The sequence below is a fragment of the Pongo abelii genome, chromosome 19 (genome assembly GCF_028885655.2).
Source record: "Pongo abelii isolate AG06213 chromosome 19, NHGRI_mPonAbe1-v2.0_pri, whole genome shotgun sequence".
NCBI classification, from domain to species: Eukaryota; Metazoa; Chordata; class Mammalia; order Primates; family Hominidae; genus Pongo; species Pongo abelii.
In genome coordinates, this window is record NC_072004.2 from 69048310 (window position 1) to 69188576 (window position 140267).

The 140267-nt window shown below is 49.4% G+C and overlaps 5 protein-coding genes, 4 non-coding genes and 1 pseudogene across 11 annotated transcripts in view; 3 read left to right on the forward strand and 7 right to left on the reverse strand.

Moving 5' to 3' along the window:
• Nucleotides 1–1223: 1223 nt before the first annotated feature.
• PIP4K2B (phosphatidylinositol-5-phosphate 4-kinase type 2 beta) lies at nt 1224–37761 on the reverse strand. 3 transcript variants are annotated; one of them, XM_054546624.2, is made up of 11 exons: nt 37434–37558; nt 26303–26433; nt 22905–23002; nt 20311–20407; nt 16016–16168; nt 14948–15094; nt 13907–13945; nt 13251–13364; nt 6549–6807; nt 5971–6074; nt 1224–5306 (listed from the first exon to the last, which is right to left on the reverse strand). In XM_054546624.2, exons 3-11 carry the CDS (start codon nt 22967–22969, stop codon nt 5226–5228), a joined length of 1059 nt encoding a protein of 352 aa, XP_054402599.1. In that variant the 5' UTR covers nt 22970–23002; nt 26303–26433; nt 37434–37558; the 3' UTR covers nt 1224–5225. The 3 variants fall into 3 exon arrangements, with proteins under 3 accessions (XP_054402599.1, XP_002827711.1, XP_009250155.1); XM_002827665.6 differs by lacking the exon at nt 26303–26433 and having other exon boundaries at nt 37434–37761; XM_009251880.4 differs by lacking the exons at nt 26303–26433; nt 37434–37558 and adding an exon at nt 30894–31059.
• Nucleotides 37762–39672: 1911 nt separating this feature from the next.
• On the reverse strand, nt 39673–70512 carry CWC25 (CWC25 spliceosome associated protein homolog). Its single transcript, XM_002827663.5, has 10 exons — nt 69679–70512; nt 65348–65520; nt 54151–54387; nt 51000–51069; nt 48693–48820; nt 47929–47992; nt 45005–45216; nt 44525–44623; nt 40905–41066; nt 39673–40411 (listed from the first exon to the last, which is right to left on the reverse strand). Exons 1-10 carry the CDS (start codon nt 69694–69696, stop codon nt 40297–40299), a joined length of 1278 nt encoding a protein of 425 aa, XP_002827709.1. The 5' UTR covers nt 69697–70512; the 3' UTR covers nt 39673–40296.
• A 7696-nt stretch (nt 70513–78208) lies between these two features.
• On the reverse strand, nt 78209–78280 carry TRNAC-GCA (transfer RNA cysteine (anticodon GCA)). The gene has a single exon. It is a non-coding gene; the product is annotated as a tRNA-Cys (tRNA).
• A 1286-nt stretch (nt 78281–79566) lies between these two features.
• Nucleotides 79567–85942, reverse strand: SPMAP1 (sperm microtubule associated protein 1). The gene is made up of 3 exons (XM_002827664.5): nt 85590–85942; nt 81608–81707; nt 79567–79827 (listed from the first exon to the last, which is right to left on the reverse strand). The coding sequence occupies exons 1-3, from the start codon at nt 85794–85796 to the stop codon at nt 79670–79672; spliced, it is 465 nt and encodes a 154-aa protein (XP_002827710.1). The 5' UTR covers nt 85797–85942; the 3' UTR covers nt 79567–79669.
• Nucleotides 85943–91975: 6033 nt separating this feature from the next.
• RPL23 (ribosomal protein L23) lies at nt 91976–98000 on the reverse strand. Its single transcript, NM_001131307.1, is given in 5 exon segments — nt 91976–94350; nt 94497–94610; nt 96867–96995; nt 97285–97368; nt 97961–98000. Coding segments are annotated over 5 exon segments (423 nt in total). The 5' UTR covers nt 97974–98000; the 3' UTR covers nt 91976–94267.
• On the reverse strand, nt 97127–97257 carry LOC112129795 (small nucleolar RNA SNORA21). The gene has a single exon (XR_002912148.1). It is a non-coding gene; the product is annotated as a small nucleolar RNA SNORA21 (small nucleolar RNA).
• A 1488-nt stretch (nt 98001–99488) lies between the features above and the next one.
• On the forward strand, nt 99489–99985 carry LOC112129645 (small ribosomal subunit protein uS10-like; annotated as a pseudogene).
• Nucleotides 99986–112165: 12180 nt separating this feature from the next.
• TRNAC-GCA (transfer RNA cysteine (anticodon GCA)) lies at nt 112166–112237 on the forward strand. The gene has a single exon. It is a non-coding gene; the product is annotated as a tRNA-Cys (tRNA).
• A 1571-nt stretch (nt 112238–113808) lies between these two features.
• On the reverse strand, nt 113809–113880 carry TRNAC-GCA (transfer RNA cysteine (anticodon GCA)). The gene has a single exon. It is a non-coding gene; the product is annotated as a tRNA-Cys (tRNA).
• Nucleotides 113881–114653: 773 nt separating this feature from the next.
• The window catches only part of LASP1 (LIM and SH3 protein 1), a gene marked incomplete at its 5' end in the record, with an annotated part of 51401 nt that continues 25787 nt past the window's right edge, over nt 114654–140267 (forward strand). Inside the window, 3 exon segments of the mRNA NM_001133198.1 lie at nt 114654–114777; nt 122489–122583; nt 134760–134844. Coding sequence (NP_001126670.1) covers nt 114709–114777; nt 122489–122583; nt 134760–134844 — 249 coding nt within the window.

Sequence of the window (140267 nt, forward strand, 5' to 3'; positions counted from 1 at the left end):
AGGTAGTTGAGATTATCCTTGTTTGGAGAAGAAGGACAGTTAAATAACTTACCCAAGTCTACTTTAATAAGTGATAAAGCAAAGACATAAACTCATGTTCCATTGACTCCAGAGCTTAGAATCCTTTTCACTCAAACTCTATGGGAAAACCCTTACATCTTTTATTGCTTCAAGTAGAAATTTGGCCAAGTACCCATAAGTAGTCTATATTAGTGTTTCTTAACCTGGCCAGCACATTAGTCACCTGTGGAATTCCTAAAACACATACCTTGATCCCACCCCTTGAGATTCCAATTGGCCTTTTAGGGGCCTGGGTACCTGTCTGTTCCAGAATTCCCCAAGTGATTCCAGCTTGCAATCTGCAGTACATAGATGGCCTAATAAGCAAGTAGAAAGTTTGCATAGCAGAGTGGTTCCCAAACATTAGCCCCCATCGGAATCACCTGGAGGGCTCATTAAAAGTTTGATTCAGTAGATCTGGGTTGGAACCTGAGAATTTGCATTTCTGACTCCCAGGTGCTAATGACACTGCTGGTCCAAGACCACACTTTGAGAACTACTGGGTTTTAAGCTAAGTGCCCAGATGGAGTAGATGAGGTGCACAGAGGTGACATGTTCAAAGTTATGTCAGGTGAGTGGCTCCTAGCCAGAGTTTGTTCTGCACAGTTGGCGGAGGGGCAGGGGTTGTCCATTCTTCCATGTGCATGGTAGTAACAGCTAACAGGCAGATCGGCCCTGGTGCTGTGGTGTTTTGTTTATTTTTTCCTTAAGAGTCTCATTGTTGCCCGGGCTGGAGTGCTGTGGTGCAATCATGGCTAACTGCAGCCTCAACCTCCCAAGCTCAAGTGATCCTCCTGCCTCAGCCTCCTGAGTAGCTGGGACTACAGACATGTGCCATCACATCCAGCTAATTCTTGTTTTGTAGAGATGGGGTCTCACTATGTTACCCAGACTGGTACCGAACTCCTGGGCTCAAGTGATCCTCCTGCCTTGGCCTCCCCAAGTACTGGGCATGAGCCACCAAACCCAGCCAGTGGTGCTGTGCTTTTAACCACTGTTTATTAATTGCATCTGAAAGTGGGATGTCATTGACCATATTCTTTCTCCAAACTCAAGCCATACATTGATTTAGCCGAAGCTGCCTCTAAAGCTAGGACCAAAACTTTTTAATTCTGGAAAGAAAAAAAAAGGTTCGTTTCCCAAGGACTCACACATAAAAGATGTACAGAAAGCTTTTTGAGTTTTATTTTTTCCTCAGGTTGGAGATTCATCGTAACATGCATGCATTTTCAAACAGTAACAGGGTCTCAAACTGTTTAAAGCAGACGTTAGACAAGCACAGGGGATTGAAAATTCCTATTTAAAAAATGGAAACTGCAGTGGGATATGGAGAAGTCACACACTTGGTGGGGTGGTGGTTTGTCGGGCTTCCCCAAAAGGTGGATATGAACTTCATTCACATTTTTTAATTTCAATGATCTGACCTGATGCTGGGGTGTGCCGAGCAGTACTGCCCCCTCCCCCAAGGGTGTTGGCTTCCACCGCCTCACACAGCGGCTCTGCGCAAGGGCAAGAGGCTCCTGTGGAAACTTCTGCCCTGGGATACTGGCACAAGCTGCCAAGGGACAGCTGAGTCTCCTTTTCCCCATGGGGCACTCTTCATAAGTGGCACATTCTAGAGGAGGGAGAGGGCCACGTCACTGCCCCCTGCAGATGGCTGGTAGATTGGGGAACAGTTGTCTGAAATGGGTTTTCCCTTTCAGGACCTCCTGCCCGCACGACTGCCAGAAAGAGATGAGGCTCCTAGACTTGGGGGGCCACAGGTTTAAGGCCAGAGCTCTGAGTGTTGTTTAAATGCACTGTCCCTTCCAGCCCCCAACACCTGAGTAACTCACATGCTGGGGTGCTGCAGTTTTCTCTCCCACCCTGAATTGGTAAAAAGACAACTGGGGGGTTGGACTGGCTACTGAGCAAAGTCCTGGGTCTTTGGTCCACCTCCCCAAGGTATGCCCTGGCAGACCACGAAGACAGGAAAGGCAGGGCAGGAGCGTAGCCTCATGCCCTGAGCGCTACCAGCAGGCCTGTTTGAGGCCAAAAGCACAGGCAAGAGAAAGAGTGAAGTAGGGAGAGGGGATAAAGAGCTGCCTGTGGTGGGAACTTAAGAGACTGCCACTGAGAACAGCCACAGGGGCCACTCGTGGCGCTTGCCACAGACCAGCAACCCCTGAGCTAGAGAAAGGAGAGGTGGAGCACTGCTTCAGTCTGCGCCCCTCAGCTGTGGCTTCCCAGCATGCCCTGTGACCCCCAAGCCACAGGGTACAGGAAAGGAGTTTGTGCTGGGGGACAAAAAGACCCAGTGGTTAATTAACAGGAACCAGGGCCAGGGGCCTTCATCTAGAGGTCAGTGGAGTCTCCAGGGCACTCATCACTGTGGCTGGGAGACTACAGTGTCTCGGCTGCGGATTTGTGGAAAAAGGGGGGGAAGGATGGGAGAAGGGGTGACTGGATGCCAGCCAGGAATCCTGGCCTTAGCCCTATCCTGGCCTCGCCTAATCAGCCATGTCCTTATTCTTAACACCTTTCTTCTTGGGAGACCCAACATTATTCTGAGATGCCACGAGACTGTTTAGCTTTTCTTCATGGCCCCAGGGAGTGAGGCTGAGGGTAGTCACTTCCGCTCCGATGCCTTCGACTGCCCAGTAAAAGAATGGTGGGACCCAAGGAGGAAAGAGTGGGGGCAGACAATGCTTGGGGGATCAGTCCACTTTCTCTACATTCAAACTGCAGACCGAACAGAATACCATGACAAAAAGAAGAGAAAGGAAACTTGCATAAACCAAGATAAATAGCTTTTAAACATTTGAATGCCAAAAATTGGGGGCCAAACTCAAGGTTTTGAAGATAGCACAGCGAATGACCTTTAAAAAAAAAATTGAAAATCCACCAAACCACAGCTCAAAATGTTGTGACCCAGTCAACAATACTGTCAGAAAAACAAAAAGCATTTGAAACAGAATGCTACCTCTCAAAATGTAAACAATATACAAAACACACACACATACACACACACACACAAACTCAATGTTAAACAAGTTAGATACCTGGTAGTCGTCTCTAACCGGTAAGAATGTGTTACACTTTCCATACACATTATGGCAACATGATCAGCAGACCAAACGCAGAGAAGCCGGTAGGAGCCCGAGGCCACGGAGGCTGCTGGAAGACAGCTTTCCAAGCTTCAGAGATGCTGCGCCTGATGAGGAGCAGATCCAAACTTCCATTCTTCGTTATGACGTGGGGAAATCAAGTCCAAACATTATTCCTACATAATCCCTTTCCCAAGTCAAATTTGTTTTCTCCGTGAGCCAGTTGGTTTCAAATTCCCTAAGTCATGTAGTGGTCTTGCGGCAGTTGTTCAGACCTACCTATGGCCCCTTCCTGGGGCCAAGGCAGTGGTTTGACCCCCATCTGCCTCTTCCAGAAGGTTTCCCATCCAATCCAGCAGCCCCAGTGAAGTCCAAGAATGCCGTCTCCATGCCTTCCTGACCTGTGTGCTGTGAGTCAGGCACAGAGACAGTGCTGGTTCCTGCTTCGGAAGCTGGGCTTGGCCAGGTCTGGAGGGAGCCACAGGAAACCAGTCTACTCATTCAAAATGGTTTCACAAGCGATCTTCACGTCTTTGGGGTTATCTGCAAGTTTGACCATATCTCACTCCAAATCCCCAGTTCCTGGTTGAGGGGGTGAGAGGATGCAGGAATGTACCTCCCCCAATGCAGAACAACAGGGCTGTTTCTCTCCTGGCCAGAGCAGCCTGTGGCTCAGTTCTGAGGGCCTGGGGGGCAGGCTCCGAAGGCAGGTAGAACACCTGCAGGAAGCCACTCCTTCCAAAAAAGCCCGTGGGCTGCAGATCTGCTAAAAGTCTAGAGCGGGGCAACAAGGAAAAACAGCCCCAAGGCTGGGGCCAGGTCAAAACCCACATCAAGCCTCCAAACTGGATTTCCTGGATCACATCCTCATGTAACTAGGAAGCCACCTCATGTTTGGACACCACACTCTAAGATGGGGGCACCTTGCTGGCTATAACTCTCCAGGCACAGGGAGACAGATCTCCTACAAGGTCATCCTGGAGCTTAAGGAGGTGTCTCTGCTAAAAAGCACTCCAGGCGCTTGGAGATCTGCCCAGAGCTAGGAGCTCGGCTAGAAGTGAGAGTGCCTAGGAGGAGGTCAGAAGGAAGAAGGAAATAGATCGAGGGCACAGGGCCTCATTTGATACATCAGTTTCTGAGGTTTTCCCAAAGGGAAATAACCATTTAAACATGAGGGTCCTGATAAATCCAAAGGTACTCTAGTTCCTCTTGACTTAGTGGGAGGCAGGCTTTACAGAGAGGACTTCTGAACTCCAGGGGCTAAGAGAGCCTGGGGCTTGGGTGATCATCACAGGGTTCTCTGAGAACCAGGTGTCCGAGAGCCCAGCCGCTTTCCTGCCCCTCACCATCCCATGAGGATGAACTTATTCCCCTCTGAGATCTCTGATTCTGATCTGAGATCTCTGATGTTGACCTGGTGTGTTCCAGACAGGATGGAGGAATAATGCAACATTTTTCACTTGAATCCAAGGGAAAGGTGGAGGAAGTCGTGCACAATACTGCATAAAATTACAAAGTTAATCCAGACAAGAGCAAATGCAGCAGGGCGAGGTGTCTGACCTCTCCAATATGGCATCATAGCACTTGGCTCTGGAAGGACCCTTGTGCTGGGTCTACTGGGTATCTCTTTAATTGAAGGGAACTGAGAGCTCAGCAAAGATGGGGAGGGTGGGTAGGCTGATGAAATATGATTATAAATAGCAAACCTGGAGCAATGAAATTTCAGAAACAAAACCCAAATAAACCCACGAAGTCATCTCTAGCCCCAAGGTTATCTTAAAAGGTTACAAAGTACCAAAAAGGGAACCCCTTTTTAACCTGGGTGTCAAATGGGGAGAAAAAATCAAGGGTAAGCAGAAGGTGGGGTTACATCCTGTGAGCAGGTGCACACACAGCACATCCCCCTCCTCTTCAGCTAAAGTCTCTTTCGGTGTCACAGGCTGCAGTCTCATTGCTAAAGCCCTCCCAAACCCGACTTTGCTCCCACCCTCCCATCTGGCCCAAATACACACTTCTCCCTAACTCCCGATCCCCGACCCCATATCCAGCTCTCTGGCTCTGGCTGAAGGTAGAAGAGAACTACGTCAGGATGTTGGACATAAACTCGTTGAAGCGTTTGGAGTACTGCTCAGGGTTCACAGTCGAGATCTCGGCCCCTGCCTGTAATACACAAGAGGCTGATTCAGGTTGAGTTCCTGTGACCCAATCAGGAGGCTGTACCTGGGAGGAGCCAGGGTATTCAGAAGCTTCTTACTCAGTATCAGAGCTGAATACCACCCCCGACCCCACCAAGACTGAGCAGACCACCTCAGGAAGTGGCATACAAGTCCTGAACTGTCCTGGCCCCACTCCTGTGATTTATAACCCCAGGCCTGCACCGAAGTAGAAGAAAGGCAGTGGGGAGGTGGCAAAGCGGCTCTGGATCTCTGTGGGGGCCACTACACGGAGAACAGGGCTTCAGGACCACAGGGAAACAGGCCTGTGGGGAGCAGTATGGGCATGGAAACAAAGCTGTTACTCGCCCTTCAACAAGATGCACAACAGGCCCAGCAGGCCCTGGGGAAAGACGCTGGCGGGCTTGGCCCCGAGGGCTGGAGAACTGGGGGATAAACAAACTGGGCCCAGCCTGGCAGGGAGCGGGTGGGTGAAGGCAGGGAACATGGCAAGGCAGGCAGGCTGCTCTTCCAGTCTGCTCTCCTGGGAAAAAGGGGACAGGAGTGTGTTCCTTGGAGCAGGAGGCTTGAGACTGCCCTCCCTGGGGTCTGAGGGCAAGCACAGACACACCGACCCAGCTGGGCCCTGGATGAAGATGGAGAGGACTCACCCCATGCTTCACCGTTTTGGCAGCATGTGCAGCTTTCTTCTTCGTATCGTATGGCGTGAGGATATCGATGATGGCCATGAAATACACCTCCTTCTTGGGGGAACCTGGAAGGACAAGGAGAACAGGGAAGAAGGAAGAGGGGGCAGGAGAAGGGCAGACAGCAGCTGGGCACTGCTACAACCCCCAGACACAAGGCTCAGCTCCATCCTTATCATGTTGGGGCTGAGAAAAGGACCAGCGGAGTCCTTTCCAGCTTTCATAGCTCTTATCTTATTGGATCTTCACAGTCACTCTGTGGGGCTGACAGGACAGTATGAATAAAGTTTGGTTCATCCCACGAACCAGAGCAGAACCACTCTTCAGTCAGCCAGGACAAACAGGGAAGTACAGGAAAGCCTGGCAGAGAAGGAGCCCCAGGTTCAGGTGATGACCCTGGATGGGAGTCTGGAGGCAGAAAGAGGTCAAAGGCAGCAATGAATGAGGTGGAGGTCCAGATGCCCCTAGAAGGATCTAAACAATGAGCTGAGGGGGTAGGGTGAGGGCAGGGCTGTGCAGAGCAGGCACAGGCTCTGACTTACTTTCATGGCTTTTCATGGCATAGACATCAACAGAGGGGTCGAATTCCCCAGGACCAAAGAACCGAGGAAAGCTGAGGAGGTTGCCAGGGCTGTCCGGAGGTGTGCCATAGGAGCAGAGTAGGTTGCCGCCCACCCCATCATTCTCACACTCCTCGTCCTCTGCCCGCTCCTCCACCTCCATCTCCTCCTGCTCTGCCCGGTCCACGTCGTGGATGCCCACCAGCAGGCTGTAGTCCATGATCTTCAGCTGTGCCAAGAACTAGGAAGGCCAAGGATGGAAAGATGGAAGGAAGAAGAGGTTACACAGGACATCCCAGTGACATCCAGCAAGGGGGGAAAGGCATTCCTTTCAACTCAATTCTACAGACAGTTTTGAAATTCAACAGAGAGTAAGGCATCAGAGAACCCGCCCTCGCGAGCTCTCTAAGTCTAATGGGGAAGACAGTCATTCAGCAGGGGAAAGGCAGGAGGTCAAGGCTGCAGTGAGCTGCGATCACACCACTGCACTCTAGCTGGGTAACAGAGGGAGATGGTCTCAAAAAAAAAAAAAAAAAAAAAGCAAGGAGCTGTAGGAGTTTACAGTGAGGGGTGAGCAAGACCCTCCCTGAAGAAAGGAGTTGAGGCCAAGGCTGAAGGATGAAGAGGAGTCAGTGAGGCAAGTACTGCAGGTTAAAGATAGAATGAGCGCTGCAGGAAGAGGGAACAGCCCATGACGGTTTGGGATCAAGAGAGGCCATGGTGGCTGGGCACGGTGGCTCATGCCTGTAATCCCAGAACTTTGGGAGGCCAATTAAGGAGGATCACTTGAGGCCAGGAGTTTGAGACTAGCCTCAGCAATGTGGTGAGACCCCATCTCTACAAAAAAATTTAAAAATTAGCTGGACGTGGCAGTGCACACCTGTAGTCCTACCTACTTGGGAGGCTCAAGTGGGAGGATCGCTTGAGCCCAGGAATTTAAGGCTGCAGTAAGCTATGACGGCACTACTGCACTCAAGCCTGGGGAACAGAGTGAGACCCTGTCTCTTATTTAAAAAAGAGGCCATGGCCAAGTTTGAGGAAAGAAATAATGAAATGATATACTATGGAAGAGGATGGAGAGATGAATGCAACACAACAATATATTTCAGATCAAAATTTCAACCCATTATGAGTCCTAAACCCAATGTAGTGGGCTGGAACTAGGATTTCTTTAAATTAAATGCAGTAGTCCACCCTTATCCACAATGGTTTCAGTTACCTGTGGTCAACTACAGTCCAAAAATATTAAATGGAAAATTCCAGAAATAATTCATAAGTTTTTAAATAGTGCACCATTCTGAGTAGCGTGATAAAATCTTGCTATGTCCCATTCAGTGCTGCCCAGGATGCAGATTATCCCTTTGTCCAGTATATCCACACTGTACGCACTAACATCCCATTAGTCTTTCAGTAGCTGTCAGTAGCTGTCTTGGTTATCAGTTCACTATAGTTGTATCACAGTGCTTGTATTCAAGTAACCCATATTTGACTTCATTATGACTCCAAAGAGCAAGAGTAGTGATGTTGGAAATTCAGATATGCCAAAGAGAAGCCATAAAGTGCTTTCTTTTTTTGAGACAGAGTCTTGTTCTGTCACTCAGGCTAGAGTGCACTGGTGCAATCTTGGCTCACTGCAACCTCTGCCTCCCAGGTTCAAGTGATTCTCCTGCCTCAGCCTCCCAAGTAACTGGGACTTCAGGCGTGCATCACCACACTCAGCTAATTTTTGTATTTTTAGTAGAGACACAGTTTCATCCTGTTGGCCAGGCTGGTCTCCAGCTCCTGACCTCAAGTGATCCACCTGCCTCAGCCTCCCAAAGTGCTGGGATTACAGGTGTGAGCCACTGCACCTGGCCAGCTTTAAGTGAAAAGGTGAAAGCTCTTGACTTAAAAAGAAAATAAATTGCATGCTGAGGTTGCTAAGATCTCCTGTAAGAACAAATCTTCTATCCGTGAAATTGTGAAGAAGGAAAAAAATTCATGCATAATATATATAGGGTTCAGTACTATCTGTGGCTTCAGGCATCCACTGGAGATCTTGGAACATGTCCCCTGCTGATAAGGGGGGACTACTGTATAATAAAATAGAATAGAAAATATCAGAATACATGACAGAAAATAAGGGTAGACAGTGTTTCAGTTGTGTGTATCCATTGGGTTGCAAGGTAAAATATACTTCTAGCTGGCCTCAGAGACAAAGTCTGAAAAAACTACGTCATCGACTTATCAGCCCAGGTAAAAATAGAAAAAAAAGGAAAAGGGAACACAAAACCACACAAGAATGGCAGCCAGAACCAACCAATATTCTCAACCCATTCCCCGAAGGTCAAAAGAGGCTGTGTGGTGCTGGGGGAAAGTTCTGGGGTCCTCCCCTAGCATCATGTGACTCCCCTTGCCAAGCCTTAGTTTTCTCATCTATATAATGGGTGCTGTGGGCAGGGTGGTGGTTCAAGTATTTTATCTAGGATTTCAAGACAAAGTATAGAATGATACAGGATGGAAATGGCCAGCTAGCATTCCAGTTTAGCTAATAATGAGGCAAGAGTGCAGTCACCATCATACAGTGGTCACTAGGAGACTGTTAGACTGACCACCATGTTAGGCCCTAACAGAGAAAGAACTAGGAGGAGAATCATCATGGAAGCAGAGCGGCTCTATGCACAGGCCCAGAACACAACTAAGGACAAGGAGCCCTAAAGATGGGAGCCCAGCAGGATCTCCTTGGAAGAGGAACGGTGGGAGGGACGCCACTCTGAGCACTTCTAGACAAAGCCTTCTCAAGGCCCAGGAAGAAGGGGCTGGGGTCCCAGGAAAAAGAGGGTCCATGCACTATGCCCTCCACCCACCTGAGAACATTTATAAAGCAACATGCATTGAAAACAAATGCACTAAGTAAACTGCATTAAATTCTTCTTAGAACCACAGTACGGGGAGAGGGTAGAAAAGGGAGAAGGACAAAGACTCAGGACAAATAAGGTCAGATGATGAAAGGCAGAATAAGGAAAGAACATAGTTGGGGGTGATTAAGGAAACACTTCCTAGCAAAACGAAGTTTATGACACCCATGTACACAGTAGCATTATTCCCAACAGCTACAAGATGGAAGCAACCTAATTGTGATGGCTAACTGTATATGCCAGCTGGACTGGGCCTGAGTGCCCAGACACTTGGTAAAGCATTATTCTGGGTGTGTCTGTGAGGGTTTCTGGGTGAAATGAGCATTGAACTGGTGGACTGAGTAAAGCAGATGGCCCTCCCCAGTGTGGATGGGCATCATCCAATCAGCAGAAGGCCTGAAGAGAAGAAAAAGGGTCGTGACCCTCCGGTGAGGAAGAGGGAACTCCTTCTGCCTAGCGGCCTGATGGCCTGTAGAATAAAACCACACCACCAGCTCTCCTGGGCCTCCAGCTTGCTGACTACAGATCTCGTTGGTTTCCATAATCCCATGAACCAATTCCTTAAAATAAATCTCTTGGGGCCGGGTGCAGTGGCTCACACCTGTAATCCCAGCACTTTGGGAGGCCAAGGCAGGCAGATCATGAGGTCAGGAGACCGAGACCATGCTGGCTAACATGGTGAAACCCCGTGTCTACTAAAAATACAAAAAAAAACTAGCTGGGCATGGTGGCGGGCGCCTGTAGTCCCAGCTACTCGGGAGGCTGAGGCAGGAGAATGGCGTGAACCCGGGAGGCGGAGCTTGCAGTGAGCTGAGATCACACCACTGTACTCCAGCCTGGGCGACAGAGCGAGACTCCATCTCAAAAAAATAAATAAATAAAAAATAAATATCTTGGTATAAAGAGATTTACAAAACATCCTATAGGTTTTGTTTCTCTGGAGAACCCCAACTGATATAACACGTGTCCATTAACTGATGAATAAACAAAATGTAATACATCCATACAATGGAATATTAATCAGTTTTTGTGTGTGTGTGGTTTTTTTTTTTTTTTTTTTTGAGATGAGGTCTCATTCTGTCGCCCAGGCTGGAGTGCAGTGGCGCGATCTTGGCTCACTGCAAGCTCCACCTCCCGCGTTCATGCCATTCTCCTGCCTCAGCCTCCCGAGTAGCTGGGACTACAGGCGCCCACCACCACACCTGCCTAATTTTGTTTTTGTATTTTTAGTAGAGATGGGGTTTCACCATGTTAGCCAGGATAGTCTCGATCTCCTGACCTCGTGATCCGCCCGCCTTGGCCTCCCAAAGTGCTGGGATTACAGGTGTGAGCCACCGCGCCTGGCTTTTGTTTGTTTGTTTGTTTTAAAGAGACGGGGTCTTACTCTCTAGTTCAGGCTGATGCACAGTGGCATGATCATAGCTCACCACAACCGTGAACTCCTAGGCACAAGGGATCCTCCCACCCAGCCTCCTGAATAGCTAGGACTACAGGCACATGTCACCACACCCAGCTAGTTTTTAATTTTTTGTAGAGACAGCATCTCAGTAAATTGCCCAGGTCTCCAACTTCTGGCCTCAAGCAGTCCTTCTGCCTCAGCCTCCTGAGTTGCTGGGATTACAGGTGTGAACCATCATGCTCAGCCTTATTCAGCTTTAAAAAGAAAGAAATTCTGGCCAGGTGTGGTGGCTCACGCCTGTAATCCCAGCACTTTGGGAGGCAGAGGCGGGCAGATCACGAGGTCAGGAAATCGAGACCATCCTGGTCAACATGGTGAAACCCCGTCTCCACTAAAAAAATACAAAAATTAGCTGGGCATGGCAGCACGTGCCTGTAGTCCCAGCTACTCGGGAGGCTGAAGCCGGAGAATCACTTGAACCCGGGAGGAGGAGGTTGCAGTGAGCTGAGATCACACCACTGCACTCCAGCCTGGTGACAGAGCGAGACTCTGTCTCAAAACAAATAAGTAAATAATAAATAAATAATAAAAAGAAAAAAATCCTGAGATATGATACAATATGGATGAACCCTGAAGACATTATGCTAAGCGAAATAAGAGAGTCACAAAAGGACAACTGCTGTTTGCTTCCTTTTTTTTTTTTTTTTTTGAGACGGAGCTTCCTTCATAACATGTTGCCCAAGCTGGAGGGTCACTGCAACCTCTGCCTCCTGGGTTCAAGCGATTCTCCTGCCTCAGCCTCCCAAGTAGCTGGGATTACAGGCGTGCACCACCATGCCCGGCTAATTTTGTATTTTTAGTAGAGACCGGGTTTCTCCACGTTGGTCAGGCTGGTGACCTCAAACTCCTGACCTCAGGAGATCCACCCACCTCAGCCTCCCAAAGTGCTGGGATTACAGGCGTGAGCCACCTCGCTCGGCTGTTTGCTTCCTCTTATGTGAAGTTCTTAGAGTTGTCAACTTCATAGGGGCAGAAAATAGAATACTGATTGCCAGGGGTTAGGGAGGGGGAATTGGGAATTGGTGTTTAATGGGTGTAGAGTTTCAGCTGGGAAAGATAAAAGTTCAGAGATGAATGGTAGTGCTGGTTGCATAACAATGTGAATATACTTAATGCCACTCAACTATATATCAAAATGCTTAAGGTGCGTGCCTGTAGTCCCAGCTACTTGGGAGGCTGAGGTAGGAGAATCACTTGAACCCAGGAGGTGGAGGTTGCAGTGAGCCGAGATCGTGCCACTGCACTGCACTGCAGCCTGGGGACAGAGCGAGAATCTCCCCCCCCCAAAAAAATAATATAAAATAAAAAACCTATTATATGTATTTTACCACAATTAAAGAAAATTTTTTTTTCCCACGTTTGTTTGTAGGGTTTGGTTTTAACGAGCGGCCTCTCAATTTATTAAAAGAGAAGGAGACACTGAGTTATCAAGTGGTCCAGATAACATTTTCACTATTTAGCACCTGTCCTGCCTGGATTACAAACAGAAGTTTGCTGGGTAAGTGGAGAATCAGAGCCAGAGCCAGAGAAGAACCTGATTGGTGGATTTTTGTTTTTTGAGACAGGGTCTTGCTCTGTCACCCAGGCTGGAGCGCAGTGGCACGATCACAGCTCATGTTGCCTTGATCTGCTAGGCTCCAGTGATCCTCCCGCCTCACCCTTCCAAGGTGCTGGGATTACAAGAGTGAGCCGCCATGCTTAGCCAACTTTTTTGGTTTTTGTTTTGAGACAATGTCTCGCTCTGTTGCCCAGGCTGGAGTGTAGTGGTGAGACCACAGCTCACTGCAGCCTCATCTCCCGGGCTCAAACAATCCTTTCACCTCAGCCTCCCAAGTAGCTGGGACTACAGGTGTGTGCCCCTACGCCTGGCTAAATTTTTTAATTTTTAGTAGAGATGAGGTCTTGCTATGTTGCCTAGGCTGGTATTGAACTGCAGAGCTCAAGCGATCCTCCCACCTCAGACTCCCAAAATGTTGGGGTTACAGGACCTTAATAGCTGGGTTCCTACAGCTCTGATGGCCAGATGCCCTCTCCACTGTAGGGACAACAGCAGAAGGGAGTTTGAAAAAGGTGTTGGAATGAATTAGTGAAAAGGAAAAGCATCCTAAACTAAATTACAAAGGTCCTACTGGCGCCAACTATGCTCCATCAGGTGGAACGATCATTTGCACTTCCTTTAGGTGCCCATAAGTGCCCACGCTGCTCAAATCACCACCCTTTTGTCCATACTCCTGAAAAGTACTGAATTCCATTCTTCTTAAGGTTTAAGAGGCTCCTACTCTAGGTACAGAAGGAGTCCGGCAGGTGAAAATGAAGGTTAGTAAGTACCTCAACATCCCGCTTCAGTTTCTCCAAGAAGTTCTTTTTACTCTCCTCTCCCACGTGCAGCTTCTGCCCTTCATTGAGGAAGTCATTGTCTTTGAATGTTGGCAAGTCCTTGGCCTAGGAGAGCAACAGCAGTTAGGCTGGGGAAGCCTGGTTCATTCACCCCAGGGACACCCAACTGTTCTGCTGGGAGCAACTATACAGAAAGGGGAAGGAGGGGTTTTCAGTGTACCGACACTCAACCTGCTAAATCAACAGTGCAGGAGCCTCTAGTCCCAGGCTTTGGGCGGGCAGGGAAGGCAAATACATGGCAAATACATGAAAGATAAGGAATGACTAAAGGATTCTTTCCTGTTGAGCCTGGACCAGCTCAGGGCTCAGGCAGCCACTGACTTGACTCAGGGTGGACTATGAGATAGAAATGTCTGCCATCCCAGCAGGACTATGAAGAACGTAGTGAGGGCAGCGGTAAAAGACCAGAGACCAAGGTCTAGGCCTAGCACAAGGACAGGCAGGTGATTCATGACACAGGGCATTTCATGTTGACAGACGGCATGTCTGGGAGCTGGGCTAGGGGCTGGGGTGGGCGAGGGACAGGATGGCCGACAGTTGTTTCTGACTCCAAGCAACCCTTCCATTCCTGCTCAGCACCAGCATACCTTCTCTTTGTCGCTCGCTTCTCTGGCAACCGTAGAACCCTGAAAGGATAAGAGCCATCAGGGGAAGTCCAGCTGAGGCAAAGTCGACTGCATGAGCAAACGTGGGAGAGCCAGCAGGTGAACTCAAGTAGGCTGGTTAGAGTCCTAGAGGAGCCAGGAGGCAGCACCTTGTTCATTTACTGTGTCAAGCCCACTTATAGAGCTCTATGTGCAAGACACTTATTAGGTGCTCAACAAACAGGACTGCACTGGAGAAGCTCAGTCCCTGCCCTTGAGCTACTTTCCTTCTAACAGGGGAGACAGATATTCAGCAGTGGTTCCACAAGTCATTAGTTCATTCACTATGATGGTGCTCAGTGGTACAGGGAGGAGACAGGACACTCTGAAACCACATACCACACAGGTCCGGCCTGAGGAGGGACAATGGCCAGGGCCTATGTACTTCCTGGAAGTAGTATTTGGGCTGAGCTCAGAAAGGTAAGGAGGAAGCAATTAGGTTGGGGAAGGAGGGGGTGGAGAGAGAGAAGGAGACTATTCCAGACAGCAGATGTGAAATCCTGGGAGGAGCACAGGCACTGCAGGAACGCAGAGGAAACCAGCGCAGTTGCAGCACAGAGGGAAGGAATGGCGGCATAAGGTGACAGAAGTCAGAAGCCAGGTTCAAGAACACGGAGCACCCTAGTTCACAGCCACAAGTGTGTCCTCAGTGTCTAGAGATGCACTTGTGCTGGCAGTCCATGGGGGCTTGATGGATGCTAAAGTGCGTGCATCAGCACGGCCTCCCTCGCTGTGCACATTCCACAGACAAGAACATCAACTGCTGCATAAGTATGGCACATTTAGGGCTTAAATAATCTGTTACTGTCACCTGGACTTCAAACAGCCTTTGGTCCACAAGAATCAGGCATATCCACTCCAGAGTTCCCTGTCCATGACAACACATAGGCTCCAGCTTCCCAATTATATGGAAGTTGGAGTAGTAGCCCCTTCGGGGCTCAGATAGAGGGGAGGCACAGCTCTGGCAAACACAGAGCCCTTTACCTTGAGGTCATACTTGCGATGCACAGTGAGCCGATGGCTGAACACGTTCCTGGTAACCACCATGTAGGTTTCCACACCATCCACGGTCAGGCGGTACATGCCCAGGAACTGTGGCAAAAGGGTGTTGCCATGACACTCCACTATAAACTAGAATGGAAAGGAATAAGAGAGAGGACTAAGGAACAGGCAGTGCCAGGGATGGATGGGGCTCACCCCAGACTAAAATGCTCCCTGGCTCCCTGGGATTCTAACCTCTAGACCAGTAGTTCTCCAGCTGGGTTCTATGAAGTAACAGGGGTTTCTCAGGCTTAAAACGGGCAACAGCCACCTCCAGCCTCCTGTTGGCATGGCAGAGGGAGAGGCAAGCTGAGCAGGTGGCTCAGAGCCCCTGTGGGTTCATATTATTAGTATCTCACCTAAGATTTTGTTTAAAATAGGATTCTACCACAGGAAAATCCCTGATCCACACCTTGTGTCTCTTCTGCCAGCCTGATATGGGAAAGCCACAGGGAAGAGACAGGATGCAGAGGCAGGCCAGGGATCCAGCCATCTGGGAGAAGAGAACAGCTCCATATCCAAAGCTCTTATCCTTGCCATGCCCCAGGGTTTCTGCCATAACTCCCGAAAGACCAGAAGCTCCCTTTAGCCCTTCTCAGGTACCCCAGAAATGAAGACCCAAGTAGGCTGAGGACGGACACACAGATGGTGCCACGGGGCTCCCTGCCTTCCTCGTGGACAAGTTCCAGATGAGTGGAGAGATGGGACGGGAAAAGAAACAAGCCTGCTGAGCCGAGGGGGCCTCTTTCAGAAGAAACGGGGTGGATGCCAGAGCGTGAACACTTTCCAACTGGGACTCAGTCAGCGATGAGCTTTCATGGCTCCTTTTTCTTTTTTAAAGTAGGCATTTCAGCTCACAGAAATACGGTTGCAGGAGAGTCCCACTGCTTGGTGATCAGAAGCAGCTGCCATTACCAGAGAGGACCAACTCCTCCCTAAGAAGCTCCCCTAGGGCTCTCTTCTCCCTCTTCCAACCCATCCTCTGCAGCCCAGGCTTGGGACTCACCATACCTGGTGGTATTTCTTTAAGATGTTGTGCATCTCTGCCACGTCCTCGCTGGACACAGTCTTGATGACAAAGCGCCGGTCGTAGGTGGTGAGGAAACGCGTGCCACACCGGCCCTGGCTGTCACTGTTGATGGGGGCGCTGCGCGTCACTGAATTCTGATAATTGAGACAAAAGCAGGCTGGGCTTGGCAGGGGAACAGAATTCTGACTTTCGCTGAGTCTTCCCTCAGGGGCTGGACTGCTTGAAAGCCAACACTGAGACAGAGGGACGCCCAAATGGGAGTTTACCCGCCCCTTTTCTCACAGGGTGTTCACATTCCTCCCTAAGTCTTCCTCCAAAGTGACAAGAATTGTTCCTTACCACCTGCCCTTCATCCCAGTCTAGGATGGGAAGAGGACTGACTGTGAAAGTTTCCATCCTGATCCCAGATAGCTATCCTACCAACTAAAATTCTGCCTCTGATGGAGGGGGCTGAGTCTAATCTGGACTCTCACATGCACTATGACCTTGGGTGAGCCATTTAACTTCTCTACCCCTGCATTTCCTCATCAGGAACACAAAAATGCAGACTGAGCTGATTCTCCCAGTCTCTTGGGGGTGGCAAAGATGAAGCTTAGGAAATACTGTCTTCAAGGGGTCTAGCACAAAGAAGCAATGCCCATTCGTCTCTTGTCCCTGGATCTACCCTCATGATGAAAAACCTTCCCCAAAGCAGGAAGCTGATCCTCATCTCTGAGCCTGACACCTTTCCCCTTGCCTCAACCTCCTGCTTGTCTATGCAGGGCTGGGAGGCAGTTTTGGGGAGCTTTCCTAGCTGTATCCCTGCTCCTCCTCAAGGCCCTACTCCCAGTAGGATCAGAGAGCAGTAGAAGCCTTAAGAGGGAGGGTGTGGAAAGGCGTGAGTCAACCAAAGGGATATGTTCACCAAGCAGATGCCAAGGGACCTTTGGGAAGCAAGGCTGAGGGGAGATCCCGTGTCCCTGTTCCCAAGAAAACATACATGGGGATCATGTCACAGAAATGTCTCCTCTCCAAGCCCTTTCCCCATCTCTTAATGAGGATCCTGTTATTATTATTATTTTTGTAGAGATAGGGTCTCACTCTGTCACCCAAGCTGGAGTACAGTGGTGAGATCTCAGCTCACTGCAGCCTCTACCTCCTGGGCTCAAGTGATCCTCCCGCCTCAGCCTACCAAGTAGCTGGGACTACAGGTGTGCACCACCATGCCTGGCTTATTTTTGTAGTTTTTGTAGAGATGGGGTTTTGCCATGTTTCCCAGGCTGGTCTAGAACTCCTGAGCTCAAGCAATCCTCCTGCCTCAGCCTCGCAAAGTACTAGGATTACAGGTGTGAGCCACCATGCCCAGCCTTTTTTTTTTTTTTAAATGGTGTTTTGCTGTCACCCAAACTGGAATGTAGTGGCGCGATCATAGCTCACTGCAGCCTTGAACTCCTGGACTCAAGGGATCCTCCCGCCTCGGCCTCCTGAGCAGCTAGGACTATAGGCATGCACCACCATGCCTGGCTGATCAGGATCCTACTCTTTACTTTCCCCTAATACCTCCTCAGAAAACCCTGGTGGAGAAGTGAGGACCACCTTCATGGGGAAAACTAGTCAGAGGTGGTAAGCAGCTCTGGGAGTTCCTCAGCAAAGGTGCTAAAGTAGCACCCCAAAAAACAGGGTGTTCCCTTTACAGAAAGGTTGAGTAGACTCTGTGACTGAGTGCCTCTTCCTCCCAGCCTGGCCTTTCTACCATAAGACTTACAGGCTGTGGCCGGGCGCGGTGGCTCACGCCTGTAATCCCAGCACTTTGGGAGGCTGAGGCGGGCGGATCACGAGGTCAGGAGATGGAGACCATCCTCGCTAACACAGTGAAAGCCCATCTCTACTAAAAAAAATACAAAAAATTAGCTGGGCATGGTGGCGGGTACCTGTAGTCCCAGCTACTTGGGAGGCTGAGGTAGGAGAATGGCGTGAACCCAGGAAGTGGGGCTTGTAGTGAGCCAAGATCATGCCACTGCACTCCAGCCTGGGTGACGGAGTGAAACTCTGTCTCAAAAAAAAAAAAAAAAAAAAAGACTTACAGGCTGCAAGCCTAGTTGGGAGGTAGAGGCAGCATCTCCTGACTCTAAGTGGCTGGTAGTCCAAGAATATAGGGTCCCCTCCCTGAGCACCATCCTCCCTGCCCTCATTTCAGTCTTGAGCATGGGCATGCGCCCACAAGGCTACTACGGGCAAAATGCAGACACTGAGAGGATGTGGTGTAGACAGCCCAGGGGAGGGAAAGGAACCCCTCACCAAAGAACAATGGAGGGAATCCATCTGAGCAACTTGGGGTTGCAACAATGGCAAGAAGTTTCCAGAAAACCTCCAGCCCCAGTCAAGTCATGATTGAGTTCAGGGTTCAATCATAACAGTGGGCTGGAGGAACCTCCCAGTACCTCTTAGATGTGGGCATTCCTGGGCATTCAAGCCCGAGGCATCTCCTCTTCCTCTCACAAACCCCTCACCCTCTTCTTCAAGATACTTTTCTTTTTTTTTTTTTTTTTTTTTAATTATTATTATACTTTAAGTTTTAGGGTACATGTGCACAATGTGCAGGTTAGTTACATATGTATACATGTGCCATGCTGGTGTGCTGCACCCATTAACTCGCCATTTAGCATTAGGTATATCTCCTAATGCTATCCCTCCCCCCTCCCCCCTCAAGATACTTTTCTTTGCATGCAAGCCCTCCAGAGAGGAGGAGAGAGGGGAGGAGACTCTAACCCAAGGCCCATTCTGCTGCTGTGAACTACTCTGTCAAAGGGGTGGGGTGGGAGGAACTAGAGTATTAGAAAAGATTTGGGCATCCATTCTAGGTTTCACTGTGCTATACACTAGGTTTCACTGTGGTATACATTAGGTTTCACTGTGCTATGGGGAAAAGTTTTCTCCATAGATGAATGAAAGTCAGCTATATTTCAGGTCAGGTGCGGTGGCTCACACCTGTAATCCCAGCACTTTGGGAGGCTGAGGCAGGCAGATCACAAGGTCAGGAGTTTGAGACCAGCGTGGCCAACATAGTGAAACCCTGTCTCTACTAAAAAAAAAAAAATATGCAAAAAATTAGCCGGGTGTGGTGGTGGGCACCTGTAATCCCAGCTACTCGGGAGGCTGAGGCAGGAGAATCGCTTGAACCTGGGAGGCAGAGGTTGCAGTGAGCCGAGATCACACCATTGCATTCCAGCCTGGACGACAGGAGTGAAACTCCATCTCAAAAAAAAAAAAAAAGTCAGCTTTATTTCTTATAGCTATAAAGGTGAAGTGGAAAATTCGCCCACCTTCACAAGGCTGTCTGCCAAGGAAGATCCAAGGAGACATGCTAAGAGAAGAAGAGACAGAAACCATGGACTACGAGTCAGATTCTAATGTCCCTGACACTGGGATTGATTCCTCCCAAAAGGCCAATGGCCTCTACAACACTGTCACCCCCTGAAGGGGGCACGTGCCCTGGCAGACCAACTCCCCCCTCCCACCACCAGGATAGGGCACAAGTTTAGGAGGTGACACTCATACCTGGCAAGAGGTTACACTACCCTTGAAGTCTTCCTTTTCTAATCTGGTTCATCTGCTTTAAGAGGCCTCATCTCTCGCTGACAACAATTCTCTCTCTCTTTTTTTTTTTTGAGACTGAGTTTCACTTTTGTCGCCTAGGCTGGAGTGCAATGGCATCATCTCAGCTCGCTGCAACCTCCGCCTCCCAGGTTCAAGCGATTCTCCTGGCTCAGCCTCCCGAGTAGCTGGGACTATAGGCGCACATCACCATGCCCGTCTAATTTTGTATTTTTTAGTAAAGACACGGTTTCACCATGTTGGCCAGGCTGGTCTCGAACTCCTGACCTCAGGTGACCTACCTGCCTTGGCCTCCCAAAGTGCTGGGATTACAGGCATGAGCCACCATGCCCCACCCAATTCTCTCTCTTTGAAGTCAAACTACGAATGAGAAGGGTTCTTCAGCCTAGACTGGGAATGTCAGACTAAAATAAAGGTGCTTCCACAGACCCCTCTCCCTCCTGCTGCTCTCCCTCTGAGGGAGAGGAACCTGAGTGTGTGCAGCATCCTCAGAAGCATTTCTAAGGCCCTCGCCCTCCAAGGGGCCCCCAGTGCTGGGGGAGAGACCGCCTGGGCTGGTGCAAGGCATGACAGGGAGACACAGCACAAAAACAGCCAACACATTTTGATTCTCTACCTGTCCTGTGGCTTCCTGACCCCATTCCATTCCCTAATCCTCTGATGTTGCCAGGAGCCTCCGTACCTGGTAATCCTGATCATCAATCCCAAACCTCTCCCGAAGGTTTCGGAACACCATGGGGCAATACTCCTTAAACTTAAAGCGGCTGGGCAGGTTCTCCCTAGGGAAAAGCAGAGACATGTCTTTGTGAACTGCCCCTTGCTCATCTTAATTCTGTTATTATTATTATTATTTTTTGTAATAAAGACAGAGTCTTGCTATGTTGCCCAGACTGGTCTTGAACTCCTGGCTTCAAGCGATCCTCCCACCTCAGCCTCCCAAAGTGCTGGGATTACAGGCATGAGCCACCACGCCCAGCCTCATCTATATTCTGACTTCAGAACTCTTCAAAGTGTGGTCCACAGATTGCCTGGATCTGAACATCTGCCACACTTAACATGTAGGTTTCTAGGCTCTTAGGAATTCTGGAGTTGAGTCGAAAAACAAACACTCCAGGTGATTCTGAGCATGTAAAAGTTTAAACACTTTACATCTTGTGTTCACTTTGTAAAACTAATCCAGCAGTATATCTGGGATTTGTGCACTTTTCTATGTGTGTGCTGCCCTTCAATAAAACATACATTAAAGAAAAAAACTCTCACCCGCTGGGCCATGAGCCTCAGTGCAGGCTCCACCTCACAAGCACTACAAGCACTGTGCTTAATACAGTGGGAAGCTGCATGTGAACATCTGCTGTGAGGTGAAATCAGCCTGAATGCTACAGGGAAAAACCTCTCTCATCAGAGGGCCCCTCTCCTCTGGCCATATTCCTGTGGAAGCATCCTGAAGATGGTCACTTACAGGATGCCCTGCCCTGGGCTTCCACTGGGACGTAGGAAAAGAGTGCCTGAGTTAAAGAGGTTCTCAGTCAACTGAGTGGGACCACAGAGCCCTGTCTGCTGGCTGCTGGCACCAATCTCCACCCTCCCACTCCCTCATCAATACAGACTCCCAGGAGGAAAGAGAATCACCTTGAAATGATGACTCCTACCAATCCTCTATCTTTACAACAGCTATCCTGTTTAGGGACCCCCTTTCAGAAATATGTCCCAATGACTACTCCAGGATGACAGGCATTAAGGAAATCAAAAGGAATGTCTTCTTGGAAAGGAAGTGGACTATCTGCCTTATCTAGCCCGTCTTCTAGTAAACAGTACTAGAATCTAATAAATAGCACATACAGGGCTGGGCACGGTGGCTCACGCCTGTAATCCCAGTACTTTGGGAGGCCGAGGCAGGTGGATCACCCTGACTGAGGTCAGGAGTTCGAGACCAGCCTGGCCAACATGGTGAAACCCCATCTCTACTAAAAATATAAAAAAATTAGCCAGGCATGGTGGTGGGTGCCTGTAATTCCAGCTACTCGAGAGCCTGAGGCAGGAGAATCACTTGAACCCGGGAGGCAGAGGTTGCAGTGAGCCAAGATCGCGCCACTGCACTACAGCCTGGGCAACAAGAGTGAAACTCTGTCTCAAAACAAAAACAACAACAACAACAAAAACACATACACAGTTGTTGGAAGGACAAAAGGAATAAAGATAGAAGAAAATAAGAGATTGGGTTCTCTGATTTAGGCCAAGATATCAAGGAGGTAGCACCTCATCAGAGGCCATGGACCCTGAAGTGGGTAGTGGTGCAATGCCCACTTCGAGAACCCTGACCTCTGAGTCAGAACAACCTTCTTTCTTTTGGGTCAGAACAACCTTCTTTCTGGCCTCTGAGTTGAGGGCTGCCTCTCCCTCCTTAGGTGGCCACTTAACAGGTGGCATCTATGGAGACAGACGGCTTCTAGAACAAGATGGTATTACTTACTATGGCAGAGGGAGGTCACTAAGGGATGTTCTCAAGTCAATCTTCTCCTCTGGACTAACAGTCTGGGAATGGTGGGGTGACAGAACCCAGCTAGTGAGGTGGTGGGGACTGTGAGACAACGAAGAATAGAACCAGGATTCACATGCAGAAAGGAGAAAGTGTGAGCAGCAAATAGTCCTGGGGTGCTCCACAGAGGGACAGAAAATCCAGGCCCCAAAGGGCTTAAAGCAGGCCCAAAACTGTGCCAGGTGAGGTGGCCGCTAGTGTTTCCAACAATATCTGAGACAACCTTCAGACACTGGTGCTAATCCAAGAAGTGACAGCAGACAAAAATGGGAAGTGCTACTCTGGGTAGTGCCCTCAAGCCCCATGCTCCGCCTGTTACTCATACACCAGCCAGACAGAAAAGAGCCTGGCAGCATCCCAGACCAAGAACATGCCTGGAAACCTCCTGCCTCAGACTAAGATCAAGATGGGGCCACTGCTACAGCCTCACACTGGATACCTTAGCTCCAGAGCAGCTCACTGCCACCTGAGCTGGCTCTAGATGAATCACCATGGGCCCAGCCACATGCCCCAAGGGCCACCGGAGGTAGGCTGATAAAGGAGTGAGACGACAATACTAGGATGAGAGGCACATAACGAATGCATTTTCCTGGCCAGTTTGTCAGCTCTGAGATCCAGGTGCTGCTGTCACACCCTGCCAGGTGCTGCCTTGGCTCCCGCCATGCATGAGGCTTCAGAAGCCTCTGACTTGAGGGAAAGGACTGCCCACAAAACCTGAGTCCACTCAGTAGACAACTTACTTATTGAAGAGATGATTGTCCACCTTGATCTTGCTGTAGGCTTTGAAGTCATCTGGCATTAGCATGACAGGAACAGGGACATTGCTCAGCTCATTGATCTGAAAACAAGAAGAACGTAAGGCTCTCAGCCAGGAGGCCACCTGCCTCAGAGACACTAAGCTACAATGTGGATGCCACAATCTTGCTAAAAGCATGTCCAAGTTTCCCTCTGTCTTTTTTTGGTTTTTTGAGACAGGGTCTCACTCTGTCACCCAGGCTGAAGTGCAGTGGCATGACAATGGCTCACTGCAGCCTTGACCTCCTGGACTCAAGCAATCTGTCCACCCCAGCCCCGCAAGTAGCTGGAGCTACAGGTGCACATCACCATGCCCAGCTAACTTTTTTGTATTGTGTAGAGACAAGGTCTCACTGTCCTGAGCTCAAGCAATCCTCCGGCCTTGGCCTCCCAAAGTATTGGGATTACAGGTGTCAGCCACCACACCCGGCCCCTCCCTGTCTTTATTTCTGTTCTTCTCTTCAAGTAAGTTCCCAACCTTGTCCTATTTTACCTATTGAAACTCTCCACCTGATAAGGGCCAGCTCAAAAGGCACCTCCTCCATGAAGTCTTCCAAGATTCTCCAGACCATAAATACCCTTTCCCATCTTGGAATTCCTGAAGTTTTCTTTGTATCTGTCTTCTGGCCATCTCACAGTGTCTCATATTGTAGTTAATGCCTATAAACCTCACCTGCTAGCGTTAAGCTAGGCAATACTATATTATTTATATTTCTTTTTCTTTTTCTTTGAGACGGAGTTTTGCTGTTGTTGCCCAGGCTGGAGTGCAATGGCACGATCTTGGCTCACTGCAATCTCTACCTCCTGGGCTCAAGCAATTCTCCTCCCTCAGCCTCCCAAGTAGCTGGGATTACAGGCATGCGCCACCATGTCCAGCTAATTTTTTTTTGTATTTTTAGTAGAGACAGGGTTTCATCATGTTGGTCAGGCTGGTCTTGAACTCTTGACCTCAGGTGATCCGCCTGCCCTGGCCTCCCAAAGTGTTGGGATTACAGGCGTGAGCCACCACACTCGGCTTTAATTATATTTCTAACCAAAGAGAATCCTACTAATCTTTGGGGGCACCACAGTGCTTGGCACCATTACTAGCATATATGGCAGATACTCAATAAATATTTGTCATATGCAATAATAAATGATCAATAGATAAATGTCTCCCAACCTACATGGGTATTAATTAAGGCCTTTGAATATCTTCATACAAATTGTGGGTCACTCAAGAAATTAGCTCAAGGAAAAAAAAAAGCTGGATGGGTTTGTGTGGACACGTAACTCGTATCCCCAAGGTAATAGATTAAATTTATTTATTTATTTATTTATAGACAGAGTCTCACTGTGCCGCCCAGGCTGGAGTGCAGTGGTGCGATCTCAGCTTACTGCAAGCTCCGCCTCCCGGGTTCACACCATTCTCCTGCCTCAGCCCCCAGAGTAGCTGGGACTACAGGCGCCCGCCACCACACCTGGCTAATTTTTTGTATTTTTAGTAGAGACAGGGTTTCACCATGTTAGCCAGGATAGTCTCGATCTCCTGACCTCGTGATCCACCCACCTCGGCCTCCCAAAGTGCTGGGATTACAGGCGTGAGCCACCGCGCCCGGCTGTAATAGATTAAAGTGAGCAGAAGTAGTAAATGTCTGGCCACTGCCCCACTCGGACCCTCCTGATAAAAGCAGGGCCAGGCCTGGCACAGTGGCTCATGCCTGTAATCCCAGTACTTTGGAAGGCCAAGGCAGGAGGATCACTTGAGGCCAGGAGTTCTATACCAGCCTGGGCAACACAGCAAGACCCTATCTCTAAAAAAATAATTAAACGTGAAGCTGAGGCAGGCAGATCACCTGAGGTAAGGAGTTCAAGACCAGCCTGGCCAACATGGTGAAACCCCGTCTCTACTAAAAATACAAAAAAATTAGCTGGGCGTGGTGGAAGGCACATGTAATCCCAGCTACTCGGGAGGCTGAGGCAGGAGAATCGTTTGAACCCAGGAGGCATAAGGTACAGTGGGCCGAGATCACACCACTGCCTGGGCAACAAGAGTGAGACTCTGTCTCAAAAAAAAAAAATTAAACACATTAGCCAGGCATAGTCGTGTACACCTATCATCCTAGCTACTCAGGAGGCTGAGGTGGGAGGACTGCTTCAGGCCAGGAGTTTGAGGTTACAGTGAGCTATGATTGCACCACTGCACTGCGCTCTAGCCTGTGCAAGAGTGAGATCTTGTCTCAAAAAAGAAAATAAAATAAAGCAGGGCCAGTTCCTGATGTCAAATCCTGCCATACACTAAACTAGGGTAGATGGGGCAGGATGCCTTGCCTCTACTGCAAACAAACCTTCTGTCTTTCATCCCTTCAGGGAGCTGGATCCTGGACAGAGAGCTAGCTTTCCATTGGTGCAGAGATGGGGGCAGATCCTGCCCTTCCCCACCTTGAGTTTAGCCAATTAGTGGTCTAATTAACCACAGATGTCCTCTCCCATCACAGCAGAGTATTTGACATTTGACCCTCAACCCAGCTGCCACTAATGCATTCAGGATTTACAGAGGAAACCTTAGTCCTGACTTAATGGACTGGGGGGAGGGGGCACAGCCTTGTGTCTCCCAGACACTTTCCTTGCAAATCCTATTATCTCAATGAGGCCCCAGGTGGCAGTGAGGGGCTAACCTAGCGTCATTAGAACTCCTCCAGGAGCATAAATGGGGGAAATGGCATTTAATTTGCTGCTCCTTTTATGTTCCAAACCTTTTTTATTTAGAAATGTCAGAGAATGGAGGAAGTTGAAGTTAATGCAGTAACTGGGCTGGGGAACCACATCTTCCTAGAGTTGGGAAAAAACCCAGTTTACTCATGGAGAAGTGAAGGAAGCCATAGGAATGCATGTGCTTCGAGAGGGGTGCTGGGGGTGGGGTAGTTTATAAGTTGGCAGTGGAGCAGACACTCAGTAAACTGCTGGCAAAAACTGGCATAGACACAAGAGTGTATCCTGTATAATTCCATTTATATGAAATTCTACAACAGGCATCTATAATGAGAGAAATGAGATGAGTTGCCTGGCCAGGGGGCGGGGGGTGCTGAGTATAAAGGGACATGAGAAGTGTGATTCTACGGTGACAGAAATGTTTTATATGTTGTTTGGGGTGATGGTTACAAGAGTATATACATTTGCTGAAATTCATCAAATTGTATACTTAAAATACGCATACTTATTACACATAAATTATTCCTCAATAAAGTTGATTTTTAAATTCCCAGCATCCAGCTCTGTGATACCCTTCATTGGCTAAATCCTCCCAATAGCCAAAAAAAACCCCAAAAGAGTCATGCCAGTTCCCATTCCAGGGGGTGCTCACAAGAGAATGTGATTGTCAAATCTGTGCCTACAGAGGAAACCATTCCACTTCCTTGTTATTCTGCCAACAGAAACAATTCGTGGTGGCTGTCCCATTTCCTTTTTCCTGGCATATCAAGACTGGCTCTGAGACTTAAAGGGAAAACAGAGACAAAGAGTTCAGGGCTCGGCTGGGCGCAGTGGCTCATGCCTATAATCCCAACACTTTGGGAGGCTGAGGGGGATGGATCACGAGGTCAGGAGATGGAGTCTCGCTCTGTTGCCCAGGCTGGAGTGCAGTGGCAGAATCTCCACTCACTGCAACCTCTGCCTCCTGGGTTCAAGCGATTCTCCTGCCTCAGTCTCCTGAGTAGCTGGGATTAGAGGCGCATGTCACCATGCCCTGCTAATTTTTGTATTTTTAGTAGAGATGGGGTTTCACCATGTTGGTCAGGCTGGTCTCGAACTCCTGACCTCGTGATCTGCCTGCCTCAGCCTCCCAAAGTGCTGGGATTACGGACGTGAGCTACCGCACCTGGCCCAGCCTAGGAAATTTTTAACTCAGCTAACATTGGTGAACAATCCATATCTCAACTAGGGGAGACTTACCCCTCATTTCTACTAGGCCACATGTAGATGATTCACTGTAAGGATTAGCCATATTATTATTATTTCTTTTAGTTGTGTGAAATTTTATATCCCAGAGAGTTCTATTCCATTCAATTGAACTGTTCCTATTGAAATATCTACTACGCGCTTCATTCTGTTAGGTAAGTGTGTGGGAGAAGGAGAACACAAGGGGAGAAAGTGTTGTACACGCAAAAGAAACAGGAGGCTTATAATCTCATTAGGGAGATGCAAAAACCCCTGACACAACTCAAAGTCAAAGCAGTATACAATTAAGTGAGAATCCAGGGATACAGACATCAAGAACAGCAGAGGCTCAGAGAATGATGAGGCTAGCATGGCCAGAGGGTCAGGTTCCCAGTCCTCAAACATCAGGCCAAAAACAAGGCACCTAATGCCTCTCCTGGTATTGCACCAAGAGCACTTGACATTAGAAGAATCTACAAGATTATGTTACACTCCCGGTTAGAAATCTTCCATGGCTCCTCATCAACCTCAGGGTAAAGTTTTAACTGCTTAGCCTGGCATTCAAGGCCTTTCCTAATCTGGCTCAGACTGCCATTTTTTTTTTTTTTTTTTTTTGAGATAGAGCTTTGCTCTTGTTTCCCAGGCTGGAGTGCAATGGCATGCTCACCGCGACCTCCGCCTTCTGGGTTCAAGCAATTCTCCTGCCTCAACCTCCTAAGTAGCCAGGATTATAGGCATGCGCCGCCATGCCCGGCTAATTTTGTATTTTTAGTAGAGATGGGGTTTCTCCATGTTGGCCAGGCTGGTCTCGAACTCCCGACCTTAGGTGATCCACCCCCCCCCCCCACAGCCTCCCAAAGTGCTGGGATTACAGGCGTGAGCCACCGCGCCCAGCCAGACTGCCAAATTTCTATTCAATTTACTTCTACTCAGTGCATCAAGGGCCTTACCATACACTAGGAGCTGGGGATACAAAAACAAAAAGACATCTCCAGAGCTGGGCGTGGTGGCTCATGCCTATAATTCCAGCACTTTGGGAGGCCACAGCAGGCGGATCACTTGAGGCCAGGAGTTCAAGCCCAGACTGGCCAATATGGCAAAACCCTATCTCTACTAAAAATACAAAAATTAGCCAGTCGTGGTGGCGTGTGCCTGTAGTCCCAGCTACTCGGGAAGCTGAGGCAGGATTGCTTGAACCCAGGAGGCGGAGGCTGAGGTGAGCTGAGATTGTGCCCCTGCACTCCAGCCTAGGTGACAGAACAAGACTCTGTCTCAAAAAAAAAAAAAAGTTAAGTATTGATTCTGCATGGGAGTGAGAGGGAGATGGTTGCTAGAGGAAGCTACAGAGAAACACACTTGAGTAAGGCCTAGGATGGAAGTTCTCCCAAAAATGAAAGGAAGGAAATCTCAGGCCATAGGAAGTCAGAATCAAGCCTGAGTTGTGAAAGTACACTGCCCATTTTAGAAATGGTGAGTGCGTCTGTAGGGATGGGTCCGGGGACAGAAGGCAGCATCATAGGACGGAAATAATGAGTGGAGGGAGGTAATACAGAAAGATAGGTCATCAGTCTAGCACATTAATAAATATTGTATAAATATAGTATTAATAAATATTTATTATTGTATAATAAATAGAATAGGTGCTTCTATTTATTGAATGCCTGTTAAGTGGCCAGTGCTTTATACCATTATATATCACACATACATAATATATATTCTATTTTAAGGTATTACTTGTAATACTTAACAGTCACATAAAGTATTACTAATTTGACTTTGGAAAAGAGGTTCAGAGAAAAGGGTACCTTTCTGAAAGTCACACAGACAGTATGTGCAGTCAGGATTTGATCCCAGGCCTGTCTGGTGCCAAAACCTGGGCTCTTTATCCTGTGCTGTGTAATCCTCCCTATGGCTGGCTACCTTACCTAAGGTAGAATTTTCCCTTCCTTGTCTCTATCCTAATACCACCTCAAGGAAAGTGTGATGCTCACTTTACAGGATATGAAAATGAAGCTTAGTGAAACAAAATTACTGCTACAAAGCATACTAATAAGGGGCAGAGTCTGGGTTTGAACTTAAGTTTGTCCACAATATGATAAATTTGGACTTGACTATAAAGACAATGCGACACTCTCTGGTTTAAGTCTGGGAAGCCACACAATCAGACGAGTGGTACAGAAAGGTAATTCTGGGATAAAGTAAGGAGTGGAAAAGGGAAAGAAAAAAAGCAGCAAGACCATTATGGGGCCAATACAATAGTTCAGGTGACAGACAATAAAACAAGCAGTAGGAACAGAAGAAGGGACAAAGCTAAGAGGTTCATCCAAGAGCTGGCTAAATGACACATCCTCTGGGAGAGGTTTTTTGTCTCACCCAGGTTGAATGAACTACTTCCGTCTCTGTGTATCTTTATGTCCTAAATATTACATGTACTTAAGTAATTACTTGTCTACATGTCTGGTTTCTCAACTAGTCTGTGAGTCCCTTGAAGGAAGAGACTCTATCTTACCCATTTGTGTGTCCCCGGCACAATGACTGGCACATAGTAGTTGTTTGGAGGAATGTGTGGATAGAAAAAAGGAGGGAGTTGAGAACTGAAGGATGGCTAACAACGGGATAAATGAAGAAAAGAAAATGGCAAGACTGGTGTGCCTGTGCCATAAGGCTCATGGTCTGGAGGATGGGCTAGGTTAATTAAGGTGAGCTACTGAAGCTATGACCAGACTGTAGAGTCTTAAATGCCAGGGAGAGAAGAATAAACTTTATCTGGTAGATAAAAGGGAGTATAGTACTAAAGGTTTTGAAGCACAGACGCTCCTAAAGCAATGTTTTAGGAAGATGTGCCTTTCCTTTTCTATCTCTAGCACACTGGGCCAGACTCTTTCCCCTCCAGGAGGAGTGCACTTGTGGAATGCTAACTCATTCAAATACCACGCTAAATACAACTTAATAGGAAGGTAAGTCTGTTGTATCTCAGGTCACTTAAATGGTTTTTGGAATATCCACATGATTAATTCCATGAGCCATCAGCATAAATAATGAGGGGTCTAACCAAGCTCAGTGAGAAACAATTTAAGAGCAATGAGTTGGCCAGCGCGGTGGCTCACGCCTGTAATCCCAGCACTTTGGGAGGCTGAGGCGGGCAGATCATGAGGTCAGGAGATCGAGACCATCCTGGCTAACACAGTGAAACCCCGTCTCTACTAAAAAAAAATACAAAAAAAAATTAGCAGAGCATGATGGCGGGCACCTGTAGTCCCAGCTACTCGGGAGGCTGAGGCAGGAGAATGGCATGAACCCAGGAGGCGGAGCTTGCACTGAACCGAGTTCATGCCACGGTGCTCCAGCCTGGGTGACAGAACGAGACTCCGTCTCAAAAAAAAGAAAAGAGCAATGAGTTCACTCTATGCTGATCTACTGGAGATGAAAATTCCTTGATTGATTGATTGATTGATTGAGACAGGGTCTCACTTCCATAGGCCAGGCTAGAGTGCAGTGGTATGATCTCAGCTCACTGCAGCCTCAACTTCCTGAGCTCAGGTGATTCTCCCATCTCAGCCTCCCTAGTAGATGGGACTACAGGTGTGTCATCATGCCCAGCTAATTTTTTGTATTTCTAGTAGACACGAAGTTTCGCCATGTTGCCCAGGCTGGTTTCAAAGCCCTGGGCTCAAGCAATCCACCCACCTCAGTCTCTCAAAGTGCTAGGTATGATTCTGTTGTACATATACAACAGAATACTATTCAGCCTTTGAAAAAAGAAGAAAATTCTGCAATATGCAACATGGAGATGAAAATTCAGCAGCTAGTTCTAGTCTGGTGAACTTCTGTGTCCAGAAGCCTCCACTTCCCTGTGCGACCTTCATAGGAATTGTTACCCAGGAGGCCTGGACTAGGCATGCAGGTTTCCTGACGTGTTCCAGTCCTCTGTTGTCGGTTCAGCAGTGGGCTGGCCACCACCAGCAATCACTTGTTACCTGCCACCATCAGAAAACATGACATGCTAGAAATACACTCACAGGACCGAGGAGGTCCAAAGCAAGAACTGCGACTCCAGAGAGGAAGAGAGGGCCACAGGAGCCAATAAATCTACCGGTGTTTACTCCTCCTTTCCATATCTTGCTTTCTCCTTCTCCTGCTCCTGCTGTTTGAGTCCCACTGTTCCCTGTGAGGTGGGAAGGCCTGCTAAAAGAAACTTCATTCAAAGGCCTGAGTAGGAATGTTCTCTAAAGATTTTTTTTTTTTTGAAATGGAGTCTCACTCTGTCGCCCAGGCTGGAGTGCAATGGCGCGATCTCTGCTCACTGCAATCTCCATCTCCGGGATTCAAGCCATTCTCCTGTCTCAGCCTCTTCGGTAGCTGGGATTACAGGCACATGCCACCACGCCCGGCAAATTTTTGTATTTTTAGTAGAGACAGGGTTTCGCCACGTTGGCCAGGCTGGTGTCAAACTCCTGACCTCAAGTGATCCGCCTGCCTCGGCCTCCCAAAGTGCTGGGATCACAGGCGCAAGCCACTGCTCCCAGCCTTCTCTGTAGATTTTTTCTTTTTTTTTTTTTTGAGACGGAGTTTTACTCTTGTCACCCAGGCTGAAGTGCAATGGCGCGATCTTGGCTCACTGCAACCTCCATCTCCCGGGTTCAAGTGATTCTCCTGCCTCAGCCTCCCGAGTAGCTGGGATTACAGGCATGCGCCACCATACCCGACTAATTTTTGTATTTTTAGTAGAGATGGGGTTTCACCATGTTGGCCAGGCTGGTCTTGAACTCCTGACCTCAGGTGATCCGCCCGCCTTGGCCTCCCTAAGTGCTGGGATTACAGGCAGGAGCCACCATGCCAGGCCCCTCTGAAGATTTTTAAAGCAGTAGGGCAAGAGAAAAAGACAGGTAAAGGAGGTCAGTGGCTCACGCCTGTAATCCTAGCACTTTGGAAGACCGAGGTGGGCAAATCGTTTGAGCCCAGGAGTTTGAGACCAGCTTGGGCAACATGGCAAAACCCCGACTCTTCAAAAAATACAAATATTAGGTGTGGTGGCATGTGCCTGTAGTCCCAGCTACTCAGGTGGCTAAGGCAGGAGAATCACCTGAGCCTGGGGAGATAGAGGCTTCAGTGAGCAGTGATTGTGCCACTGCACTTCAGCCTGGGCAAAAGCGTGAGACCCTGCCTCAAAAAAACAAAAAAAACCAAAAAAAACAAGAAAGAAAGAAAATGTATGGACAGAACAGAACTGGGGTGGAATGTAGGAGAGAAATTGAGCAGTCTAAAGAATAAATCTGTCCCTCACACCATACCCAAAAGTGAACTCAAAATGGATTAGACTTAAATGTAAGAGCTAAAACTACACATACTCCAGCACTATTCACAAGAGCTAAGGTGTGAAAACAAATCCATCAACAGACGATAAAGAAAATGTGGTACACATATACAACAGAATACTATTCAGCCTTAATAAAAGAAGGAAATTCTACTATGTGCCACATGGATGAACCTTGAGCACCTTACGCTAAGTGAGATCAGCTAGTCACAGAAAAACATATTGCATGATTCTCCTTATATGAGGTTTCAAAACAGTCGAATTCATAGAAACAAAGAGTGGAATGGTGGTTGCCAGGGGCTGGGGGTGGGGGAAACGGGGAGTTAATTGGTAGGCATAAAGTTTCATTCAAGCGAGACGAATACACTCTAGAGAGCTGCACTATGACACTGTTCCCATGGTCATGAATAACATAATCGTACACTTAAAATTTTGTCATGAGAGTACATCTTATGTTAAATGTTCTGACCACAATAAAATTAAAAAAAAAAAAAAAGAAGAAAGAAAGAGCTAAAATTCTAGTTGGGAGGATTGCTTGAGGCCAGAAGTTTGAGAACATCCTGGGCAATACAGAGAGACCCCAATTCATTAAAAAAAAAAAAAAAAAAAGAGCTAAAACTATAAAACTTTAACAAGAAAACAAAGGAGTAAATCTTCATGACCTTGGGTTAGGCAATGTCTTCTTAGATATAACACCAAAAGCACACACAACAACAACAAAAAAGATAAACTGGACTTTATTAAAGTTAAAAACTTGAACTTCAAAAGATACCATAAGAAAAATGAAGAAGGCAGGCCAGGTGCAGTGGCTCACGCCTGTAATCCCACCACTTTGGGAGGCCGAGGCGGGGGGATTGCTTGAGGCCAGGAGTTCGAGACCAGTCTGGCCATCATGGCAAAACCCTGTCTCTACTAAAAATACAAAAATTAGCCTTGTGTGGTGGCGGCGCCTGTAATCCCAGTTACTCAGGAGGCTGAGGCAGGAGAATCGCTTGAACCCAGGAGGCAGAGGTTGCAGTGAGCCAAGATCGCGCCGTTGCACTCCAGCCAGGGCGACAGAACAAAACTCCATCTCAAAAAAAAAAAAAAAAAAAAGAAAAGAAAAATGAAAAAGACAACTGAATGAATAGGATAAAATATTTGCAAATCATGTATCTGATAAGGGACCTGTATCTAGAATATAAAAAGGATTCTTGTAACTCAATAATAAGAAGACAACCCAATTTAATAATGGGCAAAAAGATTTTTGTAAATGGGCAAAAAATTTAATAGACATTCTCCAAAGAAAAGATACCAATGAAGGCTGGGGATGTGGCTCATGCCTGCAATCCCAGTCCTTTGGGAGGCCAAGGCGGGAGAACCACTTGAGGCCAGGAGTTCAGGACCAGCCTGGGCAACAAAGCGAGACTCTGTCTCCACAACAACAACAAAAAGAAAATGTACAGGCCAGGCACAGTGGCTCACGCCTGTAATCCCAGCACTCTGGGAAGCCAAGGCACGTGGATCACCTGAGGTTAGGAGTTTGAGACCAGCCTGGACAACATGGTGAAACTCCATATCTACTAAGAATACAAAAGCTAGCTGGGTGTGGTGGCAGGCACCTGTAATCCGAGGTAGTTGGGAGGCTGAGGCAGGAGAATCGCTTGAACCCAGGAGGCGGAGGTTACAGTGACCCGAGATCGTGGCACTAAACTCCAGCCTGGGCGACAGAGCAAGACTCTGTCTCAAGAAAAAAAAAAAGAAAAGAATATGTACAAATGGCCAATAAGTACATGCAAAAATGCTCAACATCATTAGTTATCACAGAAATGCCAATCAAAGTCACAAGGAGGCTGGGTGTGATGGCTCATGCCTGTAATCCCAGCACTTTGGGAGGCCGAGGCAGGTGGATCACCTGAGGTCAGGAGTTTGAGACCAGCCTGGCCGACATGGTGAAACCTCATCTCTACTAAAATAAAAAAATTAGCCATGTGTGGTGGCAGGCGCCTGTAATCCCAGCTACTGAGGAGGCTGAAGCAGAATTGCTTGAACCCGGGAGGTGGAGGTTGCGGTGAGCCGAGATTGCACCACTGCACTCCAGCCTGTGTGACGGAGTGAGACTCCATCTCAAAAACAAAACAAAACAAAACAAAAAAAATCACAATGAGATACGAATTCACACCCAATAGAATGGCTTTAATAACTTTAAAAAGACAATAACAAGTGTTGACAAGGATGCAGAGATACTGGAACTCTTACACACTGCTGGTAGACATGTAAAATGGTACAGCCACTTTAGAGAACAGTTTGGCAGTTTCTCAAATGGTTAAATACAGAGTTACCATCAACTGCTCCTGCTCCTCTGATCCCTGTGGTAAGGCTTCACATATACCTTGTTCTTAAAATGGCCAACAAGTATCAAGCCAGGTCTACCTCCCACGGTCTCCGTGCTCCTCTCTGAGGCCATCTCTTCCCTAATTCCAAACCCTTGGAATTGTATTTCATCCACTAAAACACTGGTTTTTGCTCTTCACTAGTTCTTCCCTGACAGGTGCAAAGTCTTCTGATTTTTCTCCTTGTTTCCTACACATTCTTCCTCCACAAAATCCATGGGCTCTTGTCCATGAGAGCAGCTCCTGTGACAACACCAAGTTCAAAGTCCTCTATTTTTCCACCTAGACGTAAACCAATCACCTCATGAAAGGGTAACTAACTTCTGCTGTAGATAAAGACATATCCATCCTTCCTATCTGAAACACCATTAGCCACAGACCAGCATGCCTAAATGCCTAAACAGGTGAGAAACTAAAGAAAAGGTGGTATCTGAAATCTCAGATGACAAAATGTTACAAAGTAGGCTTTTTTTGAAGGGAGGAAATCTCCAAAAAAGTGCAGCAGTCCACCAAGGGCAATGTGGTCCTGATCCCTTAGATGAGTGCAAGATTACACTCTTCTTCTAGGCAGATGTCTCAGTTCCCAAATGGTGACACTGAAGTACCAGACCTTACTGCAGACCAGGATGAAGCAATAAAACTTAGGACTAACTGGCCTCTGAAGCTTAGCCTGTCCAGGGCAGTGGTGGGAAGTTCCCATGAGGTGCCTGTTCATTATGTCCAGAGGAACAGATCTTGCTTAAAGTCAATGCCTTTCCAACTAGTTCCTCAAACAAACTTTCAACTTAAAGTTAGCAAAGAAAAAAGATGACCACTTTGTCCAAGAGAGTAGGACTCACAGGACTCCTGACTCATGATATCTAACCATCAGCTATTGAGAAACTTCATACCCACATCTGGACAGACTCATGCCTGCCTATCTGAACACCATGCATCACACACACTCCCAGGACCTGACATGCATAGGCGTATAACCCAGAGCTTACACATTCACCTTCTCTAACCGGACTGTACTTCCCATCTATCCTGAGACTTGGCTGAGGGAGAGGAAAAGCAACAGGAGGCAAAGAAAACAAGACCAGCCACTCAGGCACCACCCTTGGCCGATACAGTCCCATGGTGCTAGACAATGAGCGACATCACTTGCTGTGACCACAAGCAAGCTAATCCTCCACCTGAGGCCTCCTTTTCTTCATGTGTAAAATAAGGGACCCAAGGTTCCTTGCAACTAGCTGTAATACTCCTGACTCTCAGGCCTCTACCAGTTCTCTACAGACAGGTTGCTTTCTGTGAGAAACAGAACAGGCAGAGAGAGGCCTGGTAGAGTGAGAAGCAGGATGCAGAACAAAATCAAGGACTGACTTCCAGAAAGGGACATGGGGTTCATATTCTGATCACCCAGTTTCCCTAGAAATGTTGTCAGATGACCCCTGGGGCAGCAGGAAGACCAAGTAACAAACTGGGCTGGACTGTTGGCCCAAAGCAGCTCCTAGAGGTCTGGGCATTATGCCACTGGTACTCGCTATCCTGGCAGGACCCTCACTAACACCAGTGATGACAGTGAAAACAGTAACCTGCCCAAGACCAAGAAACCACAGAGACCTCAATTTACACACGCACTTTTCTAAATGACAGGTCAAGATCTAAAACCCTAGCTCAGATTACGGTTCATCGATCTCCACCCAAAGGCACCTTCAGCTCCTCTGCCAAAGCAATGCAAAGTCTTGCTGGCCCTCTTTGTCATCGCTTGGTCTTGTGAGCAATTTCAAGCACTCACAAGTGAACCTAAAGAACTGAAATCCACAGGAAACCCAAGCTTGATCCTCCTTATTCCAAAATTCTAGTTAGTGAAGTTGGTATTTCGGGTCCTTTTACTTCCTCTGCTCATTCCTAGTGTGGGGATTCATAAAGAAATGGTCAGAAGGCAAAGAGCAAGTGGTTGGAAGAGGGAGAAGAAAGACCCTGAACAAACACCACATAAACAGTCTTCCAGCTTAAACACTGTCAGGATCCGACTTCCTGGCAGGGGCTGTTGAACAATCTCAAAGCACCCTAAGGACTAGGGGACCTATCTCTCCTATCTAGGACCATAATCACTATGCATCATCACAACCTTGCAGCCACACAACAGATAAGTCAACATCTTTGAAATGATCACCTTCAAAAACTATGGGAAGACATATTATTTCTACTATGAATAGTCCCTCCTTATAACCAGGCATCCTCTTCTCTCAAATGGTTAATAGCCATTCTTTCTTCTCCCTAACCCAGAGAGACCCAGGTAAAGTGTCTGGTTCAAGGAAGCCTGTGCTTCTCCAGTTGATACATCTTGTTCAAGAGGAAAAAAAGGAAACCCAGGGTGGAGTTCTATATTCAAGGGTAAGGAGGCCTGGAGGATGGGTGAATTTGAGCAGCCACAACAACCAAACGATCAGAAAGAAAGGACTGTTTGGGCAGACCACTGCTACTTGACAGAGCTGGCAGCCGGCTATAAGGAACAAGGGGAAATATACATGCAACAAACAGGGTGAGGGGGGAGGAGGAGGAGCAGGGATGAAAGCGACTCCACTGCACTCAGGCCTTGCCTTTGCGCTCCAGGGGCCGCCCCAAGCGAGCACGCCACACGCAGGAAGCCAGAGGGGCTGGAGGGAAGGGGAGGTGGCGACGGCAGACCACAGAGACACCAGGCCTCGCGTGGCGTGCGGGGAGTGCACACGGGGCCGAACGGCGTGCAAGGGTGGGGTGGGCGTGCAAGTGGCTTGGCGAGGGGTGGCAGGCGTCACCGGCAGGGCCTGCGGGGCAAGGGCCCAGGGCTGCAGGGGGCGTGGGAGAGCGCGGGGCCGCGCTCAGAGGGGCGCGGAGGAGCTGGTTACCGTGTGGTTCACCCCCCACATCAGGACGCTGAGGATCGGCTCGCTGGCCCGGAATAGCTTCACTTTCTGGCACACGAAATGCTTCTTCTTGGTCTTGGTCTTGCTGGCGCTGAGCGGCGCCACCGCCACCGCCGTGGTGCTGGTGCAGTTGGACGACATGCCCGGGGCGGCGGCGGCGGCGGCGAAAGGGGGGGGCGGCGGAGACAGCGCACAAGCCAGCGGCCTCAGGCCTCCCCCGGACCGATCCCCACCCCCGCTCCCTTACAGCGCCATGGTCGCGCCCGTCCCGTTACCTCCCACCCCGCCCCGATGGTTCCGTCCGCCCCACGCCCCGCCCTCCCGCCCCGCCCCGGGGAGCCGGCCGACCCGCTCCGCACCCTGCCCCGCACCCCGCCCCCGGGCGGTGCAGCCGCCCTGCAGTCACCTGGCCCCGTCCTCCCCGCCCGCGTGGTACGGCCCGTCCCGGGGAGGCAGCGGCCGCCCCGCCCGCCCCTCCTCCCCGGGCCTGACAGAAACCCGCCTGGCCTCCGAACGCCTCGGGGCCCAGCGCCGGAGCCGGAAGGGGAGGAGGGCTGGGCAGGCGTCGCTGTGGACCGCGGGAGGGGCTCCCCGCCCGGGCCCCCCAACGCCAGGGTTTGGCTCTTTTCCTCAACCCGAATGCCAAGATGGCGGCGACGGCACCGCTCCGGAAGGGAAGGAGGGGCGGGAATGCGAGGAGGGTGGGACGTACCATGCCCACCCCGGGGGAGAGGAGGGAAGCAGCAAGGGGAAGAGGAAGTCCAGCCTGGAGAGCCAAGGAACGCCCCCTCGCTCCACCCAAGCGTGGATCTGCCCACTCCGCTGGGCCTCGGGCGCCCTCCACTCGCGGGGCACGCCCCTTTCCCCCAGGGCCAATGAGAGAAGCAGGCCAGGAACACTGGTTTTTATGAATGGGCCCCGCGCCCACCCACCTGCTGCCTGGTCTCCCCGCAAAGGGTCAGAGCTCAGAGGCCGCCAGCACCTTCAGACACCTGTCCCACTAATCGTCTTACTCTGGCTCATTTCGTAAAATCTTTGAGTAAACTGCCCCACGCTTTGTTACATAATTCTCAGATGAGATATCTCCATATATTCGACACAAATCACAGGTCAACGTTGTTCTTTCTGTATGGAAATTCGTAAACACGGTACTCCACAGGTGGTCGCTCTTTAAACAGTTACAAAAATAAATGTGGCCTTTATTACCAATTAATAAAATAAACATAATTAACCCCTGCATAATGAAACATGATGAAGTGATTAAATGAATAAAAACGTATGTTACATTCTCTAGGGAAAGATCGGGTTTCAAACATTACAGTGCCTGGCATCGTAAGTGTTCAAAAACAGAAATCCAAATACATTTTAAGCAGAATTAGGAATTAGCAGAACAAGGAAATCGCCCAGCTAATGTGCGGGTCAAGAGGGCCTAGGAGTTCACTGGTCAAATGAGGGCTTCTGGTGAAAGAATAGAGAAGGGAAAAGGAGTAAAGACAGAAGAGTGGCCCCTCGAGGGTTTTTTTGTTTTTGTTTTTTGTTGTTGCTGTTGTTTTTTTAAGACGGAGTCTCGCTCTGTCACCCAGGCTGGAGTGCAGTGGCACAATCTCGGCTCACTGCAAGCTCCGCCTTCTGGGTTCACGCCATTCTCCTGCCTCAGCCTCCCCAGTAGCTGGGACTACAGGCGCCCGCCACCACGCCCGGCTAACTTTTTGTATTTTTTAGTAGAGAGGGGGTTTCACCATGTTAGCCAGGATGGTCTCCATCTCCTGACCTCGTGATCCGCCCACCTCGGCCTCCCAAAGTGCTGGGATTACAGGTGTGAGCCACCGCGCCCAGCCTATTTTTGTTTTTTTTTAGTACCTGACTGAAAGAGACTAGCAAACAACTCCTGAAAATCTGTAATTGTAGTAAGGTTACTACACGGTAAGAAATGAAGCCGCGAAATAAAAAGCTTCCATTTTATTTTCCTTTAGGAGCCATAGAGCATATTGGCAATTTGGTTCTGACTCCTAAAATCATTTTACTATACCTTTACACTGCCTACATTGGAGACTGCAAGCAGTGGAAAAGAATAGATACTCCAGATCTTGTCGATAAACCCAGGCTCCTCCTAAACCAGCCAGATTCAGAGCGAAAAACGAGCTGGGCTGCCTTATTGTATTACTTGCCATCAAGGTTCAATGTGGTTCTATTACCCAGTAAAGTCATTGACAAAACAAGGTATTTTCACAAAGCTAACCTTTTTTAAAAGCATGTAAAAATTGTACATTTGTACATATACACATTACACTTTTACATCCAAAGATCAAACAGTTAACAGTTCCTTTAGGGCTTTTTGTATTGTTTGATTTTCCAGATTCTGTCACTCCCTTGGCTTTGACCTAACCTCACATCATTCTGTCACATTATCTTCTAAATCAAGTAAACATTCATTTGTCTCAGTAAGCACAATCTATCTGGGTGACACCAGAGAGGTTTCTGAAGGGTCTGGTGTACACTGAGGCAGTGAAATAGGTCTGTTGGCACAGGTAAGAAGGAAGCGGCATGATAAACATCACAACCCCAGGGAATAGCCTTCCCAGAGTGGCACAAGCACTCCCACCAAGATGGTCCAGTGCTCACCCGTTAAAGAGTCAAAACCCAAAGTTACTGAGTGTCCCACAAAGCAAGTCACACTAGCTCTCAAAGGAAGTGAGCTGTTTCAGGACTCGATGGAGCAGGGTCACTTTGAACAATGGTGGTTTGACATCTGTGAAAGAAGTCATTTGAACTCTTATAAAGAGAATTAAGGGGTCAGCAGCTTCCCTGGAAAATGCAGGAAAACCAATAAGAGAGGGGACAGTTTTCATCTTTTCATAAAGTTCTTCTCCAGAGCTACCGAAGTTCTCTGTAAAGAGTAGATATTCCGCTTCACCCGATCCTCCAGGGAGGAAGTAGATGCACTCTCCAGCTTCATGCGGCTAGGAAGAGAAGACAGGCAAATGCAAGTCAAAAACATTTTCAATCAGTCAACTATTCTGGCAGCTTCAGACGAAATGGGTTGTTAGCCATACAGCAGCTGTAAAAACACAACCTCTTTTAAGCCCCCACAGATAACTTTCAAGTGACTCCACCTGGAACCAAATGTTTTTAAACCAGTGTCCATAAGGGAAAATGTATCTGTTTTGGAAAATAAGTCAAAGCCTCATTGGAAAAAGGCTTCCTGGGCCATGAATTCTTATTTAAAAGGAAGGTCAAGGAATTTCAATGATTTAGAAAATATCAAATTCACTTCTCCTCCCCTCAAATGAAAAACATCCCACTGTGTGGTCAGACAGGAGGAGGAGTAGCCAAGGTGGTCTGAAGGCTGGGCTCCATGTGCAAACACAGAAACACTGGAACGGGAACCAGCTGCCAGCCTGCCTCTTAAGACCTTCCCCATGAAAGCCCCTGGCAGGAAGAAGATGCACTCACTGGATGAACCTCCCATCCCGGGAGTCCAGCTTCTCTAGCCTCTGCTCCCGTTCCTCATCCTTAGCGTGCCTCTTGAGGATGTTCAGTCTCTCCTCCTCCCTCCATTTGGCGTTTTCCATCATCTCTTGCCGTTTTCGCTCTAATTCCTCTGCGGAGAGTTTTCTGTTGAGCACAGAAACCATCCGATCAGGTCTCTGCCAGCAAAAAAACCAGAAGCAGCACAAGAAGCACAGAAGCCAGGTGGGACCCCAGGCTCTCCAGTTCACTGCTCTCTCCAAGTGCAAGGCCAGCCTGAGTTCCCTTCTAACGTCCTGGTCAGGAAGTTTCATCCAAATTTCAAAGGCTTTTAGTAAAGTATTCCATAATCTCACTCAGTAATCTCTAGAGTGATTATTCTGAAATATGAAATATGAAATAAATTGGGAACTCATCAGGAACCTAAACCTGTAGCAATTATATCTCAATGGTTTGCTCAACAATTGACAGAAGAACAGAAGACTAGGTTATCCATGTAACTGTTAACATCTACCATCTAACTACTCATTGGAGACTAGAAATTCATGACACAGCCCATGAGTACACTACTTTAGGACTAAGCTAGAAGCCAGAAGCTGAAGGAGTAACTTAGCCTCAGAAAATAATAAATAGGGCCAGGCATGGTGGCTCACGCCTGTAATCCCAGCACTTTGGGAGGCTGAGGCAGGCAGATCACCTGACATCAGGAGTTTGAGACCAGCCTGGCCAACATGGGGAAACCCTGTCTCTACTAAAATTACAAAAATAAGCTGGGTGTGGTGGTGTGTGCCTGTAATCCCAGCTACTCGGGAGGCTGAGCCAGGAGAATCGCTCAAACCTTGGAGGCGTAGGTTGCAGTGAGCCAAGATCGCACCACTGCACTCCAGCCTGGGTGACAGAGCGAGTCTCTGTCTCAAAAAAAAAAAAAAAACCTCCAAACAAAAAACAATTTACTATTAAAAATCTGCTTCAGATAATAAATGAAAGATATTAGAGCATTCAAATAAGAGTAGGAGGCTTAAAAAAAAAAAACAAACGATTGCCAGGCACAGTGGCTCTAGCCCGTAATCCCAGCACTTTGGGAGGCTTAGGCAGGAGGGTTGCTTGAGTCCAAGAGTTCAAGACCAGCCTAGGCAACAAAGTGAGACCTCCCATCTCTGCAAAAAAAAAAAAAAAAAAAAAATTTTTAATTAGTTGGGCATGGTGGCACCCGTGTAGCCCCAACTATTTGGAAGGCTGAGGTAGGAGGATCAGTTGAAACTGGGAGTGTGAGGCTGCAGTAAGCCATGATCGCCCCACTGCACTCCAACCTAGGCAACAGAGTGAGACCGTGTAGGGAGAATAAACAAGTTATCAAAGAAATAATACAAGAAAATTTCCTGGAACCCAAAAGACATGGTTTAGATTGCAGGAAGCAAATACTGACACTAGGAAAAAATATACAAATCATATAAGAAAGGAAATGTAACCTCCATATTCTACTTGGCTTAGGAATGAAAAGTATCAGTAAACAATATTTATATATCATACAAGTATGAATCCACATACTGATTGAACCAAAAATTCTGATGTAACCATATTGGAAAGATAGGGATAGAAGAAACATGGGACTAGGAGTGTATGAGAGCTCATTTACACTAAGAGATTATTTACTATAACAGTAAGAAAATATCTAAGATCTGGCCAGGCGCGGTGGCTCACACCTGTAATCCTAACACTTTGGGAGGCCAAGGCAGGTGGATTGCCTGAGCTCAGGAGTTCCAGACCAGCCTGGACAACACATTGAAACCCCATCTATACTAAAAATACAAAAATTGTATTTTTGTGCTGTGGCTCACGCCTGTAATCTGAACACTTTGGGAGGCTGAGGCGGGCAGATCACCTGACCTCAGGAGTTCAAGACCAGCCTGACTAATATGGTGAAACCCCATCTCTACTAAAATATACAAAAATTAGCTGGGCATGGTGGCATGCGCCTGTAGTCCCAGCTACTCGGGAGGCTGGAGGCAGGAGAATCGCTGGAACCCGGGAGGCAGAGGTTGCAGTGAGCCGAGACTGAGCCACTGCGCTGCAGCCTGGGCAACAGAGCGAGAGCGAGACTCCATCTCAAAAAAAAAAAAAAAAAAGAAGGCCGGGGGTGGTGGCTCATGTCTAATCCCAGCACTCTGGGAGGCCGAGGCAGGCAGATCACCTAAGGTGGGAGTTCGAGACCAGCCTGACCAACATGGAGAAAGCCTGTCTCTACTAAAAATACAAAAATTAGCCGGGCGTGGTGGCGCATGCCTGTAATCCCAGCCACCTAGGAGGCTGAGGCAGGAGAATCACTTGGGCCCAGGAGGCGGAGGTTGTGGTTAGCTGAGATTGGGCCACTGCACTCCAGCCTGGGCAACGAGAATGAAACTCCATCTCAAAAAAAAAAAAAAAAATTAGCTGGGCGTGACAACATGTGCCTGTAGTCCCAGCTACTCGGGAGGCTGGGACAGGAGAATCACTTGAACCCAGGAGGCAGAGGTTGTAGTGAGCCAAGATTGTGGTACTGCACTCCAGCCTGGGAGATAGAGCAAGATGCTGTCTCCAAAAAAAAGAAAGAAAGAAAAAATAAAATATCTAACATCTAAAATTAATGGATGAAGAGGCAACAACATACTTGTATTTTTAGGAATATGTAGCTATGAAAACAAACTACTGAAAAAGCTGAAAATATTTGCCTTTGGGTAGCATGACTAAAAGTGGGGTCAGGCAGGGCAAAGAACTACTAGCTTTTGTTTTTTTTAATGTTTTTAAAGTAATTTTTTGTAGAGATAGTGTCTTATTATGTTGTTCAGACTGGTCTGGAACTCCTGGCCTCAAGCGATCCTCCTGCCTTGGCCTCTCAAACTGCTAGGATTACAGGTATGAGCCACCACACCCAGCAAGAATAATTGAGGGGTTTTTTAAGAGGGTTTAATTTAAGAGACAGGGTCTCGCTCTGTCGCCCAAGCAAGAATGCAGTGGCTTGATCGTAGCTCACTGCAACCTTAATCCCTTGACCTTAAGTGATCCTCCAGGCCTTAGCCTCCCAAAGAGCTGAGATTACAAGCATGGACCACTGTATCTGGCTTGGTTTTTGTTAAGAGATTTTTTTTTTTTTTTTTTGAGACAAAGTCTTGCACTGTCGCCTGGGCTGCTGTGCAGTGGCGAGATCTCAGCTCACTGTAACCTCTGACCCCTGGGTTCAAGCAGTTCTCCTGTCTCAGCCTCCCAAATAACTGGGATTACAGGCATGTGCCACCATGACTAACTAATTTTATATTTTTAGTAGAGATGGGGTTTCACCATGTTGGTCAGGATGGTCTTGAACTCCTGACCTCAGGTGATCCACCCACCTCAGCCTCCCAAACTGCTGGGATTACAGGCGTGAGCCACCACGCCCAGCCTTACCTTGTCCTTTCAATGTGCCTCACATGGCCGGAGGTAGGGGACGCAGACCCTTAACAGGTTGGCAAGATAAATACAAGTTGGTTTGTCAAAAAGGTAATGGTGGATTATCCATTTGCCCTGGTTTGAGCCCCTTCTAGATTCAGGCCTGCAGAATGTGAAGTTAATCAACTGGGCTCCTGACTCACCTGGTGTATCCAGGAGCATGTCGCCTTTGGTACACCTCTTTTTTAGGTGATGGGCTCCTAGTTTGGCCTGTCTCTCTCCTGTTCACCTTAGAGTTGTACCTGTAACAGACACAGAAGGCAGAGAGGAAAAAGCCTTTTTAATCCAGGGGCTTACATTGAATCCCTCAAACAATGCAAGATGAGCTAATGGTCTTAGAGGTATAATCTAAGCAGAGGGCACAAGTGTGAGAAAAACAAAGGTATAGAGTTTGATGTCAGACTCACCCCAGAGCTCCCAAAGCACAGAATACACCTACAGATATGTGGCTTTGGATGCCTGAGCTTTACAGTGAGGTGGAAAAAAAAATGATGTAAAGGAAATACCAAAGCAAAGACATTTGGGAAAGTTGATGGACGGACATCACCAAAAGCAAAAACAAATGCCTGCTGGGACCAGGCCCCCACAGTCACAGGTTATTTCCCAGTGAATCCCACACTCACAGTTTGCTGGGTCTTGGGGACCGTGACCTTCTGCCCAGGGATCGAGACCTCCTGTCCCGGGACCCTGCTTCCCTGGTGCTCTTCTTGCTGGCATGTCTGGGGGGTGAGTGGGAGGAGCTTGTGGATCTGGAATGGTTCTTCATCCCATACCCTCTCTTTTGCTTAGCTGTCAGAGGACCCTGAAGACCCTGGTTACGGTCAGAGTTCCTGACCTGCATCATTAAGGAAAAGAGAAATTATTCACATGGAAAATCCAGCTATTCAGGAGAAAACGCGGCCAGGCTCAGTGGCTCACACCTGTAATCCCAGCACTTTGGGAGGCTGAGGCGGGGGGATCACCTGAGGTCAGGAGTTTGAGACCAGCCTGGCTAACATGGTGAAACCCTGTCTCTACTAAAAATAAAAAAATTAGCCGGGCATGGTGGTGGGCACCAGTAATCCCAGCTACTCGGGAGGCTGAGGCAGGAGAATTGTTTGAACTTAGGAGGCGGAGGTTGCAGTGAGCTGAGATCGCGCCACTGCACTCCAGCCTGGGTGACAGAGTGAGACTCTGTCTCAAAAAAAAAAAAAAGAAAAGGCAGTGAAACAGGAAATGTTACATAAGGAGCTCACTGGGCACACCAATATCATCACATAGAATTATCACAGAGAACTGTATAAACTTAGTTATCTGCAGAATCCCCTCAAAGAATCTCCTTTGGTCAGCCAGGTGCGGTCGCTCACACCTTGAATCCCAACACTTTGGGAGACAGAGGCAGGAGGACTGCCTGAGGTCAAGAGTTTGACACCACCCAGAGCAACTAGTGAGACCTTGTCTCCACAAAATATTTAAAAATTAGCTGGGTGTGGCAGCACACTCCTGTAGTCCCAGCTACACAGGAGGCTGAGGCAGAAGGATCCCTTGAGCCTAAGAGGTCGAGACAGCAGTGAGCCAGGATCACACCACTGCACTCCAGCTTGGATGACAGAGAAAGACGCTGTCTCAAAAAAAAAAAAAAGATGGCTGGGCGCTGTGGTTCACGCCTGTAATCCCAGCACTCTGGAAGGCAAAGGCAGGCAGATCACAAGGCCAGGAGATCGAGACCATCCTGGCTAACATAGTGAAACACCGTCTCTACTAAAAATATAAAAAAATTAGCTGGGCATGGTGGGCGCCTGTAGTCCCAGCTACTTGGGAAGCTGAGGCAGGAGAATGGCATGAACCCAGGAGGTGGAGCTTGTAGTGAGCCGAGATGGCGCCACTGCATTCCAGCCTGGGCGACAGAGTGAGACTCCGTCTCAAAAAAAAAAAAAAAAGAAAGAAAAGAATATACCTGGCTTGGCTGGGTGCGATGGCTCACACCTGTAATCCCAGCACTTTGGGAGGCCGAGACGGGCAGATCACAACAAGGTCAGGAGTTTGAGACCAGCCTGGCCAATATGGTGAAACCCCTCTCTAATAAAAATACAAAAATTAGCCAGGTGTGGTGGTGGGTGCCTGTAGTCCCAGCCACCCAAGAGGCTGAGGCAGGAGAATCACTTGAACGCAGGAGGCAGAGGTTGCAGGGAGCTGAGATCGCACCATTGCACTCCAGCCTGGGCGACAGAGCGAGACTCCCTCTCAAAAAAAAAGAAAGAAAAGAATATACCTGGCTTGGCTCTTCACTATAGGTTAAGGAAGAGCAAGACACAGAAGCATGGAGGACAGGATCTAAGGTTAAAAATACAGAAATACGAGGCCAGGCGTGGTGGCTCATGCCTGTAATCCCAGCACTTTGGGAGGCCAAGGCGGGCGGATAGCTTGAGGCCAAGAGTTCGAGACCAGCCTGACGAACATGGAGAAACCCTGTCTCTACTAAAAATACAAAAATTAGCCAGGCGTGGTGGCAGGTGCCTGTAATCCCAGCTACTCAGGAGGCTGAGGCAGGAGAATCGCTTGAACCCAGGAGGCGGAGGTTGCAATGAGCTGAGATTGCGCCATTGCACTCCAGCCTGGGTGACATGGAGAAACCCCATCTCTACTAAAAATACAAAATTAGCCGGGCATGGTGGTGCATGCCTGTAATCCCAGCTACTTGGGAGGCTGAGGCAGGAGAATCGCTTGAACCCAGGAGGTCAAGGTTGTGGTGAGCTGAGATCGCGCCATTGCACTCTAGCCTGGGCAACAAGAGCAAAACTCCGTCTCAAAAAAAAAAAAAAAATACAGAAATACAGAAGTCAAGCCAGGTGCCTTGAACTTGTACTTCCAGCTACTAAGAAGATTGCTTAAGCTCAGGAGTTCGAGACCAGCCTAGGCAAAATAATGATGCGCTGCTACTCAAAAAAAAAAAAACAAAACCCAGCAGATTTCTATTTGTCAAAAATCATCAACCTATACACTTAGGCCAGGCATGGTGGCTCACACCTGTAATCCCAGCACTTTGGAAGGCCGAGGCGGAGGGATCACCTGAGGTCAGGAGTTCAAGACCATCCTGGCCAACATGACGAAACCCTGTCTCTACTAAAAATACAAAAATTAGCCGGGCATGGTGGTGGGCGCCTGTAATCCCAGCTACTCAGGAGGCTAAGGCAGGAGAATAGCTTGAACCTGGAAGGCAGAGGTTGCAGTGAGCCGAGATTGCGCCACTGCACTCTAGCCTGAGTAACAAGCGAGACTCCGTCTCAAAAAAAAAAAAAAAAAAAAAAACCTATACACTTAAAATGTGTGCTTTTCATGTAAATTATTTGTAGAAGAATTGGTACAATGTCTAATGTCTCAATGCCCCATTGGTGGTTTAGTCTCTCTGCTCAGAGGGTCGTCAGCCACAAGAAGGTGCTCAGGGATAAGAATAGGCCTATTTCCCAGCAGCCCAGGCTTCACTGCCCACCTTCCTGCTATCCACATTGTCCAACTGGCACACCCCACAGTCCCACAGTCACTCCTTTCAAGGAGCCCACATCCCTACCTGTAAGCCATATCCAGGGACTTTAGACAAAACAGGGGAGGAATTTGCCATCTTCTTCTGAGATCTAAGAGATTAAAACACACACTCATTGAAAAAGAAAATACATATAGGTCCAATTTAAATACCTTATGCTGAACTATGCTTCTTGCTTCCAATGTGACCTTTCCGCCTCCCAGCAGTTACCTGGCAGTACGTTTCTCTATTTGGACTGTCTATGCCGAAAAATGCATCAGCACAGTCAAATTTTCCTGTGAAAAACTGTGGGCCTCGCTTCTAAGCCCCAACGCCTGAACACCTTCTCCTCTCACTTCATGCTGCTATTCCAGGGACAAATAGTGACTCAGCAGCGGTGGAGCTGACTGCTCCCACGGGAAGACATGCAGAATGGGCCCACATCGGCCATCAGTCCATTAAAAAAAGCCTATATAAAGCCCACTTCAGTCTTGAAGGAATCCTAAGCTGAGATGAAACAGAGTCACCCCCAGGATGTCTGACCTACCTAAAACCTACTAGGCTAAAGTCAGCATTATTAAGGGTCTCTCTCCAGCAGCATGACCAAGACACCCACTCACATTTAGCATCTCCAAGGAACTCTAGCATTAGATGGCAAGCTCTGTGGGCACAGGGCCCATGTTCAAGTGTTCATCATTGAATGCCCAGTACCTGGCAGCTTCCAGCACAGGGCAGGTGTTCATGTCTGTGGAATGAATGAGTGAATGAGCAAGTGAATCAACGAGAAGGGAGGCCAGTCGCCACATGCTCACCTCCCCGCACTGTGCTCATCCTCGCTGCTGGAACGATCACTACTCGAGCTTCTGTGCTTATGTTTCTTGTGCTTCTTTTTCTTCTCCTTCTTTTTCTTCTTCTCCTTTTTTTCCAGACTCATTTGCAACTGGAAAATGCCAAGAACACAAGCACACAAGATTACTGAGACCAGCCAGTGCAGTGGCTCATGCCTGTAATCCCAGCACTTTGGGAGGCTGAGTGGAGCAGATCATCACTTGAGGTCCGGAGTTCGAGACTAGCCTGGCCGACATGGCAAACCCCATCTCTACTAAAAATACAAAAATTAGCTGGGTGTGGTGGTGGGCACCTGTAATACCAGCTACTTGAGAGGCTGAGATACAAGAATCACCTGAACCAGGAGGCAGAGGTTGCAGTGGGCCGAGATTGTGCCACTGCACTCTAGCCTGGGTGACACAGTGAAACTGTGTCTCAAAAAAAAAAAAAAATTACTGGCTGGGCATGGTGGCTCACGCCTGTAATCCCAGCACTTTGAGAGGCTGAGGTGGGAGGATCACAAGGTCAGGAGTTCGAGACCAGCTTGGCCAATATGGTGAAAGCCCATCTCTACTAAAAATACAAAAATTAGCTGGGTGTGGTGGTGTGTGCCTGTAGTTGCAGCTACTCAGGAGGCTGAGGCAGAAGAATCGCTAGAACCCAGGAGGCAGAGGTTGCAGTGAGCCGAGATCACGCCACTGCACTCCAGCAGCCTTGGCGACAGAGTGAGACTCCATCTCATTAAAAAAAAAACAAAAAGCCCAGGCGGGGTGGCTCATACCTGTAATCCCAGCACTTTGGGAGGCCAAGGCAGGCAGATCACAACGTCAGGAGAAGGAGACCATCCTGGCTAACACGGTGAAACACCATCACTACTAAAAATACAAAAAATTAGCTGGGCACGGTAGCAGGCGCCTGTAGTCCCAGCCACTCAGGAGGCTGAGGCAGGAGAATGGCATGAACCTGGGAGGCGGAGTTTGCAGTGAGCTAAGATTGTGCCGCTGCACCACTGCACTCCAGCTTGGGCGACAGAGCGAGACTCCGTCTCAAAAAAAAAAAAGATTACTGAGCCACCTGTCAGTCTCCTTTGAGGGGCGTGGCTCATGCACAAACTGCCTGACTCCATGCCTGTGGGTCTACAGAAGTCCAGGACATTACAGGGGTTCCCTGTCAACACACCAGGGGAAGGGTCTTAACCCTGGCCATGCACTAACAACCCCAACTACTGAACTGGTATCTGGTAGGTGAGACTAAGAATTTGTGTTTTTAAACAGTCACCAAAACCACTGCCTAGGAGTTTCCATTCTGTGTCAAAGGAACTCCCATCCACTGAAAGCAGTCAGGAACTACAAGGTCAATCTTTAATTTTCCTTACCAACTGATCTGAGACACAATTACATAATATGTCGTGTGAATGGTAAGTGGGCCCTAGAAGCTTTTTTTTTTTTTTTTTGAGACGGAGTTTTGCTCTTATTGCCCAGGCTGGAGTGCAATGGCACAATCTTGGCTCACCGCAAACTCCGTCTCCCGGGTTCAAGCAATTCTCCTGCCTCATCCTCCCGAGTAGCTGGGATTACAGGCATGCACCACCACCCCAGCTAATTTTGAACTTTTAGTAGAGACAGGGTTTCTCCATGTTGGTCAGGCTGGTCTTGAACTCCCGACCTCAGGTGATCCACCTGCCTCGGCCTCCCAAAATGCTGGGATTATAGGCGTAAGCCACTGCACCCGGCCCCTAGAAGCTTTATACCACGACCAAGGGCATACTCCGACCTCCTGAACACACTGCATGGTAATGCTTTCCACAGGCTTAGCCCACACTCTTTTTCTGGAAAAACGACATCACATGGTGCATTCTCCCACCCAAAAGACTTTCAACTAAAATCAAGCTTAATTAAGCTTAATAAATTAAGATTACATAAAATAACCAACCTGACCAATATGAATAAACCCCGTCTCTACTAAAAATACAAAATTAGCCGGGCGTGGTGGCACATGCCTGTAATCCCAGCTACTAGGGAGGCTGAGGCAGGAGAATCGCTTGAACCTGGGAGGCGGAGGTTGCGGTGAGCTGAGATCACGCCATTGCACTCCAGCCTGGGCAACAAGATTGAAACTCCGTCTCAAAAACAAAAAAATGATTACATAAAATAGCCACAACATGGTCTCTAAAAGACAAAATTTTAGAGCCCATTCTGTTTTTCCCCTGGTAAGCTGAGAGTAAATGGAGAGAGGTTCTCACGTTATATGGCTAAAAGATGCTCTTGGTGCTTATCTGATATACTACTTACCAATTCTTTGATTTTCTTCATTTTCACTGGATTATTTAACACCTCTCGTTTTTTCTCCTCCTCCTTCTTCCTAAAGAGAGATAATTATAAAATTCACGACTATTTCTTTTCTCCAAAGTCTATGGAGTAACCTTTTCTCCAAACATATACATACAAACTGGCCCATGTTAAAATCTACATGATTAGCTGGGTGTGGTGGTGTGCACCTGTAATCCCAGCTACTTGGGAGGCTGAGGGAGGAGAATCGCTTGAACCTGGGAGGCGGAGATTGCAGTGAGCCAAGATCGTGCCACTGCACTCCAGCCTGGGCAACAGAGCAAGACTCTGTCTCAAAAAAAAAAATCTACACGATGATGGGGCTGGGTGCAGTGGCTCATCTCACGCCTGTAATCCTAACACTTTGGGAGGCTGGGGCAGGCGGATCACTTGAGGTCAGAAGTTCAAGACCAGCCTCGCCAACATGGTGAAACCTCATCTCTACCAAAAATAAAAATAAAAACAAAAATTAGCCGGGCGTGGTAGCAGCATGCAGCTGCAGTCCTAGCTACTTGGGAGGCTGAGGTGGGAGAATAACTTAAACCCAGGAGGCGGAGGTTGCAGTGAGCTGAGATTGTGCCACTGCACTCCAGTCTGGGTGACAGAGTAAGACCCTGTCTCAAAAAAAATAAATAAATAAAAAACTACATGATGGTGTCAAAGCCAAAAATCTCCCCCAAATATAAGAGACTGTCTCAAAAAAAAAAAAAAGAGTCATGCTCAGTCATCCAGGCTGCAGTGCAGTGGCATGATCATGGCTCACTGCAGCCTTGACCCCCTGGGCTCAAGTGATACTCCCACGTCAGCTTCCCAAGTAGCTGGGACTATAGGCACCCGCCACCATGCCCAGCTCATTTTTATACTTCTTATAGAGATGGGGTTTCACCATGTTGCTCAGGCTGGTCTCAATTTCCTGGGCTCAAGCAATCCACCCGTCTCAGCCTCCCAAAGTGCTGGGATTACAGTGTGATCCACCATACCCAGCTGTCAGTTGTTTTTTTTTTTTTCAGACGGAGTCTCGCTCTTTTGCCCAGGCTGGAGTGCAGTGGCACAATCTCAGCTCACTGCAAACTCCTCCTCCCGGGTTCATGCCATTCTCCTGCCTCAGCCTCCCAAGTAGCTGGGACTATAGGCGCCGGCCACCACACCTGGCTAATTTTTTGTATTTTTAGTAGAGACGGGGTTTCACCGTGTTAGCCAGGATGGTCTCAATCTCCTGACCTCATGATCCGCCCACCTCAGGATCCTGAAGTGCTGGGATTACAGGCGTGAGCCACCGCTTCTGGCCGTGAGTTGTTTTTTGATGGGTATAGAGTTTCAATTCAGAATGGCGAAAGAGTTCTGGAGACAGGCTGTGGTGATGGTTGCACAACACTGTGACTGTATTTATTTATTTATTTTTATTTTTTATTTTTATTTTGTTTTTGAGACAGAGTCTCGCTCTGTCGCCCAGGCTGGAGTGCAGTGGCGCAATCTCGGCTCACTGCAAGCTCCGCCTCAGTTCACGCCATTCTCCTGCCTCAGCCTCCCGAGTAGCTGGGACTACAGGAGCCCGCCACCACGCCCGGCTAATTTTTTGTATTTTTAGTAGAGACGGGTTTTCATCATGTTAGCCAGGATGGTCTTGATCTCCTGAGCTCGTGATCCACCCACCTTGGCCTCCCAGAGTGCTGGGATTCAGGAGCGAGCCACTGCGCCTGGCAACACTGTGAATGTATTTAATACACTGAACTGTGCGTACGAAAATGCTTAAAATGGGACATTCTATGTTACGTATATTTTACCACAATAAACTAAGACACTAATAAAATGGGACAAAATATTTGCAACCTATATAATATCTTTGATAAATAACATTTTTTATTTTCTTTTTTCCAGGATATGGTTAAGATAAATAACTTTAAAGAGAATTTGCAAAAGAAAAACTGTAAATAGGCTGGGCGCAGTGGCTTATGCCTGTAATCCCAGCACTTAGGGAGGCCGAGGTGGGCAGATGACCTGAGGTCAGGAGTTCGAGACCAGCCTGGCCAACATAGCGAAACCCCATCTCTAATAAAAATACAAAAATTAGCTGGGCGTGGTGGTGGGCACCTGTAATCCCAACTATTTGGGAGGCTGAGGCAGGGGAATCGTTTGAACCTGGGAGGGGGAGGTTGCAGTGAGCCAAGATCACACCACTATACTCCAGGCTGGGTGACAGAGCGAGACTCCATCTCAAAAAAAAAAAGAAAAGAAAAAAACTGTAAATAAAAAATAAACATATTTCGATGTTGAATCTTATATACTAGAATTAAAATGCAAATTAAACTAAAATAAATAATAATATGCACAGTCTATCTTCATTTAGCACCCAAACTGCAACTCTAATATTACATACTAGGGTTAAAAGTAAGATCCGCAAGTTTTGTTTTGAAGAGTTCTGCTTCCCTTCCCCTCCCCACCTGAAAAAAGAGGTGGGGGTAAGAAGGCCTGTTCACCCACTTGGCCAGCACTACGCACATTCCCAAGCTTCTAAGAAGGTGACAATCTTTTTCACCTTGTTTCTGACTCCTATTTTTGTTTAAGGGCCAAAGGTAAATGAATAAAGCTGGGCTGGTGCATTGGCCAGTATCTTTGCATATGGCCTAGGTCAGGCAGGCACCCTTAATAGAGCCTCCTTCCCAGCATCAGGAAGTCCAAATGGAAACAAATTCTTTATATGGCAGATAAAAGCAAAGGGAAGGCCAGGCGCGGTGGTTCACGCCTGTAATCCCAGCACTTTGGGAGGCCGAGGCGGGCGGATCACGAGGTCAGGAGATCGGGACCATCCTGGCTAACATGGTGAAACCCTGTCTCTGCTAAAAAATACAACAAAAATTAGCCGGGCGTGGTGGTGGGTGCCTGTAATCCCAGCTACTTGGAAGGCTGAGGCAGGAGGATGGCGTGAACCTGGGAGACGGAGCTTCTAGTGAGCCAAGGTCGCGCCACTGCACTTCAGCCTGGGCGACAGAGCGAGACTCCGTCTCAAAAAAAAAAAAAAAAAGCAAAGAGAAAACTGTAAAGCAAGAGAATCAATGGCCTTAGCAGGATCTCAAAGCATCTGTAACAAACCCCCTTCCCAGCCCCCCATTAGTACCTGATGATGAAGAGTGGGTCCTCCCGGATCTTGCTAGCCATGTCAAGAAGGGAATTGGCACCTGATGGGGCAAAGATAGAGCCTGGGAGAAGTCCTGTTTCAGAAGAGCAGCCTGCCTCCTTCTCCTCCATCTTCTCAAAAACATATTTGTCAATGGGGCGCCCCAGCAGGTACTCATCACGGTTCACCATCCCACCAGGACCCTGGTACATCCAGTCCAACTTTTCTTCTTTTTTCCTGGTTCAAGGGAAGAAAAAGAAATACAATTTCTTTAAAAAGCAGACTTCTGCCGGGCGCAGTGGCTCACGTTTGTAATCCCAGCACTTTGGGAGGCCGAGACGGGCGGATCACCTGAGGTCAGGAGTTCGAGACCAGCCTCAACATGGAGAAACCCTGTCTGTACTAAAAATACAAAATTAGCCGGGTGTGGTGGTGCATGCCTATAATCCCAGCTACTCAGGAGGCTGAGGCAGGAGAATCGCTTGAACCTGGGAGGTGGAGGTTGCAGTGAGCCGAGATCGCGCCATTGCACTCCAGCCTGGGCAACAAGAGCGAAACTCCATCTCAAAAAAAAAAAAAAAAAAAAAAAGCAGACTTCTGCAAACCTACACATAAAACCTGAACACAAGGGAGAGAGAACCACAGCTGATCCAAGAATTCATTCTAGTGGCACCTACCATGAGATAAACACAGCACCCCATGTGGCCAGCATGAAGAAACAGTGTGGGTTGCATGCAGTGGCTCATGCCTGTAATCCCACCACTTTGGAAGGCCGAAGCGGGCGGATCACTTGAGGTCAGGAGTTCGAGACCAGCCTGGCCAACATGATGAAACCCCATCTCTACTAAAAATACAAAACATTAGCAGGCACGGTGGTGGACGCCTGTAATCCCACCTACTTGGAAGGGTGAGGCAGGAAAATCACTTGCACCTGGGAGGCAGAGGTTGCAGTAAGATCACGCCACTGCACTCCAGCCTGGGTGATGGAGCCAGACCTTGTCTCAAATAAATAAATAAATAAATAAATAAATGGTGCTTGTCCTCATGAGGCTTACGAGTGAATGGAGAGATAATATTCACACACATAAAGCAATTTATAAGGAAAACCAGTGTTCCTCAACACGGGGCGTGGATCTTGGCTCAGAGTTTCTCGAGTCTCCTTTACAGAGTCTTTATATTATGCTTTCATTTCCAAGATGACCTAAAACAATGAATAAGCACATTCTACACCACCATCTTACCATCAAGAATTATTTCAGTGACCACATACGCAGTTGCATTGATTGTGCATCTTGGTGCTCGTGGGCACACAGACACCAGCGGTAACACTACACATTCGAGGGGATGATGGGAAAAAATCAGAGGTAACTGAATAAGTGACACTTTCAAGCCAAAAGAGCCAAACATTGAATACGTGAATCATTAAGTAACTACCTAGGATTCACAAGTGAATAAACCCTGGTCTCAGCCATCTAGGGGCCAAATTAAGTCACAGCATCATGCCACACAAACATTTCCCTGCGGTTCTGGGAGAAAAAAGTGGTGAGAAAGTGGAACCCTCATACCACAGACAGTAAAGGCAGGCTAAATTCATAAGAGCATGCGTGGAAGCAGCCAATATTACATTCACACTGCAAGCAGGAAAGTACTTTCATCGACAGTATTATCTATAACCTGAAATTTAATGCTTTTTGAATATGACTTTTTTGTTCTTTTTTTTTTTTTTAGACACAGGGTCTCACTCTGTCACCCAGGCTGGAATGCAGTGGTGCGATCATGGCTCACTGCAGCCTTGAATTCCTGGGCTCAACAAATCCTCCTGCCTCAGCCTCCCAAGTAGCTGAGACTACAGGGATGCACCACCATGCCTTGCTGATTTTTTATTTTTTCAATTTTTAAACAGATAGGACTTGCTATGTTGCCCAGGCTGGTCTCAAACTACTGGCCTCAAGTGATCCTCCTGCCTCAGCCTCCCAAAGTGCTGGGATTACAAGGGTGAGCCACCATGCTCAACCTGAATATGACTTTTTAAATGTGTATACTTGTTTTTGAGGTTATATAACAACTGTGAGCATAAAGAATGTTTTCCTAGTTGCATGCTTGGACATTTTTAGTAAGAATAATTTAAACCAACACTGGAGGGCCATGACCCTTTTTTTTTTTTTTTTTTTTTTTTTTTTCCCCAGACGGAGTCTCACTCTGTTGCCCAGGCTGGAGTGCAGTGGAGCGATCTCGGCTCACGGCAACCTCTGCCTCCCAGGTTCAAGTTATTCTCCTGCCTCAGCCTCCCAAATAGCTGGGACTATAGGCATGTGTCACCAAGACTGGCTAATTTTTTGTACTTTTAGTAGAGACGAGGTTTCACCATGTTGGCCAGGCTGGTCGATCTCCTGACCCCGTGATCTGCCAGCCTTGGCCTCCCAAAGTGCTGGGATTACAGGCGTGAGCAACTGCGCCTGGCCCCAAGACCCTTTAGAATTTTTTTTTTCATATTAAAAAAATGAGTCTGAGAAACACTGTAGTCTATAATTAAGAATTGATCAGCTGGGTGCGGTGGCTCACACCTGTAATTCTAGAACTTTGGGAGGCCAAGACAGGCTGATCACGAGGTCAGGAGATCAAGACCAGCCTTGCTAACATAGTGAAACCCCATCTCTACTAAAAATACAAAAAACTAGCCAGGCGTGGTGGTACACGCCTGTAGTCCCAGCTACTCGGGAGGCTGAGGGAGGAGAATCGCTTGAACCCGAGAAGTGGAGGTTGCAATGTGCTGAGATCACGCCATTGTACCCCAACGCGGGTGACAGCGCGAGACTCAGTCTCAAAAAAAAAAAAAAAGAAAGAATTGAACATGGGGCCAGCGCTGTGGCTCACACCTGTAATCCCAGCACTTTGGGAGGCCTAGGCGGGCAGATCACTTGAGGTCAGGAGTTCGAGACCAGCCTGGCCAACATGGTGAAATGCCGTCTCTACTAAAAATACAAAAAAATTAGGCCAGGCACGGTGACTCACGCCTGTAATCCCAGCACTTTGGGAGGCCAAGATGGGCAGATCATGAGGTCAAGAGACCGAGGCCATCCAGGCCAACATGGTGAAACCCCGTCTCTACTAAAAATACAAAAATTAGCTGGGCCTGGTGGCATGCGCCTGTAGTCCCAGCTACTCGGGAGGCTGAGGCAGGAGAATCGCTTGAATCCAAAGAGGCAGAGGTTACAGTGAGCTGAGATCACACCACTTCACTCAAGCCTGGCAACAGAGCGAGACTCTGTCACAAAACAAAAATAATAATAATAATAATTAGCCAGGCATGGTGGCACACGCCTGTAATCCCAGCTACTCATCAGACTGAAGCAGGAGAATTGCTTGAACCTGGGAGGCGGAGGCTGCAGTGAGCTGAGATCGTACCACTGCACTCCAGCCTGGGAGACAGAGCAAGACTCTGCCTCAAAAAATAATAATAATAAATAATAGGCCAGGCGCAGTGGCTCACGCCTGTAATCCCAGCACTTTGGGAGGCTGAAGCGGGCAGATCACGAGGTCAGGAGTTCAAGACCAGCCTGACCAACATGGTGAAACCCCGTCTCTACACTTTTTTTTTTTTTTTGAGACGGAGTCTCGCTCTTTCGCCCAGGCCGGACTGCAGTGGTGCTATCTTGGCTCACTTCAAGCTCCGCCTCCTGGGTTCACGCCATTCTCCTGCCTCAGCCTCCCGAGTAGCTGGAACTATAGGTGCCTGCCACCGCGCCCGGCTAATTTTTTGTATTTTTAGTAGAGACGGGGTTTCACCGTGTTAGCCAGGATGGTCTCGATCTCCTGACCTCGTGATCTGCCCGCCTCGGCCTCCCAAAGTGCTAGGATTACAGGCGTGAGCCACCGCGCCCGGCCTCCGTCTCTACTTAAAATACTAAAATTAGCCAGGCGTGGTGATGTGCATCTTTAATCCTAGCTACTCAGGAGGTTAAGGCAAGAGAACCGCTTGAACCCAGGAGGCAGAGGTTGCAGTGAGCCAAGATCGCACCACTGCACTCCAGCCTGGGCGACAGAGACTCCATCTCAAAAAATAAAAAAAAAAAATAACAAAAATAAAACCAGCCGGGCGCTGTGGCTGACACCTGTAATCCCAGCACTTTGGGAGGCCAAGGTAGGCGGATTACCCGAGGTCAGGAATTAGAGAACAGCCTGGCCAGCATGGTAAAACCTTGTCTCTACTAAAAATACAAAAATTAGCCGGGCGTGGTGGCGCGTGCCTATAGTCCCAGCTACTCAGGAGGCTGAGGCAGGAGAATCCCTTGAGCCCAGGAGGCAGAGATTGCAGTGAGCCGAGATCATGCCATTGCACTCTAGCCTGGACAACAGATTAAGACTCCGTCTCAAAAAAATTAAGAGAAGGAATCATGTATAAAGTCAGGAGGACCAGGAACCTGCAGTCAAAGGAACAACAGATTTCCAGGGGAAACACAACAGGGTCAAATACAAACGGATGGGAAAAATGAAGATGGGGTCAGGTGGGGTGGCTCATGCCTGTAACCCCAACACTTTGGGAGGCCCAGGCAGGCTTGAGGTCAGGAATTTGAGACCAGCCTGGCCAACATGGCAAAACTGTCTCTACAAAAATATGAAAGTTAGCCCAACATGGTGGTGCACGCCTGTAATCCCAGCTACTCAGTAGGCTGAGGCAGAAGAATCGCTTAAACCCGGGAGGCAGAGGTTGCAGTGAGCCAAGATCACACCGCTGCACTCCAGCCTGGGTGATAGAGCCAGACTCCATCTCAAAAAAAAAAAAAGGAAGATGGAAACCTCTATAAAGTAGTAACTGCATGGCTCTAGCTAGTCTTTTTTTTTTTTTTTTTTTTTGAGATGGAGTCTTACTCTGTCGCCCAGGCTGGAGTACAATGGCACAATCTCAGCTCACTGCAACCTCCGCCTCACAGGTTCAAGCGATTCTCCTGCCTCAGCCTCCAGAGTAGCTGGGATTATAGCTGTGCGCCACCACGCCCGGCTAATTTTTGTATTTTTAGTAAGAGACAGGGTTTCTTACTAAAACCTTGGTCAGGCTGGTCTCGAACTCCTGACCTCATGATCCGCCAGCCTCGGCCTCCCAAAGTGCTGGGATTACAGGCGTGAGCCACTGCGCCCGTCGATAATTTTCATTATTTTCAGTAGAGATGGGGTTTCACCATGTTGGCCAGGCTAGTCTCGAACTCCTGACCTCAAGTGATCCACCCACCTCAGCCTCCCAAAATGCTGGGATTAAAGGCATGAGCCACTGCCCCTAGCCTCTATCTAGTTTTAAAAGGATTCAACTAATATCAGGCCCACTCATGCCCACTCATGAGAGAACATATCACATAGCTGAGATCCAGAGCCACAGGATTTGGCCTCTGGATAACTCTGGGCTAGTTCCTTCTGTGCACCTCTGTATCCTCATCTCTAAAATGGAGCTATAGCCTGGGCAACATAGCAAGACCCCACCTCTACAAAAAATGCCTGTAGTCCCAGCTACTCTGGAGGCTGAGGCAGGAGGATCACTTAAGTCCAAGGGTTAAGCCTGTATTGAACTATTGAACTATGATTGTACACACTAGCCTGGGCAACAAAGCAAGACCCCATCTCAAAAAAAATAAAAAATAGGGTGGGTACAGTGGCTCATGTCTACACCTATAATCTCAGAGTTTGAGAGGCCAAAGCAGGAGGATCACTTGAGCCCAGGAGATTGAGACAAGCCTGGGAAAAATAAAAAGACCTCATCTCTACAAAAAAATAAAAAATTAGCCAGGTGTGGTGGTACACACCTGTAGTCCCAGCTACTCAGGAGGCTAAGGCAGGAGGATCCCTTGAGCTCGGGTCAAGGGTGCAGTGAGCCATGATCACATCACTGCACTCCAGCCTGGGTGACAGAGTGCAACTCTGTCTCAAAAAATAAATATATAAATAAATAAAGTGGAGCTAGTAACTGCTATCTCTCATTATTACTGTTTTTAAATGAGGACATAGTTGGGGGCAAAGCTTCTAAAAGCAAAATGATCTATGGATCTTTGTTGTTGCTACCATTAACGATATAGAACAAGTTCTCAATTGAAGCTGAGCATAAGAATCACCCAGGGAGCTTTTAAAACATGTGTATATTGGCCGGGCATGGTAGCTCATGCCTGTAATCCCAACACTTTGGGAGGCCGAGGCAGGCAGATCACAAGGTCAGGAGTTCGAGACCAGCCTGGCCAATATGGTCAAACCCTGTCTCTACTAAAAATACAAAAATTAGCCAGGCGTGGCCGGGCGCGGTGGCTCACGCCTGTAATTCCAGCACTTTGGGAGGCCGAGGCAGGCCGATCACGACGTCAGAAGATCAAGACCATCCTGGCTAACACGGTGAAACCCCATCTCTACTAAAACTATAAAAAAATTAGCCGGGCGTGGTGGCGGGCGCCTGTAGTCCCAGCTACTCGGGAGGCTAAGGCAGGAGAATGGCGTGAACCCGGGAGGTGGAGCTTGCAGTGAGCCAAGACCACACCACTGCACTCCAGCTTGGATGACAGTGAGACTCCGTCTCAAAAAAAAAAGAAAAGAAAAAAATTAGCCAGGCATGGTGGCGTGCAGATGTAATCCCAGCTACTCAGGAGGCTAAGGGAGAAGAATCGCTTGAACCTGGGAGATGGAGGTTGCAGTAAGTCGAGATCGTGCCACTGGACTCCAGCCTGGGTGACAGAGCGAGACTCCATCTCAAAAAACAAACAAACAAACAAACAAAACACGTGTATATTAGCTGGGCATGGTGGCTGACGTCTGTAATCTCAGCACTTTGGAAGGCCCAGGCAGGAGGATCACTTGAGCTCAGGAGGTCAAGACCAGTCTGGGCAACATAGTGAGACCCCGTCTCTACATGGTGGCTCATGCCTATAATCCCAGCACTTTGGGAGGTCAAGATGGGAGATGCATTGAGCTCAGGAGTTCAAGAACAGCCTCGGCAACATGGTAAAAGCCTGTCTCTACAAAAAATACAAAAATTAGCCAGATGTGGTGGTGTGTGCCTGTGGTCCCAGCTACTTGAGGCTGAAGTGGGAGGATGACTTCAGCCCAGGAGGTGGAGGTTGCAGTGAGCCAAGATCACACAACTGCATTCCAGCCTGGGTGACAGAGCCAGACCCTGTCTTTTTTTTTTTTTTTTTCTGAGACGCAGTCTTGCTCTGTCACCCAGGCTGGAGTCCAATGACACGATCTCGGCTCACTGCAACCTCCACCTCCCAGGTTCAAGCGATTCTCCCGCCTCAGCCTCCCGAGTAGCTGGGACTATAGACACACACCACCACACTTGGCTACGTTTTTGTATTTTTAGTAGAGACGGGGTTTCACCATGTCGGCCAGGCTGGTCTTGAACTCCTGACCTCAAGTAATCCATCGGCCTTGCCTCCCAAGTGCTGAGATTACAGGCATAAGTCACCATGCCCAGCTGGACCCTGTCTTAAAAAATAAAAAAAAGGCTGGGTGAGGCTGAGGTGGGAGGATCGCTTGAGCCCAGGAGGTCAAGACTGTAGTGAGCAGTGATTGTGCCACTGCACTCCAGCCAGGGTAACAGACCAAGATCCTGTCTCAATAAATAAATTGATGAATTAATTAATAATAAATAAGGCCAGGCGCGGTGGCTCACGCCTGTCATCCAAGCACTTTGGGAGGCCGAGGCAGGAGGATCACGGGGTCAGGAGTTCAAGACCAGCCTGGCCAGCATGGTGAAACTCCGTCTCTAATAAAAATACAAAAATTAGTTGGGCATGGTGCAGTGCACCTGTAGTCCCAGCTACTCGGGAGGCTGAGGCAGGAGAATCGCTTGAACTCAGGAGGCAGACATTGCAGTGAGCCGAGATCACGCGCCACTGCACTTCAGCTTGGGCGATAGAGCAAGACATCATCTCAAAATAAATAAAATAAAATAATAACAATAATAAATAAATAAAACACATATATGCCTTTGCCTCCCACACTCCCTTCTCTTCAGAGGAAATCTGCTCAGGTGGGACTTGCTCCCATCTACCTTGTGTGTGTGTGTGTGTGTGTGTGTTGGAGTTTCGCTCGTTGCCCGGGCTGGAGTGCTGTGGTGCAATCTCGGCTCACCGCAACCTCCGCCTCCTGGGTTCAAGCGATTCTCCTGCCTCAGCCTCCTGAGTAGCTGGGACTACAGGCGCCCACCACCACGCCCAGCTAATTCTGTATTTTTTTTAGTAGAGACGGGGTTTTACCATGTTGGTCAGGCTGGTCTCAAACTGCCGAGTTCAGGTGATCGGCCCACCTCGGCCTTCCAAAGTCCTGGGATTACAGGCGTGAGACACCATTCCCAGCCCTTCCAAGCTCCTTCTAAAGTGCAAGGGTTGAAAAACACCAGCATAGACTGGTGTCTGGGAAATGCAATTTTCTATCATCATCAGTACATACTAAAGAAACACTGTTGCAAAGAGTGACTTGGTAAGCCCTAATAATATGTGTATTAAAGGTCTTCTTTGTTCTAAGAGAGATGCATTACAAACACAGAAAACATTATCTGAACCACAGAAATGAACCGTTAAATAGTAAACAGTTTTTTAGTGGCATTTTATAAGATAAATTAAAAAAATGACACCATGTAAAGAACTATACAAAACAGGCCGGGTGCGGTGGCTCACGCCTGTAATCCCAGCACTTTGGGAGGCCGAGGCGGGCGGATCATGAGGTCAGAAGATCGAGACCATCCTGGCTAACACAGTGAAACCCCGTCTCTACTAAAAATACAAAAAATTAGCCAGGCGTGGTAGCGGGCGCCTGTAGTCCCAGCTACTCAGGAGGCTGAGGCAGGAGAATGGTGTGAACCTGGGAGGCAGAGCTTGCAGTGAGCCGAGATCGCGCCTCTGCACTCCAGCCTGGGCAAAAGAGCAAGACTCCGTCTCAAAAAAAAAAAGAACTATACAAAACAAACAGATGAATACTTAAGTCATCTAAATACATCAGCAGTAAAGACCAAAAAGAGAAGGGGCGGAGGGAACCAAATGCTGATCTTAGTGTTTTACAATATTGTAGAACATGTGATAGGGCAAAACAAAACAAAACAAAACAAAACATATAAAATCACCTTCCCCCATTCATGACAGACAAGCAGGCATAAGTCTGCAACAATGCTGGCTCCTTTCTCTACAGTTGTGCATGTGTACTCTGACCTTATTAATCAGACTCCACAAAAGCTCAAATTTCTGATAAATTGAGCACATGATGTGTAATGCTTTGGTGAATAAAAATGTCAAAACAATTTTTACCTTTGGATAGTACCTCGGCTTATGACTAATGGGTATTCAGTCTAAAATCAATTTTTACTTAATTATTTATTTATTTATTTACTTAGAGGCAAAGTCTCACTCTGTCACCCAGGCCGAAGTCAGTGGCAAAATCATAGCTCACTGTAGCCTTGAACTCCTGGGCTCAAGCAATCTCCTACCTCAGCCTCCCAAGTAGCTGGGACTACAGGCACATGCCACCATGCCCAGCTAACTTTTCCTTTCTTTTTTTTGAGACGAACTCGTACTCTGTCACCCAGGCTGGAGTGCAATGGCGTGATCTCAGCTCACTGCAACTTCCAACTCCCGAGTTCAAGTGATTCTCCTGCCTCAGCCTCCCGAGTAGCTGGGATTACAGGCATGTGCCACCACATCTGGCTAATTTTTTTTTTTTTTTTTTTGAGATGGAGTCTTGCTCTGTTGCCAGGCTGGAGTGCACTGGCGCAATCTCAGCTCACTGCAACCTCCACCTTCTGGGTTCAAGCGATTCTCTTGCCTTAGCTTCCCGAGTAGCTAGGACTACAAATGCACACTACCATGCCCAGTTAATTTTTTTTTTAGTAGAGATGGGGTTTCACCGTGTTGGCCAGGCTGGTCTCGAAATCCTGACCTCAGGTGATCCGCCCACCTCGGCCTCCCAAAGTGCTAGGATTACAGGCATGAGCCACTGCACCCGGCCTCTATTTTTTTGTTTGTTTGTTTTTTTGAGATGGAGTCTCACTCTGTCGCCCAGGCTGGAGTGCAGTGGCATGATATCAGCTCACTGAAACTTCTGCCTCCCGGGTTCAAGCAATTCTCCGGCCTCAGCCTCCTGAGTAGCTGGGATCACCACCACACCCAGCTAATTTTTGTATTTTAATAGAGACAGGGTTTTACCATGTTGGTGGTCAGGCTGGTCTCGAACTCCTGACCTCAAGTGATCTGCCCGCCTCGGCCTTCCAAAGTGCTGGGATTACAGGCGTGAGCCACCGCACCTGGCTAATTTTTTTCTATTTTTTTGTAGAGATGGGTTCCTACTACAGACTGGTCTAGAACTCCTGGCCTCAAGTGATCTGCCTGCCCCAGTCTCACAAAGTGCTGGGATTATAGGCATAAGCCGCCACACTCAGCCTATATATTTTTAAACAGAGATGGAGCCTCACTACATTACCCAGACTGGTCTCAAACTCCTGGGCTCAAGTGATTTCTCAGCCTCCCAAAATGCAGCGATTACAGGCATGAACCACCGCACCTGGTCCCCAATTTTAGTCTATCTGTTATTTTATTTTATTCTGACTTAAGAATACACTGCATATTGTATGCTTTTTATTTTCTCAAACATATTTACTCCCATCACCTTTTATGAGATGGATGGGGTAGTTATTATCTACTACTCGTATATTATACAACAGGAAATTGAAGCAGGGTAAAATCTAGTGGGATTGGCCATAATCACTCGGCTTTTATTGACAAGCATACCATCCACCTTCTCTCATGGGACCTCACTCCCTGCCCCCTGTCCCCCCAACCCAAGCAAGCCTGAAATACATTAACAAAGGAAGGACTGTGTCCTCAACATGTACTGAGAAGCAGGGTAGAGCAACCATCCTCCATCACGGTTATCAGCCATCTACCGTGAGCTTGGCTTACAGCAAGTCCTTACGTGTTATCTCCTTTGATTCTCAACAAACCTTAAGAAGGCGTTGGGTATTATTACTCCCTGGTCCTACTGAAGTAACCAAGTCTCTCAAATTTGATCACAGTTCCACAGCTAGTACATGCAAAGCCAACCTTAGAATCCAGGTTAGTCTGGCCTTAAAACCCATGCCCTTAAGCACTCAGCTATTATACAACAACTGGATGATGCATCTCAGGACAGCTCTGCAATTCCCTACACACCAGCACACCCCCAACTCCTCACTTACTTGACGGCCCCAACATCCTCCGCATAGCGCTGCATCTCTTCCCGGGCTCTCTCTTCTCGCAGCTCCCGCTGAAGCTCCTCAATCTTCTTCCGCTCAGCCTCATGCTTCTGCTCGGCCTTCCACACTTTCTCCACATTCCTGAGGGTCTGCGGGTGCCAGCTCTTCTTCAGATTCTGTGGTAAATAAAAAGAAGGTGATGATAATTCGGGGGGTGACTGAGTGGTGGGTATAACTAGCCCTGCCTCACCCACCCTTCCATACCCAAGGCAGGCGTGTGAGGGCAAGATGTCTTCAACAATGGCAAGGTTTTCTTCCAATAATCTCTCACACATCTAGAGGGGAAGGGGAGGTTGTTCAAGTGTATAAAGCTTCAGGACAGGTCGGGCGCAGTGGCTCACACCTGTAATCCTAGCACTTTGGGAGGCGGAGGCGGGCAGATCACTTGAGGTCAGGAGTTTTAGACCAGCCTGGCCAACATGATGAAACGTCTCTACTGAAAATACAAAAATTAGCTGGGCGTGGTGGCAGGTGCACCTGTAGTCCCGGCTATTCAGAAGGCTGAGGCAGGAGAATCGCTTGAACCAGGAGGCGGAGGTTGCAGTGAGCCGAGACTGCGCTGCTGCACTACAGCCTGGGCGACAGAGCAAGACTCCGTCTCAAAACAACAATAACAAGAACAAGAAAGCTTCGGGATAGAACGGGTCCTTCCTGAATTCCCTTCAATTCAGGAAGTTTAAGTTTTAACCTTAAACTTCAATTCAATTTTAAGTTTTAACCTTAAAAGCATACAAGTCATCCTTCCACTAGCCATACCTAAATCGGAGTTGGTGATGACAAGGCAAGAGGAATGCAGTAATGAGCAGGAAGGCACATATTTTGAAAGAGAACAGAACTCATGCACTTCTGACACTGGACATTCATTCTTTTTTTTTTTTTTTTTTTAAAAACAGAGTCTTACGCTGTCACCCAGGCTGGAGTGCAGCGATCTTGGCTGACTGCACCCTCCGCCTCCCAGGTTCCAGCAATTCTCCTGCCTCAGCCTCCCGAGTAGCTGGGACTATAGGCACGCGCCACCATGCCTGGCTAATTTTTGTATTTTTTAGTAGAGATGGGGTTTCACCACATTGGCCAGGCTGGTCTCAAACGCCTGACCTCATGATCTGCCCGTGGTGGCCTCCCAAACTGCTGGGATTACAGGGGTGAGCCGCCGTGCCCGGCCTTTTTTGTTTCTTGAGACGGAGTTTCACTCTTCTTGCCTAGGCTGGAGTACAATGGCAGGATCTCGGGTCACGGCAACCTCTGCCTCCTGGGTTCAAGTGATTCTCCTGCCTCAGCCTCCTGAGTAGCTGGGATTACAGGCATGCGCCACCACGCTCGGCTAATTTTGTATTTTTAGTAGAGATGGGGTTTCTCCATGTTGGTCAGGCTGGTCTCGAACTCTTGACCTCAGGTGATCTGCCTGCCTTGGCTTCTCAAAGTGCTGGGATTACAGGCATGAGTTACCGTGCCTGGCATGGACATTCATTCTTTGGAACTCAACCTACCTTAGCTTGGTCTACTTCACCTGTCCTAAACTTGCATGGTTTACAACCCACCCAGAATCTCTTTCAACTTTCCTTCCCAGGAATCTCTCCTTGGTTCTGATCTCCCCATTCACCCCCAAAGAACACTTCTCTCTCTCCTCCCCATCAGATACTGCTTTGGTTCACTTTCCCAATAATGAAATGTTCCCCAGAGTAAGTAATATCTAAAGACAATTGTAAACTAGCCTGGTGATGTGTGAAGAGGAGATGAGGGGGGTAGATTTCCAAACAGAGGGGAACAGTACAGACAAGTGCAGTCCCGGTGGTGAGAAAGAACATAGCAGGAATAATTCAGTGTGGCTGGAGATGTGGCAAGCTGATGGGGCAGGGACACAAGAAGAAGCCAAGTGAGAAAGGAGCAGAATAAGGGCCTTATAAGCCATGTAAAGGGATTACAGGCATGCGCCGCCATGCCTGGCCAAATTTTTTTTTTTTTTTTTTTGAGATGATGCCCAGGCTGGAGTGCAGTGGCGCAATCTCCGCTCACTGCAAGCTCCACCTTCCGGGTTCACGCCATTCTCCTGCCTCAGCCTCCTGAGTAGCTGGGACTACAGACATCCGCCACCAAGCCCAGCTAATTTTTTTTTGTATTTTTAATAGAGACGGGTTTCACCATGTTAGCCATGATGGTCTCAATCTCCTGACCTCGTGATCTGCCCGCCTCAGCCTCTCAAAGTGCTGGGATTACAGGCGTTAGCCACCACGCCCAGCCTGACTCCACCTTTTTTTTAACTTTTTTTTTTTTTTTTTGAGACAAGGTCTTGCTCTGTCACCCAGGCTAGAGTGCAGTGGTGCAATCTCAGCTCACTGCAACCTCCACCTCCTGGGTTCAAGCAATTCTCCTGCCTCAGCCTCCCAAGTAGCTGGAATTACAGGCACCCGCCACCGCTCCCAGCTAATTTTTGTATTTTTAGTAGAGACGGGGTTTCACCATCTTGGCCAGGCTGGTCTTAAACTCCTGACCTCGTGACCCACCCGCCTTGGCCTCCCAAAGTGCTGGGATTACAGGCATGAGCCACCGCACCTGGCCGAGACTCCATCTTAAAAAAAAAAAGAGAGAATGGACTGGAGAGGGCCAGGATTGAGACCAGGAGACCAGTTAAGAAAATAAGATCATGTCCACAAGGTACTTGGCATGTGGAAAATGTTCGGTCAATGAGAGCTCCCTTTTCTTCCTTTTCTATTCCCCTCCTTGTCCTGCCTCTCCCCTTCGTCAGGTCATTCAGTTGGGTGGTTGTGGGTCAGTCCGTCAGTTGGTCCGACCATCCGTCCATCCTTCCGTCCTTCCTCCCTCACTCCCTCCCTCTTTCTCCCTCTAACCCTTCCCATCTTGTCCTCCCTGCCTCAAGCATAGATTATTTTGCTCCCCAGGGACAAAATCTTCTGGAGTCATTTTTGGCTGTCACAACTGGTGGAGACAGGTGTTAGTGGATAGCTCCAGTCTAGTGGCTAGAGGCCAGGGGTGCTGCTAAACATTCTACAATGCACAGGACAGCCCAACTACCACCACTACCACACACCCCCAAAGAATTATCTAGGCCAAACTGTCAAGAGTGCTAACGGTGAGAAACCCTGGATTAGAGCTTTCCTGTCCTTAAATGCAGTTATCTGAAGAATACACTAAATTGGGTGAAACTGGATGGAGTCCCGGCACTCACTGTAATTGAGAACACATGACAGACTAATAGGTTTACTGGGCAGGCGGCTAAGCTGATCTACTTGCTGGTTCAATTAGCTCCACTTTCGGGAGGGTAGCATTTTCCCAACCTTGCCCCATGCTCTTGGTACATTTACCCTATTTGGGGCCTTAGCGCTTTACAAATGAACGTTTCCGTTTAAGAGACATTGCCACATAACTTATATTAAGTAGTATGAATTCAAAAGCAAGCTCTGCCACTACACATCAGAATCCAGCACTGAAGGAGGTGCGGAAGTCAGAAAGATGGACAGGAAGATCCCTTCAGGCTTAAAAAAGACCCCAGGGCCAGGCGCTGTGTCTAACGCTTGTAATCCCAGCAGTCTGGGAGGCCGAGGCGGGCGGATCACTTGAGGTCGGCAAATCGAGACCAGCCTGACCAATATGGAGAAACGCTGTCTCTACTAAAAATACAAAATTAGCCGGGTGTGGTGACGCATGCCTGTAATCCCAGCTACTCGGGAGGCTGAGGCAGGAGAATCGCTTGAACCCAGGAGGGAAAGGTTGCGGTGAGCCGAGATCCCGCCATGGCACTCCAGCCTGGGCAACAAGAAAGAAACTCCGTCTCAAAAAAATAAAAAAATAAAAAACGACCCCAGGGCACGGCTAAGGGTAGGGAGAATGGGGCACAAACCACCCCTACTTCAGTTCAGGACATGACTCTGAACTCTCACCCAAGGAAGAGAGGTGTGTGGCAAGACAAGATATACAAAACAAAGCGTGGTGACACGTCCTCAATATCTACCTCCTTTCCTAGCCATGGCTCCATCCGCCCCCTCCCCGGTCTTCCCAGAATTTACAGCCGGTAGAGCCGCAGTCAACAAACACGCAAACACCACCTGTCACTGTTCGCGACACACCTCGGACTTTCCTAAATCTCAGTCCCATCCCTCCATTGCCCTAAGGATCCATCCCCTCTTCAGGGCAACGGCCTCCTCCCCGCGAAAGCAAAGCTGCGTTGCCATGGTTATCCACTCCTTCCTCTACCCCCACCCCCTGCCAATTTCCGTCCCGGCCTCAGTCCTCCCCCGCGCAGGCCTCCCTCCACTCACCAGGTCTCCGCCCCCCATGACGGTGGAGACGATTCCTCACTACGCGAATCTGGAAGATTTCGGGAGGATCAAGAGAAAACGCAGAGAAATAGTTCAGGGGCCACCTGGCGGGATCTAGTCCCAGGAGCCGTCAACTGCCAGTTTCACCACCGCTCTAGAGGCCACTTCCGGGAGGGCGTCATCTCACCGCGTCGGCGTCGCGGAACGATGACGTACAGGGCTCGGTTGCGCTTTGTGACATTGGCGTCACTTGAGATTTTGAAAGTTCCAGGCTCCGCTGTCGAGGCCTCTGCTGTCGAGGTCTCATTTTGGCTGCTTCGGGTCGTCACCTTGCCTGATGTCCCAAACTCTGTTGAAACGCCACAGCTCTGTTCAGTGATGAGTTGCGTGGGCCTGTGCCCACGGCTGCGTTGCCATGGTAGCTCACCAGGGCATCTGGCTCAAAGCTCCACGCACTCGCTGTTAGACCTAAGGTGGACCAGACTAGGCCTCCTCCCCTCACCCTGCACACACCCCCACACTCCAGTTTTCCAAAACGTCTTTGCAAACTGGCACTTTCCTCAGACCTTGACTCACAGCAAATCCCCTTATGCCAGGCCTATTTTACGAAGCTAAATAGAAACCATCAAATCGAAATTCCATCGGCTTCCGTGCGCCAAACCTTTAAAATCTGCCAGCTTCCACAGTGGCAGATTTTCCCGTAGTGGGAAGCTGGCAGATTCCTTTCCCTTCAGTCACTATGTGTTTTTGGCATGTTTTTCTTTTCTTTTTTTTTCTTCTTCTCTCTTTTTTTTTGTTTTTTGAGGAGTTTTGCTCTCCCAGGCTGCGGTCGAAGCTGACTGCAACCTCCGCCTCCCGGACAGCGATTCTCCTGCCTCAGCCTCTCAAGTCGCTGGGATTACAGGCGCCCGCCACCCACCCGGCTAATTTTTGTATTTTTTGTAGAGACGGGGTTTCACCATGTTGCTCAGGCTGGTCTCAAATTCCGACTTCAAGTGATCTCCCCGCCTTGGCCTCCCAAAGTGTTGGGATTACAGACATGAGCCACCGCGCCTGGCTATTTTTATTTTTGCAGCAACAGGGTTTTGCCATCTTGCAAGGCTTGTCTCAAACTCCTGGACTCAAGCAATCCTCCTGCCTCGGCCTCCTAAAGTGCCGGGATTACAGGTGTGAGCCACTGCGCCCGACCTGTTTTGTAATTTTCAGAATAGAAGTTTTGCACATCTTTTGTTAAATTTATTCTAAATGTTGTATTTTTTGTGATGCTATTTATTTATTTATTTATTTATTTATTTCGAGACCGAATCTCACTCTGTTGCCCAGGCTAGAGTGCTGTGGCATGAACTCGGCTCACTGCAACCTCCGCCTCCTGGATTCAAGCGATTCTCCTACCTCAGCCTCCCGAGTAGCTGGAATTACAGTCATACGCCACCATGACCTACTAATTTTTGTATTTGTAGTAGAGATGGGATTTCACCGTGTTGGCCAGGCTGGTCTGGAACCCCTGATCTCAGGTGATCCGCCTACCTTGGCCTCCCAAAATGCAAGGATTACAGGCACCCAGCCTGTGATGCTATTTTAAATAAAATTTAAAAATTTTAATTTTCCAATTGTTTGCTACTAATAGATAAGAACATGCTTTTGTATAGTAACCTATTTTACAGGCTTGCTAAATTCACTTATTAGTTCTTATGGCTTTTTAAAAATACTTATTGCTGGGCGTGGTGGCTCACTACTGTAATCCCAGCACTTTGGGAGGCCGAAGCAGGCGGGTAGATCACCTGATGTTGGGAGTTTGAGACCAGCCTGGCCAACATCGCAAAACCCCATCCTACTAAAAATACAAAAATTAGCCGGGCATGGTGGCAGGTGCCTGTAATCCCAGCTACTTGGGAGGCTGAGGCAGGAGAATCGCCTGACCCTAGGAGGTGGAGGTTGCAGTGAGCCAAGATGGCACCACTGCACTATAGCCTGGGTAACAAGAGTGAAACTCTGTCTCAAAAAAAAAAAAAGAAAGAAAGAAACAGGCTGGGCTCGGTGGCTCATGCCTGTAATCCCAGCACTTTGGGAGGCTGAGGCGGGCGGATCACCTGAGGTCGGGAGTTTGAGACCAGCCTGACCAACATGGAGAAACCCCGTCTCTACTAAAAATACAAAATTAGCCGGGCGTGGTGGCACATGCCTATAATCCCAGCTACTCTGGAGGCTGAGGCAGGAGAATCACTTGAACCCAGGAGGCAGAGGTTGTGGTGAGCCAAGATAAGCGCCATTGCACTCCAGCCTGGGCAACAAGAGCAAAACTCTGTCTCAGAAAAAAAAAAAAAGAGAAAGAAAGAAAGAAACAAAATACTTATTAAATATTTACTTAAATGTATTTGAATAAAGTTTACTTAAAAGAAAAGCAGGCTCACTCCTGTAGTCCCAGCACTTTGGGAGGCCGAGGCAGGTGAATCACTTGAGCCCAGGAGTTGGAGACCAGCCTGGGTAACATGGTGGAACCCCGTTTCTCAAAAAATACAAAAATTAGCAGGACATAGTGGCATGTGCCTGTAGTCCCAGCTACTCAGGAGGCTGAGGTGAGAGATTGCCTGAGCCCAGGAGGCAGAGGTTGCAGTGATCCAAGATCATATCACTGCACTCCAGCCTGGGCAACAGAGCGAGAACCCGTTTCAAAAAATAAAAGAGGGCCGGGCGCGGTGGCTCACGCCTGTAATCCCAGCACTTTGGGAGGCCGAGACGGGTGGATCACTTGAGGTCAGGAGTCCAAGACCAGCCTGGCCAACATGGCGAAACCCCATCTCTACTAAAAATACAAAAAAAAATTAGCTGGGCGTAGCGGTGAGCGCCTGTAATCCCGGGTACTTGGGAGGCTAGGCAGGAGAATCGTTTGAACCCAGGAGGCAGAGGTTGCAGTGAGCTGAGATTGTACCACTATACTCCAGCCTGGGTGACAGAGCCAGACTCCACCTCAAAATAAATAAATAAATAAATAAATAAATAAATAAAATAAAATTAAGCAGAGCACAGTGGCTCATGCCTGTAATCCCAGCACTTTGGGAGGCTGAGGTAGGAGGATTGCTTGAGCCCAGGAGTTTGAGACCAGCCTGGGAAACACAATAAGACACTGTCTCACAAAAAAAAAAAGGAAGAAAAAGGAAAGAAAAGCAATGCTTTGGAAAATAGTCTGGCAGTTCCTCAAAAGGTTAAACTTAGTTACCATATGACCCAGCAATTCTACTCCTGGGTATACACTCCCAAGAGAAATGAAAGCATACATCAATACAAAATATTGCCCATGAATGGCTTTTTATTTTGTTTTGTTTTGAGACAGAGTCTTGCTCTGTCTTCCAGGCTGGAGTACAGTGCTGTGCTCTTGGCTCACTGCAACCTTCATCCACCTGGTTCAAGCGATTCTTGTGCCTCAGCCTCCCAAGTAGCTGGGATTACAGGCACACACCACCACACCCGGTTAATTTTTTGTATTTTTAGTAGAGAGGAGGTTTCACCATGTTGGCCAGGCTGGTCTCTAACTCCTGACCTCAAGTGATCTGCCCACCTCGGCTTCCCAAAGTGCTGGGATTACAGGTGTGAGCCACCACACCTGGACAAAATCTTGTAGGTGAATGTTCATAGTAGCCGTTATTCATACCAGTCAAAACATGGGGGAGGCTGGGCATGGTGCCTCATGCCTGTAATCCCAGGACTTTGAGAGGCCAAGGTGGCCAGATCATTTGAGGCCAAGAGTTGGAGACCAGCCTGGCCAACATCACAAAACCCTAAAAATACAAAAATTACTAAAAGTAAAAAATTAGCTGGGTGTGGTGTTGCACATCTGTAATCCCAACTATTCAGGAGGCTGAGAACCCAGGATTTGGAGGCTGCAGTAAGCCAAGATTGCACTACTGCACTCCAACTTGGGCAACAGAGTGAGACTCTGTCTCAAAAAAAAAGCAGGGCAGAGAATCAAAACATATCCATTACGTGATGATGACGAATAGATAAAGTATGGTATATCCACACAGTGGAACATTGTTTGGCCATAAAAAGGAAGTACTGGCTACACATGGTGGCTCATGCCTGTAATCCAAGCACTTTGGGAGGCTGAGGTGGGCAGATCACGAGGTCAGGAGATTGAGACCATCCTGGCTAACACAGTGAAACGCAATTTTAACTAAAAATACAAAAAATTAGCTGGGCGTGGTGGCACGTGCCTGTAGTCCCAGCTACTTGGGAGGCTGAGGCAGGAGAATCGCTTGAACGGGGGGGCGGAGGTTGCAGTGAGCCAAGATTGCACCACTGCACTCCAGCCTGGGTGACAGAGTGAGACTCCATCTCCAAAAAAAAATTAAAAAGAAGTACTGTTAAGATCTAAAACATGGATAGACTTTGAAAACAGTATGCTAAGTGAAAAAAGCCAGTCACAAAAGACCACATATATCATTCCATTTATAGGAAATTTCTATAATAGGCAAATCAATAGAGACAGAAAGTAGATTGGTGGTTGCCTAGAGATGGGTAGGTTGGGAGGAAATAGGAAGTTGACTGCCAATGGGTATGGAGTTTCAGTTTGGTGTGATGAAATTGTGCTAAAATTGATTGTATCGATGGGTGAACAACTTTGTGAATATACTAAAAATGATTGAATTGTAGGCCTTTTGATGGCTGAATTGCACGGCAAGTAAATTGTATCAGTAAAGCTATTAAAGAGAATCAGTATTACTTGCCATAAATAGAATGGAAACTAAAAATGACTTTTTTTTTTTTTTTTTGAGATGGGGTCTTGCTCTGTCCCCAGGCTGGAGTGCTGTGGTGCGATCTCAGCTCATTGCAACCTCTACCTCCCAGGTTCAAGCGATTCCCCTGCCTCAGCCTCCCAAGTAGCTGGGATTACAGGCATGTGCCACCATGCCCGGCTAATTTTTTATATTTTTTAGTAGAGATGGGGTTTTACCATGTTGGCCAAGATGGTCTCAATCTCCTGACCTCATGATCTGCCTGCCTCGGCCTCCAAAAGTGCTGGGATTACAGGCGTGAGCCACCGCGCCCTGCCTAAATATGACATTATTAAACACTAACTAGATACATTTTATTTTTCTTGAAATGGGTCTCAATATGTTGGTCAGGGTCTAAATATATTGGTTAAGCTGATCTCGATTCCTAGACTCAAGTGATGCTCCCACTTCAGCCTCCAGAGGAGCTGGGATTACAGGCTGGAGCCACCACTGTGCCTGACAGGAGGAATTCTTATTTGGTGCCAGCTCTCTAACACTTCTAAATCTTCTAAATCCAAAGTGCTAGGATTACAGGCGTGAGCCACCGTGCCTAGCCAATCTCCCTCTTTTTTATTCAAAGAGTGTATAGTGCTGGGCATGGTGGCACATACCTATAATCCCAGCTACTTGGAAGGTTGAGGCAGGAGGATCACTTGAGCCCAGGAGTTGGAAGCTACAGTGAGCCGTGATTGTGCCACTGTAGTTCAGCCTGTGTGACAGAGTGAGACTCCATCTCTTTGAAAAAATTTTTTAAACGACTTTTTTCTTAAGTTACTGAGGATAGGAAAGGGAATAATTTTTTCATTCTGTGATTCAGTGTTTTTGTCTATCTCCAGTCAAATTGCAAATGACTGCAGTACCCATCCCACACTTGGGACAAACAGACGCAAGATGTGAAGCTGGGCATGGTGCTTACACTTGTAGTCCCAGCACTTTCAGAGGCTGAGGTGGGAGAATCACTTGAGCCCAAGAGTTGGAGACCAGCCTGAACAACAAAGCAAGACCTCCTCTCTACTTATGTTAAAAAAAAAAAAAAATTAGCCAGGTGTAGTGGCACATGCCTGTAGTCCCAGTTGCTGGGGAGGCTGAGGCAGGAGGATTACTTGAGCCCATGAGTTTCAGGCTGCAGTGAGCCGTGATCATGCTACTACACTGCAGCCTGGGTGACAGAGCGAGACCCTCTCTCAAAAAAAAAAAAAAAAAGATGTAAAGCTGAAGTACACCACCCAGAATGTGACATATGCCCCTTCCATTTAAGCAATAAGCAATTCTTTTTCATCTTATTTTATTTTATTTCATTTTTTTGAGACGGAGTCTTGCTCTGTCGCCCAGACTGGAGTGCAGTGGCCTGGGTTCATGCCATTCTCCTGCCTCAGCCTCCTGAGTAGCTGGGACTACAGGCATCCACCACCACGCCCAGCTAATTTTTTGTATTTTTAGTAGAGATGGGGTTTCACCGTGTTAGTCAGGATGGTCTCAATCTCCTGACGTCATGATCTGCCCGCCTCGGCCTCCCAAAGTGCTGGGATTACAGACGTGAGCCACCGCGCCTGGCCTCCTTTTCTCTCTTTTTTTTCTTCCTTCCTTCTTTCCTTCCTTTTCTTTCTTTCTTTCCTCCTTCTTTCCCTCTTTCTCTCTCTTTCTTTTCTTTCCTTCCTTCTTTCCTTCTTTTTCTTTCTTTCCTTCCTTCCTTCTTTCCTTCTTTTCTTTCTCTTTCTTCCTTCTTTCCTTCTTTTCTTTCTTTCCTTCCGTCTTTCTCTCCTTTTCTTTATCTTTCCTTCCTTCTTTCCTTCTTTTCTTGCTCTTTCTTTCTTGCTTTCCTTCTTCCTTCCTTTTTTCCTTCTTTTCTTTTCTTTCTTTTTTTTTTTTTTTGAGATGGAGTCTCTCTCTGTCGCCCAGGCTGGAGTGCAGTGGTGGGATCTCTGCTAACTGCAAGCTCCGCCCCCCGGGTTCATGCCATTCTCCTGCCTCAGCATCCCAAGTAGCTGGGACTACAGGCACCCGCCACCATGCCTGGCTAATTTTTTTGTATTTTTAGTAGAGACGGGGTTTCACCGTGTTAGCCAGGATGGTCTTGATCTCCTGACCTTGTGATCAGCCCGCCTTGGCTTCCCAAAGTGTTGGGATTACAGGCGTAAGCCATCGCCCTGGCCTCTTTTTTTTTTTTTTTTTTTTGGAGAGAGAGTCTCACTCTTTTTGCCCAGGCTGGAGTTCGGTGGTGCAATCTCGGCTCACAAAATCTCCGCCTCCCAGATTCAAATGATTCTGGTGCCTCAGCCTCCCAAGTAGCTGGAATTTCAGGTGCACGCCACCATGCCTGGCTAATTTTTGTATTTTTAGTAGAGACGGAGTTTCACCATGTTGGTCAGGCTGGTCTCAAACTCCTGACCTCGTGATCCACCCACCTCGGACTCTCGAAGTGCTGGGATTGCAGGCTTGAGCCACCGCACCCGGCATTTCTCTTTCTTTCCTTCTTTTCTTTCTCTCTCCTTTCTTCTTTCTTTCCTTCCTTCTTTTCTTTATTTCTTTCTATTCTTCCTTCCTTCTTTCTTTCCTTCCTTCCTTCTTTCTTTCTTTTCTTTCTTTCTCTTTCTTTCCTTTTCTCTCTTTCTTTTTTTTTTCCCCCAGACAGAGTCTCACTCTGTCGCCCAGGCTGGAGTGCAGTAGTGCAATCTCGGCTCACTGCAAGCTCCGCCTCCCGGGTTCACGCCATTCTCCTGCCTCAGCCTCCCCAGTAGCTGGGACTACAGGCACCCACCACCATGCCCGGCTAATTTTTTGTATTTTACGTAGAGACGGGGTTTCACCGTGTTAGCCAGGATGGTCTTGATCTCCTGACCTCGTGATCCACCCGCCTCGGCCTCCCAAAGTGCTGGGATTACAGGCGTGAGCCACCGCACGCAGCCTCTTTTTTTTCTTTTGAGAAAGTCTCACTCTGTCGCCCAGGCTGGAGTGCAATGGCGCGATCTCAGCTCACTGCAACCTCTGTCTTCCAGGTTCGAGCGATTCTCCCGCCTCAGCCTCTCAAGTAGCTGGGATTACAGGCGTGCGCCACCACGCCCAGCTAATTTTTTGTATTTTTAGTAGAGACAGGGTTTCACCATATTGGTCATGCTGGTCTCGAACTTTTTTTTATTTTGGATGGAGTCTCACTCTGTTGCCCAGGCTGGAGTGCTATGGTGCGGTCTCGGCTCACTGCAACCACTGCCTCGCGGGTTCAAGTGATTCTCCTGCCTCAGCTTCCCGAGTAGCTGGGATTACAGGTGCCTGCCACCACACCCGGCTAATTTTTTGTATTTTTAGTAGACACAGGGATTTCACCATGTTGGCCAGGCCGGTCTCGAACTCCTGACCTCGTGATTCACCCGCCTCGGCTTCCCAAAGCACTGGGATTATAGGCATTAGCCACCGCCCCTGGCCCTGGCCCTTCTTTCATGTTTTAATTCGAGGCAGCTTTTCATGTACTAAGTTTTCAAAAATACATGCGTTTTTATCTATACTCCGACACACACCCAATTACCAAATTGTGTTCACAGCTCTGTCAGACTCACTCACAGATTTAGAATCTCCTCAGGGACTTGGTCTTAATTGAAGACAAATGAGGTCCCAGATGGGCTTTTTGTCCTAAAGGTCAGCTGGAATGTGGGAGTAACAACTTCAGCACAAGGGCAAGTTGAAAGTTGCTTCATCTTTTATGGTGATACCGTGGCTAACAGTATTTAGTGTTAAATGGAATGTAAGTGAGAAAACACCACAGAAGGGGGCACCCGGATTCGAACCGGGGACCTCTTGATCTGCAGTCAAATGCTCTACCCCTGAGCCATACCCCCTTTGGCCATAACAAGCTCCTTCCGTGTCTACTTATGGTGACTCAATACAATCAAGTTCCACCCACGCGAGTTCTCGCAAGCTTTGTGTTCTAAAGCCCCACCTTCTTAATTATCCATCATCTGCTTTGGCTTTTCCCTTGGCCACCAATAAACTGAAAGGGAACACTTGAAAAATGACATCCTGGGCCGGGCGGGTGGCTCACGCCTGTAATCCCAGCACTTTGGGAGGCCGAGGTGAGGTCAGGAGTTCCAGACTAGCCTGACCAACACGGTGAAACCCCGCCTCCACTAAAAATACAAAAAAATTAGCTGGGCGTGGTGGCAGGCACCTGTAATCCCAGCTACTGGGGATGCTGAGGCAGGAGAATTGCTTGAACCCCGGGAGGCAGAGGTTGCAGTGAGCTGAGATCACACTACTGCACTCCAGCCTGGGCTAACAGAGTGAGTCTCTCTCTCTCTCTCTCTCTCTCCCTCTCTCTCTATATATGCATATATATATACATAAACATATGTGTGTATACACACACACACATACACACACACACACACACTTATATATGTTTAGTAAAGACAGGGTTTCGTCGTGTTGCCCAGACTGGTCTCAAGTGATCCACCCGCCTGAGCTCAAGCAATCCTCCCATCTCGGCCTCCCAAAGTGCTGGGGATTACAGGCGTAAGCCACGGAGCTTGGCCTTTGCTCTGTTCTTTTTTTTTGTTTTTGTTTTCGAGACGGAGTCTTGCTCTGTTGCCCAGGTTGGAGTGCAGTGGCGTGATCCCGGCTCACTGCAAGCTCCGCCTCCCGGGTTCACGCCATTCTCTCGCCTCAGCCTCCCGAGTAGCTGGGACTACAGGCGCCCGCCACCACGCCCGGCTAATTTTTTTGTATTTTTAGTAGAGACGGGGTTTCACCGTGTTAGCCAGGATGGTCTTGATCTCCTGACCTTGTGATCCACCCGCCTCGGCCTCCCAAAGTGCTGAGATTACAGGCGTGAGCCACAGCGCCCGGCCCTTTGCTCTGTTCTTGGTGGAAACAATAGCCAGCTCTGACCTGGGGCCCTGCTGATAGCTGGGGAAGTGCTTTATTGAGGTTAAGTAGTGTGGCTCCTTCTTATCCCACTGGTAGGGGAGAACTGAAGCCGCTCCTTTCAAACCTGGCACTCGTTGGTATGGAGTGCAAGGGTGTAGGCCTGAGAAGCCCTTTCTCCTCTCACCTCCTCTCCAGGCGAAAGAGAAGCTGAGGGTAGAACTGGCTCCTTCCTCTAATCTCAGGGAAGAAACAGCACACGTGGAGACACAAATTAATTTTTTTAACGTAAAATAACACTAAGAGTTCATCTAAACATATGTCTTAGAAATTCAGGTCGATGGCTATGAAGGGAAAAGATGCTGTTAGAACAGAGGGAAGTGGGTGACCTCTCCGAAGACGGACGTGCTCCGACGGAGGGCTGGAGTGTTCCGGCGGTAGCCAAACCTTCCATTGAACCCATCGATCGGTTTCAGATCAGCATTGTAGTGGTCATGCCCAGTCACCTGCTGGAGAGAATGCCCTTGGGGGCAAGGAGAGAGAGGCCTGAGCCTGCATTCAGCCCACCTCTTGGCTTCCCCATTCCCCTGGGTGTGGTATGGGATGCCAACCAGGCCTAGTCACTTGCATTCCCCATGCTGAACACGCAATCCTCAAGTGTCCCGAGCCTCTGGGCTGAAAAGCCAAGGGCTAGTGAGGTTGAGGGACAGAAGGCTTCCTAGAAATAAAACCCCGCACCAGGAATAATTGCAGGAAAACTGTGAATGGTTTGTGCTGGGACAGGAAGGGCCAGAAATTCTGGGCTTGGCAAAGCTTGCCCCTCTCCCGCAAGAAATGAGAAAAATCTCACCCTTGCCTCTGACCCATGTGGAAAAAATGGATGAGATCAAGATCAATTGGGCCAAATGGCACAAAGTATCATGTGACTAGAGGAGTGGCCCCGGATGGTGGAGCTAGGCTGGGAGGAGGGTTTACCCTGTTGGAAAAGTATCTCTCAACTCTTTCCCATTGTTGTTAACCTGGGCCTGGAAAATGAGCAGGATGCAGCAGTGAGGAGAACAGGGGCTTCAGAGTTGGGAAGAGCAGAATCTTTTTGTTTGTGTGTTTTTGAGACGGAGTCTCGCACTGTCGCCCAGGCTAGAGTGCAATGGCACAATCTCGGATCACTGCAACCTCCGCCTCCTGGGTTCAAGAGATTCTCCTGCCTCAGCCTCCTAAGTAGCTGGGATTATAGGTGCCTGCCACCACGCCCGGCTAATTTTTTGTATTTTTAGTAGAGACAGGGTTTCACTATGTTGGCCAGGCTGGTCTCAAACTCCTGACCTCGTGATCTGCCTGCCTCGGCCTCCCAAAGTGCTGCGATTACAGGCATGAGCCACTGCAGCAGGCCAGGAAGAGCAGAATATTAATCCCAGCTCAGCCCTCTTGCCAAATTACTTTAACTCAAGAAACTTGTTTTCCTACCTGTGCCATGGGGTTAGTGTGAGGGTGAAAAGCGCCTAACAAATGGCTCATGTCTGTAATGCCAGCACTTTGGGAGGCTGAGGCCAGAGGATCACTTGAGCCTAAGAGTTCAAGACCAGCCTGGGCCACATAGGGAGACTCCATCTCCACAAAAAATAAAAAATTAACTGAGTGTGGTGGTGCACACCTGTGGGCCCAACTGCTCAGGAGGCTGAGGTGGGAGGATTGCGCAAGCCCAGGAGGTCAAGACTGCAGTGAGTAGTAATTGTGCTACTGCATTTCTTTTTTTTTTTTTTTTTTTGAGATGGAGTCTCGCTGCATCGCCCAGGCTGGAGTGCAGTGGCACGATCTTGGCACACTGCAACCTCCGCCTCCCAGGTTCAAGCAGTTCTCCTGCCTCAGCCTCCCAAGTAGCTGGGATTCCAGGTGCGAGCCACCACGCCTGGCTAATTGTTTTTTTGTATTTTTAGTAGAGACAGGGTTTAACCAGGTTGGCCAGGCTGGTTTGGAACTCCTGACCTCAAGTGATCCACCCGCCTCAGCTCCCAAAGTGCTGGGATTACAGGCGTGAGCCACCACTGCACCTGTCCGTGCTACTGCATTTCATGCATTCCAGTTTGGGTGATAGAGTGAGACCATGTCTCAAAAAAAAAAAAAAAAATGAGGCCTGACATACAGTACTGGTGCTTATTAACTAATATTAGGGAGCACTGTGGCACCATCTGCTCATGTATGTGAAGAAAAGCTGGAAGGATGCAGTCCCTTAGCCTCTTCCCCTCAACCAGGCCTCGCTATGGCCCAGGAACCATGATGAGGCTAGAAATGGAGGCAGCACTTGCCTGTCCCTGCCCAGTTTCTCCTGTTGAGGTATCTTTGTCCTTGCCCAAAGATGTGGATGTAGTCTACTATCCAGCCATCCCTTCCTGTACCGCCATGATCCTGAAAGTGGGAAAGAGAATACAGAAGACTGTCAGCCACAATGCTGAGGGGGACACAGTGCAAACTGCCCTGGGATTTGCTGTGGGGAGAGGGAAGAGGTCAGAGCCTTAGGTAACTGGGGCAGACAGATTAAATATATTTAAGAACTGGACCGGGCGCAGTGGCTCAAGCCTCTAATCCCAGCACTTTGGAAGGCCAGGGTGGGTGAATCACCTGAGGCCAGGAGTTCGAGACCAGCCTTGCCAACATGGCCAAACCCCATCTCTACTAAAAATACAAAAAATTAGCTGGGCATGGTGGCAGGCACCTGTAATCCCAGCTGCTCAGGAGGCTGAGGCAGTACAATTGCTTGAACCCCAGAGGCAGAAGTTGCAGTGAGCCAAGATCCTGCGATTGCACTCCAGCCTGGGCAACAAGAGCCAAACTCCATCTCAAAAAAAAAAAAAAAGAAAAAGAAAAAGAAGAACCTGGTTGCCTCTCAGGGAGGGGCAGTTGAGCTTGGCAGCTGAAGGCTCAGTTTCTGCTGCCAGACAGGCTGGGTTCTAACTCCAGCTCAACCATTAACAGGCTTTGTGACCTTGGGCCTTACACAGCTTCTCTGGGCCTCAGTTTTCCCATCAGTAAAAGGAGTATTGCTGTGAGGTTTGTTTTTTGAGACACAGTCTTACTCTGTCACCCAGACTGGAGTGCAGTGTTGCCATCTCGGCTCACTGCAACCTCCGCTTCCTGGGTTCAAACAATTATCCTGCCTCATCCTCCTGAGTAGCTGGGATTACAGGCATGCGCCACCATGCCCAGCTAATTTTTGTAATTTTAGTAGAGACAGGGTTCACATATTGGCCAGGCTGGTCTCAAACTCTTGAACTCAAGTGATCCACCTGCCTCGGCCTCCCAAAGTGCTGGGATTACAGGATTGAGCCACCGCGCCTGGCTTGCTGTGAGACTTAAGTGATTTTGTTCAGATAAAGGGCCTAGCATAGTGAAGTTTAATAAATGTTATCTTTATTTAAATGAAAATAATACCTACCACAAATGGTGGTTTTGACAATTAAAGAATACTTTTAAAAATTAAACAGATTGGCTGGGAGCGGTGTAATCCCAGCACTTTGGGAGGCTGAGGCTGGAGGATCTCCTGAGGTCAAGAGTTGGAGGCCAGCCTGGCCAACATGGCGAAACCCTGTGTCTACTAAAAATACAAAAATTAGCCAGGTGTAGTGGCTCATGCCTGTAATCCCAGCTACTCAGGAGGCTGAGGCAGGAGAATTACTTGAACCCGGGAGACAGAGGTTGAAGTGAGCTGAGATCGTGCCACTGCACTCCAGCCTGGGCAACAGGGTGAGACTCCACCTCAAAAAAAAAAAAAAAAAAATTAAAAGATTAGCTGCTGGGCATGGTGGCACATGCCTATAGTTCCAGCTCCTCAGGAGGCTGAGACTAGAGGATTGTTTGAGCCCAGCAGTTCGAGGCTGCAATGAGCTGTGCCACTGCACTTCCAGCCTGTGTGACAGAGTTGCACTCTGTCTCAAAAAAGAAAATTAGAAAGCCTTTTTCAAGGCCGGGTGCGGTGGCTCACGCCTGTAATCCCAGCACTTTGGGAGGCTGAGGCAGGTGGATCACTTGAGGTCCGGAGTTCAAGACCAGCCTGGCCAACATAGTGAAACCCCGTCTCTACTAAAAATACAAAAAATTAGCTGGGTGTGGTGGAGGGCGCTTGTAATCTCAGCTATTCAGGAGGCTGAGGCAGGAGAATCGCTTGAATTTGTGAGGCAGAGGTTGCAGTGAGCCGAGATGACGCCACTGCACCCCAGCCTGGATGACAGAGCGAGACTCTGTCTCAAAAAAGAAAGAAAGAAAGAAAGAAAGCATTTTCAAAATATGTATACCCTATCATTTTCAAGCTTTTAAATACTCAGGTTCTTCCTTTTCCCCTCCCCAGACTCTGGTTCCTTCTGTCGTAAAATTATGAGTCAATGCCAGTGTGGTGGCTCATGCCTGTAGTCCCAGCACTTTGGGAGGCCGAGATGGGGAGAACACTTGAGCTCAGGAGTTCAAGACCAGCCTGGGCAACATGGTGAAACCCTATCTCTGTAGTCCCAGCTACTAGAGAGGCTGAAGTGGGAGGATCGCTTGAACACAGAAAGTGGAGGTTGCAGTAAGTCAAAATTATGCCACTGCACTCCAGCCAGGGTGACAGAACAAGACCCTGTCTCAAAAAAAAAAAAAAAAGAAAAGAAAAATTGGGCCGGGCGTGGTGGCTCACGCCTGTATCCCAGCACTTTTGGAGGCCGAGGCAGGCAGATCACAAGGTCAGGAGTTCGAGAACACCCTGGCTAACACGGTGAAACCTGGTCTCTACTAAAAATACAAAAAATTAGCCGGGTGGGCATGGTGGCGGGCGCCTGTAGTCCCAGCTACTTGGGAGGCTGAAGCAGGAGAATGGCGTGAACCCAGGAGGCAGAGCTTGCAGTGAGCCGAGATCCCGCCACTGCGCTCCAGCCTGGGCGACAGAGCGAGACTCCGTCTCAAAAAAAAAATTTAAAAAAAATTACATGAGTCAACACAAGTGTGACTCATGTGTGTCCATATACATGCACTGCACAGACCTATGCAAACAAACATTTGGGACTATACACACACACACACAAATCCCGAAGATTTGCTCACAGAATAACCCCATGAGTCTTCCTGTCTCTTCCCCACACCGCTTATATGTAGAAACACAAATACTGGAAGCAAAATGTTGGGGGAAAAATTGAACCATCAGCAAACAGTCTCGGAATCTTTGATCTGGGAGGTTGGTGGAGGAGAACTCTGCTGGGAAGGGGCCTTCACCTAGGAGGGAAAAGGCCAGGGGGAGGAACTGACGTCCGCAGAGGTTTGAGAGGTGTCCCTCCCATCAGACCAAAGAACCCGGAGAGCAAGCCCCACGCCCTGCCACTATGATGTCACAGGAGGAAGGCGTCTCGCCCTGCAGGTCAAGCCAATTCCCTTTGTCTTGCTCACTGAGGTCACACGGATTTTCGAGTATTTAGAGAATTTGCGGTGTGAGGTCACCCCAGAGGGCGGGTCTGTGACGTCACAAAAGACAAAGAGACCGACTGGTTTGGGAGAAGCTGGCTTTGAGCCCTATCCCCTTGCCTTGCAGAAACCTGGAATGAGTCTATTCTCAAATTCAGGGCTGGAAGGCCATTCTGTGAGCTCAGGGAGCTTGCGCTCAACACCTGTCCTCCCTCTCCTCCAGTCCTCGGGCTGCGTTAAGAAAACTGGGAGGCGGTGGCGGGAGGATAGCGTGAGCCCAGGAGTTCAAGACCAGTCTGGGTAACATGGCGAGACCCCCTCTCTACAAAAAAAAAAAAAAAAAAAAAAAAAAAAATTAGCCCGGCATGGTGGCGCAAGCCTGTAGTCCAGGCTAATGGCGAGGCTGAGGTGGGAAGGTTGCTTGACCCTGGGAGGTGGAAGCTGCAGTGAGCCGTGATGGCACCACCGCACTCCAGCCTGGGCGAGAATTAGACCCTGTAATTACAGGCTCACACCTGTAATTCCAGTCTGGGTAACATGGCGAAAACCCGTCTCTACCAAAAATACAAAAATTAGTCTGGCGTGGTGGCGCGCCTGTAATCCCAGCTACTCGGGAGGCTGAGGCAGGAGAATCGCTTGAACCCGGGAGGCGGAGGTTGCAGTGAGCCAAGATGGTGCCACTCACTACACTCCAGCCTGGGCGACAGAGCGAGACTCTGTCTCAAAATAATAATAATAAATAAAAATTTAAAAAAGAAAAGAAAGTAAACCGAGGAGGTGAAAGTGGCGGAGCCTTCTTTGCGGTGAGGACGCTGGAGTGAAGATTTAGGGAGGTGTGGGGGGTCTTCCGGGAAGCTCCTATACCTGATCAGTTTTCCGCAAAAGGGGCGGAACCACGTGGCTCTGGAAGTAGCTGCGGGCGTGGTAGTCCTGCTGCGCGTTGTAGGGCGGAATCGCCGACCACAACTTGGGCCTAGAGCGCCCATAAGCGTGGGCAGTGGTGCTCACAGCCACCCCGTCCAAGATAAAGCCTTTCTCCAGTCGCAGGCGACACTCGCTCAGGTACGCCATCCCAACCACTGTAGCCTCGGAGGGCCTTTCTGGTGGGGGATGAGGACCCTAGATGGGGACACCCCTGCGCATTGTTACGTGGTGTCAACGACCCCTGCGACACAAACCCTATTGTCTCCACTCACCCAGGGTTGACCGGTGGGCCCTTAAGGCAGTGGGGAAATTGCTTGCTTGGCCCCAGAGGAGGTTGACCAGAGACTGACTATGCAAGAGGAGTTGGAAAGTGAAGGGGAGGAGACTGGATAACCGATTGTGGGCAGTTTGTGTGCAGTTAGGCCCCGCTCCCCCAGTTTTCCTTTAAGGTGAGTATTCTCTTTTCCCACGGTATTACATGCTATTTCCTCAGCTCAGTTTTGTTGAAAAGCTTGTACCCGGAATTGATCAGAAAGTTCAGATCGCACCTACTTCCAATTCTCATTTTACAGAGCTAGAAGTTGAAGCTTAGAAAGTTTCCCTAGGCCGGGAGCGTTGGCTTACGCCAGTAATCCCAGCATTTTGGGAGAACGAGGCGGGGGGGATCGCTTGAGCCCAGGAATTCAAGACCAGCCTGGGCAATACAGCGAAAGTCCATCTCTACTAAATAAATGAATACTTAGCCGAGTGTGGTGGCGTGCACCTGTGGACTCAGCTGCACTGCAGGCTGGGCCATGGAGGTGGAGGCTGCAGTGAGCCATGATTGTGCCACACTCCTGGATGAGAGAAGGAGGCCCTGTCTCAAAAGACAAAAAAAAAAAAAAAAAAAGGTCGGGCGCGGTGGCTCACGCCTGTAATCCCAGCACTTTGGGAGGCCAAGGCGGGCGGATCACGAGGTCAGGAGATCGAGACCATCCTGGCTAACACAGTGAAACCCCGTCTCTACGAAAAATACAAAAAATTAGCTGGGCATGGTGGCGGACGCCTGTAGTCCCAGCTACTCGGGAGGCTGAGGCAGGAGAATGGCGTGAACCCGGGAGGCGGAGCTTGCAGTGAGCCGAGATCTCACCACTACACTCCAGCCTGGGCGACAGAGCCAGACTACGTCTCAAAAAAAAAAAAAAAAGAGGTTCCCCAAATCCAGTTAGCTGACTTCCGGTCAGTCCACTTAACAATTCTCCTACCCCACCCGAATTAACATTATTTATTTACTTATTCTTTTTATTTATTTATTTATTTTAGAGACAAAGTCTCGCTCTGTCGCCCAGGTTGTAGTGCAGTGGCTCAATCCCGGCTCACTGCAACCTGTGCCTCCCGGCTTCAAGCAATTCTCTGCCTCAGCCTCCCGAGTAGTTGGGATTACAAGCACCTGCCACCACGCCTGACTAATTTTTTGTATTTTTAGTAGAGCCGGAGTTTCACCATCTTGGCCAGGCTGGTGTTGAACTCCTGATCTCGTGATCCACCCCTCTAGGCTTCCCAAAGTGCTGGGATTACAGGCGTGAGCCACGGCGCCCGGCCTTTCACTTATTCATTCTATCTATCTATCTATCTATCTATCTATCTATCTATCTATCTATCTATCTATCTAGAGAGGGAGTCACGCTCTGTTGCCCAGGCCGAGTGCAGTGCCGTGACCTTGGCTCACTGCAACCTCCGCCTCCCAGGTTCAAGTGATTCTTCCGCCTCAGCCTCCCGAGTAGCTGAGATTACAGGCGCCTGCCACTAAGCCCAGCTAATTTTGGTATTTTTATTAGAAATGGGGTTTTGCCATGTTGGCCAAGCTGGTCTCGAACTCCTGACCTCAAATTATCAGCCCACCTCGGCCTCCCAAAGTGCTGGGATTACAGGCATAAGCCACTGTGCCTGGCCTATTATATATATATTTTAGATATCACCCAGGCTGGAGTGCAGTGGTGCGATCTTGGCTCACTGCAACCTCTGCCTCCGGGTTCAATCAATTCTCCTGTGTCAGCATACTGAATAGCTGAGATTACATGCCTGTGTCACCACCCCAGACTAATTTTTTTTTTTTTTTTGAGATGGAGTCTCACTCTGTCACCCAGGCTGGAGTGCAGTGGCAGGATCTCAGCTCACTGCAGCCTCCTGGGTTCAAGTGATTCTCCTGCCTCAGCTTCCTAAGTAGCTGGAATTACAGGCGCACGCCACCACACCTGGCTAATTTTTTTATTTTCAGTAGAGCCGGGGTTTCACCTTGTTGGCCAGGCTGGTCTCAAACTCCTGACCTCAGGTGATCCACCTGCCTCAGCCTACCAAAGTGCTGGGATTACTGGCGTGAGCCATCCTGCCCCGCCGCCCAGCTAATTTTTTTTTTCTTTCTTTTGAGACGGGGATTCACTCTTGTTGCCCAGGCTGGAGTGCAATGGCGCGATCTCGGCTCACCGCAACCTCCGCCTCCCAGGTTCAAGCGATTCTCCTGCCTCAGCCTCCCTAGTAGCTGGGATTACAGGCATGTGCCACCACACCCGGCTAATTTTGTATTTTTAGTAGAGATGGGGTTTCTCCATGTTGGTCAGGCTGGTCTCGAACTCCTGACCTCAGGTGGTCTGCCTGCCTTGGCGTCCCAAAGTGCTGGGATTACAGGCATGAGCGACCGCGCCCCGCCATTAATTTTTGTATTTTTATTATTATTTTTTTATTTTTTTGAGATGGAGTCTTGCTCTATTGCCTAGGCCGGAGTGCAGTGGTGTGATTTTGGCTCACTGCAACCTCTGCCTCCTGGGTTTACAGGTGCATGCCACCATGCCCAGCTAATTTTTATATTTTTCTAGAGACAGGGTTTCACCAGGCTGGTCTTGAACTCCTGACCTCAGATGATTCGCCTGCCTCGGTCTCCAAAAGTGCTTGGGATTACAGGCGTTGAGTAATTTTTGTATTTTTAGTAGAGACGGGGTTTCACCATGTTGGCCAGGCTGGTCTCAAAATTCTGACCTCTAGTGATCCTCCCGCCTTGGCCTCCCAAAGTGCCGGGATTACAGGTGTGAGCCACCATGCCCGGCCCCACCCCAATTATTTTCATCCGCTATTATTTATGCTTCTTTTTTTCCCCTTGAGACATGGTTTCACTCCAATTTCCCAGGCTGGCATGCAGTGTTGCGATCCGGAATCACTGCAACCTCTGCCTCCCGGACTCAAGCGAGTCTTCTGCCTCAGCCTCCAATTAGCTGGGATTACAGGCACACGCCACCAGGCCCGGCTAATTTGTGTATTTTTTGTAGAGACAGGGTTTCGCTGTGTTGGCCAGACTGGTTTTGAACTCCTGAGCTCAAGTGATCAGCCCACCTTGGCCTCCTAAACTGGGAGGATTACAGCCATGAGCCACCAGGACTGGCCTTATCTTTCCTTTAAAATAACAAAACAGTGGGGGGACACATTACCATATTTTTCCTCCACCTAATTTTCTTTTTCTTTTTCCTTTAGTTTCCACATACAGCATTGGATCTAGGTAATTATATAAATTACATATTTTATTATGTTATTTATTTCTGAGACAGAGTGTCGCTCTGTCACCCAGGCTGCAGTGCAGTGGAGCAATCTAGGCTCACTGCAGCCACCGCCTCCTGGGTTGAAGTCATTCTCCTGCCTCAGCCCAGGGTAGCTGGGAGTACAGATACACACAACCACACCCAGCTAATTTTTTTTGTAGAGATGGAGGTGTTTTTGTTTGTTTTTTGGGTTTTTTTTTTTTTTTTTGAGACAGAGTCTTGCTGTGTCGCCCAGGCTGGAGTGCAATTGCGCGATCTCAGCTCACTGCAACCTCCACCTCCTGGGTTCGAGTGATTCTTCTGTCTCAGTCTCCCGAGTAGCTGGGGTTACAGGCGCCTGCCACCACTCCCAGCTTATTTCATTTTATTTTATTTTTTTTGAGACAGAGTCTCGCTCTGTTGCCCAGGCTGGAGTGCAGTGGCTGGAGTGCAGTGGCACGATCTCGGCTCACTGCAAGCTCCGCCTTCCGGGTTCATGCCATTCTCCTGCCTCAGCCTCCCGAGTAGCTGGGACTACAGGCACCTGCCACCACGCCCAGCTAATATTTTGTATTTTGTTTAGTAGAGACGGGGTTTCATCGTGTTAGCCAGGATGGTCTCGATCTCTTGACCTCGTGATCCGCCCGCCTCAGCGTCCCAGTGCTGGGATTACAGGCGTGAGCCACTGCGCCTGGCCTAATTTTTGTATTTTTAGTAGAGATGGGGTTTCACCATTCTGGCCGGGCTGGTCTTGAACTCCTGACCTCGTGATCCGCCCATCTCAGCCTCCCTAAGTGCTGAGATTACAGGCATGAGCCACCATGCCCAGCCTTGTTTTTTTGTTGTTTTTTGAGATGGAGTTTCACTCTCCTTGCCCAGGCTGAAGTGCAATGGCACAATCTTGGCTCACTGCAACCTCTGCCTCCTGGGTTCAAGCGATTCTCCTGCCTCAGCCTCCCAAGTAGCTGGGATTACAGGCATGTACCACCACAGCCAGCTGATTTTGTTTGAGATGGAGTCTGGCTATTGTCGCCCAGGCTGGAGTGCAATGGCCCGATTTTGGCTCACTGCAACCTCCACCTCCTGGGTTCAAGCGATTCTCCTGCCTCAGCCTCCTGAGTGGCTGGGATTACAGGCACCCATCACCACACCCAGCTAATTTTTGTATTTTTAGTAGAGACGAGTGTTTCACCATATTGGCCAGGTTGATCTGGAACTCCTGACCTCAGGTGATCCACCTGCCTTGGCCTCTCAAAGTGTTGGGATTACAGGCGTGAGCCTCCGCGCCCGGCCGAGATGGAGGTTTTTGTTTTTTTTTTTTTTTGAGACAGAGTCTCGCTCTGTCGCCCAGGCTGGAGTGCAGTGGCACGATCTTGGTTCATTGCAAGCTCTGCCTCCCGGTTTCACACCATTCTGCCTCAGCCTCCTGAGTAGCTGGGACTACAGGTCACCATGCCTGGCTAAATTTTTTTTGTATTTTTAGTAGAGACGGGGTTTCACCCTGTTAGCCAGGATGGTCTTGATCTCCTGACCTCGTGATCTGCCCGCCACGGCCTCCCAAAGTGCTGGGATTACAGGCGTGAGCCACCATGCCCGGCCTGTTTTGTTTTTTTCATAGAGACAGTCTTGCCCAGGCTGGAGTGCAGTGGTGTGATCATTGTTCACTGCAGCCTTGACCTCCTGGCCTCAAGTGATCCTCCCACCTCGGCCTCCAGAGTAGCTGAGACTAAAGGTGCACACCACCACACCCGGCCAATTTTTGCATGCCTGTAGCTAGACTTCATTGCTCATCTCAGCCTCCAGAGTAGCTGGGATAATGGGCATGCTCCACTAGGTCTTGTAGTGAATTTACTATTTTTTATATTTGCTACTATTTTTATTATGAAAGTACATGTATTACTGTTCAAGTTGCAAGCTACTATAAATCAGATCTGATATCTTGAATCCATTCTATTAAAACTTTTACCTAGAAAGAACTTGCAGAATATTAACAATGACAAAGGAAAAATATATCTGGCTGGGTGCAGTGGCTCACACGTGTAATCTCAGCACTTCGGGAGGCCGAGGGGGGCGGATCACCTGAGGTCAGGAGGTGGAGACCAGCCTGACCAACATGGAGAAACCCCGTCTCTACTAAAAATACACAATTAGCCAGGCGTAGTGGTGCATGCCTGTAATCCCAGCTACTCGGGAGGCTGAGGCAGAAGAATCACTTGAACCCGGGAGGTGGAGGTTGCAGTGAGCTGAGATCGCACCATTGCACTCCAGCCTGGGCACAAGAGTGAAACTTGGTCTCAAAATAAAAAACACTTAAAAAAAAAAAAAAAAGATACAAAAATCAGCCTAGCGTGGTGGCAGGCACCTGTAGTCACAGGTGCTCGGGAGGCTGAGGCAGGAGAATCACTAGAACCCAGGAGGTGGAGGTTGCAGTGAGCTGAGATTGCACCACTGCACTCCAGCCTGGGCAACAAGAGCCCAGGAGTCTCTTGGAGCCCAGTAGTGAGACGGAGTCTCCCTGGCTCACTGCAATCTCCGCCACTGCAACCCCTGCCTCTTGGGTTCAAGCAATTCTCCTGCCTCAGCCTGCGGAGTAATTGGGACTACGGGCATGCATCACCATGCCCAGCTAATTTTGTATTTTTAGTAGAGACGAGATTTCACCACGTTGGCCAGGCTGGTCTTGAACTCCTCACCTCAGGTGATCAGCCCATCTCGGCCTCCCAAAGTGCTGGGATTACAGGTGTGAGCCACCATGCCCAGCTGACAAAGGAAAACATTTAGTGAAATGTAAATATAAAGCTTTTAATCCAAGTCAAAAAAAATCTCCAAAGAATAAAATGTGAGGTGGGATGTAGTGGCTCACACTTGTAATTGCAGCCCTTTAAAGGCCACAGCAGGAGGATTCCGAGTCCAGCAGTTCAAGGTTACAGTGAGCTTCAGTGGTGTTACTGCACTCCAGCCTGGGTGACAGAGCAAGGCTGTCTCAGAAAAGATAAAATTCAAAAATAGCAGCGATTAGGGGTAATATATAAGGATCATATATTGCCATAATATATAAAGACATAAATGGTGGGCCTAGGGGCTTGTCACACTAAAGCTGACTTGAAATTGACCATACTCAGGGACGTTATGGTCTAACTCTCTAAAACTAGAGATTTAATACATTTTCTTTCCGCCGAGACAGAGTTTCACTGGTTGCCCAGGATGAAACACAATCGCGCAACCTCGGCTCACTGCAACCTCCATCTCCAGGGTTCAAGCGATTCTCCTGCCTCAGCCTCCCAAGTAGCTGGGATTACAGCATGCACCACTATGCCTGGCTAATTTTGTATTTAGTAGAGATGGGGTTTCAACATGTTGGACAGGCTGGTCTCACTCTTCTGACCTCAGATGATCCACCCACCTCAGCCTCCCAAAGTGCTGGGATTATAGGCGTGAGCCACCGTGCCCAGCCGAGATTTAATACTTCTAAAACCAAGACTGGTTCAGTCTAGACAGGGTACTGGTTCTCAATCTTGGGTGTACCTTGACATCTCCTAGGAGCTTCACAATTCTGATGTCTGAGTCCTATTCTGCAGTCTGACTTAATTGGTCTCGGGTATGGACCGGAAACATTTTCAAAAGCTCCAGGTTAGAACAACTCCTCTCTAGGTCTGGTACATTCCATAACTAGTCATGGAAGCCACTAAGGGTAGTCCTTTTTGATACCAAGTGGAGCTTGTATTATACCCAACTTACAGGTAGAGACATTTATGGCTGAGTATTTGCAGATACAGATATATGAACACAAACCTTAATCTAAAAACCCTATTTAGTCCACTTCCCCCCAAATTACTGTTCTAAACGAACACCCATTTTTCCAAGACGCTGGATGTCACCTAAATAAACTCTTACACAGTTTAGAAAGAAATACTAACAACCTCCTACCTTAAGGCCAAGTCCCTTATTAACAGGGCTTTATGCCTGTTCAGTTGGCAAAATTTTATCACATTCTTCCATTCTCAAACTAGAGCTTGGAACATAAATTACACGATCATCCTGTTTGTCAAAAGATTTTCATAGCAAAATACCTGTAGGTACCATCAACTTAATCATCTTCCACTATGACAGTAAACCTACATGGCAATTACTGTTGTTTTACAAATATTCAATTTACTCCAAACCTGTTAACTGCTAAAATGTACATACACAAAGAGGCTCCCACTCACATCATTCCTCAAAATCCATGTATGTGTCCAGGATCTAACTATACAGTCTATCTTAACTTCAATGCCTTTTTTTTGGGGCGGGGGCAGGAATGGAATCTTGCTCTGTTGCCCAGGCTGGAGTACAATGGTGCAATCTTGACTCGCTGCAACCTCCACCTCCCAGGTTCAAGCGATTCTCTCAGTAGCTGAGATTACAGGCGGTGTGCCACCACGCCTAGCTAATTTTTGTATTTTTAGTAAAGAGGAGGTTTCACCACTTGGTCAGCCTGGTCTTGAACTCCTGACCTCATGATCCGCCTGCCTTGGGCTCCGAAAGTGTTGGGATTACAGGCGCCAGCCACCACGCCCAGCCATTTGAATGCCTTTCTCACTCCAGGAGAAGCTACCATGTATAGCCAGTCATCGAGCAGTATCTACTATTATTTTTGGGACTCAAAACCCAAATAATACTTTTTGAGGCCAAAATTGTAAATACAGCAATTGGAAGATGCTGAAAGTCTACAAACTCACAAAAAAGCAAGGATTGCTTAAAAAAAAAAAAAAAATGCCCAGAGTTTCCATTTCAGAAAAGTGATGGTCAGGGGTCAGGGTATGTCAAAAACATTGTAGAGGTCTGGGTGGGCAGATCACTTGAGATCACTTGAGGTCAGGAGTTTGAGTCCATTTGGGCAAACATGGTGAAACCTTGTCTCCACCAAAAATACAAAAATTAGCCAGGCATGATGGCAGGTGCCTGTAATCCCAGCTACTTGGGAGGCTGAGGCAGGAGAATCGCTTGAACCCTGGAAGTGAACAGGGAGACAAGCACTGCAAACAAATACTTTTTGATGGGTTTAATTTTATTTTTTACAAATATACTGGAGAATCATGCAATGCTGCCAGCATTGGATGCAATCCGGGGCCACAAGTCTGCACACTCCTTTGCTACTGGTCCTGTAATGGCAGAACCTGCATTAAAAATAAAATAAAAATAAAATAAAAACATGTGGGGGACAGATTAAGACATCATCAAACACAGAAGATCCTTGGCCTGTACTTCTAGACAATCCACCCAACCTCAGAGACCTAAGGAACAAGCTGGACTGATTTCCTACCTTTCATCTCGCCTTTATTGTTCACTATGACTCCTGCATTATCTTCAAAATAAAGAAACACGCCATCTTTTCTACGGTATGACTTTCGTTGTCGAATGACCACTGCTGGATGTACTGAGAGAAGAAAAAAGGACAGCAGTCATTAACCTGTCAAGTCGCAGTGCCACCACAAAAGCAGTTTCCAACTAGACAGAATGTACACTCAGCGTTTGAGACAGTGACAGTATAAATATCAATCTTTAAGGTGATCCTCCCACCTCAGCCTCTCTAGTATCTTTGACTACAGGTGCGCACCACCATGCCCAGATTTTTTTTTTTTTCCTAGAGACAGGGTTTTGCCACGTTGGCCAGCCTGGCCTCCCAAAGTGCTGGGAGTATAGGCATGAACCACAATCACCTATTCACATCTTAAAATCAAAGCTGCCGTATTTTCTCACAAGTGTAAAACTCTCAGGACAATTATCCTTGCCTATGCCTTTTCCAACTTCACCTCACAGGTGGGTTATTAAGATCCCAGTATCACTGAATTGGGATGTAGAAATGGGACCTGGGACCCCCAACTCCTCCCAGTCCTGGCAATGAGCAGAGACCAAGCTATTCAGATTTACACTGGAAAACAGTTTGAATTCCTGGGCCCAAGCACCAGGCTTTGTTTTACTTTTAATGAACTGTTTTCCAGTGTCCTAAGTAACTTTTACACCCATCTGTACTAAAGTGAAAAAGACATTTTTCCCAACTTTCAAAATGAAGTATCACTACACGGTGAAATATAATGCTTGTGAAGAACTATTGTCGAGTCAGTCACACCTGGATTCAAAATCTTCACTGATACTAGCATGGGGTCCCAACACAGAATTTTTATAATGACAGGAAGACTACAAAAAATAGATAAGTCTAACCAAGTTAGTAATGGGACACACATGAGGTAGCCAATACTTACTGATCCTCCTCTACTCATAAACCATTTAATCCTCACAAATTCTTCAAGTAGACCTGGCCCTTTTGCACATTTCTGTGCTTCTTATTTATTAAGTTCCAAGGGGAGGGGATGTATTCACTTAGCAGAAACAAGGACCAAAAAAGACATTAACAGAATTGGAAACTCACAACTAGTTTTAAAACTGAAGTGTTCGGAGCTCTGGTCTGTCCCACCACTGACTGAGACCAACAATCCACCCTCCTGCCATCTCTTCTACAAAGTGAAGGCCATTTGCTCTGCTCTTCTCTGACAGCTCCCTGGGGCACCAATCAGACCCAGGAAGTGTTCTGAGAAGAGGAAAAAGCCCATGCAATTGCTGAATCACAATCACAGTGCTACCCAGCCCTCAAATGGATATTAATGGTGAACAAAAAACGATTTCTAACCCAAAAGCTAAAAATCTACTGGAGAGCATCGTGGGGTGGATACAGGAATAGGAGTAACTGTAATACAGGGCTGACAAATCAACATCACATTTGTAAATCAAGGGATGGCCAGGAACTCTTTAGAAGAGCAAGACATCCCAGGGTAGAGAAAGACTAGGCAGGCACAGGAAAAAAGTGCAAGTGCTGAAGTTAAAATGCACCAAACACCAGAAGTTCTAAAGCCAGACAGGACACAAGCTGCAAGTATTTTGAGGCCTCCCCCTTTAAATCATACACCCAACAGGAAAACTTTTGAGTGGGGAGCCTGAGATTAAGTAATGAGCAATTAGCTGGGTGTGGTGGTGCACACCTATGATCCCAGCTACTCGGGAGGCTGAGGCAGGACAATCACTTGAGCCTGGGAGATGGAGGTTGCAGTGAACAGATATGTGCCACTGCACTCCAGCCTGGGCAACAGAGTGAGACTCTGTCTCAAAAACAAATAACAATAAAATAAGCAACGGGCAGCTTGTTGTTTTTGTTTTTTAATATATATATATTTTTTTGAGAGCCCAGGAGGCGGAGATTGCAGTGAGCCAAGATCGTGCCATTGCACTCCAGTAGGGGCTGGGCGACAGAGGGAGACTCCATCTCAAAAAAAAAAAAAAAAAAAAAAAACAAGGGGGAGGGGGGAGGGATAGCATTAGGAGATATACCTAATGCTAAATGACAAGTTAATGGATGCAGCACACCAGCTTGGCACACGTATACATATGTAACTAACCTGCACATTGCGCACATGTACCCTAAAACTTAAATAATAATAATAAAAAAAAACTAAGGTATGGAAGTGACAAGATGATGGTCCCCCCTCCAACACAATATGAGCAAAAACTTAAGATACTTATCTCACACTGCCTTTCAATGGAAAACAAACTTGAGGCCTTGAAAACTGATCCATTTTCTAATAAAGGAAAGCATCCCCCACTACTCATCAGTATTAAGGTGGGCTCAGTGTTTGCTCACCCTTTTTTCTGAGCTCTGGTTTGCCTTTCTTGACTGTGGCCATCACCATGTCACCCACACCAGCAGCGGGAAGTCTGTTCAGCCGTCCCTTGATCCCCTTCACGGAGATGATATACAGGTTTTTGGCTCCTACAAAAGAATGTAAATAAAAATAAAAAATGTTGAGGGCCAATCAGGCCGTTCCATCAGTATAACATTTCCCAAACACTTCCAAAGCCCCTCCCTCCACTCACTGCCCAAGCAGGTAGTCCCCAAGAACGCCTTGTCACACCACCGATTGAAGCAAACAACACATGTTGCCACTTCACCCAAAAGCGATGTTTTCACTCTCCCCTTTTTGACGGCTCAATAGGTCATTAGCCACAGGCCCACTGAGTGCTTTTAAAAGGGGGAGTATGGCAACGTGCAAAGACCTCACCTGTGTTGTCAGCACAATTGATTACAGCTCCTACTGGAAGACCCAAGGAAATCCGGAATTTCGCACCAGAGGACCCACCACGTCCTGTGGATACAAAGGGAAGGAAAACAGGATAAAGAGATCACAATCTAGACATGGTTCGGAGTTTCCCCTCATACTCAAGGTGTAATTCACCGCACATGCTTTGATAGACTGTACGCTATAGATTAGCTCGCTCGGATTTTACTTATGCCGTCCCCATGTGCCACCCGATTCTCAAGGAAAGTAGCCTATTTCTTACTATTAACACTCTGACATCGAAATTAAGAAACCTAGACGACTCAGCCCTTGCTCCAACTTTCGCAAAACGTAATTACTCCTGCAAGGCATAAAACCGCAGAGGTCGCGCAAACCAGGGCCTAATCCAATCTAACTCCAACCCCATTACGATAGCCCTATTCGCGGAGCGATCTCGCGGGATCCAGACTACATTCATGTCGGGATCCTGCCATCTCAAATCTCCAGCACCCCACTGCCACTTTCGAGGGCCCTGGCAGTGCTCTCGCGGTGGCCTGGCTCTCTCTCTCCGGCCTGAAGGAGAGGAAAGCGCCCCAGCTGCCTAGGGCCACCGCTCCTGACGAATCCGCCAGCCACTGCACGACAGATGGTGGAGGATCCTCCAGAAACAAAACCTCACCTCGCTTCGACATTTTGAACGCCGGAAAGAAGAAAAAAGGAAGTTGATTCAAAGGACACTGGGATATGAACTTTGACGCCCCGCCCACCCTCGTCACGTGGCCGGAGCTTAAAAACCTGCCTCTTCCGCCTCCGGGCGCTGCCTTATTACGTAATAAGTTCACGACGTCGGTTTTAGCCCTCTCTGCGAAGTGGGCTTTGAAGTAGAAGCGTAAGAGATAGGAAATCTCTTCTCTACGAGCTTAAGAGTAGTTAGGGACATGGAAACAGTGATTTGTTAACTTGCTCACGACCTCTTTTGACCACTTAATAGTGTCAGGCACTTATCTGCACACTAGAGAATAGGAATTAAAACACGGTTTGTGCCGTGTAGGGGTTCCCCAAGGAACAAAGAAAGTGGGGGAGGGAGGGAGAACAAGCTCTAAACGGTTTCATTGAATGTAATACAGTTGAGAAGTGCTACAGATCATTCTATCTATGTGTTGTTGGTACCATACCATTCTGTATTTTACATATACAGTATTGCTCTATTTATTGACCCGTCCCTCCCAACACACACACACTTTTTTTTTCTTTTTTTTGAGACGGAGTCTCATTCTGTCGCCCAGGCTGGAGTATAGTGGCGAGATCTCAGCTCACTGCAACCTCCGTCTCCCGGGTTCAAGCAATTCTCTGTCTCAGCCTCGGAGTAGCTGAGACCACAGGCGTCCGCCACAATGCTGGGCTAATTTTTGTATTTTTAGTAGAGACGGGGTTTCGCCATGTTGTTGGCCAGGCTGGTCTCGAACTTCTGATCTCAAGTGATCTGCCCGCCTTGGCCTCTCGAGGTGCTGGTATTACAGGCGTGAGCCCCCTCGTCAGGCCTAATTGCTCCTTTCGCAGCTTCAGCCGCTCCTCATTCTCCTGGGTTCTTTCCTTCCCACGATACATTAATTCAAATACTTATTGAGCTCCTACTTTATAGCAGGTTCCGTCCAGGGCGTACAGCGGATTACATCAGAGAACAAAATAGATCAACATTCTTTTCCTTATGGAGCTTACATTCTGCTGGGGTGCAGGTGGAGGAGGATATTAGACACTAAACAAAAGATAAATAATTGCAGTATGTAGTATGTTAGGTGGGGATATGTATTATAAAAATATAAATAGTATCACTTCTCGGCCTTTTGGCCAAGACCAAGTGTAATATATAAATAGTGGGCGGGCCTTGTGGCTCATGCTTGTAATCCCAGCACTTCGGGAGGCCGAGGCGGGTGGATCACGAGGTCAGGAGATCGAGACTAGCCTGGCCAACACAGTGAAACTCCGTCTCTACTAAAAATACAAAAATTTGCTGGGCGTGGTGGCAGGCGCCCAGCTATTCGGGAGGTAATCCCAGCTATTCGGGAGGCTGAGGCAGGAGAATCGCTTGAACCCGGAAGGCGGAAGTGGCAGTGAGCCGAGATCGCGCTACTGCACTCCAGCCTGGGCGACAGAGCTAGACTCCGTCTCAAAAATGTATATACATAAATAGCTCTTTGAGGAAGACTCGGTCGTAGGTGTTGCAGATCGCTGATCCGCACGCTCCTGCTACTGACTCACCGCTGTTGGCTCTCGCGGAGGAACCAGTCGGTCAGGAAGCCGCGCAGCAGCCATGGCTTTTAAGGATAAGGGAAAAACACCCAGGGAGGCGGAGGTGGCAATTCACGAATTCGAGTCACTCTAACGAGCCGCAAGGTAAAATCCCTGGAGAAGGTGTGTGCTGACTTGATCAGAGGAGCAAAGGAAAATAATCTCAAAGTGAAAGGACCAGTTCGAATGCCTGCCAAGACTTTGAGAATCACTTCAAGAAAAACTCTTTGTGGTGAAGGTTCTAAGACATGGGATCATTTCTAGATGAGAATCCACAAGTGACTCATTGACTTGCACAGACCTTCTGAGATTGTTAAGCAGATTACTTCCATCAGTATTGAGCCAGGAGTTGAGGTGGAAGTCACCATTGCAGATGCTTAAGTCAACTATTTTAATAAATTGATTACCAGTTTTTTTTTCCTTTTTCTTTTCTTCTTTTTTTTTTTTTGAGACGGAGTTTCGCTCTTGTTGCCCAGGCTGGAGTGCAGTGGCGCGATCTTGGCTCACCGCAGCATCCACGGCCGATATATATCTATCTATATATCTATCTATATATCTCTATATAGATAGATAGATCGCTATCTATCTATATTAAAAACTGGCAATCGGCCGGGCGCGCTGGCTCACGCCTGTAATCCTGGCACTTTGGAAGGCCAAGGCGGGCAGATCACCTGAGGTCAGGAGTTCGAGACCAACCTGGCCAAAATGGCGAAACCTCGTTTCTACAAAAATACAAACATTAGCCGGGCGCAGTGGTTCACGCCTGTAATCCCAGCGCTTTGGGAGGCCGAGGCGGTCGGATCACCTGAGGTCGGGAGTTTGAGACCAGCCTGACGACCAACTTGGAGAAACCCCATCTCTACTAAAAATACAAAATTAGCTGGCGTGGTGGCGCACGCCTGTAATCCCAGCTACTCAGGAGGCTGAGGCAGGAGAATCTCTTGAAACCTGGGAGGTGGAGGTTGCAGTGAGCTGAGATTGCACCATTGCACTCCAGCCTGGGCAACAAGAGCGTTTGAAACTCTGTCTCAAAAAAAAAAAAAAAAAAATTAAATAAACAAAAATGGGGCCAGGTGCGGTGGCTCATGCCTGTAATTCCATCACTTTGGGAGGCCAAGGTGGGTGTATTACTTGAGGTCAGCAGTTAGAGACCAGCTTGCCCTAAATAGCAAAACTCTGTCTCTACTAAAAATACAAAAATTAACCAGGCATAGTGGCTCATGCCTGTAGTTCTAGCACTTTGGGAGGCCGAGGCTGGTAGATTGCCTGAGCTCAGGAGCTGAAGACCCAGCCCAAGCAACATGGCGCAAAACCCTGTCTCTACTAAAAATACAAAAAATTAGCCAGGCGTGGTTCCTGCAGTCCCCAGCTACTGGGGAGACTGAGGCATGAGAATCACTGGAACCCAGGAGGTGGAGGTTGCAGTGAGCCGAGATCGTGCCAGTGCACTCTAGCCTGGGTGACAGAGCGAGATTCTGTCTCAAAAACAAAACAAAACAAAACAAAAAGATATTGACATGAAATCAGGCACAGTGGCTCACATCTATAATCCCGAAACAATTTGGGAGGTTGAAGCAGGAGGATCCCTTGAGCCCAGGAGTCTGAGACCTGCCTGGGCAACATAGGGAGAGTCCATCTCTACAAAACATTTACAAATTAGCTGGTGGCGGCTGGGTACAGTGGCTCATACCTGTAATCCCAGCACTTTGGGAGGCTGAGGCAGGCGGATCATCTGAGGTCAGAAGTTTGAGACCACCCTGCCCATCATGGTGAAACCTCGTCTCTACTAAAAATACAAAAATTAGCTGGGCATGGTGGCGGGCAACCTGTAATCCCAAGTACCCAGGAATCTGAGACAAGAGAATCGTTTGAACCTGGGAGGCGGAGGTTGCAGTGAGCCCAGATTGCGCCACTGCACTCCAGCCTGAGCAACAGAGCGAGACTCTGTCTCAAAATAAAATAAAATAAAATAAGCTGGTGGCATGGGAATCTGAGGCAGGAGAATCACTAAACCCAGGAATTGGGGACTGCAGTGAGCCGTGATTGCACCATTGCACTCCAACCTGGGCTACAGAGAGAAACCCTTTGTCATTTTCCAATAAAAAGCCCTAAGGCAGGGGTGTGACTGAACCGAATGAGCACCAGCAAGGAAGCCAGATGTGATTGGACAGGACGAGTAAAGAGCAAAGTAGTAAGAAATGCAGTCAGAAGTAATGGAATGGTGGCTCACACCTGTAATCCCAGCACTTTAGGAGGCCAAGGGGGGTGATAACCTGAGGTCAGGAGTTCAAGACCAGCCTGGCCAACATGGTGAAACCCTGTCTCTGCAAAAATACAAAAATTAACCGTGCATGATGGCAGGTGCCTGTAATCCCAGCTACTCGGTGGGTTGAGGTGGGAGAATCGTGTGAACCTGGGATGCAGAGGTTGCAGTGAGCCGAGATCACACCATTGCACTCCAGCCTAGGCGACAGAGCGAGAGCTCTATCTCAAAAAAAGGAAGTCATGGAATGAAACCACTGTGGACTTTGGCATTGGCTGAGTGAAATGAGGAACCATTGTTTGATTTTAAGCAGAGGAGGGACATGATTTGACTAATGTGTCAGAAGGATCACTGTGGTTGAGTTGTTGAGACTAGACTGTGGGAGAGGACATAGGGATAGAAGCTATTGCAGTAACCCAGGAGAGAAATGATGGTGGTTTGGACTAGAATGGTAGTAGTGGAGGTAATGTGGTCAGATTCTGGATGTGTTTTGGAGGTAGAGCCAATAAAATGTGGGGTATGAAGGATAGGAATCAAAATGTCTCCAAGGCTTTAGGCCTGAGCAATTGGAAGATATTGCTGTCAACCAAGATGGAGAAGGCTATGGTTACAGGAGGAACAGTGTTCTTGGTTGGTATAACCACCAGTGTCTCAACCAGAAAACAGGGACACAGTTAATTCTCTTCTCCCAGCCTCCTAGATCTAGCCACCAAGGTCTATCAACTTGACTCTATTTCCTAAATTTTTCTGCCCATGCCTTCCACGTTCTGCCTTTGTTTCAAAGCTATTGCATCGGCCTCTATATGGTCAGACCATAATTTCCCACTGCTTAAAATCATGTGCTGGCCAGGCATGGTGGCTCACGCCTGTAATCCCAGCACTTTGGGAGGCCAAGGCAGGCAGATCACCTGAGGCCAGGAGTTTGAGAACAGCCTGGCCAACATGGTGAAACCTTGTCTCTAATAAAAATACAAAAATTAGTCACGGGTGATGGCACGCACCTGTGATCCCAGCTATTCAGGAGGCTAAGCAGAAGAATTGCTTGAACCCAGGAGGCAGAGGTTGCAGTGAGCCAAGTTTGCCCCACTGCACTCCAGCCTGGGCATAGAGTGAGACTCCATCTCAAAAACAAACAAACAAACAAAAAAAGAAAACAAAACAAAAAACATGTGCTGACCCTCTAGTACTTATAGAATAAAATCCAAGCTGTTTAGCACAGCATTGAAGTCACTTGAAATGGCCTACCTTTTCCCTGGCTCTATCTTCTGCCACCTTGCCTCTTACATTTCACACACCAGAAACACCAAACCACTTAGGATTTCTGGACATATAGCTTAGATTCACACTTTCTGGTATTTATGCACTCACCTGCTTTAGCCACTATGTGTTATTTATTTATTTATTTATTTTGAGACAGAGTTTCACTCTTGTTGCCCAGGCCGGAGTGTAATGGCACCATCTCAGCTCACTGCAACCTCCTGAACCTCCAGGGTTCAAGTGATTCTCCTGCTTCGGCCTTCCAAGTAGCTGGGATTACAGGTGTACACCACCATGGCCAGCTAATTTTTTTTTTTTTTTTTTTTTTGTATTTTTAGTAGAGATGGGGATTTCACCATGTTGGTCAGGCTAGTCTCGAACTCCTGACCTCAAGTTGATCCACCTGCCTCAGCCTCCCAAAGTGCTGGGATTACAGGCGTGAGCCACCGCGCCCATCCAACCTGTTCTTTAAAACTCTGCTCAGATATCATTTCCTCTCTGAGCCGTTTCACAACCCCAGCAGTTTATTCCCTGAGCCACTTCTTTACTAGGAGCTGTGGTTCTCAAATATTTTCATTTTAGACCCCTTTACACTCTTTTTTTTTTTTTTTTTGAGACAGAGTCTCACTGTCACCCAGGCTGGAGTGCAGTGGGACCATGTTGGCTCACTGCAACCTCCATCTCCTGGGTTCAAGCAATTCTCCTGCCTTAGCCTCCTGAGTAGCTGGGATTACAGGTGCCCACTACCACGCCCGGCTAATTTTTTAATATTTTTAGTAGAGACGGGGTTTCACCATGTTGGCCAGTCTGGTCTCGAACTCCTGACCTCAGATGATCCACCCGCCTCGGCCTCCCAAAGTGCTGGGATTACAGGCGTGAGCCACTGTGCCCGGCCCCCTTTTTTTTTTTTTTTGAGACGAAGTTTTGCTCTTGTTGCCCAGGCTGGAGTGCAATGGCGTGATCTCAGCTCAACGCAACCTCCGCTTCCTGGGTTCAAGCGATTCTCCTGCCTCAGCCTCCCGAGTAGCTGGGATTACAGACATGTGGCACCTTGCTCGGCTAATTTTGTATTTTTGTTAGAGATGAGGTTTTTCCATGTTGGTCAGGCTGGTCTCGAACTCCCGACCTCAGGTGATCAGCCCACCTCGGCCTCCCAAAGTGCTGGGATTACAGGCATGAGCCCCATTGCCTGGCCTCCTTTACACTCCTAAATTATTAAAGACCTCAAGGAGTTTTTGTTTATACAGGTTTTATCAGATGACATTTAACAATATTATAAATTAAAGAAAGTTATTACTTCACGTAAGATAACAATAAACCCATTTTTTGCTAAAGTAAATAACATTTTAGAATGAGGAATAGGTCGAGTTTAGTGGCTCAGGCCTGTAATCCCAGCGGGAGGATCACTTGTCCTCAGGAGTTTGAGACTAGCCTGGACAACAAAGTGAGACCCTATTTCTACAAAATATTAAAAAATTAGCCAGGTGTGGTGGCATGCGCCTGTGGTCCTAACTACACAGGAGGCGGAGGCAGGAAGATCACTTGAGCCTGGGAGGTTGAGGCTACAGTGAGCCATGATTGCACCACTGCACTCCAGCCTGGGCAACAGAGACCCTGTCTCAAATATAAAATAAAATAAAATAAATAAATGTAACTATACTTTTCCAAACAAAAATAATTTAGTGAGAAGGGTGGCTTTGTTTTATTTATTTTAATCCCTTTAATACCTGGCTTGATGAAAGGACTGGTTTTTCATGTTTTTACACTAATCTGTTGTGATTTCACACATTTAATCTCTGGAAATCTCCACTGTATTCTCATGAAAGAGCAAGAGTAAGACAGAAAAAAAAATGACATTATTATTAAAATACTTTTTTCCTCTGCACAGAAAGGGTCTCATTAATATTATCAAGAAAATAGGCCGGGTGCGGTGGCTCACGCCTGTAATCCCACCACTTTGGGAGGCCGAGGCGGGAGGATCACGAGGTCAGGAGATCGAGACCATCCTGGCTAACATGGTGAAACCCCGTCTCTACTAAAAAATACAAAAAAATTAGCCGGGCGTGATGGCAGGCGCCTGTAGTGCCAGCTACTCGGGAGGCTGAGGCAGGAGAACGGCGTGAACCTGGGAGGCGGAGCTTGCAGTGAGCCAAGATGGCGCCACTGCACTCCAGCCTGGGCTACAAAGTGAGACTCCGTCTCAAAAAGTATATAATAATAATAATAATTCTTCTGGCTGGGCGCGGGGGCTCACGCCTGTAATCTCAGCACTATGGGAGGCCGAGGCGGGTGGATCACCTGAGGTCAGGAGTTCGAGACCAGCCTGACCAACACGGAGAAACCCTGTTTCTACTAAAAATACAAAAATTAACCGAGTAAGGTGCCGCATGCCTGTAATCCCAGCTACTCGGGAGGCTGAGGCAGAAGAATCGCTTGAACCTGGGAGGCAGAGTTTGCAGTGAGCTGAGATCAAGCCATTGCATTCCAGCTTGGGCAACAGAGCGAGACCACCTCAAAAAAACAAAAACAAACAAACAAACATTTTTTGCACACAGAAAGGGCAGAAAGGGCCTAAAGGACACCCAGGGATCCCCACATCACACTTCCAACTACCAGGGATTCAGAGAACACTCCAAAGTTGCAGATATCACATCCTCCTATAACTTACCAGTTTGTATGTTGATATACGTGGTAGAAGGTGAAGTCTATGAAGGTGATAAGGGAGTAATATGTAGTTTATTATTTTCCCAGTATCCACCACAAAATGCTCAGAGAGCTTTATCTTTCTTGCCCGTCACTGGGTTAAAAAAGTAGCTGTGAGAGAGCATCCAGATTTGAACTAGGGGACTTCTTGATCTGCAGTCAAATGCTCTACCCCTGAGCTATACCCCCTCTACCAGAAAAAAGAAGACTACACCTTAAATGTAGTGTTTTCTGACCAGACATCGCCTGCAGTGATTCAGAATAGTTTGTTGTCTGTGATAAACTACTTCAAGCGATCTGGACCCAAGTAAAGTAGCGGGAGAGAAAAGAGAAGTCTAAGTCCTCTCTGATTCTGGCTTGAGGGTCTTCTACGGATGTGCAGTGGGATCCCCTCTTTTCCATCACTATAGCCCCCGTTTTTTTTTTTCACTACAGCCTTTTTTACCTCTGGCATCTGGGAATTCTCTTATTTTATTACTTATTTTTATGTTTATTTTTTTTGAGACGGAGTCTCACTCTGGTGCCCAGGCTGGAGTGCAGTGGTGCCGTCTTGGCTCACTGCAAGCTCTGCCTCCCGGGTTCACACCATTCTCCTCCTGCCTCAGCCTCCTGACTCAGCCTCCCGAGTAGCTGGGACTACAGGCACCCACCACCACGCCCGGCTAATTTTTATATTTTTAGTAGTGACGGGGATTTCACCATGTTGGTCAGGCTGGTCTCGAACTCCTGACCTCGGGATCTGCCCGCCTCCGCCTCCCAAAGTGCTGGGATTACAGCCGTGAGCCACTGCGTCCGGATGCATTTGGGAATGCTTCAAGTCAATTTTCTAGCCTCTGTGCCTGCAACCTGAGCTGCAGTGAATCCTCAGCCCCATGATTTGCACACAAGAGGAAGTACTTCCCTTGTCCTTCCCAAGACCATCTCTGCTTCCGGGCCAGATGTGTCTCCGTTGTTTCCATTTTCTCCAGCATCTTCAATCACTTCCTCTTCCCCTGGCTCCTTCAAACATCAACAGGTTTCCATTAGGAAAGTATTCTTCTTTTTTTTTTTTTTTTTTTTTTTGAGACGAAGTTTCCCACTTGTTGCCCAGGCTGGAATGCAATGGCGTGATCTTGGCTCACCACAACCTCCGCCTCCCGAGTTCACACGATTCTCCTGCCTCAGCCTCCCGAGTAGCTGGGATTACAGGCATGCACCACCACACCCGGCTAATTTTAGTAGAGACGAGGTTTCTCCATGTTGGTCAGGCTGGTCTCGAACTCCCGACCTCAGGTGATCCGCGTGCTTCGGCCACCAAAGTGCTGGGATTACAGGCGTGAGCCATCCGGCCTGGCCAGAAAAGTCTTATTTTACCTGTGATTGCCTGTTCATTTTCTTCCTTCTCACTACCAATTTTTTACTTTTTTTTGGTCTCACTCTGTTGTCCAGGCTGGAGTGCAGTGACGCCATCTCGGCTGACTGCAACCTCTGCCTGTTGGGTTCAAGCGATTCTAGTGCCTCAGCCTCCTGAGTAGCTGGGATTACAGTTGCGCACCACCAGGCCCAGCTAATTTTTGTGTTTTTTGTAGAGATGGGGTTTCACCTTGTTGGCCCAGTCTAGCCTCGAACTCCTAAATTCAAGTGATCCGCCCACCTCGGTCTCCCAAAGTGCTGGGAGTAGAGGCGTGAGCCATCACGCTCGGCCAAGATTGTGCATTTTTTGAGGGTAGGGATCATGTTGCATTCTTTTTTGCATTTTCCAAAGTAGTCAGCACAGTGCCTGGTTCATGGTAATCCCTGGTCGTAATCACCAAACTACAGCCTAATTAAACTAACCGATGGGATTCCACCAAACCTGCACCCAAGCAGCTGAATGTTGCTGAAGAAAAAAGGTGCACAAGTTTGCGCCACTCAATGTAAAACATGCTTTCTGTTTAGCATTCCTTCACTATTGCCCAAATATGTTTACTTTCTCATGCTCCAAAATGACTATTTCACACACTCTCTGCTTTCTTAAACCTTCCACACCTTCTTTCTCCTCTTGCTGTCAGATGAAGAGCTTGCCTCTTCCTTTTTTTTTTTTTTTTTTTTTTTGAGAGGGTGTCTCCTCTGTCGCCCAAGCTGGAGTGCAGTGGCGCGATCTCGGCTCACTGCAAGCTCTGCCCCCCAGGCTCATGCCATTCTCATGTCTTAGCCTCCCGAGTAGCTGGGACTACAGGCACCCGCCACCACGCCTGGCTAATTTTTTTGTATTTTTAGTAGAGATGGGGTTTCACCGTGTTCACCAGGATGGTCTCGATCTCCTGACCTCGTGATCCACCCACCTTGGCCTCCCAAAGTGCTGGGATTACATGCCTGAGCCCCCGCGCCCGGCTTCCAAACGCATACTCTTAGATATCAATTAGGCACCTTAAATGAAACATGTTCACCCAAACACTGGAACATGATGTCTGTGAGGACAGGGGGCTGTACTTTGTTACTTTCTTTTAAGAGTTTTAAAAATAAACTCCATTTTTTTTTCCCTAAACTTGCCCCTTTCTCAGTGGGATTTTTCTCTTTTCTTTCTTTCTTTTTTTTCCCCCAAGACTAAGTTTTGCTCCTCTTGCCCGGGCTGGAGTGCAGTGGTGTGATCTTGGCTCACTGCAACCTCTGCCTCCTGGGTTCAAGCAATTCTCCTGCCTCAGCCTCCGGAATAGCTGGAATTACAGGCACCCGCAACCATGGCTGGCTAATTTTTTGTATTTTTAGTAGAGACGTGGTTTCACCATGTTGGCCAGGCTGGTCTCGAACTCCTGACCTCAGGTGATCCACCCACCTTGGCCTCCCAAAATGCTTGGATGACAGGCATGACCCATCGCGCCTGGCCCTTTTTTTTTTTAGATGGAGTCTCATTCTGATTCTGTCACCCAGGCTGGAGTGCAGGGGTGCGTTCTTGGCTCACTGCAACCTCCCACCCCTGGGTTCAACCAATTCTCCTGCTTCAGCCTCCCGAGTAGCTGGAATTACAGGTGTGTGCCACCACACCTGGCTAATTTTTGTGTTTTTAGTAGAGTGGGGTTTTGCCATGTTGAGAAGGCTGGTCTCGAACTCATGACCTCAGGTGATCTGCCCACCTGGGCCTCCCAAAGTGCTGGAATTACAGGCGTGAGCCATTGTGCCCGGTCACCTGCATTCTTCTCTAGCTCAGCTGTTTCTACTTGTTCCTACTTGTAATAGACTGAATAATGACCCTCCAAACATGTCTACATCCCAGTCTCCTTGTGAATCTATTTGTGACTATGTTACCTCTCATAATAAAAGCAACTTTACAGATATGATTAAATTAAATATCTTGAGATGTGAGAAGATTATCCTGGATTATCCAGGTGAGCTCAGTGTAATCCCACAGGTCCTTACAAGAGGGAGGCAGGAGGATCAGAGTCACAGAGAGAGGAGATGGTAACATGGAAGCATGGAAACCAAGGCTAGAGGGAGACAGGATGATATGCTGCTGGCTTTGACAATTGGGGAAGAGGCAATGAAGCAGCAATGTAGCGGCCTCTACAGGCTGGGAAAGTCAAGGAAATGGATTCTCCCCTAAAGCCTACAGAAGGAATGTAGTCATACTAACATTTTAATTTTAGCCCTGTGGATTTTTTTTTTTTTTTTTAAGATGGAGTCTTGCTCCGTCACCCAGGCTGGAGTGCAGTGGCACCATCTCAGCTCACTGCAACCTCCGCCTCCTAGGTTCAAGCGATTCTTCTGCCTCAATCTCCTGAGTAGCTGGGACTACAGGCGTGAGCCACCACGCCTGGCTAATTTTTCTATTTTTGGTAGAGAAGGGATGTCACCATATTGGCCAGGCTGGTCTTGAACTCCTGAACTCGTGATCCGCCTGCCTCGGCCTCCCAAAGTGTTGGGATTACAGGCGTGAGCCACCGTGCCCAGCCAGCCCAGTGAAATTGATTTTGGGATTCTGACCTCCAGAACTGTGAAGATAATAAATTTCTGTTGTTTTATGCAAATAGACTGTAATTTGTTATATCAGCAATATAAAACTAATACAACACTGTAGTCTAAGACATCACCACCATCTCTGACCTGTATTATTACAATAGATTCCCAACTGGCTTCTCTCTCTCTCTTTTTTTCTTGAGACAGAGTTTTGCTTTGTCACCCAGGCTCACTGCAGCCTTGACCGCCTGGGCACAAGCAATCCTCCTGCCTCAGCCTCCCAAGTAGCTGGGACTACAGGTACACACCACCACACCTGGCTAATTAAAAAAAATTTTTTTTGTAGAGATGGGAGTCTCACTATGTTGCCCTAACTGGTTTCAAACTCCTGGGCTCAAGTGATCCTCTTGCCCTGGCCTCCAAAAGTGCTGGGATTACGGGCATGAGCCACCATGCCTGGCAGACCCTCTTAGATTTTCAACTATACAACACAGTATTGTTAATTAAAGGCACAATGCTGTACAACCGATTTCTAGAGTTTTTTCATCTTGTAGAACTGACATTTTAGACCTATTGATCAGCAACTCCCTCCAGCCCCTGGCAACCACCGTTCTACTCTCTGCTTCTGTGAGTTTGACTATGTTAGAAACCTCATGTAAGTGGAATCATGCAGTATTTGGTCTTCTGTGACTGGCCTGCTTCACTTAGCATAATATCCTCAAGGTTCATCCACGTTGTTGCATATTGCAGGATTTCTTTCTTACTTTTTTTTTTTTTTTTTTTTTTGCAACGGAGTTTCGCTCTTGTTGAGAGCGAAACTTGTTGCCCAGGCTGGAGTGCAATGGCGTGTTCGTATTCTTTTTGGAGAGACCAAGGAAAAACTTTATCCAGTTTTGCAGGAGGTTGTTCTCTGACTTGTTAGCGGGGAGAGATGAGTGGGATTGTGGATAAAGAATTGAGCCTAGGCCGGGCGTGGTGGCTCACGCCTGTAATCCCAGCACTTTGGCAGGCCAAGGTGGGCGGATCACCTGAGGCCGGGAGTTCGAGGCCAGCCTGTACAAATTGGAGAAACCCCGTCTCTACTAAAAATGCAAAATTAGCCAGGCGTGGTGGTGCATGCCTGTAATCCCAGCTACTCGGGAGGCTGAGGCAGGAGAATTGCTTGAACCTGGGAGGCAGAGGTTGCGGTGAGCTGAGATCGCACCATTGCAATCCCGACTGATCAACAAGAGCGAAATTCCGTCTCTGGGCAACATAGGGAGACGGCCTCCTTCACCCACCACATGCCCCCATCTCCACAAAATGGAAAACAAACAAACAAACAAAAACTGAACCAAGCAGGGCGCAGTGGCTCATGCCTGTAATCCCAGCACTTTGGGAGGCCGAGGCGGGCAGATCACGAAGTCAGGAGTTCGAGACCAGCCTAGCCAACGTGGTGAAACACTCATCTCTACTAAAAATACAAAAATTAGCCGGGCACGGTGGCGGGCGCCTGTAATCCCAGCTACTCCGGAGGCTGAGGCAGGAGAAGCGCTTGAATCCGGGAGGCCGAGATTGTGCCACTGCACTCACTCCAGCCTGGGTTACAGAGGAAGACTCCGTCTGGAGAAAAAAAAAAAAAAAAAGAACTGAACCTAGACAAAGCAGATTGGCACCTAAATTCACATACTTTTCAAACTGCCACCACGTCTTGGCCTAGCCATTTTTATTTATTTATTTATTTATATATTTTTTTAGATGGAGTCTCGCTCTGTCGCGGAGGCTGAGTACAGTGGCGCGATCTCGGGTCACTGCAACCCCCGCCTCCTAGGTTCCAGCAATTCTCCTGTCTTAGCCTCCCGAGTAGCTGGGACTACAGGCTCCCGCCACCAAAACCGGCTAATTTTTTGTATTTTTAGTAGAGATGGGGTTTCACCATGTTAGCCAGGATGGTCTCCATCTCCTGACCTCGTGATCCGCCCGCCTACGACCTTCCAACGTGGTGGAATTACAGGCGTGAGCCACCGCGCCCGGCCATTTTTTTTTGAGACGGAGTCTGGCATTGTCGCCCAGGCTGGAGTGCAGTGGCGCGATGTTGGCTCACTGCAACCTCCGCCGCCCGGGTTCAAGCGATTCTCCTGCCTCAGCCTTCCGAGTAGCTGGGATTACAGGCGCTTGCCACCGCGCCCGGCTAATTTTTGTATTTTTAGTAGAGACGGAGGGGGTTTCACCATCTTGGTCAGTCTGGTCTGGAACTGCTGACCTCGTGATCCGTCCGACTCGGCCTCCCAAAGTGCTGGGGATTACAGGCGTGAGCCACTGTGCCCGGCCTATCTTGGCCTAGCCTTTTAATTTCTCCTTCCTCTTTGGTAATTTCAGTATAATCTAGCAAAGAGACACTAATTTTGAACCAATGGTGAAAGTATGAAAATTTTGGGATCAATCGATGTAAAAAGAATTTACCACACGGTCGGTGACAGAGGGGGTATAGCTCAGTGGTAGAGCATTTGACTGCAGATCAAGAGGTCCCCGGTTCAAATCCGGGTGCCCCCTCGAGTTTCTTTACGTTTTTTTCACAGCCATCCAGGAATAACCTGAGTTAGCGAGTTCTGAATCCAAAACTCACGGGAGGTGCCGTTTCTATCTTCCACCTACCTAATTTTCACCTTGAAAGGATTCTCGTACTCTAGAGGGAGAGAGCAGCAACCAGAGGCTGCCTTTAGGTGAATCTGAGCTCTCATACCCCAAGTGGCGATAAGCGCACCAGTATTCCCAGTTGTAGAACAAAGGCGCGCATCGATTTCCATCTCCGATGCCCATTGGTTTAACGTTAATTATAATTTGTTTTGGGGTAAATAATATGTCTTGGACGGGGCAGTAGTTCGTACTGGACTATGAAAACTAGGAGAAGTAATCCAAATTCAGAGGTTTTCATATACTCACGAACTCGAACAGGACATGGCACACATAGAAGGTAGACAGCGAGCAGTTTTCCCCTCTTCCTTCTCGACTTAGCTCATAGGCAGGGCTTTGGCTTGATAAGCTATACATGGAAAGTTCAAGGCCTAAAGGAGAGGTAAAACTGGTTCCTCCTGGGTTTTGCACGGAACCGCACCTCTGCTGATCTGTGATCTCTCTGTTCAGCCTAGCGATACAGCTCACAGTAACAGGAGCCAGGAGAAAAAAATGCGCGTTTCCCCGGGGTCCGAGGAATGACACAACCACATTCCGGGTTTAAAATATCGCAGCTGCCCTTTGACCCAGGCAGCACGCCTCTTCCTTTCCCCTTTATTTTTCCTTTTTTTGGGCAAAACCTAATCGAGGGGGACGCCCTTGTCTCCCGTCACACTTACCATTTTCCTCCGGCCCAACAGTGACCCTGTCAGGCACGCAGCCAGCAGATACTTGTCTCCATCTTTAGGTTATGAAACTCCATGGCCTTTTATTCTTACTTCAGTGGTTCTTAAAACGTGGTCCCCACACCAGCAGCACCAGAGGCACCTGGAAACTTGGTAGAAATGCAAATTCTCGGGGTCCCCTTACAGAATCGGAAGCTAGGAGTGTTTTAACGAGCCCTGCAGGTAATTCTGATGCACGTTCAAGTTTGAGAAACACTGTATTGGTTTATCTCAGTTTGCACTGGGTTATAACTTTACTTTTGTACATTAATAGTCAAGGATGAACACAGCACGTCCATGTCACCAATACAGAAAGTTGAAGTTGGAGAAGGGCTGTGTCTATGGGTTTCCCTCGCTTGACCCACCCTCCACCCTCAAAAGGAAAGCCAAGTTGAGGCGTTCTCCTGTCTCCCTACCCCCATTGGAAACATCCTGTCCCTCAAACCCGGCACCTCGAACTGTCTGACCCATCTGGGGCTGGCGGCCGTGGCCGCAGAAATCCCTACACCTCTGGCGCGAGTAATGCGGTCGCGCAGCTTTTATACCCACCCCCTCCTTCCACTGAGCACAAAGTAAAACCGAAAGATCTCTGCTAAGGTTGAAAAATGAGGAAGATACTTTTTTCATTTTTTTTTTTTTTTTTTTTTAATCAGGACCCAATGTTAAAATGTGAGTCAAGAATGAAAAACAGATTGTTAACAATGGGAAGGAAAAGCCAAACCACCGAGGGGGCACCCGGATTTGAACCAGGGACCTCTTGATCTGCAGTCAAATGCTCTACCACTGAGCTATACCCCCGCGCCTCCACAGCGCCTGGAGGCGGCTCCTTGGGTGCTAAGCATTGTTGCAGCTGCTACACTGTGAGTAGGGGTGTAACATAAGGAGAAAGGAATGCTGGAGAAAAGGGGTCAAACTGAACGCAGACGGTGCCCGCATCCGGGGAACCCCGGGAAGGTGCACTGCAGGGGCTCGGGGAGGGAAGCACTAGCCCAGGCCCGGCAGCGCGCAGGGTCCAAGAGGGAGGGACTGGTTCCGCCCCACAAATGTGGGAAAGGGCGTGGGCCGGAAGAGAGCTAAGAGGGGCAGGGTAGGGGGTCCCCGTTCGGTCCGCAGATTCATGCCGGGTAGAAAGTCCCCGAATGCGGTGAATCAGTTCCAGCGTTCAGGAGGGCTCCAACCCCACCCTCGACGGGCTTGAGGGGTTAGCCCGCCTCCCGCAGCCCGGGCGCCCCAGATGTGCAGCCTGCTCGCCTCTGCGCCGCCTCCGGCTGGGGAAGGGCCCTGGGCACCGGGCGCAGTCAGCCTTAGAGCGCTGAGGCGCCAGCACCGCGGGCCCCGCGGTCCCCCCCAGGAACCCGCCCCCGCGCAGCCCCACGTCGCCCGGGGAGCGCGCCTCGCTGCGCGTGCCCTTGCCCGCGCCCGAGGCGCGTGCCCGCCCCAGTGCAGCCCCTCCTCCCCGCTGTGTTTATTAGGGGAAGGAGGGCGGAGGCGGAGGCCAGTTCCCCAGCTCCAGCCGCCGTCGCTGCTGCTTGTGTGGTTGCAGCCGCGGCTGCCTCCCGCCAGCTCGCCTCGGGGAACAGGACGCGCGCGAGCTCGGGCGTCACCCACCCAGCCTTTCTCGGAACCATGAACCCCAACTGCGCCCGGTGCGGCAAGATCGTGTATCCCACGGAGAAGGTGAACTGTCTGGATAAGGTGAGCTCGGGACCGGGAGACGCGTTTTTGCAATCCCCGGCAGTGCTCCGAATCCAGGGAGGAGAGAAGGGCCGGGTCTTTGCCGCCTTATCCCCGCGATCCCAGGAGAATGGAGGGAGGGCGAGCGGGCGGTGTCATGGGGTGTGGGGACACATCCCAGTCTGGAAACCAGGAGATCTAGGGCGAGGCGGGGAGTCCACGCGTAGCGGGCAGCCGCTGCTGGAGAGGGGTGGGCTGTGTGCCCCGGGGCTGGGAGGACGGGAGAGGAGCAGGGAAGTCAGGCCCCGGGGTGTGTTGGGGGAAGGTTAGGGGTGCAGTCCCGCCCCCTACGGCCTGGAGAGTGAGAAGAGACGGCCGCTCCCTCTCCGCTCTGCGCCGAGCGCCAAGTAGGCGGAAGCGCGGGGCGCTGGTGGAGGGGGCGGGGCAGAGGCTGGGGGGCCCTGCGAAACCGTCCGCTCCGGGGGCGGGTGGCCTGGCTGCCTGGCCTGGCGGGGCGGGGGCTATCAGCCTGCGAGTGTGTGGCATCTGATGCGGGTGGTTTTGGGTAAGGACCCGGGCTCTGCCGCAAGAGCCCCGTTTTTGAACGACCTGCAGCCCCCTTGGATTCAGTGGTTAAAGGACTCGCAGACCTCCTCCACAGCTTCCCAACCCCCACCTCCAATTAAAAGCCAACTCCCGGTGCTGGGCCGTCCAGCCTGAGCCGGGTGGGGTCGGGTGCCGGAGTAGGGTGGGTGGAGGGTGCTTAGCTGAGATCTCCTGAAATTGTGCTCAGAGCCAGGAGACCGTGTGGAAGAACAAAGAGCTAACTTTTCAAAGCAGGTTTCTCCAGTGGAGGGTGGGGTTGGCTGAGTTCTGGGGAAGCCGAGGAAAGGGGGAGGTATTGGGGGGAGGGGAGGGTGGCCTTGTGGAGATTCAGTGTCCCCTGGGGGCCCTGTCTCCCCAGTGCTGGACTTGTTCATCTGGTTGCCATTAGACTTTTGGAGGGGGTTGGAGAGTAGAACTGGGTGTTTCCCGTACAGTTTAGGGTAGGATCCTGTTCTCTTGTAAGCTCCGTAAGATCCTAAGGTAAAACCTGCCCCTCTGCATCCCCTCCCCAGTTTGGAGGGGAGGCCTCTGTGATTTTGTGCCCTTCCTCACCGCGTCTTTCATCCACCACCCAAAGCTGGCTCCAAGTCCAGGTATTCTGTCCTTTCCATCTGAACTGGGAGGGCTGGGAGGACTGGATGGAAGAGGGGTGCAAGGGTGGGACCACTGGATGAAAGAGGGGTATAGAGCCCTGGGGCCAAGTTCATTACTGACCTGGAGCCAGGTTTTGTTCAGGAGAGGATAGTTTATTGGACACCTTATCTCTCCCCTCCCCCTTGGGGTGTGAGCTTCCTCAGTGACCTTTGGCCTCTGAGTCAGCGTGAGGAGGTGGGGTTGGAGGTTCTGAAACACATTTGAACTTGCTCTTGGGGAGTGTGGGCATATGGGGCCGCTGCTGTGTCACTGTCCCTCCTGGTCCTGGGCTTGACTGGGCAGGAGGAGAGGAGGGGGTATATTGTGGGTACGAGGAAAGGTGTTGCTCTGCCCATGACCATGCCAGCCGCTGTTGGGCAGGACTTGAGCTTAGAGGTATCAGATGATGAAGTCTCCTCTTGAGAACGTACCTGTCCTTGCACACTGGGGTTTCACCTGCCCCTCGTGGCAGAGATTTTGGCCTCTGCATCTTGAGTTCCCTGTGGTCCCCTTGTTCTCCACAGTCATGAATTGGGAAGAGGCAGTGGGCACTTCACCTGTATAAGGAAAAAGCAAAACATGAAGGCAGAATTGCCACTCTAGGAGTTGGGAGACTGGGTCCTTGTTCCAGGTCTGCTCCCACCAGTTTTATGAATGTCTCTAGGCCTCAGTATTCACCATCTGTCAGATGGGTATGATGATGTCATTTCCTTGAAGGTGGGGCAGTGCACTAAAGTCCCTGAGTGCTAAAGAGGGTGCTGTGTAGACTATGCCCTCCCTACCTCTCTGGGATGCTCTGTTCAGCTCCACACCACTCCCCTTGGAAAGACCTTCAGTGCCGTGTACCCGAGGGGAGGGGAGCAGGGATGCTGCAGGGTGCCCTCCCCAGTTCTCTTACCCTAGCTGGAAGAGGACGTTCAAGTGGGGGTTGCCCAGGGAAGTGGGAGTTGGCGATTCCTTCCTCTTTTTAGAACTCTCCCTATAGGAAGTGGCCCTGGAGAGACCTCGCCCCCTGTACTGAGCAGGAGACCTGAAATATCCAGGTATCAGACCTATTCCTCCCCACCTGCTCCAGGCAGTAAGGATAGGACCAGGAATGGGGAGCCAGTGCCTGGAGGATGCTGGGCTGAGACCAGGGAGGAGGGGGAACCTTCAGTCCCATAGGCAACTTCAGTCCCATAGTTGCTAACCAACTTCCCAAGGCCTCCCATTTACAGCAAAAGAGTCAAATTAGACTCACCCGTTTCTCTACAATCCCCCATGGCACTCAGCCCACTACGTGGCCCAAAGCACAGACTGTGTCCTTGGTTTCAGCCTTTTCTCCTCCCTGAGCCTTATCTCCCAAAGGCATAGGTGGGTAAAAACCTTGTCACCTCTGAAGGCCACCCTGCCCCCAACCTGCAGTACCCAGCATGCTTTGCAAGCTGGATAAATATGTATTGCTGATGACAGTGTTTGAGGAAGGAGGTCGAGATTTGCTTCTCCAGAGGACTTCTGGGATTAGAGCTGGGGGAGAAACAGGGTGACCTCATTTGCTCATTCAACAAATATTTATTGAGCACCTACTTTGTGCACCTGCTTTGTATCTAGGGAGCTGTGTTGTCAAGAATCTCGCCACGTCCCTCTTTCCTGGCTTGCTTCCCCAGGTTTCTGAAAACAGGTGGAGGTAGAGGATTGGTCTGTTGCCAGTTCCCCTAGAATCCCCTGTTAGGGCGGGCTCTCTGCCTCTGCTTGTCTCAGCACTCCCTCCCCACTCGAGGGGGTTGAAGTCCTCACAGCTGTGATGCCCCGTTTTGCTAGCTGAAGCTTAGAGTACCCCACCATCATCTTGTGACCATCCCTTCATAATAGCTACTAGTTATCACAATATGCTGGGCTCAGTCTTCATAGCAGCCTCACAAAGTAGGTGTGTTCGCTCTTGTAAACGATGCACTCCATAAACAGAGGCTCAGGTAGCCCATGTGGCTCATCTCCCTCTCTTAGAACTGAAATTCACATCCACAGTTCTTTCTGCTCAGCTCTTCTGCCAGTGTGTTTGCAGAAAGTACTTTTATTTATACATATTTATATTTTATTTACATCTCATTTGTGCCAAAAGTAGGTCCCATCCTTTCCTGACCCTATCTGGAGGAATGCTCTGGGCCTGGGGTCTTGTATGAGGGAGTGGGGCCACTGGGAATAATCCTGTCCTCCTCGGAATTTGTGGAGATGCAGCAAAGATCTATGCCTTTAAGGTGGCCAACCGAGCTAGGCTGGTGCCCCGGCCAGGGTGGGGCTGGCATTGCCTCTGCAGGAGGGAGAAACTGTAACCCTGGGCAACAGGAAGGGAAGAGACAGTCTCATAATCCATCCCTGAGTCATGGCCACCCCAGGTAGCTTGGGTTCAGAGGCCAAGGTGCCAGGCTGCAGGCACAGTGACACGAAGCTTGCCACATCCCCCCCAACCCAGAGCCACAGAGGGACAGGCTGTCCCAAGTGAGGGGTATCCTTGCAGGCTTCTGCCCCTACCAGCCTGTTTACCTTTCTTTAGAGTGGGTTGCAGGTAGGCAAGGGAAGATCAAGATGACCCTGCCTTGGAGCCTCGGATCCAGGCTGAGAGGCCTCTAACGGGCAGCAGAGGTAGGATCTGTCTGGTTTCTGTGAACAGGGAAACCATGGACTTTGCAGGCAGCAGGAAGGGGCAGAGGTGCATGCCTCGAGGTGCACTTTCCTCGAGTCCTGAGGCCCAGGAATGCTTCGCTGAAATCATCTTGCCTGGGGCTTTTAAAAGAGGGGGGCTCTTGCTCTGGGACAGAGCCCATGGGGCAGGGCAGAGGCAGACGGGGTCACTGTGGGGTCCTCTGGACATATTTCCCTGACAGTGTCTTTGCCCAGACCCCATTGAGACAAGACAGGGGTTCTTTCATCTTAGGGTCCAGGCTTGGCTCACAGCGGTTGTGGAGGGACTGGCCATTTTCTGCCTCCCCTCCCCACAATTTTCCTACCCCAAAAAGGACACGGTGGAAGGAGCTGGTGGGTTTTCTTGAACCTTGGGGCCTTCCTCCAGAGAGGGGAAGGGAGTCGCCTGAAGCTGCTGGAAGTGCCAGGCATTAGGGGTGGAGCGGCCTCCTCTCCTGACCCTCCAGCACTCTGGGAGACAGTGGCTGCAGCTCCACTTGACACTTGTGCTTCATAGTAACTGGTTTCCATTTTTCTGCTCGGAGCCCTCTGCAGGGGGACAGGCGACCACCCTCCTCTGCCCCACCCTCGTGTGTCTGGATGAGAGCGTGGGGCCTGTGGGGCCTGTGTGGGAGGTGGGAAGGAGTTACTGATAGAAATAGGCGCCATCCCCTTGAAGAGGGGCTCTGCTTCCTCCACGTGGCAGCCTGGAGGGGTCTTTGGAACCCCTGGGTCCAGTGTTGGCCCTGTGCCCCCTGCCTGCTCAGTACACCCCACCCTCCTTCTCCAAGGGGCTTGGCTCCAGGTGCGGGCCTGGCCATCTGGAGTAGGGGTCTCTCTCCCAATGTCAATCAGGAGGCAGCCTTGGGGGTCCGCGGTCCTAGGACAGTGTGTAGCCCTTCGTGTGTGTGTTTGTGTGTGTGTGTGTGTGTGCGTGTGTGTGTGAAAGTGGGTCATGGTCTGGATTCTGGAGAATGTTTTTCCTGGCAGGCCCCTATGGGGGTAGGGGGAGGCGGGGGCCCAGGCAGGGGCATGTGCAGCTAAGTAGGCAGAGGCCAGCAGACTGGGTGGTGACCAGGCTGGGGCACCCTGCCAATGCCTCCCAGTCACTGGGGGAGGGAGTGGGGCTGTCACTTCAGGGGCCTGTGGGGGCAGGGACCAGCCTGTCTTAGTGTCCCAGTGGGTTCTGTGTGTTGGGTTATGCCCCAGAAGGAGTATGTAAGTTGCCTCATGGGGGTCTGGGGGCCCTGGGTCACTGGGATAGGCCCAGGTTGGGGAGGGGGCCAAGCTTAGACCCGCCACTTCTTTGCTTCCAGACTTCCGGCTGGCCCTCCTCCCCAAGAGTCATTCTCCTAGCACTCTGTTTAATATTCCACCATTAGGTTTTTCCTTTGGGTCTTCTTGATAGGGAACCAATACCCTATTAGAAGGCGATTTCCCCCTGAAATTACCGTGGGGGTCTCTGATTGAAGTGGGCCATGGTAGGGAGGTTGAATCCTAGATTCTCAGCCTTCTTTCTGCTGTCCCCTCCTCCCAGTGTCTCAGAAGCACCTCTCTGGGGTTTGGAGACAACATTTTGAAAAGCATCGCCTTGGGGGAATTCCTTGACAGATGGCCAAGAACCAGCTCTGTGGCTGGGCTCCTTCAAAAGTCCCCCTGGGCCTGCCTCCTGGCCTCCTTCTTTCGGAATGGGGAATGTCTCCCTTGACTACTGGGAAATGGGGCAGGGACAGGCCAGCCAGGTCACTCAGGTGGCCTGGATTATTCTGGGGTCCTGGCAATGGACCCCTGTTTGTTGGTGATCCAGCGCATCATCCTGGGCTTCTGGGGGTGAATTTAGATCCTGTTGTCATGGGTTTGCCTAAGCATCAGTACTTCTCAGGGGTTCCACAAAGACCCCTCCAGGCTGCCACGTGGAGCCTGTTAGATCGTTTCTCTTTTTTTTTTTGAGACAGAGTCTTGCTCTGTCACCCAGGCTGGAGTGCAGTGGCACAATCTTGGCTCACTGCAACCTCCACCTCCTGGGTTTAAGTGATTCTTTTGCCTCAGCCTCCCAAGTAGCTGGAATTATAGGCATGTGCCACCATACCCGGCCTATTTATTTATTTATTTATTTATTTATTTTTGAGATTAAGTCTCGCTCTGTACCCCAGGCTGGAGTGCAGTGGCATGATCTCAGCTCACCGCAATCTCCGCCTCCTGGGTTCAAGCGATTCTCCTGCCTCAGCCTCCCGAGTAGCTGGGATTACAGGCACGCGTCACTGCACCCGGCTAATTTTTTTGTATTTTTAGTAGATACAGGGTTTCACCACGTTGGCCAGGCTGGTCTTGAACTCTCAACCTCGGGTAATCCACCTGCCGCAGCTTCTCGAAGTGCTGGGATTACAGGCGTGAGCCACCGCTCCTGGCCTAGATCTGTTCTCTTTCTGTCATCACTCTGTTCCCTCCGTTGGCCACCCTGGATGGGCCCTGTGTCCCACATTCTCTTTTTTTTTTGAGATGGAGTCTTGCTCTGTCGCCCAGACTGGAGTGCAGTGGCCTGGGTTCACGCCATTCTCCTGCCTCAGCCTCCCAAGTAGCCGGGACTACAGGCACCTGCCACCACGCCCGGCTAATTTTTTTGTCTTTTTAATAGAGATGGGGTTTCACCATGTTAGCCAGGATGGTCTCGATCTCCTGACCTCATGATCCGCCCGCCTTGGCCTCCCAAAGTGCTGGGATTACAGGTGTGAGCCACCGCGCCCGGCCGTGTCCCACATTCTCACACGCATGAATGGATTGGAGCTGTGGTTGGCACAGTGAAACCCCTCTGCAACCCAACACACACAGTCTCCAGTGTGAGCCCTGACCCCCTCGGCTGAGGTTCACACCTGCTGTGCCCAGCACCTGACATCTGAGTGCTCAGAGGTGCCAAGTGCTGTGCTGAGGGCTTTGAAGGTGATTTCTCCTCAGTCCTGGACAATCCCAGGAGGGCCAGGTGTTATTACATCCATTGTACACACCAGGAAGTGGGCTCCTCTGAGGTGCAGGGCCCCGCCCAAGGCCATACAGTTAGTGGGGTAGAGCTTTGATGTCTACTGTGGGGGTGTCCACCTTCAAGGCTTTGAAGTAGAGCCCTTGAGTGCCTCAGTGGGAGACCCGCTGCCGGGCACTCTCCTGCCCTCCCACTGGGGTGGGAGAGGATGAGGGAAGGGTAGAAAGGATGTGGTGTGTTGACAGAGCCTGGGACACCCAGCCCATTCCTCTGGCCTGGCATCCCACAGGAAGTGGGAGGTATTGGAGCTGTAGCACCACCTGGGGCTCATGTGGGGCTGGCGGGTGTGCTGGGCCCTGCTACAGGCCCTAGGAGCACCTGGGTTCTGGGCCTGGGTGTGTGGGGGCTGGGCCTTCCTCTTCTGAGGCCTTGGTGCCGCCAGAGGAGCTGCTCCTTCATGTTCAGCGGCTGCTCCCTAGCAACCCAGCGCAGCTTTGCATAAGCAATGAGGCCTCTCCAGCTCTGGGCAGGAGGGGTTCCCTGGGGAGGGTGGAGCTGACCTGGGGGCTGCTGCTGCTGCTATAACTGGGCTCTTCCCCCGTGTCCTTCATGCTTGCCCTTCTCTTCCTCCTGGGTTCAAATGGCCCATTGGTGGAGGATGAGGAAGGAGAGAGGGGAGGGGAGTGCCAAAGCCTGTGACCTGAAATGCCCCCAGCTCACCTGGGATGATTCCATGTTCTCCCCACAGCCATGGGCCTAGGACAGTCCCAGCAGCTCCTGAGTGCCCCTTCCTAGGGCCTGAGCCCCTTTTTCAGAAGTCCTGGTATCTGATGTATGTCCTCCTTCTGTCTCCATCCCCAGTTCTGGCATAAAGCATGCTTCCATTGCGAGACCTGCAAGATGACACTGAACATGAAGAACTACAAGGGCTACGAGAAGAAGCCCTACTGCAATGCGTGAGTCCTGTTCTGGGCAGGGGGCTGGGTGGGCGCCTTGGCTCCCTCCCCGAGTGAGTTCTTCCTTCCCCTCCAATAACCGCAAGGTGACATTGGCAAACACTTCCATCCCCTACTTGAACATCACAACAGCTGGATGAAGCAAGCACTTTTTATCCCCATTTAAAGTGCTTTTATCCCCCATTTAAAGTGCATTTAAAGTACAGATGAGGAAACTGGGGCTTAGGGAAGGGAAGAGACTCTCAAGATGGGATGGCTAGGGAAAGACAGGCTGTAACCCAATCTCGGGCAGTAAGGCGAGCACGTTTCTTTCCACTGTCCCCTGCTACAAAAGAGGGGGCTTTTCGCATGGTCTGTCAAGAATGAGTGACCTGTCTGTTGTATTTGGGGTTGGGGGCTTTGTTCTGTTTCCCTTCCCTTATTTCTCTCCCCAAAATCGACAGTTTCCTTCTCTCACCTGGGTACTTCCTAGGCTTTGGGGGCTCCTTCCTCCAGTGGTTCCTTCAAGAAAACTCTCTGGAAGCCTCATGCCAGCCCTTTTGGTGTTCATTTTTTGAGAAGGGGCAGGGGATGCATAAAGGGTGTTGCCTGGGCCAGATAGATCTCTTCCCTGCCTGGTGAGGGAGGCTGTGGAGACTGTGTTTTTTTTAGTATAGTCATCTTGGGCTCTGTTCCTTCTGCACTAGGACCTGCAGCAGCCGACAGTAGGGAGGGAGTATAGAGGTGGGGTCCCCCATCCCAGAGCCTGGAGGAACACCTCCCATCCCATCCCATGCAATCCCAGAAAGTACAGCAACTTTCCATCTTCCAATTGACCTTGTGAGTAGCAAGTACAAACTCAGTATTGGGGCCTCACAGCTGCCTCCACCTGCGAGGTGGAGGCTTTGGAAGGTCAAGTCACTTATAAGTAATGATGTAATGATAATTTCTTTTTCTTTTAATTTGCTTTTTTTTTGGAGTCAGAGTGTTACTCATCAGCCAGGTTGGAATGCAGTGGCGCGATCTTGGCTCACTGCAACCTCCGCCTCTTGGGTTCAAGCGATTCTTGTACCTAAGCCTCTTGAGTAGCTGGGATTACGGATGCATGCTACCATGCCCAGCTAATTTTTGTATTTTTTAGTAGAGACCGAGGTTTCACCGTGTTGGCCAGACTGGTCTCGAACTCCTGACTTCAAGTGATGCACCCGCCTCAGCCTCCCAAAGTGCTGGGATTACAGGTATAAGCCACCTCGCCCAGCCTTAATTCGATTTTTTTTAATTAAAAATTTTTTTTTACTTTTTTTTTTTTTTTAACTTCAACCAACTCAAGTAATGGTAATTTCAGTGTTCACATGAATTTAGGATCTGACTTGAGTCCAGTTTTTTTTTTTTTTCTTTTAATTCTCAGTCAGGAGGCTCTTTGCAGCTGAAGTTCCCCCCGGGGGAAAAACAATTTGGGACTTGTCTAAAAAGGGGGCTTAAACCTCCAGCCTTACCCCTAACCTTACCCCAAACCTTCCCTGCTTCCTTACCCCTTCCCGTTCCCTGGCTAAGACCAGTCTTTCATCTTTTTAGGGGCTCGCTCATTCAGCAGACATTTATTGCCTGCCTGCTGCTATAATACATACTAACCTGTGCCAGGTGCTGGGAAAACAGATTCCTGATAAAAATCTCAAGCCCAAGAAGCAACATGAAGTTGTCCCTTCTGGAAGAAGGAGGGCAGTGGGCAGGTTATCTGGGTAGAGGAAGGCTTGCAGCTCTGTCGTGGCCCCTCCTTCAGCTGCCCCTTCTCTTCTATTAATTTCTACTGTTCCTCTTCCCCCTACCAACCCCTCCCACCCCCACAAGGGAAATGGGACATTCTTCGAATTCTTAAGGGCTCACACAAACCCTGGTTCTCTGCCACTTCCTCCCTCCATTGGGGAGTGGGGTGGGGTTCAGAGAAGCCAGGGCAGTTAACCCCTCCATTGCTGGACCACCTCAGGCTAGATTCTGAGCCTCCGCCCCAGCACGCAGAAGTCTGACCGAGCCTTGGAGCCCAGTGACTCAAGTAGCCTAGAATTCAGTGACCACTGGGAGCTGGAGAAAAATCAGAGGCTTGTCCTTGTTTTCTCTGCGTTTTATCAGCCTCATCCAAAGTTCCAGCTTACTGTTTTTACTGTCTTCTTGGGAAGCTGCCACAAGGTTGGGTGGAGGGCTCCTGCAGGGACTGGGGGAGCCAGGAGAGGCAGAAGATCAAGGTTTCTTCTCTGGGTGATGCTTCCAACTTGCAGAGGCAGAGGTTCCCCTGTCTCCCTCCTGGCCCCCAGCCAAAAGAAGCAGGTTGGCCTTTCCATGTTTCCTCCAGCTTTTATAGCCCTAGCCTCTGCCATGCCTCATTGACCTTTGGCCCAGTTGGGATGTTTCCTGGGAAGGAGCCTAGTGAGAGAGACCTGGGGGATTTGTGACCCAGCCGTGTTTCACTTTAGCTGTAGTAGCACCTCGCCCAAGGCAGGCATTCTCCCTCCCCTGCATCCCCTGGGCCAAGAAGTTACCCGTGGGGATTCCGGGATGAACCAGGTGTGGGGCCTGCTTGCAAGGAGTGCTCTCTGGACCTGTCTGAGCCTTGGTTTCCCCATGGTTAAATATTCCTGCCCAGGAGTCCTGGCACAGTGGCTCACGCCTGTAATCCCAGCACTTTGGGAGGCTGAAGCAGGTGGATCACTTAAGGTCAGGAGTTCTAGACCAGCCTGGCCAACATGGTGAAACTCGTCTGTACTAAAAATATAAACATTAGCCAGATGTGGTGGTGGGCACCTATAATCCCAGCTACTCAGGAGGCTGAGGCAGGAGAATTGCTTGAACCTGGGAGGCCAGGGCTGCAGTGAGCCAAGATTGCCTCTGCACTCTAGCCTGGGTGACAGAGCGAGACTCCATCTCAAAACAAACAAACAAACAAACAAAAGATAAAAAAAAATTCCTGCCCAGGGATGTTGGACCCTAGACCAAAGAGGATTTATTGAGCTCTTGCTATGTGCCAGACACTAGGCCGGGTGTTTGCTGTCATTCCCTCCTGCTTTCTTACTTTTTTTGTTTTTATTTTGCTTTGGTTTTTTGGAGACAAGGTCTCCAAAAAAACTTCAGCCTGCTCAGTCACCCAGGCTGGAGTGCAGTGGGGTGATCATGGCTCACTGCAGCCTCCACCTCCTGGGTTTAAGTGATCCTCCTGCTTCAGTCTCCCTAGTAGCTGGGACCACAGGCATGTGGCGCCATGCTAATTTTTAAGTTTTTTGTAGAGAGGAGGTCTTGTCATACTCTTGGCCTCAGGTCATCTACCTGCTTTAGCCCAGCCTCCTCCCGTTTTCTTCCTGCCTCTGGTCTTATCCTTGAGTGACATTCAGGTTCCTGAATCCTGGGTTTACCAGGGTACAGCTTTCTCCCATTTCTGTTCTGGTCTTGCTTTGTGGACTACAGGCCTGGCTTCCTTCTCTGAAGCATCACGTGCTCCATGCTGGGCCAAGCCCAGTGCAGGACCCATAGGGGCACATGGTTTCTTCTGGCACTTTGCCAGGGAGTTAGGCCCACCCAGTGAGTGTGTGAGTTTGGTGTGCAGGGAGGCCTCTATGTTCTGCCTGTCTCTGGCTAGTCTCTGAGTCCTGAGGGGAGCTAAGATCTTGCAGGGGGCTGGTCAAGAGAGAAGAAAGCTATCTTTCCCTGTGGTTTCTCAAGATTCAGATTTAAGTTCTAGAAAGTGACTGTAAAGTAGGCAGTAAAAAGGCCTCTTCTGTTTCTGTCCTTGCATCAGACTTGTTTGGGGGAGAGGCAGGGGAGAGAACACAGGCCAGAGCTCACTGCCAGCCCACCTGGTGTGGCGGACCCCCACGTGCGTGCAGTTACACACATGCCTGGTGTGTAGGCAGACACCCACGCTGGTGCTGGGGCGGGGGAGGAGGACTTGGGAGCTGGACTGAATGGGCTGTGTTTGTGTTTCCACATTCAGGACTGCAGCCGTGCAGCCAATGCTGTGGCAAGGTTGAGGGTGCACTCCTGGCTTTTGCACAATAGCCAGTGGTGGAGGAAGAACCGCTAATCGAATTCTTTTTGTTTGTTTTTTTTGAGACGGAGTCTCTGTCGCTCAGGCTGGAGTGCAGTGGCGCGATCTCCGCTCACTGCAACCTCTGCCTCCCAGGTTCAAGCGATTCTCCTGCCTCAGCCTCCCGAGTAGCTGGGATTACAGGCACCTGCCACCATGCCCGGCTAATTTTTGTATTTTTAGTAGAGATGGGGTTTTTCCATGTTGGCCAGGCTGATCTGGAACTCTTGACCTCAGGTGATCCACCCGCCTCGGCCTCCCAAAGTGCTGGGATTATAGGCATGAGCCACTGCCCGGCCCGAATTCTTTCTTGAAGCTTCTGGGTGGGTGGGGTGAGCCTGCTGTTGGTGAGAGAGGTATTTATGCCCTCCATTACTTGTTTTGTAAACTGGATTTTCCAAAAGTGGGGCAGATCAGTCCACATGCCCAGGCTTAGCATAAACCTGCATCATTGTCTCCCTGCAGATAGTCTAGAGTACTGCCTGTTCCCTCCTCTTTAGGGCCCTACTGACAGGAGGCGGGGTTGCCAGCCAGGGAAACCAGCTTGTGAGGTGTCAAGTGGGAGGTGGGCATGGGCTGGGGAAGGAAAATTGAGGGACTTGGTTGCACCTTTCCCCTCTTCTCTGACTGCACATATCTGGGGTCCATTCTCCAGTTTCCTTGAGCTGTGGGGTAAGGACTGAGGAGGGTAAAGATGTCCCTGATTCTGGGGAGCCAGGGACTATGTTTCTGCCCCTTCCCCTAGGCATCAGATGGGAGTAGGGTGTGGTCTGTGTCAGACAAGGCTGGGTGCTTATGTGTCTCTGGATTCTAGCAAACTGTCTTTAATCCCAGCTGCTTTTAAAAGGTGGGGCAGGGTTGGGCACAGTGGTTTATGCCTGTAATCCCAGCACTTTGGGAGACTGAGGAGGGTGGATCACTTGAAGCCACGAGTTCAAGACCAGCCTCGTCTCTACAAAAAATAAAATAAATTAGCCGAGTGTGGTGGTGTGTGCCTGTGGTCCCAGTTACTTGGGAGGCTGAGGCAGGAGGATTGCTTGAGTCTGGGAGGTTGAGGCTGCAGTGAGCCCTGATTGCACCACAGCACTCCAGCCTGGCAACAGAGGGACACTCTGTCTCTAAAAAATGTAAAAATGAAAATAAAAATAAAAATAGGTGGGGCAAGGAGTAGGCAAACCCCGCACTGGGGCCTAGGGCTTTCCCTCCTTCCCATAATTGTCTGCCTCTAACTGGAAAAATTGGGACTAGGGATGGCAGTGTCGGGGAGGGCAAGTGCAAATGGCCAGCCCAAGTAGCCAAATGTGGCCTCCAGGTAGCCCTCCCGCCTCACTTACCCCCAAATCCCTGTCCTTCAGGCCTCCTGGAGCCTCAGGGATCACTTTGCTTCCTAACACCTACGTTTTACAGACGAGGAAACAGGCCCGCATTTCCATGCCTTACTCAACTTGCAGAATGGTTTCTCTTCTATATTACCGACAGGGGCAGGCTTTTTTTTTTTTTTTCTTTTCATTTAGTGTGCAATCTGACGGCTGGTAAGTTCTTCCTCAAGTCTAGCCTTGATCTTTTTGACTGCTCTTTGTTTTCCTCTGGTTGAACAATGCCTCCTTGTTGCTTCCTATCGCCACCACTTCAGCCCCTTAGGCCTGAGGGGATGGACGGGTGAGAAACTGGGTTAGCTGGGAGCCCTCCCTTCCCGCCTGTGGGCAGCCTTCCCAGCAGGGGCTTTTGGAATCAGCAGCTCTTTCTAGAGGCAGGATGTGGGGGTTGTTTTTTTTTTTTTTTTCCTTTTGGTAAAACCAAAAGCTCCTTGTTGCTTTTGTTGATGTATTTTTGTTCCTCCTTGAACACAAAGCTGTGGTTTTTGAAGAGGTCCAAGCCTGGAAGGGGCGAGGCTCTGTGTAGAAAGGGTGCTGGGCTTTCGGGTTCGCTATCCTGTTCTTCTGACCCTGGAGTGTGGCTGATGGCAGGACTGGAGAGTGAGGCTGGTGGCCGACAAGCTGTCCCTGTCACCTGTGAGCCCGGAAACCTTGCCCCTGTAGTCCCACCAAGCAGGAAGGCCACCCAGAGGTCCTCACAGATAACCCCTCTCCTGGGACATGTGGCCTCTTCGGTATCATATCCTTTTTTTTTTTTTTTAATTTTTATTTTTTGAGGCAGAGTTTCGCTCTTGTTGCCCAGGCTGGAGTGCAATGGTGCAATCTCGGCTCACTGCAACCTCCACCTCCTGGGTTCAAGCAATTCTCCTGCCTCAGCCTCCCAAGTAGCGGGGATTACAGGAGGCCACTACCACACCTGGCTAATTTTTTTGTGTTTTTAGTAGAGACGGTGTTTCACCATGTTGTCCAGGCTGGTGTCGAACTCCTGACCTCAAGTGATCCGCCCGCCTCAGCCTCCCAAAGTGCTAGGATTACAGCGTGAGCCACCACGTCCGGTTTTTTTTTTTTTTTTTTTTTTGAGATGGGGTCTCTCTCTGTCTCCCAGGTGGAGTGCAGAGGTGTGATCTCGGCTCACTACAACCTCCGCTTCCTGGGTTCAAGGGATTCTCCTGCCTCAGCCTCCTGAGTAGCTGGGATTACAGGCGTGTGCCACCACGCCCGGCTAATTTTTGTATTTTTAGTTGAGACAGGGTTTTGCCACGTTGGCCAGACTGGTCTTGAACTCCTGACCTCAGATGATCCGCCCGCCTTGGCCTCCCAAAGTGCTGGGATTACGTGCCCGACCTGTATCATATACTTTTGAAAAGTTCAGAGGGACAGGCAGCTCCTAAGTAGGTGTGGCTGAGAGGCCCCAGAATATCTCTCATAATGGCCGAGCTTGGAAACGAGTTGGGTTTGAAGGATGAAGTGCTTTGTTTTGCACCCAACCTGCCAAGCACATCTTTCCCCAGAACTGAGTGCTGGAGGTGGCTGGGGTCCATCTGGCCTCCCCTTCGCTGTCTGGGCAGCTGTGGTGTAGAGGAGAGTGCCTTGGGCAAGGTCTCTGTCCTTGACACTGGACCTCAGTTTCTTCTTCTGTAAAACGGCACAATGAGAATGCCAGCCCAAAGCTGTGTGGTGGGTTTTGAGAGAGAATGTTCACAGGACTCAGTGTGCCAAGATGTTGCTTTGTGTCTCTGTAAATTGTCCTGAAGCCCGAGGCTGCTGCCAATAGCTGCCTGTTTGCCCTGCTCTATCCCTGTCCAGTCCCTGTTCCTGCCCGGCTTCTTCCTGTCCTACATGCCTCTCCCTGCAAACTCCCCAGAGCAGCTGATAGCAGGGAGGAAGGGTGGGTGGGGCACCTGCAGAGAGCCCACCACCCACTTGAATGATTAACAAGGGGCCGGTGGTACAGGCTGGCCTATGGGACAAAGGACAGCTGTGCTCTGGACTCTGCCCTGCACCCAGCTGATCACCCTGTCCCTCATTCCTCGCCATGGCCCAGTCTGTCATGAGGTTGGGTTCCACCGGGGTCACCAGCTGGGACGGGTGGCCCCTGGTCTGTCTTAGCACCCATGTTGGCATGCACACATTTCCAACCATCCCTGCTGGGATCTGGGGGTAATGGATGGGGTGAGCAGGAAGGGAAAAGGTAGAATTCCCAAAAATTGTTTCTGGAGGGAGGTCAAATCAGTTGGAGCTTTCTTTGAAGCCTGGCATGCTGGTGGTGGGGGGAGGGGTGCAGCACTGATTTTCTCATGCCTTTGCTTCTAGAAACAAACCCGTGACACTTGTCCTCCTCACCTAAATTATCCAGAAAGATCCTATAGACACAGTCTCCTGACTTTGCCCTCATGGGCTTCTCCTTAGTTGAGGACCCCCTTGCTGTCTGTGCCTCTTCCCCAACCCCCGTAGACCTCTCTCTCTCTCTCTCTCTCTCTCTCTCTCTCTCTCTCTCTCGCTCTCTCGCTGTCTCACTCTCTCATTCTCTCACTCTCTCACTCTCTCTCTCGCTGTTGCTGCTCTCCTGCCTGGAGCTGAAGATGAGGTTGCCATGGAAACCTGAAGCGTAGTGAGCCGGGAGAGGGAAAGGCAGAGTCGTCTCGCCAGGGCTGGGGGCTGGGGACTGTGGGCTGTGGGGAGGGGACAGGGTTGACCCAGCAGGAGGAATATAGCCCGAGCTGTCTGCCTGCCTTCCTCTGCCTGGGGTTGGGCTTAGGGGGCAGGGGAAGGAGCTTGGAGGCTCTGGAGTGCCTCTTTAATCTAGTTAATCTGATGCAGGATTAAAATCCTCCCTCACTCCTGCCAAATTAAGCTGAGCTCACATCTGGGCTGGCTAACCCCCACTTCCCTTCTGATGGGATTAGCACTCCAGCTGTTGGGGGCTGAGACTGGGGGGAAGGGTGCTTCTGAAGAGGATGAAGTACCTGCCAACCCCACCCAAGGTGCCTGCTGCATGTTGGAGGGGCTCCCGAGACCTTCTGGTGGGTGTAGGGTGAGCAGAGGGACACAGTGAGGGGTGCAGGGGGTGTGTGGACATGGCCTCAACGCAGCTGCTACCTTGGTGTCTTGGAGGCGCCCATCGGTGCAGAGGGCACATCTATATATTCATCGTGTGTGAGGCACAGTGCAGTGTTTGTAGGAACTTCAGACTGTGGAGTGGGTGGGGCACGTCAGGTGCACCTGTCTGGCGGTCCTTGGGCCACTGGAGCTGGCCTCTGTTTTATTTATTTATTTAATAAAAACAGGCTCTCGCTCTGTAGCTCAGGCTGGTCTTGAACTCCTGGCTCAAGAAATCTGCCCTCCTTGGCCTCCCAAAGTGCTGGGATTACAGGCGTGAGCCACTGCACCTAGCCTGGCCTGTTTTAACCCTGTGCATTCTGGCAAATGAGACATCCCAGGGTTTTGCAGACTGGGTCTGGAGGATGCGTTTGCCCTGCTTGCCTCTACCCCTCCCCACCAAATACTAACCAGCCTCATCTTCTCAGAATTGAGTCTTCGAGTGCTGGGCCAGAGCTGCCCGGAGGTCTCCTCTCCCCAACCCTGCTCGTGCTACATGTGCCTCTACCTCCAGGTGCTCTCCTCGCTACAGCCCCTGCCCATACAGTCTGCAGAATGGCTCTGATGTGGGGGGGAGGGTCGTCTTTTCTCCGAAGCGCTCCCTCTTAGGGCCTCAGGGCCTGCCAGCCCTGCTAGAGATCTTCCCTTTCTGGTCTCCAGGAACAGACTCGTGGTTGATCGTCCCTTGCCCTGGAATTGTACAGGAACTTTGAAGGGAGCTCCTCAGCTGTGGGTGGCCCTGGCTGCATGGCCATGTCTGTTGCCAGCTGTGGACACCTGTGTTTGCCTTTCCTCATCTCCCCTTCCTCTGCTGGAGGAACTGCGAGTCTGGGCTGACCTGGGTGGCCAGGACCCAGGTGAGGGCTGGGGGAGGGGCACCTCTAGGATCATCTGGATCCGGGACAATGAAACTGGCCCAAGAGAAAAAGGATTTGCCAAAATCACCCAGTAAGTCAGTGGCAGGGCCAGAGCCCTGCACTGGGCCCTTTCAAGTTATGCTCCCTTGATTGAGGTCTCCGAATTCTGAGCCCTGCCCTTCACAAGTGGTGGCCTCAGGGGAAGTCACCTGTTTACAGGTAGCTCTGATGCACTGCCATGTGGGCGGCAGGAGAACATGTCGAGCAGAGGGGCAGCTCGTTCCTAGCTCTTGGGTGTGTCAGTTTTGGGTGGAACGTGCCTCGGAAGAGGTCCCAGGAGGCCATCTATGGCTTACCTGGGTGCGGCCTGTGAGTCAGGGATCTGCAGGGATCACAGCTGTGGTGGGCTGTGGTCACCCAGGGCTAAAAATGGCCTGACGGGCTCCGGCTTGGAGAAGCCACCCACCAGTCCCTGAAGTAATTGGGGCCCATGCAGACCCCCAGACATTTCTCATACCAGCACATACACACAAACCACATGGCTCAGAGCTGCCTGTCTCTCCTGCAGCTGGTTTGCTAGGGGACCTTGTGATGGGAGAGGGATGGAGAAGGGCTGAGTTCTAGTCCTGCACCAGCTTCAGTTCCTGGTGTGACTTTTTTTTTTTTTTTTTTAGAAAGAGTCTTGCTCTCGCCCAGCCTAGAGTGCAGTGGCGGATCTTGGCTCACTGCAACCTCCGCCTCCCAGGTTCAAGCAATTCTCCTGCCTCAGCCTCCTGAGTAGCTGGGATTACAGCTATGCGCCACGGTGCCCAGCTAATTTTTGTATTTTTAATAGAAACAGGATTTCGCCATGTTAGCCAGGCTGGTCTTGAACTCCTGGCCTCAAGTGATCCACCTGCTTTGGCCTCCCAAAGTGTTGGGATTATAGGTGTGAGCCACCACGCCCAGCCTGACATTTGTTTATTCAACAAATATTTACTGAGCACTGCCTACTATTCTAGAAGCTTGAGATAAATCAATGAACAAAAGAGACCCCAAAATCCCTCCCCTCATAGAGAAGTAGTGGAGAGAGAAGATAATACATCGATGTGATAAATAAGTTAATTATGAAGACTGCTCAGGGAGAAGTGCCTGGTGCCAGCACACCGTTTCCTCCTCTGAAACAAGGGAGTTGGACCAGAGTCTTCTGGAGGTCTCTGCAGGCTCTGAGGGTTGCCCTGGCTTCGGCTGCCTCCAAGCCAGGCCCTCTTGCTGGGGACCAGGCTGTGCTGGGCCTGGAAATTGGCGGCTAAGTTCAGCATGAACTGAAGAGATCGTCTGGGCGTAAATCTGGATCCCTGTGTGCCTTGGCCATGTTGTTTAACCTCTCTGGCCTCAGTTCTCCCATCTGTCAAAGGGGTACACTGAGTATCAGTCACACAGGTGGCTGTGAGAATTTGGTGAACTAGGGCACATAAGCCCTTAGCACAGGGGGAACATTCACTGTTTGGTTTTTTTGTTTTGTTTTGTTTTTTCTTCTTGAGACGTAGTCTGGCTCTGTCACCTAGGCTGGAGTGCAGTGGCAGGATCTTGGCTCAGTGCAACCTCTGCCTCCTGTGTTCAAGCGATTCTCCTGCCTCAGCCTCCCGAGTAGCTGGGACTATAGGCGCACGCCATCACGCCCAGCTAATTTTTGTATTTTTAGTAGAGACCGGGGTTTCAGCATATTGACCAGGCTAGTCTTGAACTCCTGACCTCGTGATCTGCCCGCCTTGGCCTCCCAAAGTGCTGGGATTACAGGCATGAGCCACCGCGCCCAGCCTAATTCACTGTTGTTGCTACAGATTGAGCAGCCCTAATCCAAAAATCCAGAGTCTGAAGAGCTCCAAGATGCAACGCTTTGAGTGCCAGCGTGATGCCACAAGGGAAAATTCCACACCTGGCCTCATGTGATAGGTCATAGGTCAAAAAGCAGTCAATAATTTTGTTTCATGCACAAAATTATTTAAAATATTGTATAAAATTACCTTCAGGCCATGCGTATGAGGTATATAGGAAACGGTCCCAGCCCCAAGATGTCTCAGTATGGATATTCAAATATTCCAAAATCTGAGAAAAAATCCAAAATCTGAAACACATCTCGTCCTGAGCATTTGCAATAAGAGATACTCAACCTGTATTTTACCTGTCACCCTCAGGTGACCTCCTTTTTTGTCCTCAAGCTGGCCTTCGCACCTACCCTCCAATTAGGTTGGACCTTGTTAACCCTTTGAAATACCACTTTAACTGTGTGTTTTCTCTCTCACCACTTCCTCCAGGAAGTCCCCCTGGATATGTGTGTCCCTTTGTTTTTCTGTCTCCCCGTTGCTCTCCTCTGCATGGTCAGTCTTCACTTCTGGTCTTAGCTGAAAGCTTAGTCCTGACTCACCTGTGCTCATCTTCCCCCAGCCGGGCCCAGTTGCCTCAACCTCCATGTGTGGTAGGCACAAGGCATGGATTATCCCCAAACAAGGGTAACCTTCAACGCTCAGAGAGTGGCCCAATGGCCATCCTTTCGCCCAGGACAGTTCTCCTTGGCTGGCCCGTCACTGATGCCTGCTGTGTCTTCCCAGGTCAGCCAGTCCCAGCTGAGTCTGAGAAACACTTGTCTCTCCTCGGCCTTGGTGGTGGACACTGAGGTCCTCCTGTGTAGGGCCGGGCCAGGGGGTGCCCAGGCATAGGACGAAGTTCCCGGGAGAGCATGCTCTGTGAGAAGCCCAGAGGCTCCTGCCCCTTCCCCAGAGTCACCCCTGCTCTGTTTTTTCTGTCCTGCAGACACTACCCCAAGCAGTCCTTCACCATGGTGGCCGACACCCCGGAAAACCTTCGCCTCAAGCAACAGAGTGAGCTTCAGAGTCAGGTGAGGGGGCTGGGCGGTGCCGGGGCCTGGCAGGGAAGGATGCTGGGGAGGGATGTTGTAAGGTTGGCATTTGGCAAGAGTACCTTCCCCTGCGGTTACTCTGCAAGGCCAAGGTGCTGAAATCCTAGCATTGCCTTGACTCTTGACCTCACCCCTGACTTTATCAAAGGAGCAGGGTAGAGCGTTCCCCCACTTCCTACCTAGAGGGGGTTGGAGAGGTGTGAGTGTCTATTTGAGCCCGCTCTGGGGCTCCCTAAAGCCCACCTCCTCCAGGAAGCCATTCTCCCCTCCCTCTTCCCCATTCACACTCACCCACAAAGGAGGGGTTTGGGGAGGACCAGGGAATTTGCCTCTCCAGGTCATGCCAGTCTGAGGCTGGGCAGCCAACCCTCTATAGCCACGTCCCAAACCTTCTCCACCCACTGGAGGGCAAGGTGTGAAGGGGGCCCTGCCATGGGGGCGTGGGATGGGAGCTGTTCCGCCTCTGTCTCCTTTGGCTTGACTTTCCAGAACACTGCTGAGTGGGAGGTGTGTGCCCCTGTAGGAGGGGAGGACGGGTTCCAGGCCTAGGGAGAACTTGATCTTTAGGGGACACGGAGGAATAAGCAAAGGGTCTGGAGTCCTGAGAACAGAACAGCTGACCCACCCTGCCTGGGGGTGCGAGGGCTCCTGGGACAAACCTGGCCAGTGATGAAGTGGGGTGGGGTGGGGCGGGGCTTCAGTCGATGAAAGGATTATGCTCGAGAATACATGTAGGGGAATTTACCACGTGGGCAGCGCGCCCAGGACCCACTCAGAAGTGGGGGAGAAGACTGCAGAGGTTCCACCTGGGCCACAGAGAGGGAATCTCTCCCAGTTCCTCCGGAGGGGACTCCTGCTGCCTGATCTTGATGTGACTGCCTGGGTCCATCAGGGAGAACTGACCCTGCCCTTTGTCAGGCTTTCCATGCACCCTCTCTCGGAATCCTCCCAGCAGCCCTGTGAGGAAGGTGCTATCTTCCCCATTGTTACAGATGAGGCGACTGAGGCCCAGCGACATTGAGGGACTGGCTGAGGTCCTGCGGGTGGTAGGAGAGGCAATAATAATATTCACAGCTGACGATGGAGGGCTCAGTGCTCCGGGCGTGTGAGCTTGTTTAATCCTCACCCAGCCCTGTGCAGCTGTAGGATCACCTCACTTCAGAGAAGAGGAAATAGACACTGGCAGCTTTGAATGTAGGTTTGTCTAACCCAGGGACTATCCACGCCCTAAGAAACAGTTTCTACCTTAATAATAAACATGATAGTTCCTTATGCTGTTGAGAAGTTTTGCAGTTTAGGGCTGGGGGCCATGGCTCATGCCCGTAATCCCTGTGCTCTGGGAGGCCAAGGTGAGAGGATCACTTGAGCCCAGGAGTTCGAGACTGGCTGGGGCAACATAGCAATACCTGGTCCCTAAAAAAAAAAAAAAAAAAACTAGCAGAGATGGTGGTGTGCACCTGTGGTCGTAGCTACTTGGGAGTTCGAGGCGGGAGGATCACTTGAGCTGAGGAGTTGAAGGCTGCAGTGAGCCATGACTGCACCACTACACTCCAGCCTGGGTGATAGGGTGAGACCCTGTCTCTAAAAAAAGGAAAAGAAAGAAATTGTGTAGTTTAGCAAGTGCCTTTAGTTAGTTCCCCTGTTTATCCTTGACTGGGTTCTGGGGGAAGGTAAAAGCCCCACTGTCTCTGTCTTACAGACAGGGAAACTGAGTGAGTGAGTGCGGATCCAGGATTTGGGCCCTGGTCTTGTCACTCCCAAGTCTGGGGCCCTTGACGCTGCACAGCCCTGGTAGGGCCTGAGGCTCACAGAGGAAGGGAGCAGCAGCTCACACCTGCCACCCACCCACCTGTGGCACAGAAGCTGAAGTTACTGGGAAGCAGGGAACACCACAGCCTGCCTGGCCATATTTTACAGATTCTAGCCAGGCCCTGACTCCTGCCTTCGATTCCCTGCTCTGTGGAAGGGCCATGGGGGCCAGAGGTGAAGGGGCTCAGAAGGACCTGGGAGAAGAGGTGCTGGGAGCAGATGCAGGTCTTTGGGGACACACACACACACACCCCTTTCTCAGGGAAGAAATTCAAACCCCTCAGCCTTTGTCAGTTCCACAAAAGCATGGCTGCAGCTCTTTTTGCCCTGGCACCCTATCCCTGAGGAGTGGGATTTGAGGAGGAAGCACCTCCACCTTGTTCCCCCTGCCCAGCATGGGCAGCAAGTGGGCAGGGCATGCTGTTGGCAGGGGCTGCTTCTGCCCCCCACAGGGGAAGCCGGCACCACACTCTGGGTTTGGGGGCTCCTGTCCCTGGCCTGTGCCTGCTGCTTCCCAGGGTCATGGCCTGCTGGGTTCCCGGGGGGGCCTCTTGGGAGATGACAATGGTGGTCACTCTTCATTAGGGTCTCACTGAGGGCCAGACCATGTCCGTGTATGTGTGTGTGTGCACGCATGCACACATGTATGTGTGTATGCCTGACTTTTTTAATCCTTACAGCCACCTGATGAAAGAGGGGCTCTTATTATCCCCATCATACAGATAGGGACACTGAGGTTTACAGAGGCTTCCCTGCTTGCACAGATCCCAGGGACGAGGCAGACATCAAGCCCATGACCTGGCCCTGGAGCCCGTTGCTCTGAACAGTGCTGACAGCACAGGCACCCAGCCCTGTGCTCCCACCCTGCAGGATGTACCAGTCAGCAGCAAGTAGGACGGGCTTGTGGGAATGCAGATTCCTAGGCCCCACCCAAGGGACTTCTGCTTGGCAGCTCTGGGTGAGGCCCAAGAATCTGCATTTTGACTCCCCTGTGATTCTGATAAGGACTTTTGGCCCCACTTTAAGAAGCTTAGAGATGGGCCCGTGGGCAGGAGTGTACCGACCCTGTTTGTATGCTCTGAGGGGTGCAACATTAGGGTAGGGCTTTGCACTAAGGGCACAGCTCTGTTCCTCTGAGCTGGGGGTCCTCGGGGGTGGGGTCTGAGGGCCAGGCTAGTCAGGGGAGGAAAGGGTACTGCCCTCTTTGCAGGCCTGTTCTGTCTCCCTTCCCACCGCCCACCAGCTGTGTGGTCTGAGACTGGCCTCAGACTGTCTTTCCTCTCATAGCTTTGCTTCCTCACCAGTAAAATGAGGACAGCAAACCCAGTTGCCTCAAGCTGGGGGCTGGGCCTGATGCTTTGAGGCTTGGAAGGGCTGAGCCGGCCAGGCTGGAGCAGTGACAGGTTCTGGTTCCTGTGGCTGCCGTGGGGGCAGAGCTGGCGAGAGCTGCCTGCGGCTGGCAGGAAGGGAAGTGGGAGCCTCTTCTGCTCACCCAGCTTCACCCCACGGAGTCAGCTGGCTTCTCTCCATGCCCCTTCTGGGCCTGCCTTGCCCTTCCCTGTCTCTGGGAAGCTGCCCAGGCTATTTCAGCTTTATTTATTTTCCCATCTCTATATTGGTCTCCAAAGTGGCACTTTGGGTGTCTGGGACACCTGGAGCCTCCCCTGTGGAGGAGGTAACCACAGAACTGTCCAGAAATGACCCTCTGGGTGGTCCTGCCCAGGCCTGGCTGAGGCAGGGGGCTGGCAGCTGGGCCCCCAGCCCCCCTTCTCACTTGCTGCTCCCACCCCACCCCCAGGCTGAGCAGAGGCAGTGGCTTTGGGGTGGGACTGAGCTGGAGGTGTCTGTGTGGCCCTGAGCCCAGGCAGAAGTGCCAAGTGCCAGGAGACTGTTCTTCCATTTTTTCCTTCATCAACTCACCTTGATGGGGTCGTGGGAAATTACAGGGGGGTTTCTATCCTCCTCAGATCTTGTGAGCAGCACGGGTAGTAGAGTATCACTCTTACCCGAACTAGCTGGCCTGAGATTGAATCTCACATCTGCTGCCACCAGCTGTGTGACCTTGGGCAAGTTGCTTAACCTCTGTGCACAGTGCCTTCGTCTGAATAATGTGGATTACCTCTCTCCAGAGGGTGGTGTGAGATAGGAGGATATGTTAAGCATTTAAAGATTCCTGGCGTGGAGTCAGCATTCAGTGTTTGCTATTACTGTTCTCCTGGAAAGGAGAGGAAATGGAACTTGGACATGAAGAAGCTGGGAAATATACACAGCAACCTTTTGACCATGACTTCCATCCCTGGCCCTTTCCATCAGCTCTCCTCTCCATCTGTGTGTGTCTAATTTTTTTTTTTTTTTAATTTTTATTTTTTTGAGACAGGGTCTCTCTCTGTCGCCCAGGCTGGAATGCAGTGGTGTGATCTTGGCTCATTGCAGCCTTGACTTCCCAGACTCAAGTGATTTTCTCGCCTCCACCTCCTGAATAGCTGGGACTACAGGCGTGCATCACCATGCTCGGCTAATTTTTGTATTTTTAGTAGAGACAGGGTTTTGCCATGTTGCCCAGGCTGGTTTCAAACTCCTGACCTCAAGTGATCTGCCCACCTCAGCCTCCCAAAGTGCCGGGATTACAGATGTCAGCCACCGCGCCCTGCCTAAATTTTAGAAACTAGTGTTTCTTTTTTGTTAGAAGGGGATGGGTTACAAAGTATGTTGGCCCAACACATAGTAGGCACATAATAGTGGAAACTGTATTTTGCTCAATAAATTTTGTATTTTTTTAGAGATTTTTATTAATTTTTTTTTTTTTTTTTTTTTTTTTTAATAGAGATGGGGTACTATGTTCCCAGGCTGGTCTCGAACTCCTGGGCTCGAGTGATCCACCTGCCTTGGCCTCCTAGACTGCTGGGATTACAGACATAAGCCATTTTGTTTTTAAGTCCAGCCTAATTTTTGTGTTTTTTTTAGACGGAGTTTCACTCTGTCGCCCAGCCTGGAGTATAGTGGCATCATCTCAGCTCATTGCAACCTCCGGCTCCCAGGTTCAAGGAATTCTCCTGCCTCAGCCTCCCAAGTAGCTGGGATTATGCCCACCACGCCTGGCTAACTTTTTTTGTATTTTTTTTAGTAGAGATGGGGTTTCACCATGTTGGTCAGGCTGGTCATGAACTCCCGACCTCAGGTGATCCACCACCTCTGCCTCCCAAAGTGGTGGGATTACAGGCGTGAGCCACCGTGCCTGGCATAATTTTTGTTTTTAAGTAATGATCCTTCTTATTATATTGGGTCATCAAGGCAGCTGTTTTCCCAATTATGCTGCTTTGTTTGGCGATTACGTGTCTGCATTCAATTCATTCATCATCCAACAAATGTTGATCTGCACCTCCTGTCTGCTGGGATGAGAAGCAAAATAGATCCAGGGAGAACAACTAAGAACTGACAGAAAAATTAGAGTTTCATGGATGGTGATTGTTTGGGTGTCAGGAGCCTCAGGTGTCAGTCAGTCCTGGCCCTGACACCAGAGTTTCCAAAATGGGAGCCCAGGCATCTCCCAGGAGTGGGGTCCTCTGGGAGTCCAGGCATCTCCCAGAAGTGGG

Coding starts and splice junctions, on each gene's coding strand:
- PIP4K2B (XM_002827665.6), bottom strand. CDS start 37,592: ATGTCGTCCAACTGCACCAGCACCACGGCGGTGGCGGTGGCGCCGCTC. Junction 23,003..37,433: donor TGTGGGGGGTGAACCACACG/GTAACCAGCTCC, acceptor TCTTGTTTTCAG/ATCAATGAGCTGAGCAATGT. Junction 15,095..16,015: donor TCTTAAAGAAATACCACCAG/GTATGGTGAGTC, acceptor TTTCCATTCTAG/TTTATAGTGGAGTGTCATGG.
- CWC25 (XM_002827663.5), bottom strand. Junction 54,388..65,347: donor GAGGATGTTGGGGCCGTCAA/GTAAGTGAGGAG, acceptor CCCTTGAACCAG/GAAAAAAGAAGAAAAGTTGG. Junction 48,821..50,999: donor TGAAGAAAATCAAAGAATTG/GTAAGTAGTATA, acceptor GGCATTTTCCAG/TTGCAAATGAGTCTGGAAAA.
- SPMAP1 (XM_002827664.5), bottom strand. CDS start 85,796: ATGGCGTACCTGAGCGAGTGTCGCCTGCGACTGGAGAAAGGCTTTATC. Junction 81,708..85,589: donor TTTTGCGGAAAACTGATCAG/GTATAGGAGCTT, acceptor TCCCACTTTCAG/GATCATGGCGGTACAGGAAG. Junction 79,828..81,607: donor GAGAAACTGGGCAGGGACAG/GCAAGTGCTGCC, acceptor CTTGCCCCCAAG/GGCATTCTCTCCAGCAGGTG.